Source organism: Oryctolagus cuniculus, chromosome 16 (assembly GCF_051225735.1).
Source record: "Oryctolagus cuniculus isolate XC-2025 breed Fujian yellow rabbit chromosome 16, ASM5122573v1, whole genome shotgun sequence".
Classification (NCBI taxonomy): domain Eukaryota; kingdom Metazoa; phylum Chordata; class Mammalia; order Lagomorpha; family Leporidae; genus Oryctolagus; species Oryctolagus cuniculus.
This window is the reverse complement of record NC_142882.1, coordinates 16,961,939-17,090,892: the sequence shown is the minus strand read 5'-3', so window position 1 is coordinate 17,090,892 and position 128,954 is coordinate 16,961,939. Positions and strand designations below refer to the sequence as shown.

The 128,954-nt window shown below is 41.8% G+C and overlaps 6 protein-coding genes, 1 long non-coding RNA gene and 2 pseudogenes across 8 annotated transcripts; 8 read left to right on the top strand and 1 right to left on the bottom strand.

Annotated features, from left to right (window-relative positions):
* Positions 1 to 7,451: 7,451 nt before the first annotated feature.
* On the top strand, positions 7,452 to 13,265 carry LOC138845840 (olfactory receptor 7E178-like; annotated as a pseudogene).
* Positions 13,266 to 22,160: 8,895 nt separating this feature from the next.
* On the top strand, positions 22,161 to 23,216 carry LOC149121542 (olfactory receptor 7E178-like). The gene has a single exon (XM_089315583.1). It carries the CDS (start codon positions 22,275 to 22,277, stop codon positions 23,214 to 23,216), a length of 942 nt encoding a protein of 313 aa, XP_089171709.1. The 5' UTR covers positions 22,161 to 22,274.
* Positions 23,217 to 23,888: 672 nt separating this feature from the next.
* Positions 23,889 to 81,485, bottom strand: LOC149121541 (uncharacterized). Of its 2 annotated transcripts, none has more exons than XR_016222959.1 (3): positions 81,105 to 81,485; positions 25,370 to 25,453; positions 23,889 to 24,378 (listed from the first exon to the last, which is right to left on the bottom strand). It is a non-coding gene; the product is annotated as an uncharacterized LOC149121541 (long non-coding RNA). The 2 variants fall into 2 exon arrangements; XR_016222960.1 differs by having other exon boundaries at positions 25,370 to 25,450.
* On the top strand, positions 25,509 to 30,797 carry LOC100344370 (olfactory receptor 7E178-like). Its single transcript, XM_070059299.2, has 2 exons — positions 25,509 to 25,521; positions 29,746 to 30,797. The coding sequence occupies exons 1-2, from the start codon at positions 25,509 to 25,511 to the stop codon at positions 30,795 to 30,797; spliced, it is 1,065 nt and encodes a 354-aa protein (XP_069915400.2).
* On the top strand, positions 56,952 to 57,874 carry LOC127486436 (olfactory receptor 7E178-like). Its single transcript, XM_070059225.2, is given in 2 exon segments — positions 56,952 to 57,105; positions 57,108 to 57,874. Coding segments are annotated over 2 exon segments (888 nt in total). The 5' UTR covers positions 56,952 to 56,984.
* On the top strand, positions 69,249 to 70,229 carry LOC100345584 (olfactory receptor 7E24-like). Its single transcript, XM_070059300.2, has one exon. It carries the CDS (start codon positions 69,249 to 69,251, stop codon positions 70,227 to 70,229), a length of 981 nt encoding a protein of 326 aa, XP_069915401.2.
* An 18,532-nt stretch (positions 81,486 to 100,017) lies between the features above and the next one.
* Positions 100,018 to 100,956, top strand: LOC127486435 (olfactory receptor 7C1). The gene has a single exon (XM_089316012.1). The coding sequence runs from the start codon at positions 100,018 to 100,020 to the stop codon at positions 100,954 to 100,956; it is 939 nt and encodes a 312-aa protein (XP_089172138.1).
* Positions 100,957 to 107,140: 6,184 nt separating this feature from the next.
* LOC100342596 (olfactory receptor 7E178-like) lies at positions 107,141 to 108,013 on the top strand. Its single transcript, XM_089315582.1, has one exon. The coding sequence runs from the start codon at positions 107,141 to 107,143 to the stop codon at positions 108,011 to 108,013; it is 873 nt and encodes a 290-aa protein (XP_089171708.1).
* A 15,482-nt stretch (positions 108,014 to 123,495) lies between these two features.
* Positions 123,496 to 124,502, top strand: LOC100344118 (olfactory receptor 7E178-like; annotated as a pseudogene).
* Positions 124,503 to 128,954: the final 4,452 nt, after the last annotated feature.

Genomic DNA, 128,954 nt, shown 5'->3' with positions numbered 1-128,954 from the left:
CCTCTAGCCCACTTTCACCTGACTCCCGGGGTCTGTGTTGTGACTCCACGCCTCTTGCCCCCACTGTGCTTCTCCTCCCAGAATGAATCCACAGCAACAGTGTACAACATTGGAATGTGTCTAGTGCCACTGAACTATCCACTAAGAAATGGTTACAATAGGGGCTGGCATTGTGGCAAAGCTGGTTCAGCAGTTTCTTGGGTGCCTGCATTGTGGAGTGCCTATTCAAGCCCTAGCTATTCCATTTCTCATCCAACTCCCTGCTAATACAACCTGGGAGGCAGCAGATGATAGTCCAAGTGCTTGGGCCCTTGCCATACACACAGGAGACCAGGATGGAATTCTGGGCCCCTGGGTTCAGTCTGGACCAGCTCTGGCTGTTGTAGGCATTTTGGGGAGTCAATTAGTGGATGGAAGATTTCTCTTTGTCATACTGCTGTGCAAGTAAATCAAAATAACTCACAAAACTTTTTTTAAAAAGATTCATTGTATTTATTTGAAAGACTGAGTTAGAGTGAGGAAGAGACAGAGAGAGAGGTCCACTATCTGCTGGTTCAATCCCAAGACAGCTGCAGCAGCTGGAGCTGAACCGATTTGAAGTCAAGAGCCAAGAGCTTCCTCCAGGTGTCCTACATGGATGCAGGGGCTCAAGGACCTGGAACACCCCCCATTTTTTTCCCAGGCCATAGCAGAGAGCTAGATTGGAAGAGGAGCAGCCAGGACTAGAACCAGTGTCCATATGTGATGTTGAGGCTTCAGGACAGGGCTTTAACCCACTGCACCACAGCACTGGCTCCCAAGAAACATTTTTGAAAATGGTTAAAATGCTGCATTTTGTTACATATCTGTGTACACAAACACACACATATAACCATAGAAAAGTGTTAAAAGTGTTAACCAAAAGTTCAAGAAATAAAACATCTAATTTTTATTTGTGTTTAACATTTACTCTATATGGGTGAAATGTTCATTTTTCCAGTTATTATTTATAGTCATTGTCTATATTCCTACTAGTGTCTTTTTGCTTTGTACTTGTTAAACTTCTTCTTTGATGAAGTATTAAGGCTTTTTACTGTAATGTAAATTTTAAAGATGTTATCTCAAAAACTAATTAAGAGATAGGGAGAAGGATGTATGGGATGGTTAGGGAGGGATGGAGGGAGGAATGGAATATCATTGTTATTAGAACTATCTACAAATCACACTGAATCTGTTAAAAAACTAATTGAAAATTAAAATAGAAACACTAAAAAATAAATAAAGGAAAATAACAACCTTGTTACATAAAAATTAAAAGAAATAACATTATCTATTTAAAAGTTAGAGAGACAGAGAGAGAGAGAATCCTGGATCTGCTATTTCATTCCCTAGATGCCTACAAGAGCTGGAGCTGGGCCAGGATGAAGCCAAGAGGCCAGAACTCATTCTGTGGTCCCACGTGGATTGCATGGACCAAGGCACTTGAGCCATCATCAGTTGCCTGCCAGTGTGTGCATTAACAGGAAGCAGGATGGAAATGGAGTTGGGACTCAATTCCCAGGCCCTCCAATATGGGATGCTGGTTTCCAAAGTGGTGGCTTAACCTACTAGGCCACATTGCCCATACCTATTGTAATTTTTAAACAAATAGACTCTTAGGTCTTCTGAAGAACTTGACAAGATAAGTCTGGGATTGAGTGGGAAGCCATATGTTGACAGAGCCCTAGTTGCTATTTTTGATAAACCTAAATTTGTGATGGTGGTTCTCAAAGGATTGTCGTTGGAACCATCAAATTTGAAACTTGTCCAACATAAAACTTGATGGACTCAAGTTGAGATTTCCTGAGACAGAAACTTTGGAGTGGGCCTTAAAGATCTATGTATAAAAAATGTTGAGGGGGTGTCGCTGTGGCATAGCGGGTAAAACCCTCACCTGCAGTGCTGGCATCCCATATAGGTGCTGGTTTGAGTCCTGGCTGCTCCACTTCCGATGCAGCTCTTTGCTATGGCCTGGGAAAGCAGTAAAAGTTGGCCCAAGTCCTTGGGTCCCTGCACCTGCGTGAGAAAACTGGAAGCAGCTCTGGCTCCTGGCTTTGGATAGGTGCAACTCTAGCCATTCTGGCCAATTGAGGAGTGAACCAACAGATGGAATACACCCCCCCCCGCCCCCGGCTATCCGTCTCTCTCTGTGTAACCATGACTTTCAAATAAATGAATAAATCTTTAAAAAACCACAAATATTGAGGCAGTCCTGGTTTAGGCTAGATTTTGACATCACTGCTCCAGTGAATCCTGGAACTTTTTCTACTCAACCATCATCTTATTAGGAATCTACAAGCCAAAAAATGCTGCCATATTTGTCACAAAGAAGTGATCCAAGTAAGATTAATTTTTCCCAGAGGTGAAGAACGTAGGAGAGAGAAATTATAGATGTCTTCAGTGTTAGTCTCCCAGGGATAATGAATTGGCAGTTTAGATTCCCTGTCTTTGTGGAGCCAAAATAATCAGAGAATGAACACATCACTGATCAATTTGTCTAATTAGCTTCAGAGGGGATACAGCCTCCAGGACACAACTTGGAACTCACTAACTTATAGTCTTCAAGGTCCCACACAGAAGATACTCACATCATCTCCAGAAGAAGTGATCCAGGCCCTATGGCACATGCCTGGCTCTGTCTTCCACTTTTCTGGGGGCCAGACCTTCTGTCTATCATCCACCCTCTATGAAAGAAAGAGATTCTAGACATTTGGCTTTGTGTGGGCTCATGCTGCCGAGCCTGCATAGCCTGGTAAGTGTTGAGGAAACTATGGGAGGGGAAAGGGCATTGCCTTTTGTTAAGTATAAGGTAAGGTAAAATCTGTAATGTTCATGGAGAAAGACTTGCTGAAAGTAATTTCTGGGAAGGAAGAATGATTAGACTGCTTGGTAATAGCTGCCATTGTGTAGTGAGTTTTCTCTTTGGTTTTGTTTTGTTAGTGGGCGTGGTTAGGAAGATGACGAGAGGTGCTAGAATTTGTTGGCCACTTCACTACCCTGGACCACATGGTCTAGTGTTATGATTTCCAGTCCAAGTTGCACAGATGGATGCCCCAAGGTCCTGATAGAACTGTAAATTTTTAACAGCAAAGTCTTGGACCCTTCTAGATCTATTCTCTCTCTCTTTTTTTAAACTTTTATTTAATGAATATAAATTTCCAAAGTACAGCTTATGGATTACAATGGCTTCCCCCCATAACGTCCCTCCCACCTGCATCCCTCCCCTTTCCCACTCCCTCTCCCATTCCATTCACATCAAGATTCATTTTTGATTCTCTTTATATACAGAAGATCAGTTTAGCATACATTAAGTAAAGATTTCAACAGTTTGCTCCCACACAGAAACATAAAGTGAAAAATACTGTTTGAGTACTTGTTATAGCATTAAATCTCAATGTACAGCACACTAAGGACAGAGATCCTACATGAGGAGTAAGTGCACAGTGACTCCTGTTGTTGACTTAACAATTTGACACTCTTGTTTATGGCATCAGTAATCACCCTAGGCTCTTGTCATGAGCTGCCAAGGCTATGGAAGCCCCCTGAGTTCACTGACTCTGATCATATTTAGACAAGGCTATGGTCAAAGTGGAAGTTCTCTCCTCCCTTCAGAGAAAGGTACCTCCTTTTTTGATGACCCATTCTTTCCACTGGAATCTCATTCGCGGAGATCTTTCATTTAGGTTTTTTTTTTTTTCCCCCAGAGTGTCTTGGCTTTCCATGCCTGAAATACTCTCATGGGCATTTCAGCTGGATCCACATGCCTTAAGGGCTGATTATGAGGCCAGAGTGCTATTAGGACATTTGCCATTCTATGGGTCTGCTGTGTATCTCACTTCCCATGTTGGATCGTTCTCTCCCATTTTTATTCTATCAGCTAGTATTTGCAGACACTATTCTTATTTATGTGATGCTTTTGGTTCTTAGTCCTATCACTATGATCAATTGTAAACAGAAATTGATCACCGGGACTAGAGAGATGGCATTGGTACATGCCACCTTGATGGGATTGAATGGGAATCCCCTGGTATGTTTCTAACTCTACCGTTTGAGGTAAGTCAGCTTGAGCATGTCCCAAATTGCACATATCTTCCCTCTCTTATTCCTTCTCTTATATTTAACAGTGATCACTTTTCAGTTAAGTTTCAGCACTTAAGAATAATTGTGTATTGATTACAGTATTCAACCAAAAGTATTAAGTAGAACAAAAAAAATACTAAGAGGGATAACATATTAAGTTGTTCATCAATTACCCTACCCAAGCCTTCTGAATTCTGTGACCCACACTTGCTTAGGGACATTTCCTGCTTTCCAGAACGATCTGTGCTTCCCCTTCCCTCTTAACTCTTATCCAGGGCTCTTATTAGATTCCTTCAAGAAAGCAGAGGCTGAATTCCCTAGCATCTTGGACTGTGGCATAGAAATTCTTGGGTTGGGGTGTGAGGGAGGGAAAGGGAAGGACACAGGTAAGACTAACACCACCTTCCCTCTTGACATCCCCTGCCTTAATTCTTGGGGGATGGCAGGGGTGCACTGGAACCCACAATATCCCTTTCCCATGATTTCCCTTGATTTCCTTGTGCACCTCTCTTGGTGCTTGTCTTTCTTAGGCAACATAATTCTTCAGTGGGTCCCTTCAACTCAAATGATGTGAGGACTCCCCAAATGTTATGTCTGCCCCAAACTCATCTTTCCCTCCAGGTACCAGCAATAATTGTAATTCATATCACATTAGTCCCTTGATTGTATTCATTCATTCTCTCTCTCTCTCTCTGTCCCCTCCCCCTTAATTGTACTCTCTTCACATCACCATTCTCTGTGCAATTTCTCTTTCCAGGTTCTTAGAGATGTCATTTCTGCCCATCTATCCAACATCATTCTTTATCGTTCTCATCTACCACTTTCTACTTAAGCAAGAGCAAATTGCCAGAACCCTCTGGCCTCTACTGCCTCCTTTTTCAAACATCTCCCATTCTTCTTCTCTCTTCCAGGGAGTCCTGACTCAACCCTTCTCTGAATAGCTACTTTCCCAGGTAGCCCTTCCTCCAGGAATGCTTCCATGACTCCATAGCCCCAGGCTCAATTTAGAGCCCCTCTCTGTATTCCACACTATAATCCCCCTTAGCACTTAATTTTCTATGTTACAATTACTGTTTTCTGCATCTATCTTTACACCTGGGAGGCCGGACCATGAATACAAAGGCCACACACCCTTAATCTTCATATCCCAACAGCCTCCACATAGCCTGGCCCAAGACTCCCTTCTTGCAGAATGGTTTCCAGGACTTTTTCAGTGACTGACAAGCTGCTGCATTCATTCTTTTGTAATTCCCAACATAGTTCAGCACAACTGCCCTCGGACTCTAGGCAGTAGAAGTAGAATAGGGCATACTTGTTTGGTGCGTGGACAAAGGGGCTAGTATGAACAAAGATGACTAACCTTCCAGCTTCTGATGTCTAACCTTTGATCTGAATGTAGGCAGAAAGTTTCTAATACATGGGCAACTTAAGATAAACATTGCTAACCCTAATGTCATGACTCATTTGAATCATCATTTGGCTGGTGCTATTTTTAAATATATACCAAGATTCATTGATTTGATAGGCATAGTGACAAAGGGGGGGGAGGAGACACAGGAGCGTGCACAGAAAGAGAGAGAGAGAGGGATTGTATATCCATTTGTTCACTTCCCAAATGGCTGCAATAGTCAAGGCTGGGCTACACCAAAGCCAGGAGCCAGGAATTCCATAGGGGTCTTCTACGTGGGTGGCAGAGCTTTCTCAGGTGTATTAGCCGGGAGCTGAATTGGAAGCAGGGCAGCCAGAATGGATGATGAAATGCAAGTGTTGTGCTACAGTGCTGCACTGCACAATTATATTTTCCACTGTACATTTTTCATTGTCTCAACTTTTTAATGTAGACTGAAAGAACAGTATTTGATTATCCCAGAAATAGAACCTTTTTCTGGCCAAATGATTACTTTCATGAAAACAGTTCTAAAACCTGAATGTTCACATGGACTATATAATGAAACTTTATAACTTCATGGAAATAAAGGATAAATTTATTTTTGTGTGGATCTACAAGTGCTTAAGGAAATAGAATAAATAAGAGAGGGCTCCCTGACTCTTAGAAATCTCACATGCAATTTCTGTCATTTGTAAGCCAGCCACCTTGTTAGTGATTTTTTTTTCCTATAAAATCCTGAACAGAATCAGAAAGGCAGCACCAGAAAGACATCTCAAGGTTGTAGGAGGAGAGTGATGCAGCTTGATGTTCATTTCAGAAAGATGTGTTATCAGGATTGACACTTGGAAGGAAGTCCCTGCAATAGACCTAGTAGGGAATGGAATTGCTTTATTTTGCAATGCTGTTGATGATATTAAGATGCAGATTACGTTCCAGGGAACACCAGAATCCTGGCCATGGCCCATAGGATCTCTGCATGTGTGCTCACTAAAATAAGTAAGCCAGGTGGGCATTTGATGAGTTGATTAGTTATGATGCTTTTTGGGATGCCTGCATCCTATATCACAGAGCCTGGGCAGAGTTCTGGCTCTGCTCCTAATCCTAGTTTCCTGCTAATATGCATGTTCCTTTCCTCTCCCTTCCTTTTCTTCCTTTCTTTACCTTGGGAAGTAAGTCATCATCCTACTTATCCTGCAATATTTTATCTAGATGTTGTCCTTGCTCTCACGTTTTCTTAATACCCAGATGTGGTTTTCTGGTTTCAGATGTGCCCCAAACAAGCAAGATGGCCTATAACTTTCCTTTAGATCACTGGGTCTCTTATGTGTTAGCAAAGATGTGGACTATTTTATTCCTAAGATCTAAAGTTGCTGTTTGTAGTCCTTGACTCTAAGTCAGAGATAAAGGGAATAGGTGAGAGCCTAGTGCTGTGGCATAGTGACTAAAGCCACCACCTGCAGCGCCAGATTGCATATGGGTACCGGTTCGAGTCCCGACTGCTCCACTTCCCATCTAGCTCTCTGATATGGCTTGGGAAAGCAGTGGAAGATAACCTAAGTGCTTGAGCACCTGCACCCATGTGGGAGACCAGGAAGCAGCTCCTGTCTCCTGGCTTCAGATCAGCACAGCTCTGACAGTTGTGGACATCTGGGGAGTGAACCAGTGGATGAAAGACCTCTCTCTCTGCCTCTGCCTCTCCATAACTCTGCCTCTAAAATAAAACAACACAGACACACAAAACCAAAGGAAATACATGAGTGTCCCAGAGGCTAACGGACAGAGATTACAAAATGTTGCCTATAACAAGTGACAGACTATAGAATTCCTAAGTTTTGTAACAGTAAGCTTGTTTTTCTCAATTCTTCACCTCAAGAATTGAAAATTCAGAGAGAATTGAAAGGCTGCTCATTGTCTATTTCACATGCCTTCTCTTCCTGAATTGTTTAGCTGATGTGTCAACTACATGGAAACTGGAAATTGAACAAGTATTATAGGATTTTTACTCCTGGGCTTTTCTCAAGACTCAAAGCACCAACCTCTGGTATTTGGTTTGTTCCTGCTCATGCTTGTGGTCACGGTGCTTGGAAACCTGCTCATCATCCTGGCCATCAGCTCCCATGCCCACCTCCACACGCCTATGTACTTCTTCCTCTCCAACCTGTCCTTGGCTGACATCTGTTTCATCTCTACAACCATCCCAAAGATGCTGCAGTACATCAAGACTCAAAGCTATTCCATCACCTTCGCAGGCTGCATCACTCAAATGTACTTCTTCATGGTTTTTGGGGGCATGGACACACTTCTCCTCACCTGGATGGCCTATGATCACTTTGTGGCCATCTGCCACCCCTTGCACTACCCAGTCATCATGAATCCCCGTTTCTGTGGCCTGCTGGTTCTTGTGAGAAGGAATAGGATCTGGGAATGTCAGGAACATTGCTTTCTCATCACCAGGATGAAAATGACTGCTGGGATAGACAGATGGGAAGGAATCAGGCAAAATTTCTGCTCAGAAATTTGTGAGGTTTATGTTCTTGGTTCTCAGAGGGATTCAAAGCTCTCATTCAGAGTTTTTCTTGAAATGAGTTATTCTTCTTCCCACTGCTATCTCTTTCATGTTGGTAGCACATGAGTCTGTATAAACTATCCCTGAACACCCAAACAAGATCATTAAGGTGATGGGAAGGGTGGCAGTAACCAAAGCATCTTGAAATTTTATTGAAAACTTTATGACTGCCAGTGTCTGAACTCTACATCTTGAGTCACTTGTTTCATGTCATTATACAATCTCCCAAGTTACGCTGCACAAACTTTTATTCTATAGAAGAGGAGAGGAGTCAGCACTTTTGTTGGACTCGAATCAAGAGTTGTCAGGGAAGAAGGAGGAACCAATGCTGAATCAGTTGGGCTGATTTCAGACAAGGAATGTAATCCATATTCCCCTCTGATGACTCAAGCAGTCATTTCACTTTTCTGTCCCTTCAAAGAAGAGACGCCTGTTAATTTTACTCTTTTTTTTGGGTTTCTTTGTAGATTATGGCAGGCAGCAGCCAATGACATGTGACTGAATTCAAAAGCAAAGATCACAGGCAGAGCAGGCACAGGGTCATTCAGGGAAGATATCTCTCGAGTCATTTCACTTTGCATTCAACTTCCTCTACTTCTCTTATAAATCATCCTACTTAATTTCAAAAAGAGACATTAATATGAGGTATGAGGATTTTATTTCTACTGTAGAAAATGAAAGAGAATAACAATGGATCTCAGAGGTACCTAATGTTTTAACCTCTGGAACTCTGCTTAACACATTCTGATGACTGGGAGACAGTGGAGACCTTTAATCATCAGATCCAGAGAGCATGCAGTTTTGAATACTGTCCAATCTGCTGATTATTCATGTGTGTAGAGGATGTTTTCAGGATCTTTGACATGGGGCATTGTCATCTGAGTTGATACTTCATTGAGTAATGAATGAACTTATAATGGAAGCTTCCTATGTGATCTATATGCAATAGATGAATCAAAGGGGAGCAAAATTTTAGATACTGTTCCTACTATTTTAAGGTTGATAATCATATCATTCACTAAAATATAACCTGCTTGATACTGTGCCTTCCTATTTTTGTACCAGGATTTGCTGCTCTTGTCCTTGTTTGAGAACTTCAAAACATTCATGGAGAAATGGAATGAAATATTTGAATTCATTTTGACCCAAACCTGTTTTTTAAATCCATGCACAAGTTTTTCATAATACACATTTTCCACATATTATCAAAAATTTTATATCCAAAACTATTTTTGCATTAACATGAACCCAAAATAATTTTCATTCTGACAAAACATTTTACAGTGTAAGTATATCCTCACAAATGTATATATAAGTTGTGCATTTTGGGAAGAATGGCAATCTTTCATTTTTGATTCCTCAGATCCCATTTGTTGGTTGGTCCAGAGGAGGCATAAAAAAATCTCTGCAACATATAGAGGAAAGCCTTGCCTGGCTCATAATCATTGGGTATAACTGTGTGGCTTCAATACACTTGGTGCTTTCTTGTCATTACCTTCACCCCTTTCAGGAATGTGAAATAGATATAGAAACTCAGAATACTATGCACTTTTTGTCTCTGTGAAGGACACATGCAATTTCAGTTAATAGAATCTATAGCATAACCATTGTTTATGAGTATTGAAAAATTAAGGCGGAGATGGTCTGATCTATAATAAAAGGAAAACGTAGAGAGAGAAGGGAGGAGGGAGACATTTTTGCCCAAGGTGAGACCCCTGTTAGAGTTGTCATCATTGCAGCCTCAGCTGACCTTTGAGGATGACATCTATCAACAAAGCTGCTATTTCTGTAAAGACAGAATCTGTATTTAGAAGAAGCACAACAGTGATGTGTTTTAGCTCCAACTTCCCCTTGGTGCTAACCTGTCACAGATATGGGTGTATTCTTCCTATGTCTAGTGGACAACACAATTACAAAGAGGTGGAGAGATTTATACACATTGTTGAGTGTTGTAGGTAACTGACACAGGACTAAAATGCCGATTTTTCCAATCACTTCCCAGGGCCACGTATTCTCCACTTGAACCAAGTGGAATTATTATTCCCCTCACAAGATGAAATTTCTTAGTGAGTTTTCATGGAAGAATTACTACCAGACATTAGACAAGGAAATATTTGACGGTCTATCTAAAGAGGAAAGAGTTCATAATGATTGATATTGTATTGGAACAGCAGATGCAGCTGATTATTAATAAGATTGAAATTTCATCAAATTTGAAACTCAAACAATCTCACACACACATCTTTTAGAAATATTCCTATGTGTGGTATGGAGAGAAGCACAGAAATTTTGGAAACATGGTCATACTAACATGTAGACAGATTAAATGTTGACTTCTCAAGTGAGGATTGAACAGTGTTTGAAGTGTTTGAAGGAGACCAATGTACTTCACAGAGAAAATAAAACAGAACATCAATTCACACTAGTATATTTCAGGAGCAGCAGATATAGCACACTACTCCAATGAGCCCCATAATACTTAACAGGTAAGTTTTAAAGAAAACTATTTAAGGATCCCTAAATCAGTACTGGCACAAGGAGCTTGTATTTTGCTGCAGAAAATGAAGCCTCAGGTGGGGAAGCTTGCAACAAGTGTCACAGTACCTGGTTCAGGTCTCCACCACTTCACTTCTGATCCAATTCCTGCTCATGTGTACCCTGGAGGCAGCCCAGATTCAAATAAAATGAAAAATGAAAAAGAATGTAGTAAAATACTTACAGAAGCTCCTTTCCCACAGACTTATAATGTGAACAATTATTGTTCCTCATTTATAGATAAGGAAACTGCTCAAGTGCATTTACATTCTTTTCTGGCATTCTTTGTTTTACAATTCTTTTCTTGATTCAATGACAGTATGGACTATTAATATAATAAAGTTGAGTTTCCTTTAGGCAGCCAGAATTAGAGAATTACAACCAATGAATCAAAAAGGTATAAAATGAAAATATTTGAATTATGCACAGGAAGTTTGGGACTCCAATGGCCTTGGCCTTCTCTGATACCAAATATCTCAACTTAAATAAGGGCACTTATGATCATAAAAACTATAAAGCAGTCTTACCAGGTCTCTATAGAAAAGAGTGGAAAAATGGAAACAATATTTGAGGAAGATATAGCTCTTACATAGCAGATCATACAGGGTAGATGAGAGCATGAGAGCAAAGGGGATAGATAAAAACATGAATAAAATTTTAAAAATTCAGGTATTTCTAAATAGTCCATTATTTCTAAATATTGGACAGATAAGAATACACTAATATAACATTTGTGGTCAGTGGTTTCATATGGTCATGTGCATTTAGTTAAAGCATACTTATGAACGTCTGCCATCCACTGGTGATGAGGATGGATGTACTTGATGACTTTAAAGAGACAAACAGGAGTGATTAAGATGTCCTCCTCCCACCTGGGGTACCTGGGTTGGATTCCTGGCTCTGGGCTGTGACTCAGCTTCCTGCCAGTGCAGACTGTGAGAGGAAGAGGTGACAGCACAAGCAGTCAGGCCCCTGCTACCCATGTGGGAGACCTGGATTGAGTTCCAGCTCCCAGCCTCTGCATTGGTCTGCCACACACAGTGCAGGCATCTGGGGAGTCTCCCTGTGTGTCAGCCTTTTAGAGCAAAAGAGACAATGGAGGGAAACCAGAAAACCTAAGAATTATGAAACCCTGACACACAACGATAGCTTCCAATCACGAAAAGCAAGTGCAATTTAGAGTCTAGATAATGCAGTCCTAACTTTATAGAGTATTTATAAATATTTTCAGTCAAATGAGCTTTTGTCATGGCCTGAGAAGAAAATAAGATATATTCGATTGCTCTTCATTTCCTTGAATTAGAATGATGTCCTGCATGGGGAAAATGCACTTGTTATTCTTTTCTGTTAGAGAAGACTTGGTTGCATTTGGTTGTGATCACAGACAGTGCTCAACTCAGGTGAGTGTCTAAAGCAGGTGTGCATAGATGGAGAAGAGGAACACAGAAACCAATCAGAAGGAGCTCCAGGAAGACTGAGTCTGTCACTGTGGAGGAAGATGGCAGAGGTTGTATGTCTCCAAGTGTGAAACAGAGGTGGTGGTCTTGAAAAAGATGTAAAACACACCTCAAAAGATTAAGAATTTCAAAATTGTATTGTCCCCCCAAATTTTTAAATTCAATTTATTCTAAGAACGTTAGAGTTACTCATGTGCTATACCCATAATGGGTTGAGTTGAAAATATAGGCAAGGGCCATGAGCCATTTGTTCCTATACTAATGCTATTTTCTTTTCAAAGATTCCCAGGTTATATTGAAACACACAATGTCACATGTGTCTCCTAATTCCATCTCATGGGCTTCTCAGAGATGACAGAGCTGCAGCCCCTCCTCTTTGGGCTGGTCCTGTCCATGTACCTGGTCATGGTGCTCGGGAATTTGCTCATTGTCCTTGCTGTCAGCTCAGTCTCCCACCTCCACTCCCCCACGTACTTCTTCCTCTGCAACCTGTCCTTGGCTGATGTGGGTTTCACCTCCACCATGGTTCCCAAGATGATTGTGGACATCCACACTCACAGCACAGCCATCTCCTATGTGGGCTGCCTGACGCAGATGTCTCTCTCTGTTATCTGTGGATGCATGGATGCTTTGCTTCTGACTGTGATGGCCTATGTTTGTTGCCATCTGTCACCCCCTGCATTACCAGGCCATCATGAATCCCGGCCGTTGTGGCTTCTTAGTTTTGATGTCCTTTGGGGCCAGCCTTCTGTATTCCCTGCTGCAGAACTTGATGGTCTTAAGGGATTCCTGCTTCAAGAAACTGGAAATTTCTAATTTCTTCTGTGAGCCTACTCAGCTTCTCAGCCTGACTCCCTCCGACTCCTTCACCAACGACGTATTCACATATCTTGTTGGCATCATCTATGGTTTTCTCCCTATCACAGGGATCCTCCTCTCTTACTATAACATTGTGTCCTCCATTCTGAGAATCCCCTCAGCAGGTGGGAAGTACAAAGCCTTCTCTACCTGTGGCTTTCACGTGTCAGTCGTTTGCTTATTTTATGGAACAGGCCTTGGAGTTTATCTCAATTCAACTTTCTCACTTTCTCCGGGGGAGGGTGCCTGGGCTTCAGTGGTGTACACTCTGGTCACCCCCATGCTCAACCCCTTTATCTACAGCCTGAGGAACAGGGACTTGAAGAGAGCCATACAGAAGCTCCTCAGCAACACAGCCTAATTTCTGTCCTTGCGCCATGCGTTTGGACTGCAGGTTGAAAAAGGAAGCAAAACTAAGCAACTAGAAGTACAAGTCTCACCTCTAACTACATGATGTATGAGGCTCTCGTCTCCCTAAATTTTGTGTCTGAATAATGCTTCTTTTTCACTTTTGAATGGAGAGTATTACAGATTTTTTATACATCTTAACCATTGCATGCCTGAATCCTACTTTAGCTCTGCAGAACTCTCTGCAGTTTATTATTGATGATCCAGGAATCCTGGGCAAATGAACAACCCTTTCTGCATTTTTCTAGTTTACATCTTTTCCATGATTCTTCTATACTTTTCATCACATTTTGATCCTATGTAACTTATTTGTGCTGGTTTTCAGTGTGGACCCCTGTCTTTGCTCCTGTTTCAGCAGGGTTGTTCACCGAACATCAGGCCTGGGTCCTGCCACCAGAGATTCTGATTTTTTTGACTTCTGTGAAGAATGAAGTGAGATTTATTTGGAAGGCAGACATACACACACACACGGGGTGCGGGGTGTTTAGAGAAAGCGAGGGAGATCTGTTATCCACTTGCTCACTCCCCAAATGGCTGCAATGGCCAGGGATGGGCCAGGCCTAAGCCAGGGTCAGGAGCTTCTTCTAGGTCACCTCCATGAGTGGCAGGGGCCTACGCACTTGGGGCATCCTCCTTTGCTTTCCCAGGTGCATTAGCAGGGAGCTGGAACAGAAGTGGAGCAGCCAGGATTTGAACTGGCACCCATATGGGATGCCAGGGCTGCATGCAGCAGCTTAACCCACTTTGCCACAGCTCCAGCCCTTGGCGTGAGAATTTTTAAGGTACCCTAGAGATAGTCTGAAAAGTCTGTAGTGTTTTAGGAGCTTCATTGTATGTGATAAGTGAATTCGCCTTTGCTGCTTTCAGGATTCTCTTTTTTTCTGCAACATGGATATTTTGATTCTCATTTGGCTTAGTGGTAGTCCTTTGGATTTATTTTAGTTGGAGCTAACTGAGCTTTTATAATGTGTATATGGACTTCCTTCTTGAAATGTAGGAACCTCCAAATAGGAGTCACTGTTTCTTAAAAATGGCTCTCTACCATACTCCATTTCTTTATTCTTATTGTGTAATTTCCATAAGGCATATGGAATATAGGGCATATCTCCTTATGTTATCCCATACATCCCTCTAGTTTTATTCACTTTTCTTCATTATTTTTCTTTTGCTCCTGTGACTAGATAATTTCAATTAAAAAAATCTGAATCTGAACATGAAAATATTGATTACTGGAGGTTGGGAGTCATGGAATAAGTGAAAGTGTTTGGGATGAAAAGATAGGGGACAAGGCCAGCACTGTGGCACAGCGAGTAAAGCTGCTGCCTGCAACACCAGCATCCCACATGGGTGCCAGTTTCAGCCCTGGCTGCTCCACTTCCAGTCCAGCCCCCTACTAATGCACCTGGGAAAGCAGTGGAGGTGGGCCCAAGTGCTTGGGCCCCTGTGCCCATATGGGAGATCTGAAAGAAGCTCCTGAATCCTGGCTTTGGCCTGTCCCAGCTCCAGCCATTGCAGCCATTTGGGAAGCCAACCAGTGAATGGAAGATTTCTCTCTCTCTCTCTCTCTTTCGCTCTCTCTCTTTCTACCTCTTTCTGTTAACTCTTTCAAATAAATAAATAAATAGTCTTTATAATAATTTGGAAGATGGGTGTGGTTCACTGTAACAAAGATATCAATATGTGATGTAATAAGGTACATAGGATGAGGGGTATATGGGGACTCTATGTATTACTACCTCACAATTTTTTGTATATTTAAAACTATTCTGACATAAAGTGTTAAAAAATGATGATATAACTGTTAGTAAATAAATTATTTGAAAAGTCCAAAAGTACACTGATTCTTTGTTGTACTTGAACCTGCTGTTGAATCTCTATAGAATATTCCAACTGAGTTATTGTATTCTTTATCTCCAAAATTTATTTCTTTTTTATAGTTTGCTACCTTTATTTTCATTTATTCCTTTTTTTTCTGGTTGCACAGTTGATCTCTTTGTGTCATCTTTTAGCTAGCTGACAGTCTTTGAGATGATTATTTTGAATCTGTTGTTATGACCGTGTCTAAACAAGATAAGAGTCGGAGAACTCAAGGGGCTTCCATAGCCTTGGAAACTCATAACTGGTGCATAGGGAGATTACTGATGCCATAAACAGGAGTGTCAATTGGTAAAGTCAACAACAGGAGTCACTGTGCACTTACTCCTCATGTAGGATCTCTGTCCTTAACGTGCTGTACACTGAGGCTTAATGCTATAACGAGTACTCAAACAGTATATTTCACTTTGTGTTTCTATGGGGGTGCAAACGACTGAAATCTTTACTTAATGTACACTAAACTGATCTTCTGTAAAAAAAAAAAAAAAAGAAAGAAATTATCAATTCCCAACTTGACTCTCACTGGGATTAAACATGACAATAGGTCTGATCTGATTTCATCATCATTTAAAAAAAATCATCTATTATTTTTCACTTTATGTTTCTGTGTGGGAGCAAACTGTTGAAATACTTACTTAAGGTATACTAAGCTGATCTTCTGTATATTAAGATAATCGAAAATGAATCTTGATGTGAATGGAAGGGGAGAGGGAGTGGGAAAGGGGAGGGTTGTGGGTGGGAGGGACGGTATGGGGGGGAAGCCATTGTAACACATGATTCGTACTTTGGAAATTTATATTCATTAAATAAAAGATTAAAAAAATAAAAATCAAATATCTCCAATCTTTATTTTTTAAAAAGATTTTATTTATTTGACAAGTATAGTTACAGACAGTGAGAGAGAAAGAGACTGGTCTTCCTTCTGTTGGTTCATTCCCCACATGGCTGCAACGGCTGGAGCTGCACCAATCTGAAGCCAGGAGCCAGGTGCTTATTTCCTGGTCTCCCATGTGGGTGCAGGGGCCCAAGCACTTGGGCCATCTTGTACTGCTATCCAAGGCCACAGCCGAGAGCTGGATCAGAAGAGGGGCAACCGGGACTAGAACCGGCACCCTTATGGGATGCCAGTGCCACAGGCAGAGGTTTAACCTAGTGCGCCACGATGCCTCCCCTTCTCCATATCTTTAAAGAGGGTTTAGTAACTTATTTCTGGTGAAGCATTTGTTCCTTTGGGTCATATTTCCCAGTTTCTATGCATTCCTTTTGTTCTCTGGTTAGATGTGATCACTGGGGAAAACACCTTCCCCAAGTTTTCTGGACTGGATTCATATGGGGAAAGACCTTCACGGAGATTGTTGGGGACTCTCAAACCTTTGCTGGGAGGCATCTTCTCTGGGCTGTGTGTGAGTTTATAGTTGTTGTCAAGAGCACATCATCATCTCTGCCTGGTGTCTTGCTTCTGGTACTGAAGTTGCTCTGGGAGGATAACTAGGTGTTTTCCATAGTTCTCAGTTGCTCCTAATATGGTACCCATAGGCCACTGCCTTTTCCATTAGAACTCCAAGTCAGGTAAGGTATAACGCACTTCCTCAGGTAGCCCCTGAGATGATAACTCATCTTCTCTTTCCCTTCCAAGACAGATGCTAGGAGTTGGGGGTTTTCTGCTTATCCTGAGATGGTGTTTCTGGGCCTGGCAGGGCCTTGGCTGACAAACACAAAGAATGCTGCCATTCACTCTGAGGTAGTTCCTTTTGGCTTTGTGCTCCTCTGGGCTTGATGTAAAGCCTTAACCGGCTTGTGGAGTTCTTACAGAGAATTTGGTCCATGGATGTTGTTAAGTCAGGACTCTGTGGGTGAAATGAAGACCTTGGACTGACTTCCTATTCCTTTGTCTTACTGATATCAGCATGGCCAACATTGTATTTTTTAACCACTAATGAATTGATGACACTCATAAAAAAAATCTAAAGAAAATACATTCTGGAGCAAAATGAACACTACATGATGCACAAAAATCATACACTACTGGAATCACTTGTGAATTTTGCCACAAAATGTTGTGACATTGGCAGATAAAGAGAAACCAGGATCACCTCTATGGACTAGTTGGCTGTGGATACATCATGAAGCAGTATGAGTGGAAACTCTATCAGTACAAACACAGAGACAGTTGTCCTGCAGGAGAATCTGAGAGCATGACAATTTGATGGGGGTTCAGCTGAAAGGCAGCTTGGTCATTGCATAACCTTGGTGCATACAGATGTTAGCACTTAAAGTTTTCAAGATCACATGAGTGTCAAATATCAGCCTGTGCTTTTAGACTTTCAGAATTCTGCTCCCAGGGGTGGGCATTTAGCAAAGTGATGCCTGAATCCTGTACTGAGGTGATAAATTTGTGTTCCAGCTCTGCTTCTTAATCCACTTCCTGCAAATGCACTTCATGGGAGGCAGCAGATGATGGCTCAAGTATTTGGGTTCCTTCTACTTATGTGGGAGACCCATACTAACTTGTATGCATTGGGTTAGTCCTGGCCCTGCCCTAGCTATTGGGGGCACCTGGGGAGGAGGCTACAAGATGGGTTTTATCATTATCTGATAATTTATCATTATCTTACCTTTGCCTCTCTCTGCCTTGCAGATAAATAAAACGGAATGAAAAATTTTAAAAGGACTGCTGGTCCCAGTCCAAGAAAAATCATAGATGTGTATCCATTACCAGATGCATCTGTTTTGGGAGGTCAAGGCCCAACTGTGTTCTGAAAAGTCCTAAGGAGACAGCCTCAGACCTCACTATTCACTGAGCATGGAATGGAAATGCATTCTCACTTGCCCGTCATGGGCCACAGCAAGAGAGCCCTGCCCAGTGAATTTTGTGGGATGCAGAGGCTGCAGGAGGGATTGCTGGGATCATTGTTTCCTCATATGTGGGCCAGCAGGGTAGTTTGGACAGCTGGACAGATGAGCTCCAAATTTTATAATCCAGGTGACAAGAACCAGCGGAAATACTGCTTTCCTTTTACCCTGGTTCCTTACAGAGTGACTCAGTGCATTTACACAACTATTTACCATACAACAGGAACAATAGAAGACATTGTTATACATATGCAATTTTTAAATTTCATGCAAAATGTATATTATGAACATTTCTTTTAATTGTGTTTTTCTTTTTTTCCCCCCAGATTTATTTATTTATATGAAAGGCAGAGTTACAAAGAGGCAGAGGCAGAGGCAGAGGCAGAGAGAGGTCACTCTCCAAATGGCTGCAATGGGCGGAGTTGTGGTGATCCGAAGCCAGGAGCCAGGAGCTTCCTCTGGGTCTCCCATGTGGGTGCAGGGGCCCAGGCACTTGGGCCATCTTCCACTGCTTTCCCAGGCATTAGCAGAGAGCTGGATAGGAAGTGGAGCAGCCAGGACTCGAACCAGTGCCATATGGGATGCTGGCACTGAAGGTGGCAGTTTTACCCGCTATTCCACAGTGCCCACCCCTTAATTACATTTTTTTCTAAAAACTTTTTGAAGTACCCTTTTTTTGCTGCTTCTAAAGTACTGAGGTGTGTTACCAAATAAACATGGAAGCATCAATAATTTATGTCAATGTAATTTTATAAGAGACACACTTAGACATACTCATTCAAATCAGTAAGAAGCTATAAGTTGCCAAGACACAAAATACCAACCCAAGCAAGTGCTTAGGAAATGAACATAGGAAGCTTGTCTATAGAGACTAATGAGGACCTAGAATCAGATTCTTGGCAAAGAAGAGTGAATTCTCCTCAGGTATCATCCTTAATACAATGAATTTACAGACATAACAATCACACACTGAGTTGTGGAATTCAAAATGGAAGTCTGAATTTTACATAAAGATCATGTAACTTATCAGCAGCAAGGAGCACAGGCGAGCTTTCACTCTGAAAAGTTTCCAGGTACACTTAACTTTTCCTCTTTCATTAATATCAGCAAGGCCTCAGAGACTGGGATAACATGGACCATGGCTAATGAGGAGCTCTGTGCACTGAGTCCCCAGGGTCTTCCAAGTATAAATAATGAGCCAGCACCTTTAGACCTTGACTTTGCCAGGGGAATTCTAGTAGCTCCATGCTGATTCCTACCACAGGGAGCATCAGCATCAGGAGGGCACGGCCTGACTGTCCCCTTTCCAGTCCCAAGTAAAGGACGCAAGTCTCCCATTGCACTCCCTGAAGAAGAGGAGCAGGGGTCCCATCACCCTTGGTCATGCTTCAGAGACTCAGCCCAGCCTGGTATGTACAGAGGGAGACAGTGCAAGGATCTGGGAATGTCGGGACCAGTTTCCTCATCACTAGGATGAAGTGATTGCTGTGAAAGACAGACGGGAAGCAACCAACAGGCTACGTTTCAGCTCAGGAAGTTGTGAGGTTTATGCTCTTGGTTCTCAAGGGGGTCAGACAGTGTTTTTCTTTCCTCTCACACCGATTGTTCTTCCCACCAGCATCTCCTTCATGATGGCAGCAAATGAGTCTGTACAAATTACCCCTGAACACCCAACGTGAACATGAGTTTCAGGATGAGGATATCAGTAACCAAAGCATCACAGGCCCTAAGTGCCACTGTCTGAACTCTACGTCCTTAATAGCTTGTTTCATTTCATCACATAGCCCACATTTTTATTTTATAGAGGAGGAGAGGGGCTACACACTCTCATAGAATTCACATCCAGTTGTCAGGTAGCAGCAGCAGCGGGCAATTCTGAATCAGGTGGTCTGATTTCAGACACAAGGAACGTGGCCAGTATTCCCCTGTGACGACCCAAGAAGTCATTTCCCTTTTCTGTCCTTCCAGGGAGAGACTTCCTGTTTGCTGTGCTCTTCTTTTGGGGTTTCTTTGTAGACCATAGTGGGCAGCAGCCAGGGAAGGGTGCTGAGTTCAAAGGCAAAGATCACAGATGAACAGGCACAGGGTAACTCAGGGAAGATCTTTCTCTTGAGAGTTCACTTCAGCATTCAACTTCCTCCAGTTCTCGTTATTCTTGCCACTTACTATCAATATGAGACATTAAGATGAGGGGTTAGGTCCCATTTCCCATGCAGAGTCTGTGAAGAGATTGACAACCAACTTCAAAGGTACCTGATGTTGTAACTTAGGGAACTCTGCTTAATACATTCTGATGGTTGGGAGATAATGGAGATGCATCAGATCCAATGACCATGCAGTTTTGAATCCTGACCAATCCACTGATTATTCCTGTGCATAGAGGATGTTCCCAGGATCTTTGACACGGGCATTGTACCTGAGTTGATACCTCATTAAGTAATGAATGGATTTATAGAAGCTTCTTATGTGATGTATATGCAATAGATGAATCAAAAGTGGACAAAAGAAAATTTAGATATTGTTATTCCCATTTTAAGGTTGATCTTCATTTCACTCACTAAAATATAAGCTGCTTGACCTTGCTCATTCCTATTTCTGTAGCAGGACTTGTTACTGCTATCCTTGTACTAGAACTTTAAAACATTCATGGAAAAATGGAATGAAAAATTAGAATTTATTTTGGCCCCAATTTTTTTATTTTTATTATTTTATTTTATTTTTATTTAGTAAATATAAATTTTCAAATTACAGTTTATGGATTACAATGCCCCCCCCCCATAATTTCCCTCACACTCGCACCCCTCCCATCTCCCTCTCCATTCCATTCACATCAAGATTCATTTTCAATTACTTTTATATACAGAAAATCGATTTAGTATATATTAAGCAAAGATTTCACAGTTTGCATCCACACAGAAACACAAAGTGTAAAATACTGTTTCAGTACTAGTTATTACATTACTTCACATTGGACAACACATTAAGGATGGATCCCACATGAGGAGTAAGTACACATTGACTCCTGTTGTTGACTTAACAATTTGACACTCTTGTTTACAGCGTCAGTAATCTCCCTAGGCTCTAGTCATGAGTTGCCAAGGCTATGGAAGCCTTTTGAGTTTGCTGATTCAATCTTTTTCTCACTGGCTGATAGTCAAAGTGGAAGTTCTCTCCTCCCTTCAGGAAAGGTACCTCCTTCTTTGATTGCCCCGTTCTTGCACTGGGATCTCACTCACAGAGATCTTTCATTTAGGTCTTCTTTTTTTTTTTTTTTTTCCCCAGAGTGTCTTGGCTTTCCATGCCTAAAATAAATCATGACAAGTTTTTCATAATATACATTTCCCCATATTACGACAAGACTTTTATACCCCAAAGTTCAATTCTATTAAAATTAATTGATAGTTTTAATTCCATTCCTACAAAACCTTTTAGAGTACAAATATACCCTCGTAAACATATAAGCAGTGTATTTTGGGAATAATGACATCCCCCCCCACCTTTTTTGGTTCTTCAGACCCTATTATTTGCTTGGCACAGAGGAGGCATAAAAAAAAAAAAAAAATCTCTGTTTCATATTGAGTAGAGCCTCCCTGGGCTCACAATCTCTGACTTTCAAATAAAAATTTAAAAAACAGATCATGAAAAAGCTGTAAGAAGATTGAGTTCATCACTGTCAAAAAATTATTATGGGGGCTGGCACTGCAGTGTACCGGGTAAAAGCCACTGCCTGCAGTGTTGCCATCCCATATGGGCACCAGTTCAAGTTCCGGCTGTTCCACTTCTGATACAACTCTCTGCTATGGCCTGGTAAAGCAGTAGAAGATGGTCCAAGTGCTTGGGACCCTGCACTTGCATGGGAGACCTGGAAAAAGCTCCAAGCTCCTGGCTTCGGATTCGTGTAGCTCTGGCTGTCGTAGCCATCTGGGGAACAACTGGTGGATGGAAGACCTCTCTTTTTTCTCTCTGTCTCTGCCTCTCTATAACTTTGCCTTTCAAATAAACAAATAAATCTTTAAAAAATTGTATTTCACCAAAATTTGTCTCTTTAATTCAATTATTCTAAGAATCTTAGAGTTACCCATGTGCTATACACATAACTGGTTGAACTGAAAATAATAAAATGTGCTGATTGCCTGCTTGTGTGCTTCCTTTTATCAACACTGTTTTCTTTTCCAATAGGATTCCAGGATATATAGAAACACAAAATATCACACGTGTCACAGAATTCCATCTCATGGGCTTCTCAGAAGATCTACAACTGCAGTCCTTCCTCTTTGGGCTGTTCCTGTCCATGTACCTGGTCACGGTGCTCGGGAACCTGCTCCTCATCCTGGCCGTCAGCTCAGACTCCCACCTCCACACCCCCATGTACTTCTTCCTCGTCAACCTGTCCTTGGCTGATGTGGGTTTCACCTCCACCACGGTTCCCAAGATGATTGTGGATGTCCACACTCACAGCACAGTCATCTCCTATGTGGGCTGCCTGACACAGTTGTCTCTCTCTCTCATTTTTGCATGCATGGATGATTTGCTTCTGACCGTGATGGCATATGACAGGTTTGTTGCCATCTGTCACCCCCTGCATTACCAGGCCATCATGAATCTTGGCCGCTGTAGCTTCTTAGTTTTGGTGTCCTTTGTGGCCAGCCTTTTGGATTCTCTGTTGAATAATCTGATGGTGTTAAAAGTTACCTGCTTCAAGCAAGTAGAAATTGCTAGTTTCTTCTGTGACCCTTCTGAACTTCTCAGTCTTGCCTGCTCTGACTCCTTCACCAATGTCATAGTCAGGTATCTTGTTGGCATCATATATGGTTTTTTCCCTATCTCAGGGATCCTCTTCTCTTACTATAAAATCATTTCTTCCATTCTGAGAGTCCCATCACCAGGTGGGAGGTACAGAGCCTTCTCCACCTGTGGCTCTCACCTGTCGGTTGTTTGCTTATTTTATGGAACAGCCATTGGGGTGTATTTCAGCTCAGCTTTCTCAGTTTCTCCCGGAAAGGGTGCCTTGGCCTCAGTGGTGTACACTGTGGTCACCCCCATGCTCAACCCCTTTATCTACAGCCTGAGGAACAGGGACATCAAGAGGGCCCTGTGGAGGCTCCTCAGGAAAACAGGCTCATCTCAGTCCCTACACCATGCGTCTGGACTCTTGGTGGGAACTGCAGCAAAATGAAGCTCTCGACCTATAAATCTCACTTTTCTCCATACATGATGTGTGAGGCTGGTGCTCTGCAGATTTTGTGTTGGTTATTGTTTCTTTTGGTCCTTTTAATGAGGCATATTATAGATTTTTTATACATTTTTCATACATAACCAGAGACTGGGAGGAATGAAGTGACAAAAGGCTTTTGGAGAAAACTAAGAGAAGCTGTGTGTGGATCCATAATTGTGACTAAGACATTAATGAACTATTAATACAGGAAATGATGAGCTGAGGGGTGTAGGGGAATTCTTCGTATGACTACCTCACAATTTATGTTGTATAAATTTAAACCTATTCTGAAATAAAATGTTAAAAATACACAACTGTCAATAAAACTTATTTGAAAAGTTAAAAAAAAGCCACTGATTCTTCTTGATACCTGCTGAACACTCCACTGAATATCCCAATAAAGGTATGGTGTTCTTCATCTTCTATATTTCTGCTCATTTTTCCTTTTAGAGTTTATGTCTCTGTATTTTTATTACCATTTTGCTAGTTCATCATTTTCCTGATTGCTTTTTTTTTATGTTTCATCTGTGTTATCTGTTAGCATACTGATAACCTTTAAGTGGTTATTGTGAGCTTGCTGTGGGATGATCAAATATCTTCATTCCTTTAGGAAGATGTACTACTTTATCTCTGGAGATGCAGTTTGTTAATTTGATTAGGTGAGATTTCCCTGTTTCCATGCATTCTCGTACTCTCCATGGATATTTGAGCATTGGGGAAAAAACATCTCCCAGTCCTTATGTATGAGCTTCCAACAGGGAAAGACCTTCACAACAAATGTCTAAAGATTGTGGGTGACATCCAAAATTTCCCTGGGCTTCTGTGTGAGATTTGTGCAATGAAAGGGGTTAGCCTTTGTTCTCCAGAGCTCATCGCCTGAACCTCCCCCTAGTGTCTGTTTGTGGTACTGCACTACCTCTGAGGGCAGTTAGTACTATTTAATGCCATTACCATGGGAGCTCCAAGGCAGGCAAGGTATGAACCAGTTCCTCAGGCAGCTCTGAGAAGACAGAACTTTGGATGAACACTCCACCTTCTCTTTCCCTTCCATGAGAGATTGGAACTCCCTCCTAGGAGTTGGGATTCTTCTCATTCTGCTATGCTGTTTCTGGGACAGGGAGCTCTGTAGTGGGAAAATGCAACAAATGTGTTTTTTTTCCAACTTTTATTTAATGAATATAATTTTCCAAAGTACAGCTTATGGATTACAATGGTTTCCCCCCCATAACTTCCCTCCCACCCACAACCCTCCCCTTTCCCCTTACTCTCCCCTTCTATTCACATCAAGATTCATTTTCAATTCTCTTTATATACAGAAGATCAATGTAGCATATATTAAGTAAAGCTTTCAACAGTTTGCACAGAAACACAAAGTGTAAAGCTTTCAACATTTTACACAGAAACACAAAGTGTGAAATACTGCTTGAGTACTAGTTATAGCATTAACTCACAATGTACAGCACATTAAGTATCCTACATGAGGAGTAAGTGCACAGTGACTCCTGTTGTTGACTTAACAAATTGACACTCTTGTGTATGGTGTCAATAATCACCCTAGGCTCCAGTCATGGGTTTCCAAGGCTTGGAGGCCTTCTGAGTTCACCGACTCTCATCGTATTTAGACAAGGTCATAGTCAAAGTGGAAGTTCTCTCCTTCCTTCAGAGAAAGGTACCTCCTTTGATGACCTGTTCTTTCCACTGGGATCTCACTCACAGAGATCTTTCCCTTAGGTCATTTTTTTTTGCCAGAATGTCTTGGCTTTCCATGCCTGGAATACTCTCATGGGCTTTTCAGCCAGTTCTGAATGCCTTAAGGGCTGATTCTGAGGCCAGAGTGCTGAACAAACATATTTTGATACACTTCTCCCTGGCTTTGCACTCATCTAGGCTGACACAATCTCTTAACTGTTTTTGGAGTTCCAACAAAGGCAATTTGGTCCAAAATGTTGGTAAATCCAATCCCAATGAGGGAAATGAAGACCTAGAGTTTCCTATTCCATCACCTTCTTGATGTCACTAATCTCCAAAGTATACTGCATTAAAGTCGTAATGACATAATAACACACATTAAAATACCTAAGGAAAATACATTCTGGTGTGCAAGGATCACTTACGTGGAGAACAAACATCAGAGGCCCTTGTACTGGCAGCATTTGTTGAATGGCTACATCTGTTTGTGACATCATAGGGAGATGCTGCTGGAAGAAGAGAAATCATGGTTATTTCTTTGGACTACATGACTGATGATACACCATGGAGCAGTATGGTAAACTGTGTAACTACAAGATGCAGAGATACACCCACCCAACTGACAGTTCTGCAGGAAGATGTGGCTGAGAGCAGGTCATTTTATGGGTTGTGTAACGTGCTAGGGAGAAGATAGATAGATGCACAATCTTGGGGTGCTTACACACCAACATCAGAGACCCACTGTTCAGTGTTTAAGTGCTCAAGAAATTCTGAGAAAATATCCTGTGCAATCTTAATGTTAGTGCACGGGGCAAGCATTTGGCATGGCAGTTAAGATGCCACTGGGGATGCAGGCATCTTAGTTTTGAGTGCCTGCGTTTGAGTCCTTGCTCTGCTTCCAGTTTTTACTTCTTGTTACTGTTCACCCTGGGATGCATCAGATGATGGCTGAAGTATTTCTGGCTCTGCCACCTACATGGCAGACCCAGGATGAATCCTCAGTTCCTGGCTTTGCCTGACTCAGCACTGGGTTTTGTGGGCTTCTGGGGAGTGAATCAGTCAATAGAAATTTTCCCCCTTTGTCTTTCTGTTCTTGTTTGTCATTCAAATACAAAGAATGACTTTTTTTTGACTTTTATTTAATGAATATAAATTTCCAAAGTACAGAATATGGATTACAATGGCTTCCCCCCATACCGCCCCTCCCACCCATAACCCTCCCCTTTCCCACTCCCTCTCCCCTTCCAATCACATCAAGATTCATTTTCATTTCTCTTTATATACAGAAGATCAGTTTAGCATACATTAAGTAAAGATTTCAACGGTTTGCTCGCACACAGAAACATAAAGTGTAAAATACTGTTTGAGCACTAGTTATAGCATTAAATCTCAATGTACAGCACACTAAGGACAGAGATCGTACATGAGGAGTAAGTGCACAGTGACTCCTGTTGTTGACTTAACAAATTGACACTCTTGTTTATGGCCTCAGTAATCACCCTAGGCTCTTGTCATGAGCTGCCAAGGCGATGAAAGCCCCCTGAGTTCACTGACTCTGATCATTTTTAGACAAGGCCATGGTCAAAGTGGAAGCTCTTTCCCCCCTTCAGAAAAAGGTACCTCCTTCTTTCATGACCCATTCTTTCCACTGGGATCTCACTTGTGGAGATCTTTCATTTAGGTTTTTTTTCCCCACAGAGTGTCTTGGCTTTCCATGCCTGAAATACCCTCATGGGAATTTCAGCCAGATCCGAATGCCTTAAGGGCTGATTATGAGGCCAGAGTGCTGTTAGGACTTTTGCCATTCTATGGGTCTGCTGTGTATCTCACTTCCCATGTTGGATCATTCTCTCCGTTTTTTATTTTATCAGCTAGTATTTGCAGACACTATTGTTGTTTATGTGATCCCTTTGATTCTTAGTCCTATCATTATGATCAATTGTGAACAGAAATTGATCACTGGGACTAGTGAGATGGCATTGGTACATGCCACCTCGATGGGATTCAATTCGAATCCCCTGGTATGTTTCTAACTCTACTGTTTGAGGTAAGTCAGCTTGAGCATGTCCCGAATTGCACATCTCTTCCGTCTCTTATTCCCACTCTTATATTTAACAGCGATCACTTTTCAGTTAAGTTTCAGCACTTAAGAAGAATTGTGTATTGATTACAGTATTCAACCAAAAGTATTAAGTAGAACAAACAAAAAAAATACTAAAAGGGATAACATATTAAGCTGCTCATCAACAGTCAGGGTGAGGGCTGATCAAGTCACTGTTTCTCATAGTGTTCATTTCACTTTAACAGGTTTCCTTTTTGGTGCTCAGTTAGTTGTCACCTATCAAGGAGAACAAGTGGTATTTGTCCCTTTGGGATTGGCTTATTTCACTCAACATAATGTTTTCCAAATTCCTAACAGGGATCACTTTTCAGTTAAAATTTAAACACCTAAGAATAATTGTGTGTTAATTACAGAGTTCAACCAATGGTACTAGAACAAAGAAAAAATACTAAAATGGATAAAGTATTACATTGTACATCAACCGTCAGGACAAGAGCTGATCAAGTCACTGTTTCTCACAGTGTCCATTTCACTTCAACAAGTTTCCCCTTTGGTGCTCAGATAGTTGTCGCCAATCAGGGAGAACATATGATATTTTTCCCTTTGGGACTGGCTTATTTCACTCAATATGATGTTTTCCAAATTCCTCCATCTTGTTGCAAATGACTGGGTTTCGTTGTTTTTGACTGCTGTATAGTATTCTATAGAGTACATGTCCCATAATTTCTTTATCCAGTCTACTGTTGATGGACATTTGGGTTGGTTCCAGGTCTTAGCTATTGTGAATTGAGCTGCAATAAACATTAATGTGCAGAGAGCTTGTTTGTTTGACAATATAATTTCCTTTGGGTAAATTCCAAGGAGTGGGATGGCTGGGTTTAACGGTAGGGTTATATTCAGGTTTCTGAGGAATCTCCAGACTGACTTCCATAGTGGCTTGACCAGTTTGCATTCCAACCAACAGTGGGTTAGTGTCCCTTTTTCCCCACATCCTCGCCAGCATCTGTTGTTGGTAGATTTCTGAATGTGAGCCATTCTAACCGGGGTGAGGTGAAACCTCATTGTGGTTTTGATTTGCATTTCCCTGATTGCTAGTGACCTTGAACATTTTTTCATGTGTCTGTTGGCCATTTGGATTTCCTCTTTTGAAAAATGTCTATTGAGGTCCTTGGCCCATCTCTTAAGTGGGTTGTTTGTTTTGTTTTTGTGGAGTTTCTTGATCTCTTTGTAGATTCTGGTTATCAACCCTTTATAAGTTGCATAGTTTGCAAATATATTTTCCCATTCTGTCGGTTGTCTCTTCACTTTCCTGACTGTTTCTTTTGCAGTACAGAAGCTTCTCAATTTGATGCAATCCCAAATGTTAATTTTGGCTTTGACTGCCTGTGCTTCTGGGGTGTTTTCCAAGAAGTCATTGTCGGTACCTATATCTTGCAGAGTTTTTCCAATGCTCTCTAATAATTTGATGGTGTCAGGTAGTAGATTTAAGTCTTTAATCCATGTTGAGTGGATTTTTGTGTAAGGTGAAAGATAGGGGTCTTGCTTCATGTTTCTGCACGTGGAAATCCAATTTTCCCAGCACCATTTATTGAATAGACTGTCCTTACTCCAGGGATTGGTTTTGGACCCTTGATCAAATATGAGTTGGCTGTAGATGTTTGGATTGATTTCTGGTGTTTCAATTCTGTTCCATTGGTCTGTCCATCTGTTTCTGTACCAGTACCATGCTGTTTTGATTACAACTGCCCTGTAGTATGTCCTGAAATCTTGTATTGTGATGCCTCCGGCTTTGTTTTTGTTGTACAAGATTGCTTTAGCTATTCGAGGTCTCTTGTGTCTCCATATAAATTTCAGCACCATTTTTTCCAGATCTGAGAAGAAGGTCTTCGGTATCTTGATTGGTATTGCATTGAATCTATAAATTGCTTTTGGGAGAATGGACATTTTGATGATATTGATTCTTCCAATCCATGAGCATGGAAGATTTTTCCATTTTTTGGTATCCTCTTCTATTTCTTTCTTTAAGGTTTTGTAATTTTCATCGTAGAGATCTTTAACGTCCTTGGTTAAGTTTATTGCAAGGTATTTGATTGTTTTTGTAGCTATTGTGAATGGGATTGATCTTAGAAGTTCTTCCTCAGCCATGGCATTGTCTGTGTATACAAAGGCTGTTGATTTTTGTGCATTGATTTTATACCCTGCTACTTTGCCAAACTCCTCTATGAGTTCCAATAGTCTCTTAGTAGAGTTCTTTGGGTCCCCTAAATAAAGAATCATATCGTCTGCAAAGAAGGATAGTTTGAGTTCTTCCTTCCCAATTTGTATCCCTTTAATTTCTTTTTCTTGCCTAATAGCTCTGGCTAGAACTTCCAGAACTATATTGAATAGCAGTGGTGAGAGTGGGCATCCCTGTCTGGTACCAGATCTCAGTGGAAATGCTTCCAACTTTTCCCCATTCAATAGGATGTTGGCCATGGGTTTTTCATAGATTGCTTTGATTGTATTGAGGTATGTTCCTTCCAAACCCAGTTTGCTTAGAGTTTTCATCATGAACAGGTGTTGTATTTTATCAAATGCTTTCTCGGCGTCTATTGAGATAACCATATGGTTTTTCTTCTGCAGTCTGTTAATGTGGTGTATCACATTGATTGATTAGCGAACACTGTGTGCGTACCAGTATAAACCTTAGAGTTACTCTTGAAATATCTACATGACTAGTTTAATTGAAAACATATACAGAGTGCTGGGTGCCTGTTTATCAGTTTCCTTTTACCAACAATATTTTCTTTTCCAGAAGGAATGCAGGTTATATTGAAACACAAAATCTTACACGTGTCTCAGAATTCCATCTCTTGGGATTCTCGGAGGATCCAGACCTACAGCCCCTCATTTTTGTGCTGTTCCTGTACATGTATTTGGTCACAGTGCTTGGGAATCTGCTCATCATCCTGGCTGTCAGCTCAGACTCCCACCTCCACACCCCCATGTACTTCTTCCTCTGCAACCTGTCCTTGGCTGATGTGGGTCTCACCTCCACCACGGTTCCCAAGGTGATTGTGGACATCCACACTCACAGCACAGTCATCTCCTATGTGGGCTGCCTGACACAGATGTCTTTTTCCATCATCTTTGAATGCATGGATGATTTGATTCTGACAGTGATGACCTATGACAGGTTTGTTGCCATCTGCCACCCTCTTCATTACCAGGTCATCATGAACCCCCGCACCTGTGGCTTCTTAGTTTCAGTGTCAGTTGTGGCCAGCGTTTTGGATTCCCTGCTGCACAGTTTGATGGTCTTGCAATTTACCTGCTTCAAGGATGTTGAAATTTCCAGTTTCTTCTGTGACCCTTCTCAGCTTCTCAACCTCACCTACTTTGACACAATCATTCATGACATATTTGTATGTTTTGTTGGTGTCATATATGCTTTTCTCCCTATGTCAGCACTCTTCTTCTCTTATTATAAAATTGTTTCCTCCATTCTGAGGGTCCCATCACCAGGTGGGAAGTACAAAGCCTTCTCTACTTGTGGCTCTCACGTGTCAGTCATTTGCTTATTTTATGGAACAGGCCTTGGGGTCTATCTCAGTTCAACTTTCTCACTTTCTCTGGGGCAGGATGCCTGGGCTTCAGTGGGGTACACTCTGGTCACCCCCATGCTCAATCCCTTTATCTACAGCCTGAGGAACAGGGACATCAAGAGGGCCATCTGGAGGCTCCTCAGCAACACAGTCTCAGTGCCATGCATTTGGAGCACTGGTTGGAAAAGCAGAAAAACTGAGTCCTAGAACTACACATCTCACCTCCCTCATTCCATGGCATTTGAGGCTCTTTTCTCTCCATACATGTGCCTTAAAGTGGCCTCTTTTGGTGTTTTTGGTGGAGAGCATTATAGAATTTTTCTTCATGTTAACCACAGTATGTCTGAATCCTATGATACTATAGGTTCCTGTTGCTAATGCAGACATCCTAGACTGATGAACAACTCTTTTTTTTTAAATTTATTTATTTGACAGGAAACTTATAGACAGAGAGGGAGAGAGGGAGAGAGGGAGATAGGGAGAGAGGGAGAGAGAGGTGAGAGAAAAAGGTCTTCCTTCCATTGGTTCACTCCCCAAATGGCCACTATGGCTGGCGATGCGCCTATCTGAAGCCAGGTACCAGGAGCTTCCTCCCGGTCTCCCATAAGGGTGCAGGGCCCAAGCACTTGGGCCATCTTCCACTGCTTTCCCAGGCCATAGCAGAGAGCTGGATTGGAAGAGGAGCAATCGAGACTAGTACCGGCACCCATATGGGATGCCAGTGCTGCAGGAGGAGGATTAACCAAGTGAGCCATGGCGCTGGCTTCATTTTTTTTTTTTTAAGATTTATTTACATGGAAGTCAGAGTTACACAAAGAGAGGAGAGGCAGGAAAGAGAAGGGGGGGAGAGAGAGAGAGGTGTCTTTCATCTGCTGGTTCACTCCCCAGTTGGCCACAATGGCCAGAGCTGTGTCAATCCAAAGCCTGGAGCCAGGAGCTTCTTCCAGGTCTCCCACATGGGTGCAGGGGCCCAAGCACCTGTGCCATCCTCCACTGCTTTCCAAGGCCATAGCAGAGAGCTGGATTGGAAGTGGAGCAGCTGGGACTAGAACTGGTGCCCACATGGGATGCTGGCACTCCAGGTAGCGGCTTTACCTGCTATGCCACATTGCCAGCCCCTCCTTTTGTGTTTTCAATGTTTCCATATTTTCCAAAATTCATATGTATCTTACACATATGTGTGTCACCCTTCATTATCTGTGAGAATGTGTGCAGTGCTGCTTACTTTTAGGGAACACCAGGGAGCTTTAGCAATACTCAGGCCTGGACCTCTCCACCAGAGATTCTGATTTCTTCAAGTGTATGAAGACCGAGAAGAGAATTTCTAAGGATCCTAAGTGTATGATGAAAACTGACAACAATTCTTTAGGAGCTTCATTGTAGGTGATGAGCTACTTTTCTCTCACTGTTTCAGGATTTTCTTTCTTTGTGTGACTTTGCACAGTTCGATTATAATTTGTTTTGGTGTTAAGTCTTTTGGATTTATTATAATTGGAGTTCATTGAGCTTCTTGAATGTTTGTCTGCTTCCTTCTTCAAATTTGGGAAGTTTTACATTTTAGTCATTATTTCATCATGTTGGTTCTCTGCCACATGCTCTCCATCTTCTTATTGTGGAACTCCCAGAACGTATACTTGGTCTGCCCATAGTATCCCTTAAATCTCTCTGCCTCTTTACTTCTCTTCATTCTTTTTTCCTCCATTCTTTTGATAATAGTTGGAAAAAAAAACAACTCAGTCTGAAAAAGTTTTGATTAGCTGAGTCTAGCAGTGAGTGTAAACTAAACACTTTTTGGAGTTAAAAACAGGGGAAGCTGGGTATGATTCATTAATTGGGACAAAGCAACTAATATGAGATGTTAGTGAAGGAAAAGGCATGAGGGGCATATGGGCATTACTACCTCATAATATGTTTTGTACATTTAAATCTATTCGGATATAAAAACTTTAAAGGTATAACTGTCAGTAAAAATAATTTGGATGGTAAAAAATTGCCAGAACCTTTCTTCTCCTTGATACAGTCTGCTGTTGAACATTGTATTTTTTTACTCCAATTTAGTTATTCTTTATCTCCAGTATTTGTTTCTTTTATAGTTTATGTCTCTTTATTATCATTTTGTTCATACATAGTTTTCATGATTTGTCTGTGTTATCTCTTAACATGCTGACAATATTTAAGATGGTTATTTTGAACTTGCTCCGGGATAATCAAATATCTCCATTTATTTAAAGAAGGGTAGGTGGTTTATTTCTGCAGATGAAATTTGTTCCTTCATGCCTTATTTGTTTCTATGCATTGCTTGTGTTCTCTGCTGAGACTGGAGTCTTAGAAAAATCAGGAGGGACTGGCACTGTGGTGTAATGGGTAAAGCAGCCGCCTGCAGTGCCGGCATCCCATATGGGTGCCGGTTCAAGTCCTGGCTGCTTCACTTCTGATCCAGCTCTCTGCTATGGCTTGGAAAAACAGAAGATGGTCTCTCATGTGTGTGGGAGACCTGGAAGAAGTTCCTGGCATCGGATCGGCACAGCTCCAGCCAGTGCAGCCAATCAGGGGGTGAATCAGTGGATGGAAGACCTCTCTCTCTCTTTCTCTGTGTCTCCTCTCTCTGTGTCACTCTTTCAAATAAAATAAATCTTTTAAAAAAAAAGAAGAGAAAAATGAGGCTGTCCAGTTCCTTTCAGATTGGCCTCATGAAGGGAAAGACCTTTACTGGTAGACATGTTGGACATCCTGGGGAACCCTCAAGCCTTCTCTGGGGAGGCATCATCTGTGGGCTTGTGTATGTATGTGGTTTTGCAGTTAGAGAGTTTTGCCATTGTCCTCAAGAGTGCATCATTTCCTCCTCCACTTGGTGTCTGCCTGTGGCACTGCAATTCCTCTGGGGGTTGTTCCTAGGTGCCCTTCCTTGTTCACTGTTTCCCATGTAGCACTGTCATTACCAAAAGTGCCCAAGTCAGGCCAGGTATCAACTCCTTCCTCAGGCATTTCTGAGAAGACAGAACTTTGAACACTCCACCTGCTCTTTCTCTTCCACGAGAGATGTTAGGAGTTGAGGATTTTCTCTCTGCCATACTGCCTCTGGGGCAGGGAGGGCCTGGTTGTACACATGCAGCGAGCTCTCTTACAAACTTGGACGCAGCTCTTGCTGGTTTTGTGCACACCTAGGGTGATGCAGTCTCTTAGCTGGTTTGTTAGAGACCAGACACAGGCATTTTGTCCCTGTATATTAAGTCTTGCCATCATGTGGGAAATGAAGATCTTGGCTTCCTATTCTGTATGTCACTGATATCACTGTGGCCAAATGCATATTTTTCAATCTCAATGAGCTGACAACACTCATTAAAAATCCAAAGAAAATGCATTATGGAGTGAAATGGGTACTACCTTGGTAAGCAGAAAAAAGAAATTGCTGGGAACATTTGTTGTGGGCATTTGGGCAGTGATCCAGCAATCTTTCCCTGTTTGTCTCATCTCTCTGCATTTCAAGTGAATACAAATAAATAAAAAGACTACTAGTCTCAGCACACAGAAGACTGTACCTGTGTGTTCTCCTTCCAGAATCATGTGTGTTAGAGCAGGCAGGGCTGCACGTCATCCAACAGTCCCGAGGAGAGAGCCTCAGCCCTCTATGCTCACTGGGCAGGAATGGGAAATGGACCCTCACTCTCTACTCATGCCCCACAGCAAGGGAGCCCATACTGTGAGTTCTGTAACAGAGCTTGCAAGACGGACTATTGGAAGCATGGTTTCCTTATGCACAAGACTAGCAGAGTATTTGCAATAATTAGACTGACTAGTCCCAAAAGAAAAGTGTCAGTGCAAAGATCCAAATCATAAAAGCTTGGTTCTTGGGTAGAATTCTGAACTCAGTGAAAATTCTGCTTTCCTTTTATAGTGCTGCTTTTAAGAGTAACTCATCATGTTTACATAACTATTTACTGCATCACAAGGTTAAATGCAGATATGTTTACATGTATGGGGTCCTTCAAAAAAACAAAGAAATACCTATTTTGATCTTTTCTTTCAATTCTATTTCCTACAAACTTTTAAAAATTATTCCTTGGCTTTCTTTCAGCTGTTCCTAAGTAAGTAATCATAAGGTGCTAAATAAATATGTAATAATTAATAGTCTTACAATACATCAAAATAATTCAATAAAGACACAATTTAGAAGAAGACTCATTTAAAAGATTAAAATATAGATAAGTGGGACTGACATTGTAGCACAGTGGGTTAAACTGCTGCCTGTGACACCAGCATCCCACATGTGAGACTCTGAGTTCCAGCTGCTCCATTTCTGAGCCAGCTAAGGCACCTGGAGAAGTAGCAGAAGATGGCCCAAAAACTTGGATACTTAAGAAGCTCTTGGCTCCTGGCTCTGGCTGGGTCCATACCCAACCACTGTGGCCATTTTGGGGGTGAACCAATGGATGGAAGATCAATCGCTCTTTGTCTCTTCCTCTCTTTGTCACTCTGCCTTCCTAAGTAAATAAATAAATCTATTAAAATTAAAAACAAATCTATTTAAAATGCCCATAAATCTCCAATCCATAAAATACCAACCCAAGCAAGGGCTTAGGAACTGAAAACAGGAACCCATCTTGGGAGAATAATGGTAACTTCAAAGTGCCTTATTTCCAATCATTGACAAATGCAGAACATAGTAATGCTATATTTATAGGTGTTGATTTCATGACTATGTGTTTGCAGCTAAGATACTGTTTATCAAAATGTGAAACCCACCAAAGACAAGGTGAGGAGTTACATATTGAATGATTGTATACGACAAGCAGGATTTGGCCCATAGCTTGGTGGTGAAGATGTCCATCTCCCCCACTGTGGAGTACTGAGGTTTGATTCCTGGCTCTGATTATTGACTGCAGCTTCCTGCTAATGCATACAATGGAACGTAGCAGGGATGGGCAAAATAACTGGGTTGCTGCCACACATGTGGGAAATAAATCTGCATTGAGTTCCAAGTCCTAGATCTGTCTTGGACCAGCCACAGACACTTCAGCTTTGGGGGGAATGAACCAGTGGATGAGAGTTTTCTCAGGCCCTGACTCTGCCCCTCAAAAAAGTAGATAAACAATATCTGAATGAGCACTTACATCTACACAGCACAGAATAGAAAAAACCAAGTACAAATGAACTCTTGGATGACAATGGACACAAACATTTCCTAATTGTGAACCATCCACTTCAATTTAGTGTTTAGACAAAGAACTGGCAGCTCTTATAGAATATTTATAAACATTCTGAATTAAGGGAATATGCACCATTGTTTAGAAAATTAAGGTGTTTTGCTGCTAATTTCCTTTATGTTCATATATTTGTCAGTTCCAAATGTTCTTGGTTGCCTAACATTGTTCAGTTGAGTTTCTCTGAAGCAGGTTGAGTATAAAAGGAGCTGAATAACACAGAAGCCAATCATGGACGATCCCTAAGACGACTGAGTTTGAAATCACTGAGAGAGGTGACAGACATTGAATAGTCCAAAGTGTAAATATGAGGAGGTCTTCAAAAACTTTGTGGGGGCAGGTGCTATTGTGTAGTAGGTTAAGCCTCCACCTGTAGAGCTGGCATCCTATGTGGGCGCTGGTTAGTGTCTTGACTGCTCCACTTCTGATCTATCTCTCTGCCTATGTCCTGGAAAAGCAGTGGAGGATGACCCAAGTGCTTGGGCCCCTGCTACCCTCATGGGAGATCTGGAAGAAGCTCTTGGCTCCTGGCTTCAGATCAGCTCAGCTCTGGCTGCTGCGGCCATTTGGGGAGTAAACCAGAGGATAAAAGATCTTTCTCTCTGTCTCTCCCTCTGTGTCTGTGATTGTACCTCTCAAACAAATAAAATCTGTTTTTTTTTAACTTTTATTTAATGAATATAAATTTCCAAAGTACGGCTTATGGATTGCAATGGCTTCCCCCCCATAACGTCCCTCCCACCCGCAACTCTCCCCTCTCCCACTCCCTCTCCCCTTCCATTCACATCAAGATTCATTTTTGATTCTCTTTATATACAGAAGATCAGTTTAGCATACATTAAATAAAGATTTCAAGTTTGCTCCCACACAGAAACATAAAGTGAAAAATAATAGATGATTTTTTAAATGATGATGAAATCAGATCAGACCTATTGTCATGTTTAATGCCAGTGAGAGTCAAGTTGTAATTGATAATTTCTTCTTCTTCTTTTTTTTTTTTACAGAAGATCAGTTTAGTATACATTAAGTAAAATAAAATAAAATAAAATCTGTTTTAAAATGGGGCTGGCACTGTGGTGCAGGAGGTTAATGCCCTGGCCTGAAGCACTGGCATCCCATATGGACGCTGGTTCAAGACCCAGCTGCTCCACTTCCAATCCAGCTTTCTGCTATGGCCTGGGAAAGCAGTAGAAGATGGTCCCAGTCTTTGAGCCCCTGTACCTGATGGAAGACTAGGACGAAGCCTCTGGCTCCTGGCTTCAGATCAGCACAGCTCTGGCTGTTGTGGCCAATTGGGGAGTGAACCATAGGATTGAAGACCCCTTTCTCTCTCTCTCTCTCTCTCTCTCTCTCTCTCTCTCTTTCTGCCTCTCCTCTCTGTGTAACTCTTTCAAATAAATAAATTAATTAAAAAACTTTGTGGAAGATACATATCATGAATCAAAATAGGAATTTCAAAATCACACTGCACCAAGAAAACTTTTCATTTCATTTATTCCACACACATACGAGTTATCTTTGTGTTATACCCATGACCAGCTGAAATGAAAATATATACAAGTGCTATGTGACTGTTCATCTGCGTCATTTTACCAACACTGTTTTCTTTTCCAGAAGGAGTATGGGTTACATTGGAAAACAAAATCTCACACATGTCTCAGATTTCCATCTCATGGGCTTCACAGAGGATTGAGACTTGCAGCCCCTCAGTGTCTTTTGCTGTTCCTATCTATGTACCTGATCACAGTGCTTGGGAACCTGCTCATCATCCTGGCCATCAGCTCAGACTCCCACCTGCACACCCCCATGTACTTCTTCCTTTGTAGCCTCTTCTTGGCTAATGTGGGTTTCAGCTCCTCCACAGTTCCTAAGATGACTGTGGATGTTCACACTCACAGCACAGTCAACTCCTATGTGGGCGGCCTGACACAGATGTCTTTCTTCATCATCTAATGTTGCACGGATGATTTGATTTTGACTGTCATGACCTATGACCAGTTTGTCACCATCGGTCACCCATTGCCTTACCAGGTCATCATGAACCCCCAACGCTGTGGCTTCTTAGTTTCAGTGTCGGTTGTGGCCAGCCTTTTTGATTCCATGCTGCACAGCTTGATGGTCTTGCAAGGTACCTGCTTCAAGGATGTTGAAATTTCTATTTTCTCTGTGACCCTTCTCACCTTCTCAACCTCACTTGCCTTGATACCATCGCCCATTTGTTTATTTTGCTGGCATCATGTAGGTTTTTTTCCGCTCAAGGATCCTTTACTGTTCCTATGAACGTGTTTCCTACATTCTGAGAGTCCCATCACCAGGTGGAAAGTCCAAAGTCTTCTCCACCTGTGACCCTCACCTGTTGGTTGTTTCCTGGCTTTATGGACCAGGCCTTGGGGTGTATCTGATTTCAGTTTTCTCACTTTCTCTCTGAAAGTGTGCAGTGGCCTCAGTGGTGTACAGTGTGGTCACTCCCACAGTCTGAGGAGCAGGGACATCGAGAGCACTATGCAGAGGCTCCTCAATAAAAGTCTAATTTCAGTCCCTGTGCCCTCCATTGGATGGGAGTTTGGACAAGGCAGGAAACTAGACATCTAGGGACTGGTGCTGTGGCACAGCGGATTAATGCCCTGGCCTGAAGCATTGGCACCTCATATGGGCGCCAGTTCAAGACCCGGCTGCTCCTCTTCTGATCGAGCTCTCTGCTACAGCCTGAGAAAGCAGAAGATGGTCCAAGTCCTTAGGTCCCTGCACCCGCATGGGTGACCTGGAAGAAACTCCTGGCTCCTGGCTTTGGATCAGCACAGATCTGGCCATTGCTGCCAATGGGATGTTAACCATAGGATGGAAGACCTCTCTCTCTGTCTCCCTCTCTCTCTCTCTGCCTCTCCTTTCTCTGTTTAACGCTTTCAAATAAATAAATAAATAAATCTTAAAAAAAAACCTATGCACATCTTAACCAGTTCATGCCTGAGTTTTTTTATATTATGGAGCCTTCTTCAGTATGTAATTAATAATCCAGGTATCCTGGATAAACAACTTTTTTGTATCCTTAATGCTTGCCTCTTTACCATAATTCATATGTGCTTTCCATACACAGTTTTTATCTATTTTCTTTATCTGTGCTAGTGTCTGTGGGGATGCACATTGCTGCTCATCTTTAGGGAATCACCCAGGGAGCTTTAACAAATCCAGGCCTGTGTCTCACCACCAGAGATTCTCATTTATTGAACTGGTGTTAAGACTGAGTTAAGAATTTTTAAAGCACTGTAGGTATGTGCTGAAAACTATGCTGATAAAAAAACTCTGTTGTTGGTTTTTAAGCAGCTTCATTTTATGTAATGTCGCTTTTCACTCACTGCTTTCAGATTTTCACCTTTTTTTTGACTTTGGACAGTTTCATTATAATTTTTTGTGGTAGTCTTTTGGCTTTATTATAATTGCAGTTTAATGAGCGTCTTGAATGTGTATGTCCAGTTCCTTCCTCAAATTTGGGAAGTTTTAATTTGCAGTCATTATTTCTTCAAATTGGTTCTCTGCTATACTTCTCTTCATTCTTACTCTGTATTCCTTTTACTTGAAAATTTCATGTGAAAAAAAAAACCCAATTCAATAGGAATACAGAATGTTGATTACTAGAGGCTATGAAGATGGAGAGAATAAAAGGTTTTTGGATTAAAAAATAGGGGAATCTTGGTATGGTTCATTAATTGTAATGAGGATGTTAATATGAGAGGTAATAGGGGTTACAGGGTGAGGGGTACTTGGGGCCTCTTACTACCTCACATTTTTATTTTTGTAATTTTAAAGCTTTTTTACGTTATTTATTTTATTTGAAAGTCAGAGTTACACACACAGAGAGAGAGAGGTCATCCAACCACTGGTTCACTCCTCAGATGGCCGCAATGGCCAGAGATGTGCCAATCCAAAGCCAGGAGCCAGGAGCTTCCTCCAGGTCTCCCATGTGGGTGCAGGGGCCCAAGGACCTGGGCCATCCTCCACTGTTAAAGCTATTTTGAAACACAGTGTTAAAAAAGAATGATGTAACTTAATAAATAAATTACTTGAAAAGTAAAATAGTTTACTGATTCTTTCTTCTACTTGAAACGTCTGCTGTTGACCACTCTATCTAATGTTCTAGTTTGGTTATTCTTCATCTGCACTATTTCTGTTTCTGTCTTTGTTAAGTGTCTTTTTTTTTTTTTAAAAAAGAGTTTATGTATTTATTTGAGAGGTAGAGTTAGAGGAAGAGACAGAAAGAGAGGTCTTCCTTCCACTGGTTCACTCCCCAAATGGCTGCAATGACCAGAACTGGGCCAATCTGAAGCCAAGAGCCAGTAGCTCCTTTCAGGTCTCCCACTTAGCTGCAGGGGTCACTTGAACCTTCTTCTACTGCTTTCCTAGGCCGTAGAAAAGAGATGGATCAGATGAGGAGCAGCTGGGACACCAACTGGCACCCATATTGGATGCTGGCACTGCAGGCAGAGGCTTAGTCTACTATGCCACAGTACTGGCCCTGTGTCTTTATTTTTATTTTCATTTGATTAATGTTTTCCTGTTGGCTTTAAGCTGTCTATCTGTGTCATCTTTTAGTTTTTGACTAGTTTTTTATGTTATTTATTTTTTAAAGATTTATTTTATTTATTTGAAAGACAGAGTTAGAGAGAGAGGTAGAGAAAGAGAGAGATTGGTCTTCCACCCACTGGTTCACTCCCCAGATGGCCGCAATGGCTGGAGCCATGCTGATCTGTATCCAGGGGCCAGGAACTTCTTCCTGGTCTCCCACGTGGGTGCAGGGAAGCCAGGGATTTGGGCCATCTTCTCCTGCTTTCCCAGGCCATAGCAGAGAGCTAGATTGGAAGAGGAGCATCCAGGATTAGAACTGGCACCCATATGGGATGCTAGTGCTTCAGGCTAGGGCTTTAACCCACTGCACCACAGCACTGGCCTCAGCTTTTGACCATTTTAAAGAGGATTTTTTTTTTATTTTGTTGTGAGAAGATTCAATAACTCCATATCTTTTAGGAAGGTTTTCTAATTTATTTCTGGAGAAGTAAAGGTTTCCTTTGACTGGGCTGTATTTCCCTGTTGTATGCATTACCGTGTTCTCTGCTGAGATTTGAGTATTTAAAAAATCAGGTTCTCGAATTCACGTGAGCACTCTCCAGAGACGCTACAATTCCGTAACTTTGGCAACCCAGTGGGAGACTGAAGGAGAATTTGAGCCCACTCTGAGGGCAAAACAGATTCCCTGTGTGGTCCTTGGGAAAGAGCTTCTGATCTCTGGCTCCTGTGGGTATATCATTTGCCTGCAAACTACCTCCAACTTTGTTCAGCTGTGCGGAATTACTTCTCTTTTGAATCAAAAAAAAAAAAAAAAAAAAAAGAAAGAGAGAGAGAGAGAGAGAGAGGTTTACCACGCCTAACCTGGGAGTGTCACCTTTGGCACACCAAACAGAGCTCTCAGGCCACACCCATCTCAAGCCCTAAGGCTCCATCAAAAACAGACAGTCCACTTAATCCAGAGTCATAGTATAACAAGAAAAAACACCACAGTGAAGAAACCAAATATCTCCAATATGCCAAAAAACAAATGCAAAAACCAAGGTAATAAAAACAAGGAAGTCACCATGACGCCCTCAAATGAAAAAGACACCCCAATTCAAGATTATGAAGATGATGACATAGAAGAAATGCAAGAAGCAGATCTCAAAAAATTGATTAGAACATTAAGAAGTTCTCAAAAACAAATTCTTGAACTACAGAAATCCTTAATGGACAAGATAGAAAATCTCTCTCGTGAAAATGAAATATTAAGGAGGAATCAAAATGAAATGAAACAACTAGTACAACAGGAAACTGTGATAGTGACTGAAGTGAAGAATTCAATAGATCAAATGAAAAACACAATAGAGAGCCTTACAAACAGAACGGGTGAAGCAGAAGAGAGAATATCGGACTTACAAGACAGAGCACAGGAAAGGATACAGTCAGACCAAAGAAAAGAAGAGGAAATTAGGAATCTAAAACATATTGTCGGGAATCTTCAGGATACTATTAAAAAACCCAACATTCGGGTTCTAGGAGTTCCTGAAGGCATGGAGAGGGAGAAAGGATTAGAAGGCCTTTTTAGTGAGATACTAGCAGAAAATTTCCCAGGTTTGGAGAAGGACAGAGAAATCCTAGTACAGGAAGCCCACAGAACCCCTAATAAACACGACCAAAAGAGATCCTCACCACGACACGTGGTAATTAAACTCTCCACCGTGAAACATAAAGAAAAGATCCTAAAATGTGCAAGAGAGAAATGTCAGATTACTCTCAGAGGATCTCCAATCAGACTCACAGCTGACTTCTCATCAGAAACTCTACAAGCTAGGAGGGAATGGCGAGATATAGCCCAGGTACTAAGAGAGAAAAACTGCCAGCCCAGAATATTATATCCTGCTAAGCTCTCATTTGTGAATGAAGGTGAAATAAAGACTTTTCATAGCAAACAGAAATTGAAAGAATTTGTTGCCACTCGTCCAGCCCTGCAAAAGATGCTTAAAGATGTGTTACACACAGAAACAAAGAAACACGGTCATCAATATGAAAGAAGGTAAAGGAAGGAAACCAAGGAAGGAAAGCTCTCAGCAAAAGATCACAGGGAATTCAAAGCATATATTAGAATTTATCTTTGGCAAATGGCAGGGCAAAGTTACCACTTATCATTAGTCACATTGAACGTGAATGGCCTGAACTATCCAGTTAAAAGACACTGCTTGGCTGATTGGGTTAAGGAACAAAACCCATCTATTTGCTGCTTACAAGAAACACATCTTTCCAACAAAGATCCATACAGACTGAAAGTGAAAGGCTGGAAAAAGATATACCATGCCAACAGAAATGAAAAAAGAGCGGGCGTAGCCATCTTAATATCGGACAACATAAACTTTACCACAAAAACTGTTAAGAGAGACAAAGAGGGACACTACATAATGATTAAGGGATCAATTCAACAGGAAGATATAACAATTATCAATGTATATGCACCTAACTACAGGGCACCAGTTTATCCAAAAGATTTGTTAACGGACTTAAAGGGAGACTTAGACCCCAATACAATAGTACTGGGGGACTTCAATACTCCACTCTCAGAAATAGACAGATCAATAGGACAGAAGATCAACAAGGATACAGTAGATTTAAACGACACTATAGCCCAAATGGATCTAACAGATATATACAGAACTTTCAATCCTACAGCTAAAGATTTTACATTCTTCTCAGCAGTACATGGAACCTTCTCTAGGATTGACCACATACTAGGCCATAAAGCAAGTCTCAGCAAATTCAAAAGAATTAGAATCATACCATGCAGCTTCTCAGACCATAAAGGAATGAAGTTGGAAATTAGCAACTCAGGAATCCCTAGAGCATACACAAACACATGGAGATTGAACAACATGCTCCTGAATGAACAATGGGTCATAGAAGAAATCAAAAGAGAAATCAAAAACTTTCTGGAAGTAAATGAGGATAACAGCACAACATACCAAAACTTATGGGACGCAGCAAAAGCAGTGTTAAGAGGAAAGTTTATATCAATAGGTGCCTATATCAAGAAATTGGAAAGGTACCAAATAGATGAGCTTTCAATTCACCTCAAGGATCTAGAAAACCTACAGTAAACCAGACCCAAATCTAGTAGGAGAAGAGAAATAATTAAAATCAGAGAAGAAATCAACAGGATTGAATCAAGAAAAATTACAAAAAATCAGCCAAACGAGGAGCTGGTTTTTTTTGAAAAAATAAACAAAATTGACACCCCATTGGCCCAACTAACTAAAAAAAGAAGAGAAAAGACCCAAATCAATAAAATCAGAGATGAAAAAGGAAACGTAACAACAGACACCACAGAAATAAAAAGAATCATCAGAAATTACTACAAGGACTTGTATGCCAGCAAACAGGGAAACCTATCAGAAATGGATAGGTTCCTGGACACATGCAACCTACCTAAATTGAACCAGGAAGACATTGAAAACCTAAACAGACCCATAACTGAGACAGAAATTGAAACAGTAATAAAGGCCCTCCCAACAAAGAAAAGCCCAGGACCAGATGGATTCACTGCTGAATTCTACCAGATGTTTAAAGAAGAACTAACTCCAATTCTTCTCAAACTATTCAGAACAATCGAAGAAGAGGGAATCCTCCCAAATTCTTTCTATGAAGCCAGCATCACCTTAATTCCTAAGCCGGAAAAAGATGCAGCACTGAAAGAGAATTACAGACCAATATCCCTGATGAACATAGATGCAAAAATCCTCCATAAAATTCTCGCCAATAGAATGCAACAACACATCAGAAAGATCATCCACCCAGACCAAGTGGGATTTATCCCTGCTATGCAGGGATGGTTTAATGTGCGCAAGACAATCAATGTGATACACCACATTAACAGAGTGCAGAAGAAAAACCATATGGTTCTCTCAATAGATGCCGAGAAAGCATTTGATAAAATACAACACCCGTTCATGATGAAAACTCTAAGCAAACTGGGTTTGGAAGGAACATTCCTCAATACAATCAAAGCAATCTATGAAAAACCCACAGCCAACATCCTATTGAATGGGGAAAAAGTTGGAAGCATTTCCACTGAGATCTGGTACCAGACAGGGATGTCCACTCTCACCACTGCTATTCAATATAGTTCTGGAGGTTCTAGCCAGAGCTATTAGGCAAGAAAAAGAAACTAAAGGGATACAAATTGAGAAGGAAGAAGTCAAACTATCCCTCTTTGTAGATGACATGATTCTTTATTTAGGGGACCCAAAGAACCCTACTAAGAGACTATTGGAACTCATAGAAGAGTTTGGCAAAGTAGCAGGATATAAAATCAATGCACAAAAATCAACAGCCTTTGTATACACAGACAATGCCATGGCTGAGGAAGAACTTCTAAGATCAATCCCATTCACAATAGCTACAAAAACAATCAAATACCTTGGAATAAACTTAACCAAGGACGTTAAAGAACTCTACGATGAAAATTACAAAACCTTAAAGAAAGAAATAGAAGAGGATACCAAGAAATGGAAAAATCTTCCATGCTCATGGATTAGAAGAATCAACATCATCAAAATGTCCATTCTCCCAAAAGCAATTTATAGATTCAATGCAATACCAATCAAGATACCGAAGACCTTCTTCTCAGATCTGGAAAAAATGGTGGTGAAATTTATATGGAGGCACAAGAGACCTCGAATAGCTAAAGCAATCTTGTACAACAAAAACAAAGCTGGAGGCATCACAATACCAGATTTCAGGACATAGTACAGGGCAGTTGTAATCAAAAGAGCATGGTACTGGTACAGAAACAGATGGATAGACCAATGGAACAGAATTGAAACACCAGAAATCAACCCAAACGTCTACAGCCAACTTATATTTGATCAAGGATCTAAAACCAATTCCTGGAGCAAGGACAGTCTATTCAATAAATAATGCTGGGAAAATTGGATTTCCACGTTTAGAAGCATGAAGCAAGACCCCTACCTTACACCTTACACAAAAATCCACTCAACATGGATTAAAGACCTAAATCTACGACCTGACACCATCAAGTTACTAGAGAACATTGGAGAAACCCTTCAAGATATTGGCACAGGCAAAGAATTTCTGGAAAAGACCCGGGAGGCACAGGCAGTCAAAGCCAAAATCAACTATTGGGATTGCATCAAATTGAGAAGTTTCTGTACTGCAAAAGAAACAGTCAGGAGAGTGAAGAGACAACCGACAGAATGGGAAAAAATATTTGCAAACTATGCAACAGATAAAGGGTTAATAACCAGAATCTACAAAGAGATCAAGAAACTCCACAAAAACAAAACCAACAACCCACTTAAGAGATGGGCCAAGGACCTCAATAGACATTTTTCAAAAGAGGAAATCCAAATGGCCAACAGGCACATGAAAAAATGTTCAAGGTCATTAGCAATCAGGGGAATGCAAATCAAAACCACAATGAGGTTTCACCTCACCCCGGTTAGAATGGCTCACATGCAGAAATCTACCAACAACAGATGCTGGCGAGGATGTGGGGAAAAAGGGACACTAACCCACTGTTGGTGGGAATGCAAACTGGTCAAGCCACTATGGAAGTCAGTCTGGAGATTCCTCAGAAACCTGAAGATAACCCTACCGTTCGACCCAGCCATCCCACTCCTTGGGATTTACCCAAAGGAATTTCAATTGGCAAACAAAAAAGCGGTCTGCACCCTAATGTTTATTGCAGCTCAATTCACAATAGCTAAGACCTGGAACCAACCTAAATGCCCATCAATGGTAGACTGGATAAAGAAATTATGGGATACGTACTCTTTAGAATACTATACCGCAGTAAGAAACAACGCAATCCAGTCATTTGCAACAAAATGGAGGAATCTGGAACACATCATGCTGAGTGAAATAAGCCAGTCCCAAAGGGACAAATACCATATGTTCTCCCTGATCGGTGACAACTGACTGAACACCAAAAAGGAAAGCTGTTGAAGTGAAATGGACACTATGGGAAACCGTGACTTGATCAGCATAGCCCTGACTGTTAATGAACAACTTAATACATTATCCCTCTTAGTAGTTTTTTTAATCTGTTCTACTTAATATGACTGGTTTAATTCTGTAATTAATACACAGTTATTCTTAAGTGTTGAAAATTAACTGAAATGTGATCCCTGTTAAACATAAGAGTGGGAATAAGAGAGGGAAGAGATGTACAATTTGGGACATGCTCAAGCTGACTTGCCCCAAATGGTAGAGTTAGAAACATACCAGGGGATTCCAATTCAATCCCATCAAGGTGGCATGTACCAATGCCATCTCACTATTCCAAGTGATCAATTTCAGTTCACAATTGATCATAATGAAAGGACTAAGAGTCAAAGGGAGCACATAAACAAGTCTAGTACCTGCTAACACTAACCGATGGAATAAATAAAGGGGAGAGTGATCCAACATGGGAAGTGAGATACTCAGCAGACTCATAGAATGGCAGATGTCCTAAATAGCACTCTGGCCTCAGAATCAGCCCTAAAGGCATTCGGATCTGGCTGAAAAGCCCATGAGAGTATTTCAGGAATGGAAAGCCAAGACACTCTGGCAAAAGATCTCTGCGAGTGATATCCCAGTGGAAAGAACAGGTCATCAAAGAAGGAGGTACCTTTCTCTGAAGGGAGGAGAGAACCTCCACTTTGACTATGACCTTGTCTAAACAAGATAAGAGTCAGAGAACTCAGAGGGCTTCCATAGCCTTGGAAACTCATGACTGGTGCATAGGGAGATTACTGATGCCATCGACAGGATTGTCAATTGGTAAAGTCAACAACAGGAGTCACTGTGCACTTACTCCTCATGTAGGTTCTCTGTCCTTAATGTGCTGTGCATTGAGATTTAATGCTATAACGAGTACTCAAACAATATATTTCACTTTGTGTTTCTATGGGGGTGCAAACTGTTGAAATCTTTACTTAATGCATACTAAACTGATCTTCTGTAAAAAAAAAAAAAAGAAATTATCAATTCCCAACTTGACTCTCATGACAATAGGTCTGATCTGATTTCATCATCATTTTAAAAAAATCATCTATTATTTTTCACTTTATGTTTCTGTGTGGGAGCAAACTGTTGAAATCCTTACTTAATGTATACTAAGCTGATCTTCTGCATATTAAGATAATCGAAAATGAATCTTGATTTGAATGGAAGGGGAGAGGGAGTGGGAAAGGGGATGGTTGTGGGTGGGAGGGACGGTATTGGGGGGGAAGCCATTGTAATCCATAAGTCGTACTTTGGAAATTTATATTCATTAAATAAAAGTTTAAAAAAAATCAGGTTCTCCCCTTCCCTATGGATTGGCTTTATGCACGGAGAGGCCTTTGCCACTAGATTTTTCAGAGATTCTGGGGGACCCTCAAATCTTTTTGGGGGAGGCATCTTCTCTGGGCTTGTGTTGTACTTTTCCTTTAAAGAGGTCTGCCATAATTCTCAAGGGCTTATCATCTCTTCCTTTAGCTGGTGTCTGTGGTACAGTAATTTCTCTAAGGTATGTAACTAGGGGCCTTCTATTATTCTCAGTGGCTCTTGAACTTGTACCCACCTAACATTGTAACTACCATTGGTGCCTGAAGAGCCAAAGTGACTCCATTTTAAAACAATAAAAAGCAGTCTCTGTTTCCCGTAGCAGACCCGAGTCCTTGTAAAAGCAGGCATTCCGGAGATATCAAAGCTTAATAAAGGGCAGTTCAGTAGACCAAGGACAGCTCAGTAGAGATTGCTAAATAAAGTAACTCCCTGAACCCAAGCCAAATGGAGCCCCCCTTCCACTAAGAACAACCCAGAAAAGCCCTGTCCAATCACCAAAAGCCCCCATACTGTAAGCCCCCGCTGATGTAACCCTGTGGTTTTTTCCTTTAAAAGCACTCCTAAAACAAAGGCCGGGACCTCCATCCTGCCTCTGTTGTGCTGGTAGGTTGGATGGGGTCCTGGCTGAGGCTTGTACTCCCGAATAAACCTTGCTTTTGCATTTTGGTGTGATTGACTCTCTGGGGGAATCTGCGGGGATCTAGCGATCTGGGCACTTTAGTGCCCAAGTCAGCCAGGGTATCAACCAGTTCCTCAGGCAGCCCCGAGAAGACAGAAGAACACTCTACCTTCTCTGCCCCTTCCAAGAAAGACTGTAGTATTTGGATATTTTCTTCTGCCTAGCTGTTTCAGGGACTTGGAGGATCTTTTTGGGCCAATGCAATAAATGTTCTTATCCATTTTGACACAGTTCTCCTTGGCTTTGCACTCACCTGGATGATACAATCTCTTAACATGTTTGTGGAATTCTCACAAAGGCAATTGGGTCCATATATGTTACTAAGTCCTGCGTCAATGGGGGAAGTGAGGACCTGGAGCTTCCTATTCCATCACCTTCCTGATATCACTGTGGCCCAAAGTATATTACATTGAAGACATAATGAGCTGATAACACACATGAAAAATATCTAAAGAAAATACATTCTGATGGGAAATGAGCACTTACTTGATGAGCAAACACTGGAAGCCAGTGGGAACATGTGTTTCCTTTGGACACAGAATGGCTAACACTGTCTGTGACATCATAGATTCTGTGGGAAGAAGGGAAACCATGGTTCCTCCTTTGGACTATATGATCATGGATACACCATGGAGCAGTACGATAGACACTGTGTAACTACACAATACAGAGAAACATCTGTCCATCTGGCAGTTCTTCTGTAGGAACATTTGGCTGAGAGCAGATGGTTTATGGGTTGTGTAACATGCTGGGAAGAAGAGGAATATATATACAATCTTGTCGTGCTTCTAGAACATCAAAAGTACTCTTTAGTCTCTAAAGTGCTCAAGAACAGCACGGGCAATCACAGCCAAATAGATAAATGGGATTACATCAAGCTGAGAAGCTTCTCCACTGCAGAAGAAACAACAAAGTGAAGAGGGAACTTATAGAATGGAAGAAAAGATTTGCAAACTATGAAATTGATAAAGGATTAATACCCAGAATCTACACAGAGCTCAAGAACCTCAACAACAAAGCAATCCAGTTGAGAAATGGTCAAAGAACTGGATCAGGAATTTTTCAAGAGAGGAAACTCAAATGGCCTACAGACACATGAAATAAAATGTTCAGGATCACTAACCATCAGGGAATTGCAAATCAAAACCACAGTGAGGCCTTACCTCAGCTCTGTTAGAATGGTACTGCTACAGAAATCAACAAACAGTAAGTGCTGGTGAGGATGTAGGGGAGAAGGTACCCTAATCTGTTGCTGAGAATGTAAACTAGTACAGCCATGTGACAGTCAGTATGGAGATACCTCGGAAAGTTGAAAACAGATATGCCTTATGGCCTAGCCGTCCCACTGCTGGGAATTTACCCAAATGAAATGAAATCAGCATATGAAAGTTATCTGTACCCTATGTTTATTGCAGCTCAATTCACAATAAGATATCGGATCAACCAGATGTCCATCAACTGATGACTGGACAAAGAAATTATGGTAAATATCCACTATGGAGTACTATTCAGCTTTAATAGAGAATGAAATTCTATCATTTGCAACAAAATGGATGGAACTTGAAGCAACAATACTTAGTGAAATAAGCCAGTCCCAAAAAGACAAATACATGTATTTTATGAACTGTAGTATTAGAGTACTGAAAATGTAATGTATAGGAAAGAAATTGACATTTTGAGCTTCAACAATTGTTTACAGCCCTTGTATTTACTGTTGAGGAACAGGTTTTTTTCTTATTATTTGTTGAACATATAATCTTATGAATATAAAGTAAACTGAAAGTAGATCATTGTAAAAATTAAGAAAAGTATTAGGAGAAGAAGGAAGAGGAAGGGTGGGAGTGTGGGTGGGAATGAGGGCAGGCTAGGAAGTATCACTATGTTCCTAAATCTGTATATATGAAATTTATATACCTTAATTTTTAAAAAGCAATAAAAATAAAAAAAGAACCTATGAGAAAGATATCAATCTATATTCAGTCTTTAAGATGCTGGTCCCAGGAGAAGGTGCTATGCACAGCAGTTAAGATGCCACTTGGGATGCAGGCATCCCATAACTGAGTGCCTGGATTTGAGCCCTAACTCTGCTTCATTGTCTGCTTCATGCTAATATGCACCCTGAGGTGAAGCAGACAATGGCTCAGATATTTCTGTCTCTGCCACCTACATGGGAATTCCTGGGTTTGCCTGGCTTAGCACTGGCTCTTATGACGTTGGGGGAGTGAATCAGTCAATGGAAATTCTCTCCCTCTCTGTCCTTGTCTCTTTTTACTATTAAAATGAAACAAATTTTAAATAAGAGTATTGTTTCCAGTCTAGTAAAAATTGTACCAGTGTCTCTCCCCTGAGTCACTTGTAAGAGGAAGCCAAGTCCTGGCTGTGTTCCTAGCGGTCCTGAGGAGAGAGCCTCAGCCCGCATTGCCCAATGGACATGTAAGGGAAATGGACCCTCACTCCCCAGTCATGCCCCACAACAAGGGAGCCCCGTGAGAGGCCTGCATCCTTGAGCAGAGTGTGTGGGTTACAGTCACAGCCCCAGTTCGAATTCCCACATCCTACTAATGGACACACTGCAGGGTAGCATTTGAGAGCTTAAGCAATGTGGTTCCTGCCACCCACGTGGGGAATTGGGTTGAGTTTTTAGATCCAGGCTTAAGCCAGAGCCATAACCAGCTGTTGTGAGCATTTGGGGAGTGAACAATAGATGGAAGTTCTTTGTATCTCTTTGTCTCTCTCTGCCACTTAAATATTAATAAATACTAAAAGAATAATTAGATATTAAAAAGAATGTTGGTCCCAAGCCAGTAAAATAGTATGTGTATGTTTTTCTCCAAGACTCACATGCATTAGGAGGCCCAGGCCTGGCTGTTTTCCTGACAGTCTTGAAGAGAAAGCCACAGCCCTCATTGCTCACTGGGCATTATGGGGTAGTGGACCCTCACCCCCCAGTCATGCCCCTCAGCAAGGGAGCCCAGCCCCATGAGTCCTCTGGGACACAGAGGATGCAGGAGGGAATGTTGGAAAACTTGTCTCCTTGACTTTAGGACCAGCAATGTGGTTGGGGTAACCAGATTGACCAGGATCAATATGAAAAGTCTCAGCCCCAAAGCATGAGGTGTATAATCTAGGTTTTTAGAGGGACTTCCTAAACCATAAGTGAGAATTCTGATTTTCTTTAACATTTTCTCTTTATAGGGCTAGTCATCACGTTTACGCAACCATTTGCTACACCTCAAGAATAACTGAAGATATTTTATATACATGGGGTCTCTCAAAAATTTTATGGAAAACAGATATCATGAACATTAGTTTTAATTTTTGAAACATTTTGAAGTATCTGTTCTTCCTGTTGCTCCTATATTACTTAAGTATAAAATAACAAGTAAATATGTGATTATCAATAGTTTTATAATATATCAATTTACTTCCATAAGAGACACAACTCAGAAATGAAGACGAAATCAAACTGGTAAAAGGCCCAGAGGTCCCCAGACATGAAATATCAATCCAAGCAAGGGCTTAGGAAATAAAAGTAGGAATTTGTGTTTAGAAACTAAGAAAATGGTAAAGGCATCAGATTCTTGGCACAGAAAACCCAATTATCCTACTTTTATAATTTATATAATATTTGGACAGATGAAACAATCACACATTGAGGTGTGAAAATGTAAACCAGAAACTGAATTCAATGTAAAGATCCTACAACTTGGAAGTCGGCAGCAAGGAGCACCAATGGGTGAGCTCTCTGTGAACAGGTTCTGGGTACACTTGCTTTTCTCCTTTTCCTCTTCCAATGATATCAGAAAGTCCTCAGAGATGAGGGTGACATGGACCTATGGGCTAATTAGGAGCTCTGTGCCTTGTGCACACCCCCACCCCGAGTCCTACAAGTGCAAATAATGAGCCAGTGACTTCAGAACTTGACTTGCCAGACAAACGCAGTGGCTCTCTACTCATGTCTGGTCCTCTTGAACATCTGTGTGTCAGGAGGCCCAACCTGTCTGTATTCCTCCCACCCCTGAGTACAGAACCTGAGGCTTTTCCGCATACCAGGCAAGAAGCAAGCAGTGGACCCAGCTCTTTCTGCCATGCTTCAGTGAGTGCTGAGGGACACAGTGGAAGGAGGTGGGAATATCAGCCTTGATCTCCACATCTTTGGGACAAACAGAACAATTGGAGTAGATGGATGGGAAGGAACCAGTGGGCAAAGTTCCAGCTTAGATAATTGTGAAGTTCACATTCTTGGTTCTCAAGGGTCTCAAATTATTGAGCATTTTTCTTTCCTTCCACACTGATTCTTCTCACTAGAATCTTCTTCTTGATAGGAGCAAATGAGTCTCTGAATTTCCGAGCACTCACACGTAATCATGAAGGTGAGGAGGAGGAGGATGCAGTAACCATAAAGTCTCCAACCTTACTGAGGGCTTCCTATGGGCCAGGCTCTGAATTCTATGTCCTATTCAACCTGCTTCTTCTCATCTATGTACTCCCCCACATTATGTTGCAGATGCTACTTTTGTTTTACAGAAGAGGAGAGGAGCACAATGTTTTTTGCAACTTGTACCAGGCTGTGATGTAGAAATGGGTGAAACCACAACCGAGTCAGGTTGTCTGACTGCAGACACGAGCATGCCCAGTCTCCCCCTGACAACCCATCCATTCATCTCTCTTTCCTGTCACTCCAGGCTGACAGCCCTGCTCACCGTGCTTTGTCTTTGGGGTTTCTTGGTAAATCACAGCAGGCAGCAGTGGGACAAGGTGACTGAGCTCACAGAGAGAGCAGACATGGGATCAGAGTCTCTCTCTCTCCACCCCACCCCACACTTCAGTCATCCACTTTCTCCCCAACTCTTGTAATCACCTCATTTGATCTCAAAGAGAGACAAGATTGGGGTCTTGGGTTCCATTTCTACTGCCAAAACTGGGAACGATTTTAAAGGAACTTGTATAACCTGTGGTTTGGATCTCTGGTGCTCTAACACTCCCTGATGGTTGGGAGAAAATGGGGGTCTTTGATAAATTGGATCCAGAGACTTTCAATGTCATTTTGACTCCTGCCTGCTCCACTGATGATTTCTTTGATGTAGGGCAGGTTGTCAGTACCCTGAGAATCTGCGTTGTCATCTGAGATGATGCCTCATTGATAGCACTTCACTGGGTAATTTTTGAACTGATAATAGATACATCCCAATCATCCAAAATCATTTTGGAGCATAGACATACCCTCACAAATGTATTTTCTGTGTATTTGCTGAAGAACTGTCTTTCATTTCAGATTCCTCAGACACTAATCTGTTGCTTGGCACAGAGGAGGCATAAAAAAAGAAGTTAAATAATGAATAGACCTTACTTGGCTCACAATAGCTGGCCATACTCAGTAACATGGGTCCAATAATCTCCTCAGTAGCATCTGCAGCATTACTATTGTTTATAGTTATTCAAAAATCAAGGCAGAGGTTGTTTTATATAGAATAAAAAAAAACCTAGAGAAGGGGCAAACATTTTGTGTGGGTGAGACTCATTTTTGAGTTGGATATCCTTGTAGCTTCCTGTGCCTTGGACAATGGTATACACTGACAAACTTGCTATCTCCATAATGAGAGAATTGTGTATTTTGTATTTTAAAAAATATTTATTTATTTCAGAGGTGGAGTTACCGACAGAGAGGGAGTGACAGAAAAAGGTCTACCATCTGCTGGTGCACTGTCACAATGGCTAGAGCTGGGCCAATCCAAAAATCCAGGAGCCTCCCATATGGACACAGGGACCCAAGTGCTTGGTCACCTTCTACTGCCTTTCCAGGCCAGAACAGAGAGCTGAATCAGAAGAGGATCAGCTGGGACTTGAACCAGTGCCCAAATGGGATGTTGGCACCACAGGCAGAGGCTTAGTCTACTCTGTCACAGTGCCAGCCCCAAATTCTGTGTTTTAAAATGTCACAGTGACCAAATATTTTGGTTCTAAACTTCCTTAGATGCTACGCCTGTCATAGATGTGTGTGTTCTTCTTCCTGTATCCAGTAGACAATACAAGTACACAGGGGTGCAGAGATCCACACGCATTGTGCCTGTAGTGGGTGAATGATCTGGGATGGAAACATTGATTTCCTCACCCCTTCTCAGAGCACTGTCTCCTTCACTGGAGTCAAATGGAAATATTATTCTGTCTACAAGACGAAACATCTCAGTGAGTAATCATGGGGGGATTATGACTAGATATAACCCAGGGATATATATTCAATGGTATATCTTAATAAGAGGATGTAAGTTGATTACAATTGTTTTATTGGGGCAGCAGATGTAAATGATTAATAGTAAAATTGCCTGTGCACTGAATATTGCAACTCAAACAACTCTATTCCATGCACATATCTTATAGCTATTCTCATTTGTGTGATATGGAGACAAGAATTTTTGAAAGATTGTCAGAATAAATAGACAAATGAAATGATGTTCCTCTCTCAGGTAAGGACAGGAAACAAAGTATATGAAGGAGACATGAGCACTTCACAGAGAGACTTAAACCCAAGCATCAATGTATACTTGTACATTTCATGGGCAAGAGGTATAGAATTCTACTCAGATGAGCTTCAAGCACTTTGCAGGTAAGTTTTAGAGAAAACTATTTAGGGATGCAGAAATTACTGCTGACTCAGAGGGGCAGGCATTGTGATAAAGTAGGTTAAGCTGCTTCATCCATATTACATTGCCCGGTTCCAGACTTGGCTTACTCTTCTTCCAATTCAGCCTCTTGCTAATATGCCTGGGAGGCAGCAGATGATGGTCCAAGTACTTTGGTTCCTGCTACTTGTGTGGGAGACATGGATGGGGTTCCTTATTCCTGGCTTTGGCCTGGCACAGCCCAAGCTGTTGTAGGGATTTGGGGAATGAATCAGAGGATAGAAGATCAGTCTCTCTATCATTTTTACTCCAGATCTCTCTGCCTTTCAAATAAAATAACAGAAATTTAATAACATATTTTAAAAATTTTTCTTACAACAGCTCTACAAGGGAGATAATTATTATTGCTATTTTACAGAGGTGGTAACTATTGAGTGTCTTTACATTGTTTTCTGGAATTCTGTTTCACATTTTTTCACCATTCAATGACAGTATAACCTAGCAAAATAATAAACTAACATTGCCTTTAGGCAGCTGAAGTTAGAAAAATTCATGTACCAGGAAGTGGTGACATAAAAATCCTTGAATTATGCATAGGAAGTCTGGGACTCAGAGCTGTCTTTGGAGCTTTCCTGATATCACTCAGCTCAAATGGTTTATGATCAGAAAAACAACCAAGCAGTATTGCCAGGCCATTAAGTGACACATAAGAAAAAATTTAAAAATGTTCGAAGTAAAAAGCTCTCATATATCAGGCATTTATTAAGATTCTCAGGGGACCATACAAAGAAACCTGTAGAAAATTTTAAAAAATTCAAATAGTTCTTAATAGTTCACTGTTTCTAATCATTGACAGGTCCAGAATACACTATTGTTCCAATGGTGGTCATTGATTTCACATGACTATGTGTATTAGACAATGACTTTTATGAAAATTTGAAGTCCACCAAAGCTAAGGACTGGAGTTATATATTAAATGGCACTAAGAGGCAAAAAGGAGTGAGTATAAATAGCATAGTGGTTAAGGTGCCACCTCCCACACAGTACTTAGGGTTGATGACTGGCCCTGTTTCCTGACTCTTGCTTCCTGTGAATACAGATCCTGGCAGGCAGTGGTCAGATGGTTGAGTCTCTACCCAGGGGAGACCTGGATTGAGATAGGATTAAGAACTCACAATTTCTACCTTGTTCCAGCCACAGCCATCACAGGCATCTGTGGAGTGAAGCAGTGGATGAGAGCATTCTAAGCAAATGAGCTAAACATTAGAGTGAGCACATACATCCACGAAGGAGGGAAGTCAGAAAAGCCAGGAATGGGTAGATCCCTGGAAGACAACAGACACACAACAGTATTTCCTGGTTGTGAACAATCAATGTTAGTTTGGGGTTCAGACAATACATTTGTAGCTTTATGGATGACTTATAAAAATTGTGACTGAAAGGAATTTGTTCCATTGTCTTAAAATAAAAAAGGCATATTTAACTGTTTTTAAATTTCCTTTAATTAGACTGTTTGTCATAAATACTAGATTGCATTAGACTCTGAACATAGACTTGTTAGTTCTAATGTTCTTGGCTTTCCAAAAATTGTGAGACTCTTTAAAGCTTTTACATAGAGAGAGGTAGCACAGAAACCAATCATAATATCTCTCAGAAGATTGAGTTTGTCACCATTGAGAAAGATGACAGAATTTGGTTACTGAGTGTGAATATGAAAGTGGAGTTCCAGAAGCTACAGGGAAAATTTGTATCATGCAAAAAATGCATGAATTTCACAACTGTATTACAAGAAAACCCTTTTCTTTGAATTCAACTTATTCTGTGAACACTAGTGTTACCCTCATGCTATACCCATACAAACTTGACTTGAAGACATAGAGAGTGCTGGGTGCCTGTTTATCTGTTTCCTTTTACCAATCCTACTTTCCTTTCCAAAAGGAGTCCAGGTTGTTTTGAAACACAAAATCTCACACAAGTCTCAGAATTTCATCTCATGGGCTTTTCAGAAGATCCAGCCTTGCAGCTTCTCCTCTTTGTGCTGTTCCTGTCCATGTACTTGATCACGCTGCTCGGGAACCTGCTCATCGCCCTGGCCATCAGCTCAGACTCCCGCCTCCAACCCCCATGTATTTCTTCCTCTGCAACCTGTCCTTGGCTGATGTGGGTTTCACTTCCACCACGATTTCCAAGATGATTGTGGACATCCACACTCACAGCACAGTCATCTCCTATGTGGGCTGCCTGACACAGATGTCTCTCTTTATTATCTTTGGGTGCATGGATGATTTGCTTCTGACCGTGATGGCCTATGACCGGTTTGTCGCCATTTGTCATCCATTGTATTACCAGGTCATCATGAACCCCTGCCGCTGTGGCTTCTTGGTTTCAGTGTCGGTTGTGGCCAGCCTTTTGGAATCTCTGCTGCAGAATTTGATGGTATTAAGAGCTACCTGCTTCAAAGATGTTGACATTTCTAATTTCTTCTGTGAACCTTCCCAGCTTCTCACTCTTGCTTTCTCTGACACTTTCACTCATGACACAGCCATATATTTTGTTGGCATCATATATGGTTTTCTCCCTATCTCAGGGATTCTCTACTCTTACTACAAAATCATTTCCTCCGTTCTGAGAGTCCCATCAGCTGGTGGGAAGTACAAAGCCTTCTCCACCTGTGGCTCTCATGTGACTGTTGTATGTTTATTTTATGGAACATCCCTTGGGGTGTATCTCACTTCAGCAGCCTCACTTTCTTCCAGGAAGTGTGCAGTGGCCTCAGTGATGTACACTGTGGTCATCCCCCTGCTCAACGCCTTTATCTACAGCCTGAGGAACAGGGACATCAAGAGGGCTATTTGGAGACTTCTCAGTCAGCAAGCTATTTAGAGCACAGATTGGAAGGCAGCAAAACTCAGCATCCAGACCCTAAAATCTCACCTGGCTCATCACATCACACATGAGGCTCTCATGGCTTTCATGCATCTTCTTTTGTAACTGAGATTTCCTGTTTTGCTCTTTCTTTATGGAAACATTATATCTTTACCCTTGCATACCTGACTCATATTGTACCTATGGAGCCTTCTCTAGTTCATTATGGATGATCAAGTTATCCTGGAAAAAGAAAATATACTTTGCCTTTTTGTTATTTAAAATTGATATCTGGGCCATCCCTGTGGCTCAATAGGCTAATCCTCCACCTTGCGGCGCCGGCACACTGGGTTGTAGTCCCAGTCGGGGTGCTGGATTCTGTCCCGGTTGCCCCTCTTCCAGGCCAGCTCTCTGCTGTGGCCTGGGAGTGCAGTGGAGGATGGCCCAGGTGCTTGGGTCCTGCACCCCATGAATGACCAGGAGAAGCACCTGGCTCCTGCCTTCGGACAGTGCGGTGCACCGGCTGCAGCATGCCAACTGCAGTGGCCATTGGAGGGTGAACCAAAGGCAAAAAGGAAGACCTTTATAAAAAAATAAAAAAAAGAATTGATATCTGTTCCATAATTTTAATGTACTTTCCACTCACATTTCCATTCTTATCCTTGTAACTTATTTGACCTCGTTATCCGTGATGCAGCATATCACTGCTCCTTTTTATGAAACCCTCTAAGGAACTTTAACAATTATGATGCCTGGATTTCACTACCAGAGGTTCTGATGTCTTGAAGTGATGTGTGGTCTGAGTATGGAAATTTCCAAGCACCCAGGATAAGCTGAAAAATTTGCTGACAGTTCATTAGTAACTTCATTTTATGTGATGAGTCATGTTTCCCTTGCTATTTCCATGATTTTCTCTTTGTTATTTTTACAGTTTAGTTATAAATTGTGTTGAATGTGTTATAATTGGGGTTCATGGAGCTTAAATGTGTATGTCCACTTCTTTCTTCAAATTTGGGAAGTTTCCAATTGCAGTCATTATCTCTTCAAACTGGTGCACTTGCACTCTCTCTCTCCTTTCTGTGGATCTCCCACAATACATATACTTGTCTGCTTGTGTTATCCCATAAGATCCTTCCAATAAATAAAAGCCCAGGACCAAATGGCTTCACTGCTGAATTCTATCAGATATTTAATGAGGAATTAATCCCAAATCTATTCAAGATATTCAAAGCAGTTGAAAGGGAGGGAATCTTCCCAAACATCTTCTATGAGGCCAACATCACCTTAATTCTTAAACCAGAAAAAGATACAACAAAAAATTATAGATCAATACCCTTGAGGAATGTAGATGCAAAAGTCCTCAACAAAATACTAAATGAATCCAACAACACAGCAGAAAGAACATTCACCCAGATCAAGTGGGATTTATCCCTGGTATGCAGGGTGGTTCAATATTCAAAAAGGAATAAATGTGATATATGTCACATTAACAAACTGAAGAACAAAAGCCATACGATGATCTTAATAGATGCAGAGATAGCATTTGATAAAATACAACACCCTTTCATGATGGAAACCTTAAGCAACTTGTGTATGGAAGGAACACTCCTCAACAGAATCAAGGAAATATATGACAAATACACAGCCAGCATCTTATTGAATGGGGAAAAGTTGGAAGCATTCCAACTATGATCTGGAAATAGATAAGGATGCCCATTCTTACCACTGCTATTCAATAAAGTTTCAACCAGAACCATTAGCCAAGAAAAAGAAATCACAGGGATGCCAATTGGGAAGAAGGAAGTCAAACTATCCCTGCATGCAGATGACATGTTTCTGTATATAGGGGAAGCAAAGACTCACTAAGAGACTATTGGAACTCATAAAAGAGTTTGTAAAGTGGCAGGATACTAAATTAACACACAAAAATGAATAGCCTTTCTATATGAAGACAATGTCATGGCTGAGACAGAACTTCTAAGGTCATTCCATTTACAATAGATAGGAGAAAAATTAAATCCCTTGGAATAAATTTAAACAAGGAGGTCAAAGACTTTTATGATAGAAATTACAAAACCTTCAAAGAAATGGAAGAGGAGATAAAAAAAATGTAAAAACTTCCATTTTCATGAATTGGAAGAATCAATATCATCAAAATGTCCATACTACCAAAAGCAACTTACAGATTCAATGAACTACCAATCAAAATACCAAGGACATTCTTTTCAGAACTAGAAAAAATGATGCTAACATTCATATGGAAACAAAAGAAACCCTGAATAGCTAAAGCAATTTTATAAGACAAACACAAATTGAAAGCATCATAATACCAGATTTCAAGACACACTACAGGGTAGTTATTATCAAAACTACCTGGTACTAGAAAAAAAATAGATGTGTATACCAATGGAACAGAATAGACACTGAAGACATCATCCATGCATCTACAAGCAATATTTTTGATGAAGGAACTAAAATCAATCTCTTGAGCAAGGACAGTCTCTTGAACAATGGTCCTGGGGAAACTGGATTTTCACACTCAGAATTATGAAACTAGACCCTTACACAAAAACTAGACACTTACTCAAAAATAGATCCACTCAAAATAGATCAAACACAAAAATCTATGACCTGATACCATGAAATTACTAGAGATCACTGGCGAAACTCTGTGTGACATTGGCATAGGCAAAGACTTCTTGGAAAAGACACAAGAAACACAGGGAATCACAGCAAAAATAGGCTAATTCTCCTCTGCCAAAGAAGCACTCATTGACATGAAGAGGCAATTGACAGAATGGGAGACATTCTTTGCAAACTATGCAACAGATAAAAGATTAATATCCAGAATTTTGAAGAACTCAAGAAACTCAATCACAACAAAATAAACAATCCAGCTAAGAAATGGGCAGAGGACTTAGACTGGCATTTTTCTTTTTTTTTCAAGATATTTTATTTATTCATTTGACAGGTAGAGTTACAAACAGTGAGAGGGAGAGACACAGAGAAAGGTCTTCCATCCATTGGTTCAGTACCCAAATGGCCACAATGGCCAGAGCTGTCCGATCCAAAGCCAGAAGTCAGGAGCTTCTTCCAAGTCTCCCATGTGGGTGCAGGGGCCCAAGGACTAGGGCCATCTTCTACTGCTTTCCCAGGCCATAGCAGGGAGCTGGCTTGGAAGAGGAGCAGCTGAGACTATAACCAGAACCCATTTGGGATGCTGGTGCCGCAAGCAGAGGGTTAACCTACTGTGCCATGGCGCTGGGCCCTACACTGTCATTTTTCTTTTTTTTTTTAACTTTTATTTAATGAATATAAATTTCCAAAGTACGATTTATGGATTACAATGGCTCCCCCCCCATACCGTCCCTCCCACCCACAACCCTCCGCTTTCCCACTCCCTCTCCCCTTCCATTCACATCAAGATTCATTTTCGATTATCTTAATATACAGAAGATCAGCTTAGTATACATTAAGTAAGGATTTCAACAGTTTGCTCCCACACAGAAACATAAAGTGAAAAATAATAGATGATTTTTGTCAAATGATGATGAAATCAGATCAGACCTATTGTCATGTTTAATCCCAGTGAGAGTCAAGTTGGGAGTTGATAATTTCTTTTTTTTTTTTTTTTTACAGAGGATCAGTTTAGTATGCATTAAGTAAAGATTTCAACAGTTTGCACCCCCATAGAAACACAAAGTGAAATATATTGTTTGAGTACTCGTTATAGCATTAAATCTCAATGCACAGCACATTAAGGACAGAGATCCTACATGAGGAGTAAGTGCACAGTGACTCCTGTTGTTGACTTTACCAATTGACACTCCTGTCTATGGCATCAGTAATCTCCCTATGCACCAGTCATGAGTTTCCAAGGCTATGGAAGCCCCTTGAGTTCTCCGACTCTTATCTTGTTTAGACAAGGTCATAGTCAAAGTGGAGGTTCTCTCCTCCCTTCAGAGAAAGGTACCTCCTTCTTTGAAGACCTGTTCTTTCCACTGGGATCTCACTCACAGAGATCTTTTGCCAGAGTGTCTTGGCTTTCCATGCCTAAAATACTCTCATGGGCTTTTCAGCCAGATCCGAGTGCCTTTAGGGCTGATTCTGAGGCCAGAGTGCTATTTAGGACATCTGCCATTCTATGAGTCTGCTGAGTATCTCACTTCCCATGTTGAATCACTCTCCCCTTTATTTATTCTATCGGTTAGTGTTAGCAGGTACTAGACTTGTTTATGTGCTCCCTTTGACTCTTAGTCCTTTCATTATGATCAATTGTGAACTGAAATTGATCACTTGGAATAGTGAGATGGCATTGGTACATGCCACCTTGATGGGATTGAATTGGAATCCCCTGGTATGTTTCTAACTCTACCATTTGGGGCAAGTCAGCTTGAGCATGTCCCAAATTGTACATCTCTTCCCTCTCTTATTCCCACTCTTATGTTTAACAGGGATCACATTTCAGTTAATTTTCAACACTTAAGAATAACTGTGTATTAATTACAGAATTAAACCAGGCATATTAAGTAGAACAGACAAAAAAAAAAAACTACTAAGAGGGATAATGTATTAAGTTGTTCATTAACAGTCAGGGCTATGCTGATCAAGTCACCGTTTCCCATAGTGTCATTTTTCAAAAGAGGAAATTCAAATGGCCAATAGACACTTGAAAAAATGCTCAGGATCACTAGCCATCAGGGAAATACAAATCACAACCACAATGAGGTTCTATCTCCTACCCCAGTTAGAACGGCTTTCATACAAAAATCAACAAACAACAAATGCTGGTGAGGATATGGACAAAAGGCATCCTTGTCCACTGTTGGTGGGAATATATACTGGTATAGCCACTGTGGAAGACAGTATAGAGATATCTCAGAAATCTCAATATAGACCTACCATATGATCTAGCCATTCCACTCTTGGGAATTTAAACAAACCAAAAGAAATCAGCATATGAAAGAATTATCTGTACCCTCATGGGTACAGATATTAATAGGAATAAATACACGAGGCAGACAAAACCTGCCTTTCTGAATGCTCTCCTACAGGACAATTTGGCTGAGAGCATGATGGCTTGCTAGGTTGTCTGATATGCTGGAGAGAGAGATTAGTCAGTCTGTGGTGCTCATAGACCACCACCAAAAGCACTGTACATCTCAGAGTGCTCAAGAGCACACAGGAGGACAGATCAGCCTGTGTCTTCAGCCTTATAGAATGCTGGTCCCAAGGGCAGGCATTTGGCCGAGCAGTTGGGATTCCCCTTGGGATGCCCACATCCCATACTGAAGAACCTGAGTTTGACTCTTGGCTCCTCTGTCAGTTCCCTCTTCCCATTAAAGTGCTTGTAGAGAGGCAGCAGATCTTGGCTCAAGCAATTGCATTCCTGCCTCCTGTGTGGGAGTCTTGGGTTGAGTTCTTAGCTGCTGGCTTTTGCCTGGGCAAGTTCTGTGGGTATTTGGGGAGTGACCTGGTGAATAGAAGAACTCTCTCTTTGTTGGCCTTTGTCCTTCTACATTTAAATACAAGTGAAGAGTTAATTTTTAAAAAGTCTGATACTAATGCAGTAAAAATTGTGCTTGTGTCAATTACTCCAAGAGTCATCCACATTAGGAGGCCCAGGGCTGTCTGTCTTCCCAACAGTCCTAAGGAGAGAGCCTCAGCTCTTATTGCTTACTGGGAATGATGGGGCAATGGGACCTCATTCCCCAGTCATGCCCCACAGCAAGAGAGCTCAGCCCAGTGTGCTCTATGGGATACAGATGACCTATGCGGCACTGTTGGAAGCATTTTTTCCTCCTATACCAGACCAGTAGGATGGTTGGAATAACTAGACTGACCATCCCCAAAATGAAAAGTGTCTACCTGAATTTTATAGTCTTGGTTCATTGGAGGCAATTCAAGAAATCTAACTCAGAAATCTGCTTTGCCTTCACACTACTGCTATCTACTATATGATAATACACAAACTAGAGATGCTTTTGTACATATGTAGAATCTTTCACAAGTTCATGAAAATACATATTATCAACTTATCAGTTAATTACAGTTTTCTACAAACTTTTAAAGTGTGCTTTTTAACCTACTGCTTCTGAAGTATTGGAGTATAAGGACAAAGAAATATGTAACTATCAATAGTTTTGTAATCTATGAGTATAATTCAATAAGAATCTTAATCTGGAGATGAAGACTAATTCAAATTAGTAAAAAGCACATGAGTTCCCAAGACATAAAATACAAACCCAAGCAAAGTCTTAGGAAATGAAATAGGAAGCTCTATTTAGAGACTAATGCTAACCAAGAAAGTGAAAAGAGTATCTGATTATTGGTATACAACATACAATTCTCCTGAGGTTTCATGATGAATAAAATGGATTGGGAGACATAAAAAAAATCACATACTCAGCTATGAAACTGAAAACAGAAGTCTGAGTTTTATGTCAAGATTTTGCAACTTGGATGTCAGCACCAAAGGGCACAGGTGACCTTCCTTGTGGACAGGTTCCAGGTACACTTATTTTCTCCTATTCCTCTTCCATGAATATTGGCAACTCCTTGGGGACTAGGGTAACATGGACTGGCTGGCTAATTGGGAGCTCTGTGCATTGAGCATCCAAGGTCCTAATAATGAGCTGGCACATTCATACCTTGGCCTTCCTGGTGGAAACATAGTGGCTGCACTCCCATTGTGAGCATCTGCACCAGGAGGCCCCTGCCTGAGTCTGTCTCCAGTCCTGAGTGCAGAGCCCGAGGCTCCCTCCATTGCACTCCAGGAAGGTGAGGAACAGTGGAGCCATCACCCATGATCATGCTTCAGTTGAGACTCAGCGCAGCCCAGTAAGTGCTGAGGGATAGCAGGGAAGGAGGTTGGACTCTTAGGAACATTGTTTTCTCCTCATCAGAAGAAAAGTGAGAGTTGGCGTAGACTTGTGGGAGGGAACCAATAAGCAAAGCTTCATCCCAGAGGACTGTGAAGTCTATGTTCTTGTTTCTCATAGGAGTCCCAGATATCTCATTCCGAGTTTGGCTTTCCTCCTGTATTAAGTCTTACTCCTTTGGAATCCTCTTCATGACAGCAGCAAATGCATCTCTAAACTGTCCTCTGAACACACAGAAACATGATCATAAAGGTGATGATGATGCCATTGTGAGCATTTACTAAGGGCTTCCTAAGTGCCAGGTTCTGAGCTGTTGCAAGTAGGCTGTTTCACTACATCTGCACAATCTCCCAAGTTTTGTTGCACAGAGGAGCTCAGGAAATTTTTGTGACTTGTATCTGGTTATCAGGTACAATGAACTGAGGCCACATCTTTTAAAAAAAGAATTATTTTATTTGAAAGTTAGAGAGAGGGAAAGGCAGAGAGTGAGAAAGGTCTTCCATCCACTGGTTCACTCCTGAGATGGCCATAACAGCTGGGGCTGTGTCAGGATGAAGCCAGGAACTCCATCCAGGTTTCTCTTGTGGGTGCAGGAGCCCAAGGACTTGGATCATCTTATGTTGCTTTCCCAGGTGCGTTACCAGGGAAATGGATTGGAAGTAAAGCAGCCAGGACTTGAACTGTTGCCCATATCGAATGCCAGGACTGCAGGCTGTAGCTTTAGACAATACACCACAGCACCGGACCCTGAAACCACATCTGAATCAGACACAGGACACATGGCCACTCTGGTAACCCCAGCAGCAGTTTCACTTTCTGTTCACTGTGCTCTTTCCATGGGCTTCTCTGATGATTGTGGGCAGTCATGGGTGAAGTGTAGTGGAGCTCAAAGGCTAAGATCATAGGAGCCCAAGCCCATGATAACTCAGAGGAAATGCCTCTCCTGACCCCACACCTGGCTTTCCCTTCTGCCTCCTTCCTACCACTCTTGTAATCACTCCTGTCTTCTCAATCAGAGACATAAAATGGGGTATTGGTTTCCATTTCTGACTGCAGAACTGGAAAGAGATTACCAATGGTCCTCAGAGTTTCCTGTAGTTTAGACCACTGGAGTTCTGCTTAAGTCTTTCTGAGCAGGGGGAGATAATGAAGAAGCTGAACACATCAGATTTTAGATGCTGATAATGTAGTGTTGAATCCTATCTGCTCCACGCCAAGTTGTTGGCATCTCTGAGAGTCAGCATTGTCATTTGAGTTGGGACCTCATCCACAGAGCTGACAAAGCTCTTGTCCTCCAATGAGGACTTCGTACTTTTCATTCCATATTTCCATGAACATTCTGAATTACTGCTTTTGAAATCCGCACATAGATTTTTTTCCTAATACATTATTTTCCATACATTATCAATTTTTACAGATGCTTTTTTTTGTAAAATATACACATTTTTTGTCTAAAAAGACTTTGAAACTTCATTACGGCCATGAACATGTATTTTTGAGAAGAATGATGCACTTCCTTTCATTTCTGATTCCCCTGACTCTGTGCCTGGCTTGGCAGAGTGGAGGCATCAGCAATGAAGATCTCTGTTACACATTCAGTAGACCCTTTCATGGCTCACAATAACTGGCCGTCATCAGTGTGGCTTTAACATACTCGGTGCTTTCTTGAAGATCCCTTTCAGGAAAGTCCCACAGAACTAGAGACCATGGAATAGCATGTGTTTGCATCTCTGTGAAGGACACATGGATCCTGTAATGGCACTTAATGGAATCTACAGCAAAATCTTTGTTTCTGAGTATTCAAAAATCAAGGCAGAGCTGTGTTTCACATCTAGCATAAATTCACAGAGAGAAGGGGGCAGGCAATCCTTGTTTCCGAGCTGAGGCATGTTCTAGAGTACCCTTTGCCAGCATCATTTATCAACAATTTGCTGTTTCTCTGATTACAGAGTCTGTATTTTGAAAAATCACGATGACCACATGCTTAAGCTCTCATTCCCCTAGATGATAATCTGTCACAGATATGGGTGTTATTCTTCCTATGTCCAGGGGACAATACAATCACAGGGAGGTGGAGAGATTTACACACGTGTTGGCATGTATTGTAGGTGAATGATGCTGATTTCCTGACTCCTTCCATACATCAAGCAGAAATATTATTATGCCAAGTAGAAATAACATTCCCACACAACTTGAAATTTCTTATTAGGAAAGGATTACTACTAGATATTACACAGAGAAACATTTGATGATACATCAAATATATAGTTGATGTATATATATAGATGGTATATCAAATATATAGTTAGTATATATTTGGTATATCAAAGATATATTTGATTGTTTTTATTGGGATAGCAAACAGGTGTTGGGCAAAACTACATGTGCATCCAATTTGCTATTCAACCAGAAATCCTCACTTGTGTGATATGAAGAGAGGGACAAAGATTTCAAAAGCTTGTCGTAACAATGCACGTACAAATTAGATGATGTCCCCCTCCCAGGTAAAGATGTGAAGCAGATGAAATGCTTGAAGTGAATGTACATCCCAGAGGGGCTGAAAACCCAGCTTCAGTGCACCCTAGTCTGTTTCAGGGGCAGTAGGTGTGTATACTAGACACATTCACGTACCTTTCAGGTGAGTTTTAAAGAAATCTACTTAGAGATGCACAAACTAATGCTCACATGAAGGAGCATGCATTGTGGCGCAGTTGGTTGTGTCTCAGCTTGGGAAATTCACATCCCATAGAGGAGTACCTGGGTCGAGTCCCAGTTACTCTGCTTCTGACGAAGCTTTCTACTAACATGCATGACAGACAGCAGGTGATGGCTCAGTTACTCAGGTTTCTGATATCACATAGGAGATCTGGATGGAATTCTGGGCTCCAGCCTCAGCCTGAGCTCTTGTGGGCATTTGAGGAGTGAACCAGTAGATGGAAGATACCTCTGTTTCAAATATGGAAAAAAAAGAATAAAGAAAGATAAAAAGAATTAAGAATTTCCTTGCAACAGTCTTATAGGGCAAACATCCATTTCATGGATGAAGAATCTGCAAAAGTATGCTTGCATTATTTCCTGGAATTCTGTTTTGCATTTTTTTCTCAGTTCAATCATAGCTTCTCCTGCTACCATAATGAACTACAGTTGTCTTAGGGCAGACAGAGAATTGCAACCCATGGATAAGGAAAGGTTAATACTACAATATTTTCTTTAGGCATAGGAAGATTGGAACTCCAGTTAACTTTGGACCCTCTTTGATAGCAAACACTTCAACTGCAAATAAGAGGGTTTATGATCATAAAATTGTAAAGCAGCATTACTAGGTTGCTATGAAAAAAGGAAAATTTTGAAAATATTTAAATAAGGTACACCTCTCAAACACAAGATAATTTACTGAGATCTTGAGGCAAACACAAAAATTACCTGTTTAAGCTTTTGAAAATTCAGACATTTCTTATAAAAATCCTTATTTCTGATCCCTGACAGGTGTAGAAAACACTAAAGTTACATTTGTGGTCATTGCTTTTGTATGATTATGTGCACTTAATTAAACCACATTTATCAAAATTTGACCCCCACCAATGACCAGGATAGAAGTTATGGATCACACAGCAGACAGACAGGAGTGGGCACACAACATGGTTAAGATCCTCCCTCCTACTTAGGAGTGTCTGAGTTTGATTTCAGGCTATCATTCATGACTCGGCTTCCTTCCAGACTGTGGGAGGCAGTGGTGATGACTCAAGTACTTGGGTGACTGCTACCCATGTAGGAGACCCGGATCAAGTTTCAGCTCCCAGTGTTGCGAGTGGGGGGGGAAGTTATTGGGAGGAAGCCACTGTATTCCAAAATCTGTGCTTTGGAAATTTATATTTATTAGATAAAGTTAAAAAAATTCCAACTCCCAGCTTCTGAAGTAGTCCATACAAGACACTGTAGGCATTTGGGAGTGAATCAATGGGCTGGCTGGCTGGCTGGCTGGCTCTCTCTCTTTCCCTTCTTCCCTCCCTCCTTCCCTGTCTGTCTCCCTATCAAACAAAAAGGAGATACAGAAGGGAAACCAGAAAACCTGAGAATGATGAAACCTCTGAAAAATAAAGAACACACAACAGTATTTTCCTATCATGAACAATCAACATTAAGTTAGTGTTGACATAACACAGTCCTAGCATTTAGAGTGCACTTAAGTCAATGGAATTTGTACCATTGCTAAAATAAGGTATATTTAACTGCTTCTTAATTACCCTTATTTAGAATATTATCTTTGAAGGCAAAAGGGCATTTTGCATTTGTTATTAAACGTCTAGGTTGCATTTGACTGTGTTCATGGACTTGGTAGGTCTAGTGTTCTGGATTTCCTAACATTTTTCGATTGCTCCAATGACAGTTCTTTTAATTTTATTTATTCTATGGACCTTAGAATTGCCCTTATGTTATACCCTTGACTAGCTGAATTAAAACTATAGACAAAAAAAAAAAAAAAAAAAAAACTAAGCAAGCACTGTGTGCCCATGTATCCTTTTTCCATCCAAATCTCTTTTTCCAGAAGGAGCACAGGCTCTGTTGAAACACAAAATCTGACGTGTGTCCCAGAATTCCATCTCGTGGGCTTCTCAGAGGATCCAGCCCTGCAGTACCTCCTGTCAGTGCTGTTCCTGTCCATGTACCTGGTCACGGTGCTCAGGAACCTGCTCATCATCCTGCTCATCATCTCTGACACCCACCTGCACACCCCTATGTACTTCTTCCTCTGCAACCTGTCCTTGGCTGACATGGGTTTTATCTCCACCACGGTTCCCAAGATGATTGTGGACATCCACACTCACAGCACAGTCATCTCCTATGTGGGCTGCCTGACACAGATGTCTCTCTTTCTCATCTGTGGATGCATGGATGATTTGATTCTGACTGTGATGGCCTATGACCGGTTTGTCACCATTTGTCATCCATTGCATTACCAGGTCATCATGAACCCCTGCCTCTGTGCTTTCTTGGTTACAGTGTCTTTTTTTGGCAGCCTTTTGGAATCCCTGCTGCACAACTTGATATTATTACCAGTTACCTGCTACAAGGCAGCTGAAATTTCTAATTTCTTTTGTGACCCTTCTCAGCTTCTCAATCTTACATGTGATAACACCTTCAACCATGACATAGTCATGTATCTTATTGGTATTGTATTTGGGTTTTTCCCTATCTCAGGGATCCTCTTCTCTTACTATAAAATCGTGTCCTCCATTCTGAGAGTCCCATCCCCAGACGGGAAGTACAAAGCCTTCTCCACCTGTGGCTCGCACCTGTTGGTCGTTTGCTTATTTTACGGTTCAGGTTTAGGCATATATCTCAGTGCATCCTTCTCCACCTCTTCCAGAGAGAGTGCTGTGGCCTCACTGATGTACACCTTGGTCACCCCTATGTTGAACCCCTTCATCTACTGCCTGAGGAACAGGGACATCAAGAGAGCTCTGCAGAGAACTCTCAACAGAATTAGCTAATCTCACTGCCCTTGCCATCCTTGTGCTCCTAGAACTGAAATGGACAGCACCAAGAAGTCCAGAATCAGTCCTCAGATCACAGCATGTGAAGGCATCTATCATCACCTCCATGTCTTTTGGGCTTCTTTTTCCACAACCGTTCCTCTCAACATATGGGAAGCTAACGCTGTAGGCTGGGGCTTTAACTTGCTGTGTCACTGTGCAGGTCCCAGGTTGGAGCTCTTAAAAATCACTACTCTACTTTCCACCTTTCTTTAATAAAAGGTCACTCATGGTCACTAACCTTAACTACATTGGAAGTGTGGTGCATTTCACTCATCTCTTCTCTCCCCACTCAGGCCTCAGTGTTGGAGAGAGCCCCTTTAGTTACCATCTGTTCACACGTTTTTCCTTCTTTGCCTTTGTCCTACAGTAACTATTGGACCCATTGTCCATATGACTGGTTTAATTCTGTAATTAATACACAGTTATTCTTAAGTGTTGAAAATTAACTGAAATGTGATCCCTGTTAAACATAAGAGTGGGAATAAGAGAGGGAAGAGATGTACAATTTGGGACATGCTCAGGCTGACTTGCCCCAAATGGTAGAGTTAGAAACATACCAGGGGACTCCAATTCAATCCCATCAAGGTGGCATGTGCCAATGCCATGTCACTAGTCCAAGTGATCAATTTTCAGTTCACAATTGATCATAATGAAAGGACTTAGAGTCAAAGGGAGCACATAAACAAGTCTAGTACCTCCTAATACGAACCGATAGAATAAATAAAGGGGAGAGTGATCCAACATGGGAAGCGAGATACTCAGCAGACTCATAGAATGGCAGATGTCCTAAACAGCACTCTGGCCTCAGAATCAGCCCTAAAGGCATTCGGATCTGGCTGAAAAGGCCATGAGAGTATTTCAGGCATGGAAAGCCAAGACACTCTGGCAAAAGATCTCTGTGAGTGAGATCCCAGTGGAAAGAACAGGTAATCAAAGAAGGAGGTACCTTTCTCTGAAGGGAGGAGAGAACCTCCACTTTGACTATGACCTTGTCTAAACAAGATAAGAATCGGATAACTCAAGGGGCTTCCATAGCCTTGAAAACTCATGACTGGAGCATAGGGAGATTACTGATGCCATAAACAGGAGTGTCAATTTGTTAAGTTAACAACAGGAGTCACTGTGCACTTACTCCTCATGTAGGATCTCTGTCCTTAATGTGCTGTGTATTGAGATTTAATGCTATAACGAGTACTCAAACAATATATTTCACTTTGTGTTTCTTTTTTTTTTTCCACTTTGTGTTCCTATGGGGGTGCAAACTGTTGAAATCTTTACTTAATGTATACTAAACTGATCTTCTGTTAAAAAAAAAGAAGAAATTAGCAATTCCCAACTTGACTCTCACTGGGATTAAACATGACAATAGGTCTGATCTGATTTCATCATCATTTAAAAAATCATCTTATTTTTCACTTTATGTTTCTTTGTGGGAGCAAACTGTTGAAATCTTTACTTAATGTATGCTAAACTGATCTTCTGTAGACAAAGAGAATCGAAAATGAATCTTGATGTGAATGGAAGGGGAGAGGGAGTGGGAAAGGGGAGGGTTGCGGGTGGGAGGGATGTTGTGGGAGGGAAGAAAAAAAATGCATGAGGGGGCGGCAATGTTGCGTGGTAGGTTAATTCTCTGTCAGCAGTACTGACATCCCATTGGGTGCTGGTTCGAGTCCTGGCTGCTCCACTTCTGATGCAGCTTCCTGCTAATGGCCTGGGAAATCAGCGGTGGATGGCCTAAATGCTCAGGCTCATGCACCCATGTTGGAGACCCAGAAGAAGTGCCTAGCTCCTGGCTTTGGATAACCCATCTCCACCTATTGCAGGCATTTGGGGAGTGAATCAGTGGATGGAAGATCTGTCGCTGCTTCTCTTTCTGTAACTCTGCCTTTTGAATAAAATAAATAAATATTAATTTTTTTTCATGTGCTCAAGAAATCAAGCCCATTTTCAATATCAGTCTTCTCATAAACACAAAAGAGGCAGAATTTAGGGTGTTCCCATTTCTATTAAGAACACTCATCTTTTGAGGTGGGTGTTAGTGGCATTTGGCATGCCTGTATCTGTCTGCTGGTTCACTGCCCAAAAGGCCGCAATGGCTGGGCTGCATCAGTCCAGAGCCAGGAGCCTGGAAGTCCATCCTGGTCTCCCATGTGTGTGCATGGCATTCAGGCCATCTTCCACTGCTTTCCCAGGTGCACTGGCAAGGAGCTGGATCAGAAACAGAGCAGCCTGGACTTTATTGGTGCTGAAATGAGATACCAGGTGGCAGGCAGCAGTTTAACCTGCTGCACCACAATGCTGTCCCTGCTCAAACACTGAACGAGGCAATAGCATGTGCCTCCCACTCTTCAGGTTTCCAGTCCATCCAGTGGGAATGGTTTTTGTGCTTTCCATCACTGGAGGTGCCATGAGTGTTAGCCGGCCTATCACCGGAGCCACCACAGGTGTTAGCTGGCCCATTCCCATGCCTGTCTTCTTGCTAGTCCTCAGGACAGAGCCTCAGCCCCCATGGGTCCCTGCACACAGGAGGGAGAACAGATTTGTGCTCCTTGGCCGTGCCCCTGAGCAAGGCAGCATGGCCTGCAGGGTGCTTTGGGAGATGCTGGGTGTAGAGGATTGTCAGGAACATATTTCCCCAGTATCAGTTCACATCAGATGGGTGGGAAAGCAAGACTGGCTGCCCCGACATGCCAGCTTTCAGCTCAGAGGTCTGTAATGTTTATGCTTTTCAGTCTTGCTGGGAATTTGAGAATCCAACTGGTACCAAATGCTTGCTCCCTGACATCATCTTGAGAAAGGAGCCACAGTTGGAATCTGTACTGCTGTAGGAGATAGAAACCCCTGTATATACTCATCCCTGGGGATCCACAGTCACTCCACTGTACAGGCAAGAGGACCACAGCCTCATAAACCTAGCTAGACCCAGCAGCAACTGTGACCCCAACATTTTAGCCTAAGCGGTGTCCTGCACTACACTGGTCAGGTAGTTCTGCACAGCAAAGTGGGTCCTATTCCCAAAACCTTAAGAAGGAGTGATCACCTCTGTGGAATGAGGACCATCTCCCCTACTTCCTCAACTTTGACCCCACCAGGGCAGTGCAAGCTCTGGCTTTGGTGGGTGTGAGCAGTGCTGCATGTTCATCCCATACTCCTGCCCAGTTGTACTGTGGATCTTTCTGAGCCTGCGATGGCTTTGAGTGGACTAAAACACCCTACTTTTGTCAGCGTACAGATCACTGGAAAACAAGCATCAAATTAAATTGTACCATAGACCAAATGAGTCTTATCAAAATAGAACATTACATCCAACCACAGGAGGATACATCTTCTTTCCACCAGCACATAGAGTAGTCTTTAGGATAGGCCATCTCACTAGTCCTGGTGATCAATTTCTGTTCAAAATTGATCATAATGATAGGACTAAGAGCCAAAGGGAGCACATAAACAAGACTAGTGTCTGCAAATACTAGCTGATAGAATAAAAAAGGGAGAGAGCATTCCAACATGGGAAGTGAGATACACAGCAGATCCATAGAATGGCAGATGTCCTGAAGGGCACTCTGGCCTCAGAATCAGCCCTTAAGGCATTTGGATCTGGCTGAAAATCCCATGAGAGTATTACAGGCATGGAAAGCCAAAACTGTTGGGAGCAACCCGGACTGGAGTGAGTTACTGGAATTAAGACTTATTCTATGCATCTGCTCTCCCACAATATGGTGCTGGGAGAGGAGGCAACAGCTTCTACCCAGCTGCCTCTCACCAACTTGACAAGCTGCAGGACCTGCTCCTGATTGGAGGAGAGCAGCGTACTCAGCGTGTGGGCAGCCGAGTTAGGATTGATGGAGGAGGACTATAAAGGAGGAGAGAGACGGCATGCACCAGGAACATCTAAGAGGAACATCTATCTGAAGGAACACCTGTGCAGCCCCCGAGAGAGCCGGCTGGCGGTGTGCCACTCCCCCGCGGAAGTGGGGAATGTGGCAGGGGGAACCGCCCTTCCACGGAGGTGGAAAGGACCAGTAGCCAACCCCGGAAGGACCAGCAGCCAACCCGGGAAGGACCAGCAGCCAACCCGGGGAGGGCCGAGCAGACGAAAGAACAGCGCAGGGTCCTGTGTCATTCCTCCACGAAGACGGGGAGCGACATAATGGTGCCGTGACTCGGATAGGAAACCTATGCAGGGTTTAGTGTCGTTCCTCCACGAAGAGGGGGAGCGACATAATGGTGCCGTGACTCAGATATGAAGCCTAGGCAGGGTTTAGTGTCGTTCCCCCACGAAGACGGGGAGCGGCATAATGGTGCCGTGACTCGGATAGGAAACTTAGGAGGGAAGAAACGGGAAGAAGTGGAAAATACCGGAGAGAGAGACTAGCAAAGAGCCTAGGGAAAAGCCGGACAGAAAAGGTGCCGGAAGAAGCTATCGAAAGCCTAGGCATAGACTCGGATATGGACTGTGGGAAAGAAGTTAGGATTTAAAGTGAAAGCAAGAATAAACTTAGACTCAGATACGGACTGCAGGTTGAAAGTGAAAGTGAAACCTATAAGAAACTTAGACTTGGATACGGACTGTGGGGAGAGGCCAGGAGAAATGAGGGAGGAATATTGTTGGAAGAAAACTTAGGGAAACATACCGGGTAGAGAAAAATGTTAGGGAGGATGAAGCCGCGAGTGCAGGCCGAGGCGGAGACATAAGCCATCTTGGAATTCTTCAAGTCAGCCCGGGGAGCAAGAGGCAAAGATCTGGAACCAGAAGCAGAGAAGTGGGCCGCCAGGTTGGAATTCGCCAGGTTAGTCCGGGGAACTAGGACTGAATGCCGGTGGTGGCGGAAACATTCGCGGAAGCCGCCACGTGCAGAGAGAGCATGGGGCGTGAATAGATAGGGAACACGGGGCTGGCGCGAGGCAGTGGTACGGACGCGAAGGGCGTGGAGACCGCGGAGCGCGCGAAGACAAGCTGCGCAGAGCCGGGAAGCCGCGCAGATGAGAGAGGTGCGGGCTGAAGCGGCTCAGAGCCGGGAAGCCGCCGAGAAGCAGCCTCGGGGCGGGCGCCGGGAAGCCGCAGGGATAAGAGAAACAGAAGTTTAGAAGTAAAATGAGAGAAATAGGAATGCTGGAAGATAGAAGCAAAATGGGAGAAATAGGAATGCCCAGAGATAGAGAAATAGAGAAATAGAAAGGCCTCCCCACAACATGGCAATGAGAGAGCTTGGATTCGGTCTGCCTGATTAGTGAGGCGATGAGCACCTGTGGGCGGCTAGCAGCTTATGCGCCGCAGGTCACCGAAGACAGGCACGTTATCAACACCAATAAATCACCCCACAACATGGCAATGAGAGAGCTTGGATTCGGTCTGCCTGATTAGGGCGATAAGCACCAGCAGGCAGCTCGACCAAAGTATGAGCTGCAGGTCACCGAAGATAGGCACGAATCAACACCAATAAGCCTCCCCACAATATGGCAATGAGAAGGCTTGGATTCAGTTTGCCTGATAGGGCTTGTAAGCACCTGCAGGCAGAGCAGAGCATGCGCTGCAGGGCACCGAACACAGGCACACATCAGCGCCTAAAAACCTCCTCACAACATGGCGAAGAGAGGACCCGGATTCGGTTTGCCTGATTGATAGGACTTGTAAGAACCTGTGGGCAACTCTAGCAAGCAGAGCAGAGTGTGTGCCGCGGGACACCGAAGACAGGCGCGTATCAACGCCAAAAAATAAAAAGAAAGGGGGATCTGTTGGGAGCAACCCGGACTGGACTGAGTTACTGGAATTAAGACTTATTCTATGCATCTGCTCTCCCACAATATGGTGCTGGGAGAGGAGGCAACAGCTTCTACCCAGCTGCCTCTCACCAACTTGACAAGCTGCAGGACCTGCTCCTGATTGGAGGAGAGCAGCGTACTCGGCGTGTGGGCAGCCGAGTTAGGATTGACGGAGGAGGACTATAAAGGAGGAGAGAGACAGCATGCACCAGGAACATCTAAGAGGAACATCTATCTGAAGGAACACCTGTGCAGCCCCCGAGAGAGCCGGCCGGCGGTGTGCCACTCCCCCGCGGAAGTGGGGAATGTGGCAGGGGGAACCGCCCTTCCACGGAGGTGGAAAGGACCAGCAGCCAACCCGGGAAGGACCAGCAGCCAACCCGGGGAGGGCCGAGCAGACGAAAGAACAGCGCAGGGTCCTGTGTCGTTCCTCCACGAAGACGGGGAGCGACATAATGGTGCCGTGACTCGGATAGGAAACCTATGCAGGGTTTAGTGTCGTTCCTCCACGAAGAGGGGGAGCGACATAATGGTGCCGTGACTCGGATATGAAGCCTAGGCAGGGTTTAGTGTCATTCCCCCACGAAGACGGGGAGTGGCACAAAACACTCTGGCTAAAAAAAAAAAAAATAAAAAACCCTACATGAAAGATCTCCACGAGTGAGATCCCAGTGAAAAGAAGGAGGTACCTTTCTCTGAAGGGAGGAGAGAACCTTCACTTTGATTATGACCCTGTCGGAATATGATCAGAGTTGGTGAACTCAAAAGGTTCCATAGCCTTGGTGACTCATGACAAGAGCCTAGGGTGATTACTGATGCCATAAACAAGAGTGTCAATTTGTTAAGTCAACAACAGGAGTCACTGTGCACTTACCCCTCATGTAGGATCTCTGTCCTTAAAGTGCTGTACATTGTGAGTTAATGCTATAACTAGTACTCAAACAGTATTTTACATTTTGTTATTCTATGTGGGTGCAAACTGCTGAAATCTTTACTTAATATATTCTGAACTGATCTTCTGTATATAAAGAGAATAGAAAATGAATCTTGATGTGAATGGAAAGGGGGAGGGAGAGGGAAAGGGGAGGGTTGCGGGTGGGAGGGAAGTTATGGGGGGAAGCCATTGTAATCTATAAGCTGTACTTCGCAAATTTATTTTCCTCAAATAAAAGTTAAAAAAATAAATCTTCCTAATTTTAATGACTAAAAAAAACAAAACAAAACAAAAACAAAAACAAAAAGCAAATCCCAGCAAATTAAAAAAAAAATCAAAATCATCACATTATCCTCTCTGACCACAATGGAGTAAAATTAGAAATGGTCAGCCAAAGAGAAAATAACTCTAGAAGTTATCCAAATAATGGAAATGAAAACTTGCTTCTGAATGAAAAACGGGTCCTTGAAAAATAAGGAAAATTTAAAAATTCTTTGAATCTTATGAAAATAGAAACACAATAACCTGAAACTTATGACATAGCGGAAGCAATTCTAGCAATTCTAATGAAAAGTTTATAACAGTAAGCACCTACACACACACACACACACACACACACCACAACCTAACTACAACTTAAGGACCTAGAAAGCAAGATACAACCAAGCCCAAAGCTAGGAGGAAAGAAAGAAACATCAGAGCAGAAATAAATAAAATAGGAAACTAAAATAGAAAAGATTAATGAAGTAAAAAATTTGTTTTTTTGAAAAGATAAAACATACATCTTTAGCTAGAGTAAAACCAGAAAGCAGACTTGAATAAATAAAAGCAGAGATGGAAAAGGAGACATTACAAATGACACCACAGAAGTATAAAGAGCCATTACAGACTATTATGAATGACTACACGCCAACAAATTGACAAACTTTGAAGAGGAGGACAAATTTCTACACCTGTAACTGACCAGGATTGAACAACAAAGAAAACCTGAATGGACCAATAAAAAGTAGTGAGATGGAAGTGTAACAAGAAGTCTCTGGACAAAGAAAAGCCCAGGACCAGATGGCTTCACTGCTGAATTCTAGCAAACTCTTAAGGAAGAACTAACAGCAATTAATCTCAAAGTACTCCCAAGTAATCGAAAGGAAGGGAACCCTTCCCAATGCATTCTATGAGGCTAGCATTACCTTGATTTCAAAACCAGTCAAGGACACAACAGAAAAAAACTCTAGGTCAATATCCCTGATGAACACAGATGCAAAAATTCTCAACTGTATACTAGCAATTGGCATTCAACACACACACCAACAAAAGTCCTTTAGTATGATGAAGTCTGAGTTCTATCAGGGATTCAGAAATATTCAGCCTATGCAAGTCAATAACTAATATATCACATCAACAGAAAAAAAGGCAAAATTCATATGATCAACTCAGTAGATGCAGAGAGCATTTGGCAATATTCATTATCCACTCATGACTGAAAATCTTAAATAAATTAAGTATAGAAGGAGTACACCTCAACACAGTAAAAGCCAGATGGGACAAACCCATAGCCAACGTGATACTGGAAGGAGCAAAGCTGAAACCATGTCCTCTAAGATCTGGAACCAGAAAAGGCTGTCAACCTTCACTGCTCTTATTCAGTATAGCATTGGAAGTTTTAGCCAAAGCAGTTAGGCAAGGGAAAGAAATAAAAGGTAGACAAATAGGAAAGGAAGAAATCAAATTGCCCCTGTTTGTAGATGACATGAGTTTGTACGGAAATAAACCTGAGTACATTCACCAGGAGACTAGTGGAACTGAAAAACAAGTTCAGTAAAGTTGCATGGTACAAATTCAGTATGCAAAACTCAGCAGCATTTCTATACACCATAATGAACTGCACCAGAAAGAAGTAATTACAAAAAATTGTAATGCCTTGCAATCCATTTAACCATGGGTATGAAAGATCTCTACCATGAAAATTACATAACACTACTGAAAGAGGTAAAGAAAACAAAACAAAAAAGATTGCAAGATATAATTAAAATGTCCATACTACCCGAAGAGATTTCCAGATTCAATGCAGTCTCCATGGAAATACTAACTACATTTTTCATGGAACTATTATAAATTTATAAAATTTAATCTTGAACAACAACAAAGAGGGAGGCATCAGAATACTAGATTTCAGGACATTCTACAGAGCTATTTCAACTAAAACAGCATGGTACTTACATAAAAATTGTCATGTAGAATAAAGAGACTGATTGGAGATCAAAAAAGTGAATCCATGAATCTATAGTCAACTTTGACAAAGTTGTTGAAAGCACATTGGAGCATGGACTGTCTCTTCAGTTACTGGCAAGGGAAGACTGTATATCAATATGCAGTTAATTGAATTAAGATGTTTCCTCCCTCTTATACAAAAATCTACTCAAAATGATCAAAGATCTAAATATAAGACCCAAAACTATCAAACTACTAGAAAAAAAAGGGAACAACTTCAATATAATACCACAGACAATGCTTTTTTTTAATAAGATCCCAAAAGCACAAAAAAGAAAAGCAAAAACATATCAGAATGTATCAAAGAGAGAAACTTCTGCACAGTCAAGGAAACAATCCGCAAAATGAAGAAACAACCAACATAAAGTGAGAGCATATTTAAGCTATTCTTCTGACAAAGGATTACTATCCAGAACATACAAGGAACCCAGAAAACCTAATTAGAAAACAAAAAATCCAGTTACGGAATGGGCATAGAGTATGAATAGAGATTGTGCCCTTGGACTGGCCTTCAGGGAGAAACATACACATTTAGCCCAATTCCAGGTGTGCATTTCTGGTTCCACATGCCTAAGGAGCTATTTGGAAGGCAAGTGGGACTTCTAATGGCAGACAATAAAGAAACAACACGTGGGGACTCTAATACTGAAGTTACTGGTGATAGTAAAGGGCTCACTGAAGTAGCAGTTATGTATTGTCAGGGGCACCAATCAGCCAGCAGATGAAGCAGCCAATGTTTTCCTATATAAATCTCCTATCTGTATATGACACTCATTCCAATTTTTAGCTTGTCTAACACTTGCCCCTACTGATACTAATTCAGACACTCACTGAAGAGAATCATATGGGCTTCCATCAGTGTAGAAAAGGTTGGTATTATAATCCTGACAAACATGTTTTCTGTACCTGACAATTGTGCCTTTCAAATTGCTGAGGCTACATGTGACCGTACTCATTATGGAATGGAGATGTATTTCAATGACTCTCAAACAATCTGACTGGATACAAGGAATCACCCAAAAGTGTATGTTGTGTGCAAACACCCACAACCACCCCAAAGAGATGAGAGTGGGGCTGGCAATGTTGCACAGAGGGTTAAGCTGTTGCCAGCAATGACATCATTCCGTATCTGAGTTCCAGTTCACATCCTGGCTGCTCTGCTTCTAATCCAGGTGCCTGTTAATACACCTGGGAAACAGTGGACGATGACTCAAGTTTTGGTTTCCTGCACCCACGTGGGAGATCTGGAGGCAGTTCCAGTCTGGCCCAGCACCAGCTGTTGTGGGCACTTGTGGAGTGAACCAGCGGATAGCAAACCTCTCTCTTTCTCCCCTTCTGTCTGTCACTCTGCCTTTCAAATAAATGTTTATTTAAAAAAAAAAAGCCTGAAACTCAAAATAACGAGAGTGCCCCAAGTCCCAGGCTCACAATTCTAGGGGCGACTACCTGGGGGTTAACAAACTGATTTGACTGTGATGTTGAGAGCCCAGGGGACTTAAGTACTTGGTAAAGGATGTGGATATTTTTACCAGTCAGCTGGAAGCATACTTGAATCAAATCAAAAAAAGCTACAGAATTCAGTAAAACACGACTTAACCACATCATCCCAAAATTTGGCTTCCTGAGGGCAACCACTGGCCAGCATTATCTGTAGCCATCCAGCAAGTTAAGATCGCCTTAGAGCTTTCTCCTGACAGAAACAAGGGGAGTCTGTGTGACCCAACAGCCCTGCTGAGTTTGGGTAAACATGTCCAGCCATGAAGTCGACCGATCAACTGGACAGCCAACAAGCGGGAGTAAGGACTACTGAAACCTCATGCGACTGGTGGACGGAGTGCTCCAGCTTCTGCTGGGTTTGGCTGACTTACCCATCTGCTTTCCTGTTCTCTGCTTATTTGGTCTCCATCTTCTTCATTTTCCAACCATTTTCATTTGTAGCCAAGAAAGCCCGAGCTGGACCTCCTACTGCAAGACCTTTCACCTCCATGGGATCCTGCTCCCCAGTCCTTAAAATTCATTTGCATCCTGCTTGAAGCCCTTTAGGGCTCATGGCCCCAGTGAAGTAGGAAGTATCCAGATGACAGTGATGCCCTTTCCCTCTTTTAACTCCATAAGTTATAAACTGCAGGAGAGCTCAACACACCTCTTTGCCCCCAAGGAAGCAAAACAATTAGCCTGGCATTGGCTAAATGCTTGCTGAGAATAACCAGGTGTTCTTGCAAATATAGGGGCGGGAAGGACCTGGGGGAGGCCGTTGATTGGATGCAGCCAAACTCAGTGGTTAACACATTTCATGCAGGAGAAGCATGCAAGTCTGATTCAGCTGTGGCCGGTTTGTGGCACCTGTGCAGAAGCCCGGCTTGGCAACTCACCATCTCCTTCCTGATATGAAGCTAACCCCTCTCTTTATGTTAAATCTTCAACACCAGATGAACATGAAATAATGTAACACACATGACACCTTAGCAGGCATGTGTGCCTACTCCTTTCTGAAATGCATAACTCTGCCTGGAACTTCCCTAAACTTAATGAATATGTATAACTTCCTTAGAAGTAAGCCCCAGGACCTGTAACTTCCAGCTCCTCTGGGAGCCTAGTATGTAGTTACTGGCCTCACGCCTGAAATGTGCAGATTTAAATATAATCGTTTCTATTCCGAGAGCAAATCATTGCAGGTGAGTTTGATTGGCCAAGGCAGCTGACAATAACCCATGGATTTTCTGTCTTGTTATAACACCACAAAGAAATAAGATGATGGATACTTTAATTAGCCCCATTTAATTATTCCACCATGTATATATGCATCGAAACATTACACTCTTCCCCACAAGCATATAAATATAATTGTCAATTAAAATAAAATTAATTTAAAAAGGTTCCATGAAGATTATATAAAGCCAAGTTTTAGATTAATATCCCCTTTTAGCTCTAGGACATGTGGGAAACAGATGTATAAGGAGCAAAACCTTTTTCTCTCTGTCCTTGTTATCTTTTTTCTTTTCCTCAGTGATGAACTATAACAACCTCAGGAGTTCTAGATCCCTTGAGAGCACTAGTTGCTTAAACTTTACTTGTTAGTGGAGCTGCTTCCTTGTGGTATTTGAGGAGAAAAAATAGTGTACTTTTAAATGTTTAATTGGGGTAGGGAGATCTTCCATTTTTAAAATTTAGATTATTGTTCACGTGAGAAGGAGGGAATGAGAGAGAGACAGAGAAAGTTGCCATCAACTCTGTTTACTCCCCAGATGGCTGCACCAGCCCAGCTGGAGGAGGAGCCAGCAGTCAGGATTCAATCCAGGTCTCCCATGTAGGTGGCAGAAACCTGATCAATTGAGCCATCACTGCCACCTCCCAGGGTCTGCATTTGCAGGACACTAGAGTCAGGAGCCAGAGTCAAGTGCTTGACGCAGGTACTCTGCTGTGGGAAGCTGGCTTCTGAGCTTGCGTCTCAGACTAGGCTAAATTCCCACCCCGGTCCTGTTTATTTCATTTTCAGTCTCTTCTTCTTCCTTAAATCTTAGGTATTCACAGTAAATATCTATTGAGAAACTACAATGGTTCCAGTTCTGGGAGCCATGGTTTCTCACAAAAAGGTGACCCAGTAACATTTCAAGTGTAGAAAGTGCTAAGGCAAAAAAATTGGAGTAGTATAAAGTGGGGACTGGAAGAAACAGTTGTGCACTCATGTTCATAGGAGCATTATCCACAATGACCAAAAGTGGAGCAATATGGCATCCTTGGGCATATGAAATAATACAGCCTATAGCTACAATGGAATATTATTCACCCTGGAAAAGGATGGAATTTCACACACATGCTACAGTGTGAGTGAACCATGAATATACATTATACTAAATGAAAGAAGTCAGTCCCCAAAGAACAAATATTGTATGATTGCATTTGTTTTTTTTTTTTTTTTTTTTTTTGGTAGTAAATGGTTATTCTTTATTTCATTCCACTTTCTGTTTTCCCTGTGGATGAATTAACAATATAATGTTAGGGGATTTTGAGCTCCATATAAGTAATATTAAATTTCCTCTTCTTAAAAAAAGAGGGAAGAGATAAGAGAGCTAAGGATCAGAAATACAATCACAAAAAATGGAGAAATTCAAGTAGTATAGCAGCTGTGGGTCCATTTACTCCTATCAGATTTTGATAGGTCCCGAGGCTGTGTTTTTTATTTTATTTTTTTTTATCTTTTATTTAATGAATATAAATTTCCAAAGTACGACTCATGGGTTACAATGGCTTCCCCCCCCATACCGTCCCTCCCACCAACAACCCTCCCCTTTCCCACTCCCTCTCCCCTTCCATTCACATCAAGATTCATTTTCGATTATCTTAATATACAGAAGATCAGCTTAGTATACCTTAAGTAAGTATTTCAACAGTTTGCTCCCACACAGAAACATAAAGTGAAAAATAATAGATGATTTTTTTAAAATGATGATGAAATCAGATCAGACCTATTGTCATGTTTAATCCCAGTGAGAGTCAAGTTGGGAATTGAAAATTTCTTTCTTTTTTTTTTTTTTTTTTTTTTTTTTTTTACAGAAGATCAGTTTAGTGTACATTAAGTAAAGATTTCAGTCGTTTGCACCCCCATAGAAACACAAAGTGAAATATACTGTTTGAGTACTCGTTATAGCATTAAGCCTCAGTGTACAGCACGTTAAGGACCGAGATCCTACATGAGGAGTAAGTGCACAGTGACTCCTGTTGTTGACTTTACCAATTGACACTCCTGTTTATGGCATCAGTAATCTCCCTATGCACCAGTTATGAGTTTCCAAGGCTATGGAAGCCCCTTGAGTTCTCCGACTCTTATCTTGTTTAGACACGGTCATAGTCAAAGTGGAGGTTCTCTCCTCCCTTCAGAGAAAGGCACCTCCCTCTTTGAAGACCTGTTCTTTCCACTGGGATCTCACTCACAGAGGTCTTTTTGCCAGAGTGTCTTGGCTTTCCATGCCTGAAATACTCTCATGGGCTTTTCAGCCAGATCCGAGTGCCTTTAGGGCTGATTCTGAGGCCAGAGTGCTTTTTAGGACATCCGCCATTCTATGAGTCTGCTGAGTATCTCACTTCCCATGTTGGATCACTCTCCCCTTTATTTATTCTATCGGTTGGTGTTAGCAGATACTAGACTTGTTTATGTGCTCCCTTTGACTCTTAGTCCTTTCATTATGATCAATTGTGAACTGAAATTGATCACTTGGAGTAGTGAGATGGCATTGGCACATGCCACCTTGATGGGATTGAATTGGAATCCCCTGGTATGTTTCCAACTCTACCAATTGGGGCAAGTCAGCCCGAGCATGTCCCAAATTATACATCTCTTCCCTCTCTTATTCCCACTCTTATGTTTAACAGGGATCACATTTCAGTTAATTTTCAACACTTAAGAATAACTGTGTGATAATTACAGAATTAAACCAGTCATATTAAGTAGAACAGACAAAAAAAAATACTATGAGGGATAATGTATTAAGTTGTCCATTAGCAGTCAGAGCTATGCTGATCAAGTCACCATTTCTCATAGTGTCCATTTCACTTCAGGAGGTTTCCTTTTTGGTGTTGAGTCAGTTGTCACCGATCAGGGAGAACATATGATATTTGTCCCTTTGGGACTGGCTTACTTCACTCAGCATGATGTGTTCCAGATTCCTCCATTTTGTTGCAAATGACTGGATTTCGTTGTTTCTTACTGCGGTATAGTACTCTAAAGAATACATATCCCATAATTTCTTTATCCAGTCTACCGTTGATGGGCATTTAGGTTGGTTCCAGGTCTTGGCTATTGTGAATTGTGCTGCAATAAACATTAGGGTGCAGACCGCTTTTTTGTTTATCAATTTAAACTCCTTTGGGTAAATTCCAAGGAGTGGGATGGCTGGGTCGAATGGTAGGGTTATCTTCAGGTTTCTGAGGAATCTCCAGACTGACTTCCATAGTGGCTTGACCAGTTTGCATTCCCACCAACAGTGGGTTAGTGTCCCTTTTTCCCCAAATCCTCGCCAGCATCTGTTGTTGGTAGATTTCTGTATGTGAGCCATTCTAACCGGGGTGAGGTGAAACCTCATTGTGGTTTTGATTTGCATTTCCCTGATTGCTAGTGACCTTGAACATTTTTTCATGTGCCTGTTGGCCATTTGGATTTCCTCTTTTGAAAAATGTCTATTGAAGTCCTTGGCCCATCTCTTAAGTGGGTTGTTGGTTTTGTTTTTGTGGAGTTTCTTGATCTCTTTGTAGATTCTGGTTATTAACCCTTTATCTGTTGCATAGTTTGCAAATATTTTTTCCCATTCTGTCGGTTGTCTCTTCACTCTCCTGACTGTTTCTTTTGCAGTACAGAAACTTCTCAATTTGATGCAATCCCAATAGTTGATTTTGGCTTTGACTGTCTGTGCCTCCCGGGTCTTTCCAGAAATTCTTTGCCTGTGCCAATATCTTGAAGGGTTTCTCCAATGTTCTCTAATAACTTAATGGTGTCAGGACGAAGATTTAGGTCTTTAATCCACGTTGAGTGGATTTTTGTGTAAGGTGTAAGGTAGGGGTCTTGCTTCATGCTTCTGCACGTGGAAATCCAGTTTTCCCAGCACCATTTATTGAATAGACTGTCCTTGCTCCAGGAATTAGTTTTAGATCCTTGATCAAATATAAGTTGGCTGTAGATGTTTGGGTTGATTTCTGGTGTTTCAATTCTGTTCCATTGGTCTATCCATCTGTTTCTGTACCAGTACCATGCTGTTTTGATTACAACTGCCCTGTAGTATGTCCTGAAGTCTGGTATTGTGATGCCTCCGGCTTTGTTTTTGTTGTACAAGATTGCTTTAGCTATTCGAGGTCTCTTGTGCCTCCATATGAATTTCAGCATCATTTTTTCTAGATCTGCGAAGAATGTCTTTGGTATCTTGATTGGGATTGCATTGAATCTATAAATTGCTTTTGGGAGAATGGACATTTTGATGATGTTGATTCTTCCAATCCATGAGCATGGAAGATTTTTCCATTTTTTGGTATCCTCTTCTATTTCTTTCTTTAAGGTTTTGTAATTTTCATCGTAGAGATCTTTAACGTCCTTGGTTAAGTTTATTCCAAGGTATTTGATTGTTTTTGTAGCTATTGTGAATGGGATTGACCTTAGCAGCTCTTTCTCAGTCATGGCATTGCTTGTGTATACAAAGGCTGTTGATTTTTGTGCATTGATTTTATATCCTGCCACTTTGCCAAACTCCTCTATGAGTTCCAATAGTCTCTTAGTAGAGTTCTTTGGATCCTCTAAGTACAGAATCATATCGTCTGCAAAGAGGGATAGTTTGACTTCTTCCTTCTTGATTTGTATTCCTTTGATTTCTTTTTCTTGTCTGATGGCTCTGGCTAAAACTTCCAGAACTATGTTAAATAGCAGTGGTGAGAGTGGGCATCCCTGCCTGGTGCCAGATTGCAGTGGAAATGCTTCCAACTTTTCCCCATTCAATAGGTTGCTGGCTGTGGGTTTTTTATAAATTGCTTTGATTATATTGAGGAATGTTCCTTCTATACCCAATTTGCTTAGAGTTTTCATCATGAAAGGGTGTTGAATTTTATCAAATGCTTTCTCTGCATCAATTGAGATAATCATATGGTTTTTCTTCTGCAGTCTGTTAATGTGGTGAATCACATTGATTGATTTGCGAATGTTGAACCATCCCTGCATACCAGGGATAAATCCCACTTGGTCTGGGTGGATGATTTTCCTGATGTGTTGTTGTATTCTATTGGCCAGAATTTTATTGAGGATTTTTGCGTCTATGTTCATCAGGGATATTGGTCTGTAATTTTCTTTCAGTGCTGCATCTTTCTCTGGCTTAGGGATTAAGGTGATGCTGGCTTCATAGAAAGAATTTGGGAGGATTCCCTCTTTTTCGATTGTTCTGAATAGTTTGAGAAGAAATGGGATTAGTTCTTCTTTAAATGTCTGGTAGAATTCAGCGGTGAATCCATCTGGTCCTGGGCTTTTCTTTGTTGGGAGGGCCTTTATTACTGTTTCAATTTCTGTCTCAGTTGTGGGTCTGTTTAGGTTTTCGATGTCTTCCTGGTTCAATTTAGGTAGGTTGCATGTGTCCAGGAATCTATCCATTTCTGATAGGTTTTCCTGTTTGCTGGCGTACAGGTCCTTGTAGTAATTTCTGATGATTCTTTTTATTTCTGTGGTGTCTGTTGTTACGTTTCCTTTTTCATCTCTGATTTTATTGATTTGGGTCTTTTCTCTTCTTTTTTTAGTTAGTTGGGCCAATGGGGTGTCAATTTTGTTTATTTTTTCAAAAAACCAGCTTCTCGCTTGGCTGATTTTTTGTAATGTTTTTTTGGATTCAATCCTATTAATTTCTTCTCTGGTTTTAATTATTTCTCTTCTCCTACTAGATTTGGGTTTGGTTTGCTGCAGTTTTTCTAGGTCCTTGAGGTGCGCTGAAAGCTCATTTATTTGGTACCTTTCCAATTTCTTGGTATAGGCACCTATTGCTATAAATTTGCCTCTCAATACTGCTTTTGCTGTATCCCATAAGTTTTGATATGTTGTGTTGTTGTCTTCATTTACTTCCAGAAAGTTTTTGATTTCTCTTTTGATTTCTTGAATGACCCAGTGTTCATTCAGGAGCATGTTGTTCAGTCTCCATGTGTTTGCATACTTTCTGGGGTTTCCTGAGTTGCTAATTTCCAGCTTCATCCCGCTGTGGTCTGAGAAGCTGCATGGTATGATTCTAATTCTTTTAAATTTGCTGAGACTTGCTTTATGGCCTAGTATGTGGTCAATCCTAGAGAAGGTTCCATGCGCTGCTGAGAAGAATGTGAAGTCTGTAGATGTAGGGTTGAAAGTTCTGTAGATATCTGTTAGATCCATTTGGGCTATAGTGTCATTTAAATCTGCTGTTTCCTTGTTGATCTTCTGTCCGGATGATCTGTCTATTTCTGAGAGTGGAGTATTGAAGTCCCCCAGTACTATTGTATTGGAATCTAAATCTCCCTTTAAGTCCCTTAACATATCTTTTAAATAGACCGGTGCCCTGTAATTAGGTGCATATACATTTATAATAGTTACATCTTCCTGTTGAATTGAACCCTTAATCATTATATAGTGTCCCTCTTTGTCTCTCTTAACAGTTTTTGTATTAAAGTTTATTTTGTCTGATATTAATATGGCTACACCTGCTTTTTTTTGGTTTCTGTTGGCATGGAATATCTTTTTCCAACCTTTCACTTTCAGTCTGCATGCCTCTTTGTTAGAGAGATGTGTTTCTTGTAGGCAACAAATAGTTGGGTTGTGTTCTGTGAGCCAGTCAGCTAAACGGTGTCTTTTAACTGAAGAATTCAGACCATTAATGTTCAATGTGACTATTGATACGTAGTGACTTTGCCCTGCCATTTTCCCGGAAATATTTTCTAGTATATGCTTTGAGCTTCCCATGCTCTTTTACTGGTAGGTGTTCTTCCCTTCCCTTCTTTCATATTGATGGCCGTGTTTCTGTGTTTCTGAGTGTAGCACATCTTTAAGTATCTTTTGCAGGGCCAGACGAGTGGCCACAAAGTCTTTCAATTTCTGTTTGCTATGAAAGGTCTTTATTTCACCTTCATTCACAAATGAGAGCTTGGCAGGATATAATATTCTGGGCTGGCAATTTTTCTCTCTTAGCACCTGTGCTATGTCTCGCCATTCCCTCCTAGCTTGTAGGGTTTCTGATGAGAAGTCAGCTGTGAGTCTGATTGGAGATCCTCTGAGAGTAATCTGACGTTTCTCTCTTGCACATTTTAGGATCTTTTCTTTATGTTTCACTGTGGTAAGTTTAATTACCACGTGTCGTGGTGAGGATCTCTTTTGGTCATGTTTATTGGGGGTTCTATGAGCTTCCTGTACTAGGATATCTCTGTCCTTCTCCAAACCTGGAAAGTTCTCTGCTAGTATCTCACTAAAAAGGCCTTCCAATCCTTTCTCTCTCTCCATGCCTTCAGGAACTCCTAGAACTCGAATGTTGGTTTTTTTGATAGTATCCTGTAGATTCCCAACAATATTTTTTAGGTTTCTAATTTCCTCTTCTTTTCTTTGGTTTGACTGTATGTTTTCCTGTGCTCTATCTTCTAAGTCCGATATTCTCTCTTCTGCTTCACCCATTCTGTTTTTAAGGCTTTCTAATGTGTTTGTCATTTGATCTATTGAGCTCTTCATTTCATTTTGATTTCTCTTCACTATAACACTTTCCTGTTCTACTAGTTTCTGAGTTTCATTTTGACTCTTCCTTAAAATTTCGTTTTCACGAGAGAGATTTTCAATCTTGTCCATTAAGGATTTCTGTAGTTCAAGGATTTGCTTTTGAAAACTTCTAAATGTTCTTATCATAAATTTTTTGAAATCCGTATCTTGCATTTCTTCCATCTCATCATCTTCATACTCTTGGCTTGGGGTGTTTTGCTTATTTGGAGGCATCATAGTGTCATCGTTGATCTTGCTCCCTCTATTTCTGTGTTTGTTACTTGGCATAGTTAATTCTTCTTGCGTCACTGTGCGTTTTTTTTTTCTTTTCTTTTTTTTTTTTTTATTTATACTGTGTCCGTGTTAAGTGGACTGCCTGCTGTTGGAGGAGCCTTGGAGGCTTGAGATGGGTGCGGCCTGAGAGCTCTGCCTGGTTCTTCCAGGTTAAGGGTGTGCAAAGGTGACACCCTCAGGTTATGCGTGGTAAATCTCTCTCTTTTTATTTATTTATTTATTTTATTTATTCAGGGGGTAAGTAACACCGCAGGGCAAGGCTGTGCAGAATTGATGGTATTTAGCTTCCAGTCTTTGGCTCCTCTGGACTCCCACTGGGTTGCCTAGGCTACTGAATTGTAGTGACTCAGTTCCTTGGCTCTCCCCCATTGATATGTAAATCCAGAGCACAGGCCTGCTCTTTGTCTCTTGGGAATTCTAGCCTTCCAGCCTTGTAACCTTTGCAAGGTTAGGGGGAAGAGAAACCCCGAAGCTTTTTTTTTTCCTTCTTTCAGGTAGTGAGTTTGCTGCACTTTCCGGCCCCCCTCTAGATTCTGACCCCCGTTTCCCCACCAATGTCTCGGGTTATTGAGCTCACCTCCCCTTCCAGCGCCGATGTGTGGAGCGTCCCAAGTCTCCCCGCTGTTGTCTGTGTGGCATGCACTCCCCTTGGAGCACTGGGGCTTCTGCGGCTCCGTCCCGCGACTTGGCTTCTGCGCGCGCGGTGGGCGACCTTGTTCTCCCAGTAGGTCCTCCGATTCACGATTCCCGTGCAATTTTTTCCTGGTTCTTTTTTCTGCGGCTACCGTAACTCCCCTTTTATTAAACTAAATTTTCCCGGACTATCGGTGCGCGCCCTCACTATTCCGCCATCTTGGCTCCTGTATGATTGCATTTGTATCTGGAACTTACAGTAGTCAAATTCATAGAGAAAGTAGAATGGTGGGTGCCAGAGGTTGGCAGGGGAGGTGGAAGAACTGGGAGTTAGTGTTTGGTGGGTACAGAGCTTCAGTTTGGGAAGATGAAAGACGTTTTGGAGATAGACATTGGTGGTGGTTATGCAATAATGTAAATAGACTCAATACTAAACTTATAACTATTGTATACTTATAAATTGCTGAGTATATTTAAAAAGTATTTATTTATTCTGAAAGGCAGGGAGACAAACAGAGAAAGACTGACAGAGGTCATCCATTCATTGATTCACACTCCAGATATCTACAACAGCCAAGGCTGAGCCAGGCTGAAGCCATGAACCAGGAATTTAATCTAGCAGGGACCCAAGTAATTGAGCCATTGCTGGCTGCCTCTCAGGGTACACATTATCAAGAATCTGGAATTAGAAGCAGGGTTGGGACTCAAACCCAGTTACTCTGATATGGGTTGCAGATGTCCCAATTGGCGTGTTAACCTCTGTGCCAAATGTTTGCCCCGGTGAGTAGATCTTCCGTGTTCTCACCACACACACACACACACACACACACACACACAAATGGTAATCATGTGAGGTGATGGAAGTGTCCACTTGATTGTAGTAATAATTTCACAACTTATAGGTATATTACAACATCAAAATCTATGATTTTTATTTGTTAATTATATCTCAGTAAAGCTTGAAAAATTACTAACTTGATAGATTTGATGTGAATTTTATCACCATGAAACAAGAAATTTAGAAACATACCATAGTTGAACCTTGAAAACATTATGGAACTAAAATAAAGCAGACACAAAATGTCAGACATTGTCTGATTCCACTTCAGTGAGGAACCCAGATAGAGAATTCATAGACACTACTGAAGAATAGAGGCTGTGAAGAGCCAAAGTGACTCCATTTTAAAACAATAAAAAAGCAGCCTCCGTTTCCCATAGCAGACCCAAGTCCTTGTAGAAGCAGGCATTCAGGCATTCCGGAGATATCAAAGCTTACCAGGGACAGCTAGCTCAGTAGACCAAGGCCAAAGTAACTGCCTGCACCCAAAGCTCCCATGCTGTAAGCCCCCGCTGATGCAACTCTTTTTTTCCTGCTGATGTAGCCCTTTTTTTCTTTAAAAACTCTCCCTAACAAGACCGAGGCCTCACTCCTTCCTCCGCTGTGCCAGTTGGTTGGATGGGGTCCCTGTTGTGGCTTATACTCCTGAATAAACCCTGCTTTTGCAGTTCGGTGTGATTGGGTTGCTGATAGCTTCTTGGGGATCTACTTATCTGGACACAACATCTGCCCTGGGGCTGGAGTTAGAAAATGGGCAGTTGTTTTTTGTAAGGCTTACAGATTTCTGCTTGGGATGATGAAAAGCTAAAAGAACTGGATAGAGGACAGTGTACTGTGGTGGAATGAGAAGGCCATGCCAAGATGGCCACTGGCAAGTGAGTGTCAGTTACACAGGAATGGCTTCAGACAGCACCTGGCAATGGAGGTTGCCTGGCAATGGGCTGTGAATTGTTAGGGCATAAACCACTCCTTGATCGGACTGGCTGCCTCTGCTATTTAAGCTGTTGTGCCAACTGAAATAAATGAGTCTGCGGGCTGCTCACCTCTGGCCTGCTTTCACCCGACTCCCAGGGACTATGTGGTGACTCCATGCGTCTTGCTCCCACCACGCTCCTCCTCTCAGAATGAATCCACAACTTCTGGCGCCCAACGTGACTGAGAGACAGTGTGTCAGACTTGGCGAGGTCCCCCCTTGATTTCAGCAGGTAGGCCCCTCAGTGTTTTGTGTGCTGTTTGGTTCTGTGAGGGTGAGCACAGAACCCCCTCGTATGCCCCTTTCCTTGTCCTTGTCCTTGGTCGAAGTGACCCCAGGTTAGGCACACACTGCCCAGAAGTGTAACACTGCTTTTTGGCTCCTTTTACTTTCAGTTCACCTGGTGAATTCACATAAGGGACTGATCATCCCAGAATTTGGAACTTAGTGATCTTCCCTCACTGGAGAGAGGTGACACCCTGGTGACACCATGTGGGCATATGTCCTTGACCTATCAAATCAAGGAAGTCCCCGCTAAGCACAGGCCATACTTACGATCTTATACACTACTGTCTGTTCGTCTAACGTAGGGAACCCCCTGCATAATGCCATCAGCCACTGAGGTGCTAGGAATTTGTTTTGTTATGGTAGCAGTGCTGCGGGTGTCTTTCCTTTGGCTAGAATTGACGTGGTGCGCTGCTCTTGAGCCCTCAAACGTGGGAAAGTTACCCCCCTCTCAGAAACCCACACAGATTACCAAATATAATGAATGTGTGAGTGATCAGAGCCTGCCACTCCAGGCTGTTGCCTCACAAGCAACAGTTGATGACTTAGGGAGAGAGAGCTCTGACAGTGAAAATGACAGCAGACAACACAGCAATGCCTAGTCAGCCACCCCCCAAATATCCGTGAGATGAACTTAGATAACCTTGAGGCGATAACCCATGTGAGGTCATCCCCAGGCTCTCAGGGCAGCCACATGTTTGCCATTAATCTCGAAGTGGATTCACAATTCAGGCCCTGGATTCCAACACCCGTAAAAAGGCTTCTGCTAACCAAGGGCCAAGGATATGCTTGTGTCTTTCCAGAGAATGCGGGACAGCCCATTTGGGTACTAGCCAGAAACATCAAGCCTGCAACTGACAGTCAACCAGAACCAGCTGGTCAAGACTGAGAGTCCGCCTTGTTAGCAGATGCACCTGCTCCCAATTGTCAAGCTGCTGCCCTAGCAATCTGCCCTGAGGAACTGCCCACAGTCACATCTGCTACTGTCTTTTACCCCACTAGCTCTGGTTAGCCATTTGAACAGCCAACAGCCTGCGTGTAGTCATGCCATTCCTGATTACCATTGTCCCTCATTCCTACCCCCATCTGAGCAAGCACTCCTGTGGTCTCCCATTTCGAGGGCTGGTTAGTCAATGATGGGTAAGATCCCCAGAGGAGAACCTAAGACAGGCACAGCTGCATACGAAGACCACGTAGAAACGGGGTCAGCAATGTAATGGCCAAGGATCATGCCTCCCGGTGCTCAAAAATAAATGAAAAGGGGGAAATGTAGTGGAATGAGAAGGTCGTGCCAAGGTGGCCGCTGGGAAGTGAGTGTCAGTTACTCAGGAATGGCTTTGGAAACCACATGGCAATGGAGCCTGCCTGGCAACAGACTGTGATTAGATGGCTTTGGAACCCAACTAGCAAAGGAGATTGCCTGGCAACAGGCTGTGATTGGCTAGGGCATTAACTGTCCCTTGAGTGGATTGGCTGCCTTGGCTCTATAAGCTGCTGCACCAACTGAAATCAGTGAGTCTGCAATCTGCTCACCTCTTGCCCACTTTCACCCAACTCCCGGTGTCTGTGTCGTGACTCCACACATCTTGTCCCCACCATGCTTCTCCTCTCAGAATGAATCCACAGCAACAGTATACAACATTGGAGTGTATCTTGTGCCACCGAACTATACACTAAGAAATGGTTACAATAGGGGCTGGCATTGTGGCAAAGCTGTTCAACAGTTTCTTGGGTACCTGCATCGTGGAGTGCCTATTCAAGCCCCAGCTATTCCATTTCTCATCCAGCTCCCTGCTATTGCAACCTGGGAGGCAGTGGATGATAGTCCAATTGCTTGGGCCCTTGCCATACACACAGGAAACCAGGATGGAACTTTGGGCTCCTGGGTTCAGCCTGGCCCAGCTCTGGCTGTTGCAGGCATTTTGGGGAGTCAATTAGTGGATGGAAGCTTTCTCTCTATCATACTGCCATTAAAGTAGATCAAAATAACTCAAAGAACTTTTTCAAAAAAAAAAGATTCATTTTTTTATATGAAAGTCAGAGTTAGAGTGAGGAAGTGACAGAGAGAGAGGTCCACTATCTGCTGGTTCACTCCCAAGATGGCTGCAGCAGCCAGAGCTGAGCTGATTTGAAGTCAAGAGCCAAGAGCTTCCTCCAGGTGTCCCACATGGGTGCAGGGGCCCAAGGACCTGGGACATCCCCCACTGCTTTCCCAGGCCATAGCAGAGAAATGGATTGGAAGAGGAGCAGCCAGGACTAGAACTGGTGCCCATATGGGATGCCGAAGCTTCAGACCAGGGCTTTAACCCACTGTACCACAGTGCCAGCTCCCAAGGAACATTTTTGAAAATGGTTAAATGCTGTATTTTGTTATGTATCTGTATGTACACACACACACACACACACAAATATAAAACCATTATAAAGTGTTAACAAATAGTTCAAGAAATAAAATGTGTAATTTTTTATTTGTGATTAACATTTGGTGTATATGTGTGAAATGGTCACTTTTCCATTTAATTATTTATAATCATTGTCTATATTCCCACTAAACTAGGGTCTTTAGCTTTTTACTTGTTAAACTTATTTGATGAAGTATTAAGCCTTTTTACTGTAATGTAAATTTAAAAGATGCTGTCTCAAATCATAAAAATTATATAATATATAATTATATATAATTTATATTATATAATATATAATATATAAGAATATATTATATATAATATATATTATATAGTAATATATTATAATATGATATATATTAACTCTTTCAACTTAATAAATAAATCTTTAAAAAATACAAATATTGAGGCAGTCCTGGTTTAGGCTAGATTTTGACATCACTGCTCCAGTGAATCCTGGGACTCTTTCTACTCAACTATCATCTTATTAAGAATCTAGAAGTCAAAAACGCTGCCATATTTGTCACCAAGAAATGATCTGAGGAAGATTAATTTTTCCCAGAGGTGAAGAATGTGGGAGAGAGCAATTACAGATGTCTTCAGTGTTAGTCTCCCAGGGATAATGAATTGGCAGGGTAGAGACTCCTGTTTGTGTTGTCCCTGTCCTTAGGAGCCAAAATGATCAGAGAATGAACACATCACTGATCAATTATTCTAATCAGCTTCAGAGGGGATACAGCCTCCAGGACACAACTTGGAACTCACTAATTTATAGTCATCAAGGTCCCACACTCGAGACACTCACATCATCTCTAGAAGAAGTGATCCAGGCCCTGTACCACATGCCTGGCTCTATCTCACACTCTGCTGGGGGCCAGACCTTCTGTTTTTATCATCCACCCTCTACAAGAGAAAGAGATTCTAGACATTTGATTCGGTGGGTTCATGCTGCTGAGCCTGCATAGCCTGGCAAGTGTTGAGGAAACTAGGGGAGGGGAAAGGGCATTGCCTATTGTTAAGTATAAGGTAGGGTAAACTCTGTAATGTTCATGGAGAAAGACTTGCTGAATGTAATTTCTGGGAAGGAAGAATGATTAGACTACTCAGTGATAGCGGCCACTGTGTAGTGAGTTTTCACTTTGGTTGTGTTTTGTTTGTGGGCATGGTTGAGAAGATGATGAGAGGTGCTAGTCTTTGTTGGCCATTTCACTGCCCTGGACCACATGGTCTACTGTTGTGATTTCCAGTCCAATTTGCACAGATGGATGCCCCAAGGTCCTGATAGAACTGTAGATTTTTAACAGCAAAGTCCTGGACCCTTCTAGATCTATTCTCTTATTACCTGACCCGAGAACTCCAAATCCTCCATTCTCCACCACCCCCAGACCAAGCCTTCTGAATTCTGTGACCCACACTTGCTTAGGAACATTTCCTGCTTTCCAGAAAGACCTGTCCTTGTCCTTCTCTCTTAACCCTTATCCAGGGCTCTTATTAGATTCCTTCAAGAAAGCAGAGGCTGGATTCCCTAGCACCTTGGACTGTGGTACAGAAATCCTTGGTTGGGCTGTGAGAGGAAAAGGGAAGGACACAGGCAAGCCCAATGCCATGTTCCCTCTTGACATCCCCTGCTTTAATTCTTGGGGATGGCAGGGGTGCACTGGAACCCACCATATCCCTTTCCCGTGATTTCCCTTGATTTCCTTGTGCACCTCTCTTGATGCTTGTCTTTCTTAGGCAACATAATTCTTCAGTGGTTCCCTTCAATTCAAATGATGTGAAGACTCCCCATATGTTATGTCTACCCCAAACTCATCTTTCCCTCCAGGTACCAGCAATAATTGTAATTCATATCACATTAGTCCTTTGATTGTATTCATTCATTCATTCTCTCTCCAGCCCTCCCTGTATTTTATTCCCTTCACAGCCCCATTCTCTGTGCAATTTCCCTTTCCAGGTTCTGAGATGTCATCTGTGCCCATCTCTCCAACATCATTCTTGATCGTTCTCATCTACCACTTTCTACTTAAGAGCAAAGTGCGCCAGCACCGCAGCTCACTAGGCTAATGCTCCGCCTTGCAGCGCCGGCACACCGGGTTCTAGTCCCGGTCGGGGCGCCAGATTCTGTCCCGGTTGCCCTTCTTCCAGGCCAGCTCTCTGCTGTGGCCAGGGAGTGCAGTGGAGGATGGCCCAAGTCCTTGGGCCCTGCACCCCATGGGAGACCAGGATAAGTACCTGGCTCCTGTCATCGGATCAGCGCAGTGCGCCGGCTGCAGCATGCTGCCCGCAGTGGCCATTGGAGGGTGAACCAATGGCAAAGGAAGACTTTTCTCTCTCTCTCTCTCTCTCTCACTGTCCACTCTGCCTGTCAAAAAAAAAAAAAAAAAAAAAAAAAAAAAAAAAAAGAGCAAAGTGCCTGAACACTTTGCTTCTTGCTTCTTGCATTCAGACATCTCTCATCCCTCTTCTCAATTTAGAGCTCCTCTCTGTATTCCACACAGTAATCCACCTTACCACTTAATTCTCTGTGTTACAATTACTGTTTTCTGCAACTATCTCTGCACCTTGGAGGCTGGACCATGAATACAAAGGCCACACTCTTAATCTTCATATCACAACAGCTTACACAAAGCCTGGCCCAGACTCCTTTCTTGCAGAATGGTTTCCAGGACTTGTTCAGTGACTGACAAGCTGCCTCATTCATTCTTTTTCTTAAAGATTTATTTATTTATTTGAACATCAGAGTTACACAGAGAAAGGAGAGGCAGAGAGAGAGCAAGCGAGCGAGCTCCAGGAGCCAGGAGCTTCCTCGGGTCTCCCATGTGAATGCAAGGGTCCAAGAACTTGGGTCATCTTCTACTATCATAGGCCGAAGCAGAGAGCTGGATGGGAAGCGGAGCAGCTGGTATTCAAACCGGTACCCATATGGGATGCCGGCGCTTCAGGCCAGGGTATTAACACACTGCGCCACAGCGCTAGCCCTCATTTATTCTTTGGTTATTCCTAACATAGTTTAGCACAACTGCCCTCTGACTCTAGGCAGTAAAAGTAGAATAGGGCATACTCATTTGATGCATGGACAAAGGGACTAGGATGAATGTGACTATCCTCTGAGCTTCTGATGTCTAACCCTTGGTCCAAAGGTAGGCAGAAAGTTTCTAATACATGGGCAGTTTAAGATATTCCTAACCATCATGTCATGACTCATTTGAATCATCATTTGGCTGGTGCTATTTTTAAATATATACCAAGATTCATTGATTTGAAAGGCAGAGTGTCAGAGGGAGAGGGGCATGTGCATGTGCACACACACACACAAACACACATGAGAGAGAGAGAGAGAGAGAGAGAAAGAGAGAGAAAGAGAGAGATCTTCCATCCATTAGTTCACTTCCCAAATGGCTGCAATAGTCAAGGCTGGGCCACACCAAAGCTGGGAGCCAGGAATTCCATAGGGGTCTTCCATGTGGGTGGCAGAGCTTTCCCAGGTGTATTAGCCGGGAGCTGAATTGGAAGCAGGGCAGCCAGAATGGATGATGGCAATGCAAGTGTTGTGCTACAATGCTGCACTCCACAATTATGTTTTCCACTGTACATTTTTCATTGTCTTAACTTTTTAATGTAGACTAAAAGAATAAGATTTGATTATCCCAGAAATAGAACCTTTCTCTGGCCAAATAATTACTTTCATGAAAATAGTTCTAAAACCTGAATGTTCACATGGACCATATGATAAAACTTCATAACTTCATGGAAAATGGAAATAAGGGACAAATTTATTTTTGTGAGGATCTACAAGTGCTTAAGGAAATAGAATAAATAAGAGAGGGCTCACTGACTCTTAGAAATCTCACATGCAATTTCTGTCATCTGTAAGCCAGCCACCTTGTTAGTAATTTTTCCCGACAGCATCCTGAACAGAATCAGAAAGACAGTGCCAGAAAGACATCTCAAGATTTTAGCAGAGAGTAATACATCTTGATGTTCACTTTAGAAAGATGTGTTATCAGGCTGGACACTTGGAAGGAAGTCCCTGCAATAGACCTAGCAGGGAATGGAATTGTTTTATTTTGCAATGCTGTTGATGATATGAACATGCAGAGTACATTCCAGGGAACACCAGAATCCTGGCCATGGCCCATCTGTTCAATAAAATAAGTAAGGCAGGTGGGCATTTGATGCAGTGGTTAGTTAAGATGTTTTTTTGGGGGATGCCTGCATCCTACATCACAGAGCCTGGGCTGAGTTCTGGCTCTGCTCCTAATGCTAGCTTCCTGCTAATATGCACACCTCTCTCCTCCCTCCTCCCCTTTCTTCCTTCCTTTACCTTGGAAAGTAAGTCATCATCCTACTTATCCTGCAATATTTTATCTAGATATTGTCCCTGCTCTCACATTTTCTTACTACCCAGATGTGGTTTTCTGGTTTCAGATGTGCCCCAGACAAGCAAGATGGCCAATACCTTTCCTTTAGATCACTGGGCTTCTTATGTGTTAGTGAAGATGTGGGCTATTTTATCCCTAAGATCTAAAATTGCTTTTTGTTGTCCTTGACTCTAAGTCAGATATAAAGGGAATAGGTGAGGGTCCAGTACTGTTGCATAGTGACTAAAGCCACCACCTGTAGTGCCAGATTGCATATGGGCACTGGTTCGAGTCCCGACTGCTCCACTTCCCATCTAGCTCTCTGATATGGCCTGGGAAAGCAGTGGAAGGTAGCCCAAGTGCTTGAGCCCCTGCATCCATGTGGGAGACCTGGAAGAAGCTCCTGTCTCCTCGCTTCGGATCTGCACAGCTCCAGCAGCTGTGGCCATCTAGGGAGTGGACCAGTGGATGGAAGACCTCTCTCTTGCCTCTGCCTCTTTGTAACTCTGCCTTTCAAATAAAACAACACACACACAAAACCAAAGGGAATAGATTTGTCTCCCAGAGGCTAATGGACAGAGATTGGTCAGCATTACAAAATGTTGCCTATAACAAGAGACAGACTAAAATTCCTAAGTTTTGTAACAGTAAGATTGTTTTCCTCAATACTTCACCTCAAGAATTGAAAATTCAGAGAGAATTGAAAGGCTGCTCATTGTCTATTTCACATGCCTTCTTTTCCTGAATTGTTTAGCTGATGTGTCAACAACATGGAACCAGGAAATCGAACAAGTATTTTAGGATTTTTACTCCTGGGCTTTTCTCAAGACTCAAAGCACCAGCCTCTGCTATTTGGTTTGTTCCTGCTCATGCTTGTGGTCACGGTGCTTGGAAACCTGCTCATCATCCTGGCCATCGGCTCCCATGCCCGCCTCCACACGCCCATGTACTTCTTCCTCTCCAACCTGTCCTTGGCTGACATCTGTTTCATCTCTACAACCATCCCAAAGATGCTGCAGGACATCAAGACTCAGAACTATTCCATCACCTTCGCAGGCTGCATCACTCAAATGTACTTCTTCATGGTTTTTGGGGGCATGGACACACTTCTCCTCACCTGGATGGCCTACGATCGCTTTGTGGCCATCTGCCACCCCTTGCACTACCCAGTCATCATGAATCCCCGTCTCTGTGGCCTGCTGGTTCTTGTGTCCTGGTGCATCAGTCTGTCGTGTGCCCTGATCCAGACCCTGTTGATGCTGAGGCTGTCCTTCTGCACCAGGTGGGTAGTTGCACACTTTTACTGTGAACTTGCTCAGGTCCTGGTACTTGCCTGCTCTGACACATTCATCAATTACACCCTGCTCTACGTGGTGACTGCTCTTCTTGGCTTTGTTCCCCTCTCAGGGATCCTTTTCTCCTATATGCGAATTGTCTCCTCCATTCTGAAAATTCCATCGACTGGTGGAAGATACAAAGCATTCTCCACCTGTGGGTCTCATCTAACTGTGGTTTCTCTGTTCTATGGGACAGGCCTTGGGGTGTATCTCAGTTCTGATGCCTCATCCTCTTCCTGGAAGGGCATGGTGGCCTCGGTGATGTACACTGTGGTCACTCCCATGTTGAACCCCTTCATCTACAGCCTGAGGAACACGGACATTAAGAGAGCTTTACAAAGTCTTCTCGGGTTCACACTCCATGTTCAGTGATGGGAACATCGTTCCTGGATTTGGGAGCTGCCGGAAGTCACAGCAGTGGAACAAAAATATTCTGCCTCTGAACTGTACAGAGTTTTGATGCTTACCCACTCTGTTTCTCTGTCTTCAGTCAAAACTACCCTGTGAGTACTTGGTGTGAAGCGTATGGTGATTGCTGTTACCCTCAGTCTACTCCCTTCTACCCTTCCCTTTACATTTTTACATTATTACACCTTGGTTGGAGTTTGCACTCCTGCATGTCAATACAATCATTCAAGTGAGATTCAGAAACTACTGCTTTTAAGTGAATTCACTTTACCATTAACCAGAGCTGCTGCTTACCAAATTCATTCACTCGACAATATTTACTGGAATCTATAGTGTACCAGATCTTCTAGGTACCTGGGATACAGCTGTGAAAAAATTTGGGTGATTGGATACTGGGTACCAAAATATAGTGAGAGAGAAGTAAGAAATTCTAGTGCTCTACATTACAGTGGGGTGACTATCATTCACAACAGTATTTTATGAAGGAGTAGAACACAGGAGCTTATAGGTTCCAAATACAAAGAAAGCATAAGGCAATGGAAACCTAGCTACCTTATGTGAGTGTGTTGTCTATATGAATTAAACATTATACTTGGGGCTGGTGCAGTGGTGTAGTGAGTAAAGCTGTTGCCTGTGGTGCTGGTGTCCCACGTGGGTGCAGGTTTGAATCCTGACTCTGATCCAGCTCCCTGCTAATGTGGATGTTGTATACACTCCCAGATATCACTCAGCTGTAAAAAAGAATGAAATTCTGTCTTTCACAACAAAATGGATGCAACTGGAAATCATCATACTTAGTGAAATAAGCCTATCCCCACAAGACCAATACATATGTGTTTCATGATCTGTGATAACTATTATAGTACACAAAATGTATGTATGATTATTTGCATTGCAATATGCATAAAATTATTCATGTACATTAACTGTTGGGAGGAAATGGCTTAAAGTCTAAATGAACTTAATTATCTTATAAACACACAGGAAATATTTAGGTGTTACTTTGTCATTGGTTCTATTTTACTGAAAAAATTATGAATGATTAAATGACAAAAAACCGCGAATATGGGTGAAATGGTCATTTTTCCATTCAATTGTTGTTTAAAGCTATTATCTATATTCTTACTAAACTATATTCTTTTTGCTTTTTACTTAAGCTTCATATTCAGTGAAGTAGTAAGCCAGTGTACTGTAATGTAAATTTAAAATATGTCATCTCAAAAACTAAAAACAAAGAAAGGTAAAAGGAAGGACGGTAGGAAGGAGGGAAAAAGGGAGGGAGGGAGGAGGGGAATTTCATTATGTTCTTAGACTTACATCCACAAATCATATTGAATCTGTTTAATTAAAATTAAAATGAACATAATAAAAGACCTTTGAAGTCTTCCCATGACCCACTTCCCCTCCCTCCACTTTCTCACCTTCCAATATACCCATGAGCATAGGCTCATAAGATGACATATTCCATTTAGATGACACCTCATGGTTCTGTTTATTCAACAAGAAATTCTCATCTGCTTTAGAATAGAGGCCCTCGGGAGATCTGACCACAGGAGAGCTTTAGGCTAAGCAGAAAATGCTTAGGTTTCTGAAGGACCTTCCTGAGAATTAGGAAACTTCAGGGTTACAGATTCTGGCCTCAATGAAGGGGAATTTCCACAGTGCCTCCAGGCAGCAATGGAGAACTCTGGCTACAGCCAGAGATTTCTCTCTTCTAGATTAGGCCTCTCTGCAAGGTCACCAGGTTATAAGCTTGGAGCTCTTAGCCTTGGCCAAGGCAGTGATGGCTCTGAGGGCCTCCCAGTCACTTCGGAGTCCTCATCTGGACCCAGATTCAGTTCCCAAGCTTTCTATCATCCACAAACATCATTCAACACAGTGATGCTGGGGCCAATATTGTAGCACAGCAGGTTAAATCACCAACCCCAATGCTAGCATCTCATGTGACTGCAGGTTCCTGTCCTTGCTGCCCACTTCTGGTCCAGCTCTGTGCAACTGTACCTGAGAAGGCAGTGGGTGATGACCCAAGTGCCTGGGCTCCTGCCATCGGTCTCGGTGTGGAGACCTGGATGGAATTCCAGGCTCCTGGCTTTGGCCTGGCCCAGCTCTAGCAGTTGTGGCCTTTTGGGGAGTGAACCAGGGGATGGGTGATCCCTGTCTGTGTCTCTGCCTCTCTGTAACTCTGCCTTTCAAATAAATAAATTTTTTCAGAAAAATGAAAAATAGAAAATACCTCCTAAATGCTAGTTATTGTTTAATGATTCAGATAGCACCATGCACTAATGCCATCTATGGGATCAGTGATAATGTATGATTTTATGTATTTGGTCCAAGTATACATATTAAATCTTTTTTTTTTGACAGGCAGAGTGGACAGTGAGAGAGAGAAACAGAGAGAAAAGTCTTCCTTTTTGCCATTGTTTCACCCTCCAATGGCCATGGCAGCACCACGCTGATCCGATGGCAGGAGCTAGGTACTTCTCCTGGTCTCCCATGGGGTGCAGGACCCAAGGACTTGGGCCATTCTCCACTGCACTCCCTGGCCACAGCAGAGAACTGGCCTGGAAGAGGGGCAACCAGGACAGAATCTGGCGCCCCGACTGGGACTAGAACCCGGGGTGCTGGCGCCACAAGGTGGAGGATTAGCCTAGTGAGCCAGGGCGCCGGCCACTTATTAAAATTTAAAGTACACCAGGTCCTGGTTAGGATCAATATTGGACAAGAATTTTAAAAGGTAGCCCACTTTTTTGAGTATGTATCTCGTTTCATAAAAGCACAAAATCAGAAAAATGGTGAAAATTTATGAAGATGAATGGAGCATAAAAAAACTTTCTCATTATGAACATTGCATTTAATATATTTTTAAAGATTTATTTATTTGGAAAGCAGAATTATAGAGGCAGAAGCAGAGAGAGAGAGAGAGAGAGAGAGTTAGGTCTTCCATCTGCAGGTTAACTCCCCAGTTGGCTGCAATGGCTGGAGCTGCACTGATCTGCAGCCAGGAGCCAGGACCTTCTTCCAGGTCCCGTATGGGTGCAGGGGCCCAAGCACCTGGGCCATCTTTGACTATTTCCCAAGACACAGCAGAGAGCTGGATTAGGAGTGGAGCAGCAAGGACTCGAACCAGCACCCATATGGATGCTGGCACTGCAGGCGTTGGCTTTACACGCTATGCCTCAGCACTGGCCCCTGCATTGAATAAAATCCAGATACTGCACCCCCAGCAATCAATAGAAATGATCAATATTTTATATTTGGGATTTTTTGCATAGTATTTGAATAAAACAGGGCTGAAAGTTATTTTCCTCTGATTAGGATGAAAGGTGGAGTGACGCTGTTTATATTTTGTCTTAAACATTTTACTGCAATCATGAACTTATCACACATATTCCTGTTCTTCTAACACTCTTTAGGTGAGTGTCCCTAAAGTTAACTATATACAGGAAAGAAAATGAACAATGAAACAATGCTAAGAAGGTTGATTTTTTTGCCACTAAGAAATATTGCTGAAATGTATGGATCTCAAAAATAGAAACCTCACTTGTAAATTGCTCTAATCCAAAATATAGACACAGGGCTGGCTACTGGATGCTTATTTCCTTTTCTTTTTATTGTGGAACTTGCATTATGAATATATTGCTCTGCTGACAGTCTCCTGTGAGACCCTCTTGTGCTCTCTACTTCTCTTCATTCGTTCCCTTTGGTTCCTTTGATTTTGTAATTCCAGGGGCTCAGTCCTTAAGCTGACTGATGTTTCCTCTCTCATAGAGTGCTCCTGAGCACTATACTGAACACTTCACATACCTACCGTGTTATTTATCACTATTTCTCCATTTGCTTTAAAAAAAGATCTATTTATTTGAAAGGCAGAATTACAGAGATAGGAGAGTGAGAGAGAGAAAGAGAGAGAGAAGGAGAGTGAGAGTGAGAGTGAGAGAGAGAGAGAGAGAGAGAGAGAAATCTTCCATCTGCTGGTTCACTCCCCCAAATGGCCACAATGGCCATTATTGGGCCAGGCCTAAACCAGGATCTAGGAACCTCATCCAGGTGTCCCATATGGGTGGCAGGAACCCAACTACTAGGGCCACTTTCTGTTGCTTTCCCAGGCACATTAGAAGGGACTTGAATGGGGAATGGAGCATCCAGGACTTGAACTGGCCCCTATATGGATGCCAGTGTTGCAGGTGGCAGCTTAACTTGTTATTTCACAATGCCAGCCCCTCTGTTTGCTTTTTATATCTCTTTATTGTTATTCACATTCTGCTCACCACTCCAATGAGCCCCAAAACACTTCACAGGTAAGTTTTAAAGAAAACTATTTAAGGATCCCTAAATCAGTACTGGCACAAGAAGCTTGTATTTTGCTGCAGTGAATGAAGCCTCAGGTGGGGAAGCTTGCAACAGGTGTCACAGTGCCTGGTTCAGGTCTCGACCACTCCACTTCTGATCCAATTCCTGCTCATGTGCATCCTGGAGGCAGCACGGATTCCAATAAAATGAAAAATGAATAAGAATGTAGTAAAATACTTACAGAAGCTTCTTTCCCACAGACTTATAACATGAACAATTATTGTTCCTCATTTATAGATAAGGAAACTGCTCAAGTGCATTTATATTCTTTTCTGGAATTCTTTGTTTTACACTTCTTTTCTTGATTCAATCACAGTGTGAACTACTAATGTAATAAAGTCAAGTTGCCTTGAGGCAGCCAGAATTAGAGAATTGCAACCAATGAATCAAGAAGGTATAACATGAAAATATTTGAATTATGCACAGGAAGTTTGGGACTCCAGTGGCCTTGCCCTTCCCTGATACCAAATATCTCAACTTAAATAAGGGCACTTATGATCATAAAAACTATAAAGCAGTCTTACCAGGTCTCTATAGAAAAGAGAGGAAAAATGGAAACAATATTTAAGGAAGACACAGCTCTCACATAGCAGATCATACAGGGTAGATGAGAGCATGAGAGCAAAGGGAATAGATAAAAACATGAATAAAATTTTAAAAATTCAGGTATTTCTAAATAGTCCATTATTGCTAAATATTGGACAGGTAAGAATACACTAATATAACATTTATGGTCAGTGGTTTCATATGGTCATTTGCATTTAGTTAAAGCATACTTATGAACGTCTGATATCCACTGGTGATGAGGATGGATGTACTTGGTGACTTTAAAGAGACAAACAGGAGTGATTAAGATGTCCTCCTCCCACCTGGGGTACCTGGGTTGGATTCCTGGCTCTGGGCTGTGACTCGGCTTCCTGCCAGTGCAGACTGTGAGAGGAAGAGGTGACAGCACAAGCAGTCAGGCCCCTGCTACCCATGTGGGAGACCTGGGTTGAGTTCCAGCTCCCAGCCTCTGCATTGGTCTGCCACACACAGTGCAGGCATCTGGGGAGTCTCCTTGTGTGTCAGCCTTTCAGAGCAAAAGAGACAATGGAGAGAAACCAGAAAACCTAAGAATGCTGAAACCCTGACACACAATAGTTTCCAATCATGAAGCAAGTGCAATTTAGAGTCTAGATAATGCAGTCCTAACTTTACAGAGTACTTTTAAATATTTTCAGTCAAGTGAGCTTTTATCATGGCCTGAGAAGAAAATAAGATATATTCGATTGCTCTTCATTTCCTTGAATTAGAATGATGTCCTACAGGGGGAAAATGCACTTGCTATTCGATTCTGTTAGAAGACTTGATTGCATTTGGTTGTGATCATAGACAGTGCTCAACTCAGGTGAGTGTCTAAAGCAGGTGTGCATAGATGGAGAAGAGGAACACAGAAACCAATCAGAAGGAGCTCCAGGAAGACTAAGTCTGTCACTGTGGAGGACGATGGCAGAGGTTGTATGTCTCCAAGTGTGAAACAGAGGTGGTGGTCTTGAAAAAGATGTAAAAGACACCTCAAAAGATTAAGAATTTCAAAATTGTATTGTCCCCCCAAATTTTTAAAATCAATTTATTCTAAGAACCTTAGAGTTACTCATGTGCTATACCCATAATGGGTTGAGTTGAAAATATAGGCATGGGCCATGAGCCATTTGTTCCTATACTAATGCTATTTTCTTTTCAAAGATTCCCAGGTTACATTGAAACACAAAATGTCACATGGGTCTCCTAATTCCATCTCATGGGCTTCTCAGAGATGACAGAGCTGCAGCCCCTCCTCTTTGGGCTGGTCCTGTCCATGTACCTGGTCATGGTGCTCGGGAATTTGCTCATTGTCCTTGCTGTCAGCTCAGACTCCCACCTCCACTCCCCCACGTACTTCTTCCTCTGCAACCTGTCCTTGGCTGATGTGGGTTTCACCTCCACCACAGTTCCCAAGGCGATTGTGGACATCCACACTCACAGCACAGCCATCTCCTATGTGGCCTGCCTGATGCAGATGTCTCTCTCTGTTATCTGTGGATGCATGGATGGTTTGCTTCTGACAATGCTGCCCTATGACTGGTTTGTTGCCATCTGTCACCCCCTGCATTACCAGGCCATCATGAATCCCGGCCACTGTGGCTTCTTAGTTTTGGTGTCCTTTGGGGCCAGCCTTCTGTATTCCCTGCTGCAGAACTTGATGGTCTTAAGGGATTCCTGCTTCAAGAAAGTGGAAATTTCTAATTTCTTCTGTGAGCCTACTCAGCTTCTCATCCTCACTCCCTCCGACCCCTTCACCAATGACATATTCACATATCTTGTTGGCATCATCTATGGTTTTCTCCCTATCACAGGGATCCCCCTCTCTTACTATAACATTGTGTCCTCCATTCTGAGAATCCCCTCAGCAGGTGGGAAGTACAAAGCCTTCTCTACCTGTGGCTCTCATGTGTCAGTCATTTGCTTATTTTATGGAACAGGCCTTGGAGTTTATCTCAGTTCAACTTTCTCACTTTCTCCGGGGGAGGGTGCCTGGGCTTCAGTGGTGTACACTCTGGTCACCCCCATGCTCAACCCCTTTATCTACAGCCTGAGGAACAGGGACTTGAAGAGAGCCATACAGAAGCTCCTCAGCAACACAGCCTAATTTCTGTCCTTGTGCCATGCGTTTGGACTGCAGGTTGAAAAAGGAAGCAAAACTAATCATCTAGAAGTACAAGTCTCACCTCTAACTACATGATGTATGAGGCTCTCGTCTCTCTAAATTTTGTGTCTGCATATTGTTTCTTTTGCCATTTTGGAGAGTATTACAGATTTTTTATACATCTTAACCATTGCATGCCTGAATCCTACTTTAGCTCTGCAGAACTCTCTGTGGTTTATTATTGATGATCCAGGAATCCTGGACGAATGAACAACCCTTTCTGCATTTTTCTAGTTTACATCTTTTCCATAATTCTTCTGTACTTTTCATCACATTTTGATCCTATGTAACTTATTTGTGCTAGTTTTTAGTGTGGACCCCTGTCACTGCTCCTTTTTCAGCAGGGTTGTTCACCTAATCACAGGCCTGGGTCCTGCCACCAGAGATTCTGATTTTTCCAACTTCTGTGAAGACTGAAGTGAAATTTATTTGGAAGGCAGAGTTACACACACACACAGGGGGGTGGGGAGTTAAGAGATAGAGAGGGAGATCTTTTATCCACTTGCTCACTCCCCAAATGGCTGCAATGGCCTTGGCTGGGCCAGGCCTAAGCCAGAGTCAGGAGCTTCTTCTAGGTCTCCCCCATGAGTGGCAGGGACCTACACATTTAGGTCATCCTCCTTTGCTTTCCCAGGTGCATTAGCAGGGAGCTGGAACAGAAGTGGAGCAGCCAGGATTTGAACTGGCACCCATATGGGATGCCAGGGCTGCAGGCAGCAGCTTAACCCACTTTGCCTCAGCTAAAGCCCTTGGCATGAGCATTTATAAGGTACCCTAGAGATATTCTGAAAAGTCTGTAGTGATTTAGGAGCTTCATTGTATGTGATAAGTCAATTCTCCTTTGCTGCTTTCAGGATTCTCTTTTTTTTTTCTGCAACATGGATATTTTGATTATCATTTGGCTTAGTGGTAGTCCTTTGGATTAATTTTCATTGGAGTTAACTGAGGTTTTATAATGTGTATATGGACTTCCTTCTTGAAATTTAGAAAGCTCCAAATAGGAGTCACTGTTTCTTAAAAATGGCTCTCTACTGTACCCCATTTCTGTATTCTTATTGTGTAATTTCCATAAGGCATACGGAATATAGGGCATATCTCCTTATGGTATCCCATACATCCCTCTAGTTTTATTCACTTTTCTTCATTATTTTTCTTATGCTCCTGTGACTAGATAATTTCAAATAAAAAAATCTGAATCTGAACACTGGAGGTTGGGAGTCATGGAATAAGTGAAAGTGTTCAGGATGAAAAGATAGGGGAAAAGGCCAGCACTGTGGCACAGTGAGTAAAGCTGCTGCCTGCAACACCAGCATCCCACATGGGTGCCAGTTTCAGCCCTGGCTGCTCCACTTCCAGTCCAGCCCCCTCCTAATGCACCTGGGAAAGCAGTGGAGGTGGGCCCAAGTGCTTGGGCCCCAGTGCCTGTATGGGAGATCTGAAAGAAGCTCCTGAATCCTGGCTTTGGCCTGTCCCAGCTCCAGCCATTGCAGCCATTTGGGAAGCCAACCAGTGAATGGAAGATCTCTCTCTCTCTCTTTTGCTCTCTCTCTTTCTACCTCTTTCTGTTAACTCTTTCAAATAAATAAATAAATAGTCTTTATAATAATTGGGGAAGATGGGTGTGGTTCACTGTAACAAAGATATCAATATGTGATGTAATAGGAGACATTGGATGAGGGGTATATGGGGACTCTATGTATTACTACCTCACAATTTTTTGTATATTTAAAACTATTCTGACATAGAGTGTTAAAAAATGATGATATAACTGTTAGTAAATAAATAATTTGAAAAGTCCAAAAGTTCACTGATTCTTTGTTGTACTTGAACTGCTTTGAATCTCTATAGAATATTACAACTGAGTTATTGTATTCTTTATCCCCAAAATTTATTTCTTTTTTACAGTTTGTTACCTTTATTTTCATTTATTCCTTTTTTTTTCTGGTTGCACAGTTGATATCTTTGTGTCATCTCTTAGCTAGCTAACAGTCTTTGAGATGATTATTTTGAAATTGTTGTTTAAAAATCAAATATCTCCAATTTTTATTTTTTAAAAAGATTTTATTTATTTGACAAGTAGAATTACACACAGTGAGAGAGAAAGAGACTGGTCTTCCTTCTGTTGGTTCATTCCCCACATGGCTGCAATGGCTGGAGCTGCACCGATCTGAAGCCAGGAGCCAGGTGCTTATTTCCAGGTCTCCCATGCAGGTATAGGGGCCCAAGCACTTGGGCCATCTTCTACTGCTATCCAAAGCCACAGCCAAGAGCTGGATCAGAAGAGGGGCAACTGGGACTAGAACTGGCGCCGTTATGGGATGCCAGCACCACAGGCGGAGGATTAACCTAGTGCACCATGATGCCGGCCCCTCTCTGTATCTTTAAAGAGGGTTTAGTAACTTATTTCAGGTGAAGCATTTGTTCCTTTGGGTCATATTTCCCAGTTTCTATGCATTCCTTTTGTTCTCTGGTTAGATGTGATCATTGGGGAAAACATCTTCCCCAAGTTTTCTGGACTGGATTCATATGGGGAAAGACCTTCACGGAGATTGTTGGGGACTCTCAAACCTTTGCTGGGAGGCATCCTCTCTGGGCTGTGTGTGAGTTTATAGTTGTTCTCAAGAGCACATCATCATCTCTGCCTGGTGTCTTGCTTCTGGTACTGAAGTTGCTCTGGGAGGATAACTAGGTGTTTTCCATAGTTCTCAGTGGCTCCTAATCTGGTACCCATAGGCCACTGCCATTTCCATTAGAACTCCAAGTCAGGCAAGGTATAATGCACTTCCTCAGGTAGCCCCTGAGAGGACAACACATTTTCTCTTTCCCTTCCAAGACAGATGCTAGGAGTTGGGGGGTTTCTGCTTATCCTGAGATGGTGTTTCTGGGCCTGGCAGGGCCTTGGCTGACAAACACAAAGAATGCTGCCATCCACTGTGAGGTAGTTCCTTTTGGCTTTGTGCTCCTCTGGGCTTGATGTAAAGCCTTAACTGGCTTCTGGAGCTCTTACAGAGAATTTGGTCCATGGATGTTGTTAAGTCAGGACTCTGTGGGTGAAATGAAGACCTTGGACTGACTTCCTATTCCTTTGTTTTACTGATATCAGCATGGCCAATATTGTATTTTATTAACCACTAATGAATTGATGACACTCATTAAAAAAATCTAAAGAAAATACATTCTGGAGCAAAATGAACACTACATGATGCACAAAAATCATACATTACTGGAATCACTTGTGAATTTTGCCACAAATTGGTGTGACTTTTGCAGATTCTGGTGGATAAAGAGAAACCAGGATCGCCTCTATGGACTAGTTGGCTGTGGATACATCACGAAGCAGTATGGGTGGAAACTTTATGAGTACAAACACAGAGACAGTTGTCCTGCAGGAGAATCTGAGAGCATGACGATTTGATGGGGGTTCAGCTGAAAGGCAGCTGGGTCATTTCATAATCTTGGTGCATACAGATGTTAGCACTTAAAGTGTTCAAGATCACAGGAGCGTCAGTATCAGCCTGTGCTTTTAGGCTTTCAGAATTCTGCTCCCAGGGGTGGGCATTTAGCACAGTGATACCTGAATCCTGTACTAAGATGCTAGGTTTGTGTTCCATCTCTGCTTCTTCAATCAACTTCCTGCAAATGCACTTGATGGGAGGCAGCAGATGATGGCTCAAGTATTTGGGTTCCTTCTACTTATGTGGGAGACCCATACTAACTTCTATGCCTTGGGTTAGTCCTGTCCCTGCCCTAGCTATTGGGGGCACCTGGGGAGGAGACTACAAGATGGGTTGTATCATTGTCTGATAATTTATCATTATCTTACCTTTGTCTCTCTCTGCCTTGCAGATAAATAAAACGGAATGAAACATTTTAAAAGGACTGCTGGTCCCAGTCCAAGAAAAATCATAGATGTGTATCCATTACCAGACTCATCTTTTTTGGGAGGTCAAGGCCCAGCTGTGTTCTGAACAGTCTTGAGGGGACAGCCTCAGCCCTCACTACTCACTGGGCATGGAACAGAAATGCATTCTCACTTGCCCGTCATGGTCCGCAGCAAGAAAGCCCTGCCCAGTGAATTTTGTGGGATGCAGAGGCTGCAGGAGGGATTGCTGGGATCATTGTTCCCTCATATGTGGGCCAGCAGGGTAGTTGGGACAGCTAGATGAATGAGCTCCAAATTTTTTTTTAACTTTTATTTAATGAATATACGTTTCCAAAGTATGAATAATGGATTACTATGGCTTCCCCCCCCATACCGTCCCTCCCACCCACAACCCTCCCCTTTCCCACTCCCTCTCCCCTTCCATTCACATCAAGATTCATTTTCGATTATCTTAATATACAGAAGATCAGCTTAGTATACCTTAAGTAAGGATTTCAACAGTTTGCTCCCACACAGAAACATAAAGTGAAAAATAATAGATGATTTTTTTTAATGATGATGAAATCAGATCAGACCTATTGTCATGTTTAATCCCAGTGAGAGTCAAGTTGGGAGTTGATTGTTTCTTTTCTTTTCTTTTTTTTTTTTTTTTTTTTTTTTTTTTACAGAGGATCAGTTTAGTATGCATTAAGTAAAGATTTCAACAGTTTGCACCCCCATAGAAACACAAAGTGAAATATATTATTTGAGTACTCGTTATAGCATTAAATCTCAATGCACAGCACATTAAGGACAGAGATCCTACATGAGGAGTAAGTGCACAGTGACTGCTGTTGTTGACTTTACCAATTGACACTCCTGTCTATGGCATCAGTAATCTCCCTATGCTCCAGTCATGAGTTTCCAAGGCTATGGAAGCCCCTTGAGTTCTCCGCCTCTTATCTTGTTTAGACAAGGTCATAGTCAAAGTGGAGGTTCTCTCCTCCCTTCAGAGAAAGGTACCTCCTTCTTTGAAGACCTGTTCTTTCCACTGAGATCTCACTCACAGAGATCTTTTGCCAGAGTGTCTTGGCTTTCCATGCCTGAAATACTCTCATGGGCTTTTCAGCCAGATCTGAATGCCTTTAGGGCTGATTCTGAGGCCAGAGTGCTATTTAGGGCATCTGCCATTCTATGAGTCTGCTGCGTATCTCACTTCCCATGTTGGATCACTCTCCCCTTTATTTATTCTATCGGTTAGTGTTAGCAGGTACTAGACTTGCTTATGTGCTCCCTTTGACTCTTAGTCCTTTCATTATGATCAATTGCGAACTGAAATTGATCACTTGGACTAGTGAGATGGCATTGGTACATGCCACCTTGATGGGATTAAATTGGAGTCCACTGGTATGTTTCTAACTCTACCATTTGGGGCAAGTCAGCTTGAGCATGTCCCAAATTATATATCTCTTCCCTCTCTTATTCCTACTCTTATGTTTAACAGGGATCACATTTCAGTTAAATTTCAACACTTAAGAATAACTGTGTATTAATTACAGAATTAAATCAGTCATATTAAGTAGAACAGACAAAAAAACTACTAAGAGGGATAATGTATTAAGTTGTTCATTAACAGTCAGGGCTATGCTGATCAAGTCACCGTTTCCCATAGTGTCCCTTTCACTTCAACAAGTTTCCTTTTTGGTGTTCAGTCAGTTGTCACTGATCAGGGAGAACATATGGTATTTGTCCCTTTGGGACTGGCTTATTTCACTCAGCATGATGTGTTCCAGATTCCTCCATTTTGTTGCAAATGACTGGATTTCGTTGTTTCTTACTGCAGTATAGTATTCTAAAGAGTACATATCCCATAATTTCTTTATCCAGTCTACCGTTGATGGGCATTTAGGTTGGTTCCAGGTCTTAGCTATTGTGAATTGTGCTGCAATAAACATTAGGGTGCAGACTGCTTTTTTGTTTGCCAATTTAAATTCCTTTGGGTAAATTCCAAGGAGTGGGATGGCTGGGTCGAATGGTAGGGTTATCTTCAGGTTTCTGAGGAATCTCCAGACTGATTTCCATAGTGGCTTGACCAGTTTGCATTCCCACCAACAGTGGGTTAGTGTCCCTTTTTCCCCACATCCTCGCCAGCATCTGTTGTTGGTAGATTTCTGAATGTGAGCCATTCTAACCGGGGTGAGGTGGAACCTCATTGTGGTTTTGATTTGCATTTCTCTGATTGCTAATGACCTTGAACATTTTTTCATGTGCCTGTTGGCCATTTGGATTTCCTCTTTTGAAAAATGTCTATTGAGGTCCTTGGCCCATCTCTTAATTGGGTTGTTGGTTTTGTTTTTGTGGAGTTTCTTGATCTCTTTGTAGATTCTGGTTATTAACCCTTTATCTGTTGCATAGTTTGCAAATATTTTTTCCCATTCTGACGGTTGTCTCTTCACTCTCCTGACTGTTTCTTTTGCAGTACAGAAACTTCTCAATTTGATGCAATCCCAATAGTTAATTTTGGCTTTGACTGCCTGTGCCTCCCGGGTCTTTTCCAGAAACTCTTTGCCTGTGCCAATATCTTGAAGGGTTTCTCCAATGTTCTCTAGTAACTTGATGGTGTCAGGTCGTAGATTTAGGTCTTTAATCCATGTTGAGTGGATTTTTGTGTAAGGTGTAAGGTAGGGGTCTTGCTTCATGATTCTGCATGTGGAAATCCAATTTTCCCAGCACCATTTATTGAATAGACTGTCCTTGCTCAAGGAATTAGTTTTAGATCCTTGATCAAATATAAGTTGGCTGTAGATGTTTGGGTTGATTTCTGGTATTTCAATTCTGTTCCATTGGTCTATCCTTCTGTTTCTGTACCAGTACCATGCTATTTTGATTACAACTGCCCTGTAGTATGTCCTGAAATCTGGTATTGTGATGCCTCCGGCTTTGTTTTTGTTGTACAAGATTGCTTTATCTATTCGAGGTCTCTTGTGCCTCCATATAAATTTCAGCACCAATTTTTCCAGATCTGAGAAGAAGGTCTTCGGTATCTTGATTGGTATTGCATTGAATCTATAAATTGCTTTTGGGAGAATGGACATTTTGATGATATTGATTCTTCCAATCCATGAGCATGGAAGATTTTTCCATTTCTTGGTATCCTCTTCTATTTCTTTCTTTAAGGTTTTGTAATTTTCATCGTAGAGATCTTTAACGTCCTTGGTTAAGTTTATTCCAAGGTATGTGATTGTTTTTGTAGCTATTGTGAATGGGATTGATCTTAGAAGTTCTTCCTCAGCCATGGCATTGTCTGTGTATACAAAGGCTGTTGATTTTTGTGCATTGATTTTATACCCTGCTACTTTGCCAAACTCTTCTATGAGTTCCAATAGTCTCTTGGTAGAGTTCTTTGGGTCCCCTAAATAAAGAATCATGTCATCTGCAAAGAGGGATAGTTTGAGTTCTTCCTTCCCAATTTTTATCCCTTTAATTTCTTTTTCTTGCCTAATAGCTCTGGCTAGAACCTCCAGAACTATATTGAATAGCAGTGGTGAGAGTGGACATCCCTGTCTGGTCCCAGATCTCAGTGGAAATGCTTCCAACTTTTCCCCATTCAATAGGATGTTGTCTGTGGGTTTTTCATAGATTGCTTTGATTGTATTGAGGAATGTTCCTTCCAAACCCAGTTTGCTTAGAGTTTTCATCATGAACGGGTGTTGTATTTTATCAAATGCTTTCTCGGCATCTATTGAGAGAATCATATGGTTTTTCTTCTGCAGTCTGTTAATGTGGTGTATCACATTGATTGTCTTGCGCACATTAAACCATCCCTGCATACCAGGGATAAATCCCACTTGGTCTGGGTGGATGATCTTTCTGATGTGTTGTTGCATTCTATTGGCGAGAATTTTATTGAGGATTTTTGCATCTATGTTCATCAGGGATATTGGTCTGTAATTCTCTTTCAGTGCTGCATCTTTTCCCGGCTTAGGAATTAAGGTGATGCTGGCTTCATAGAAAGAATTTGGGAGGATTCCCTCTTCTTCAATTGTTCTGAATAGTTTGAGAAGAATTGGAGTTAGTTCTTCTTTAAATGTCTGGTAGAATTCAGCAGTGAATCCATCTGGTCCTGGGCTTTTCTTTGTTGGGAGGGCCTTTATTACTGTTTCAATTTCTGTCTCAGTTATGGGTCTGTTTAGGTTTTCGATGTCTTCCTGGTTCAATTTAGGTAGGTTGCATGTGTCCAGGAATCTATCCATTTCTGATAGGTTTCCCTGTTTGCTGGCATACAGGTCCTTGTAGTAATTTCTGATGATTCTTTTTATTTCTGTGGTGTCTGTTGTTACATTTCCTTTTTCATCTCTGATTTTATTGATTTGGGTCTTTTCTCTTCTTTTTTTAGTTAGTTGGGCCAATGGGGTGTCAATTTTGTTTATTTTTTCAAAAAACCAGCTCCTCGTTTGGCTGATTTTTTGTAATGTTTTTCTTGATTCAATCCTGTTGATTTCTTCTCTGATTTTAATTATTTCTCTTCTCCTACTAGATTTGGGTCTGGTTTGCTGTAGGTTTTCTAGATCCTTGAGGTGAATAGAAAGCTCATCTATTTGGTGCCTTTCCAATTTCTTGATGTAGGCACCTATTGATATAAACTTTCCTCTTAACACTGCTTTTGCTGCGTCCCATAGGTTTTGGTATGTTGTGCTGTTATCCTCATTTACTTCCAGAAAGTTTTTGATTTCTCTTTTGATTTCTTCTATGACCCATTGTTCATTCAGGAGCATGTTGTTCAATCTCCATGTGTTTGCGTATGCTCTAGGGATTCCTGAGTTGTTCATTTCCAACTTCATTCCTTTATGGTCTGAGAAGCTGCATGGTATGATTCTAATTCTTTTGAATTTGCTGAGACTTGCTTTATGGCCTAGTATGTGGTCAGTCCTAGAGAAGGTTCCATGTACTGCTGAGAAGAATGTAAAATCTTTAGCTGTAGGATTGAAAGTTCTGTATATATCTGTTAGATCCATTTGGGCTATAGTGTCGTTTAAATCTACTGTATCCTTGTTGATCTTCTGTCCTATTGATCTGTCTGTTTCTGAGAGTGGAGTATTGAAGTCCCCCAGTACTATTGTATTGGGGTCTAAGTCTCCCTTTAAGTCTGTTAACAAATCTTTTAGATAAACCGGTGCCCTGTAGTTAGGTGCATATACATTGATAATTGTTATATCTTCCTGTTGAATTGATCCCTTAATCATTATGTAGTGTCCCTCTTTGTCTCTCTTAATGGTTTTTGTGGTAAAGTTTATGGTGTCTGATATTAAGATGGCTACGCCTGCTCTTTTTTCATTTCTGTTGGCATGGTATATCTTTTTCCAGCCTTTCACTTTCAGTCTGTATGGATCTTTGTTGGAAAGATGTGTTTCTTGTAAGCAGCAAATAGATGGGTTTTGTTTTTTAACCCAATCAGCCAAACGGTGTCTTTTAACTGGACAGTTCAGGCCATTCACGTTCAATGTGACTAATGATAAGTGGTAACTTTGCCCTGCCATTTGCCAAAGATAAGTTCTAATATATGCTTTGAATTCCCTGTGATCTTTTGCTGTGAGCTTTCCTTCCTTGGTTTCCTTCCTTTACCTTCTTTCATATTGATGACCGTGTTTCTTTGTTTCTGTGTGTAACACATCTTTAAGCATCTTTTGCAGGGCTGGACGAGTGGCAACAAATTCTTTCAATTTCTGTTTGTTATGAAAAGTCTTTATTTCACCTTCATTCACAAATGATAGCTTTGCAGGATATAATATTCTGGGCTGGCAGTTTTTCTCTCTTAGTACCTGGGCTATATCTTGCCATTCCCTCCTAGCTTGTAGAGTTTCTGATGAGAAGTCAGCTGTGAGTCTGATTGGAGATCCTCTGAGAGTAATCTGACGTTTCTCTCTTGCACATTTTAGGATCTTTTCTTTATGTTTCACTGTGGAGAGTTTAATTACAACGTGCCGTGGTGAGGGTCTCTTTTGGTCGTGTTTATTAGGGGTTCTGTGAGCTTCCTGTACTAGGATTTCTCTGTCCTTCTCCAAACCTGGGAAATTTTCTGCTAATATCTCACTAAAAAGGCCTTCTAATCCTTTCTCCCTCTCCATGCCTTCAGGAACTCCTAGAACCCGAATGTTGGGTTTTTTAATAGTATCCTGAAGATTCCCGACAATATGTTTTAGATTCCTAATTTCCTCTTCTTTTCTTTGGTCTGACTGTATCCTTTCCTGTTCTCTGTCTTCTAAGTCCGATATTCTCTCTTCTGCTTCTCCCATTCTGTTTGTAAGGCTCTCTATTGTGTTTTTCATTTGATCTATTGAATTCTTCACTTCAGTCACTATCCCAGTTTCCTGTTGTACTAGTTGTTTCGTTTCATTTTGATTCCTCCTTAATATTTCATTTTCACGAGAGAGATTTTCTATCTTGTCCATTAAGGATTTCTGTAGTTCAAGAATTTGTTTTTGAGAACTTCTTAATGTTCTTATCAATTTTTTGAGATCTGCTTCTTGCATTTCTTCTATGTCATCATCCTCATAATCTTGAATTGGGGTGTCTTTTTCATTTGAGGGCTTCATGGTGACTTCCTTGTTTTTATTACCTTGGTTTTTGCGTTTGTTATTTGTCATATTGGAGATATTTGGTTTCTTCACTGTGGTGCTTTTTCTTGTTATACTATGACTCTAGATTAAGTGGACTATCTGTTTTTGATGGAGCCTTAGGGCTTGAGATGGGTGTGGCCTGAGAGCTCTGTTTGGTGTGCCAAAGGTGACACTCCCAGGTTAGGCGTGGTAAACCTCTCTCTCTCTCTCTCTCTCTCTCTCTCTCTCTCTCTCTCTCTCTCTTTTTGATTCAACAGGGAAGTTATTCTGCACAGCTGAACAAAGTTGGAGGTAGTTAGCAGGCAAATGATATACCCATAGGAGCCAGAGATCAGAAGCTCTTTCCCAAGGACCACACAGGGAATCTGTTCGGCCCTTAGAGTGGGCTCAAATTCTCCTTCAGTCTCCCACTGGGTTGCCAAAGTTATGGAATTGTAGCGTCTCTGGAGAGTGCTCACGTGAATTCCGTGAGTTCTCTCCCCCACCGTCTCTTTTTTCACAGTCTCAGTTCAGTAGCACCATAAATTTACTAAGTCCTAATCTCCTGTTAATTCGCCCCACCCAGTGTCAGGTTTTACTGCTAGGCTGAGGGCCGGTGCAGACCTGAGGTCGCTCTGCTTATGACGTATGTCCAAGATGGCGCCTGCTCTTTGTCTTGCTCGCCCTTGAGAGGTGAGCGGAAAGAGAGAAACCCGTGTCCATACCAGTCACCTTTTTTTTTTTCCCTCTCTCTCTCTTCCAGTTAGCTTGGTGAAGTCCCCCCCGCCCCGGGGGTCGTTCCCTCTAGTCTCCTCTCTCCGCTTGCCTGCCGGTGTCTCGGGTTATTGAGGTTCGGCTCACCTCGCGTTCCAGCGCTGGTGTGTTGAGTCTGCCGCTGATGTCCCGAACTGTGGGCTCCCACGCTCTCCACGCAGGTCTGCCAGCTCCAAATTTTATAATCCAGGTGACAAGAACCAGTGGAAATTCTGCTTTCCTTTTACCCTGGTTCCTTACAGAATAACTCAGTGCATTTACACAACTATTTACCATACAACAGGAATGATAGAAGATATTTTTATACATATGCAATCTTTTAAATTTCATGGAAAATGTATATTATGAACATTTCTTTTAATTGCATTTTTTCTTTTTTCCCCCAGATTTATTTATTTATATGAAAGGCAGAGTTACAGAGAGGCAGAGGCAGAGGCAGAGAGAGGTCACTCTCCAAATGGCTGCAATGGCCGGAGTTGTGCTGATCTGAAGCCAGGAGCCAGGAGCTTCCTCTGGGTCTCCCATGTGGGTACAGGGGCCCAGGCACTTGGGCCATCTTCCACTGCTTTCCCAGGCATTAGCAGAGAGCTGGATGAGCAGCTGGGATTCGAATCAGTGCCATATGGGATGTTGGCACTGCAGGTAGCAGTTTTACCCGCTATGCCACAGTGCCAGTCCCTCAATTATATTTTTTTCTAAAAACTTTTTGAAGTATCCTTTTCTTTCTTTTTTTTTTGCCACTTCTAAACTACTGAGGTGTGTTACCAAATAAACATGGAAGCATCAATAATTTATGTCAATGTAATTTGATAAGAGACACTTTTAGACATACTCATTCAAATTAGTAAGAAGCCATAAGTTGCCAAGACACAAAATACCAACCCAAGCAAGTGCTTAGGAAATGAACATAGGAAGCTTGTCTATAGAGACTAATGAGGACCTAGAATCAGATTCTTGGCAAAGAAGAGTGAATTCTCCTTAGGTATCATCCTTAATACAATGAATTTACAGGCAGAACAATCATGCACTGAGTTGTGGAATTCAAAATAGAAGTCTGAAATTTACATAAAGATCATGTAACTTATCAGCAGCAAGGAGCACAGGTGAGCTTTCACTCTGAAAAGTTTCCAGGTACACTTAACTTTTCCTCTTCCATTAATATCAGCAAGGCCTCAGAGACTGGGATAACATGGAGCATGGCTAATGAGGAGCTCTGTGCACTGAGCCCCCAGGGTCTTCCAAGTATAAATAATGAGACAGCACCTTTAGACCTTGACTTTGCCAGTGGAATTCTAGTAGCTCCATGCTGATTCCTACCACGGGGAGCATCAGCATCAGGAGGGCACGGCCTGACTGTCCCCTCTCCAGTCCCAAGTAAAGGACGCAAGTCTCCATTGCACTCCCCACAGAAGAGGAGCAGGGGAGCCATCACCCTTGGTCATGCTTCAGAGACTCAGCGCAGCCTGGTAAGTGCTGAGGGAGATGGTGCAAGGATCTGGGAATGTTGGGACCATTGTTTCCTCATCATTAGGATGAAGTGATTGCTGTGAAAGGCAGACAGGAAGCAACCGACAGGCCACATTTCAGCTTAGGAAGCTGTGAGCTTTATGCTCTTGGTTCTCAAGGGACTCAGACAGTGTTTTTCTTTCCTCTCACACTGATTGCTCTTCCCACTGGCATCTCCTTCATGATCGCAGCAAATGAATCTGTACAAATTACCCCTGAACACCCCAACATGAACATGAGTTTCAGGATGAGGATATCAGTAACCAAAGTATCACAGGCCCTAAGTGCCACTCTCTGAGCTCTACGTCCTTAATAGCTTGTTTCATTTCATCACATAGCCCACATTTTTATTTTATAAAGGAGAGGGGCTAGGCACTCTCATGGAATTCACATCAGGTTGTCAGGTAGAAGCAGCAGTGGGCGATTCTGAATCAGGTGGTCTGATTTCAGACACAAGGAACATGGACGGTATTCCCCTTTGACGACCCAATCAGTCATTTCCCTTTTCTGTCCTTCCAGGGAGAGACCTCCTGTTTGCTGTGCTCTTCCTTTGGGGTTTCTTTGTAGACCACGGTGGGCAGCAGCCAGGGAAGGGTGCTGAGTTCAAAGGCAAAGATCACAGATGAACAGGCACAGGATAACTCAGGGAAGATCTTTCTCTTGAGAGTTCACTTCAGCTTTCAACTTCCTCCAGTTCTTGTTATTCTTGCCACTTACTATCAATATGAGACATTAAGAGGAGGGGTTAGGTCCCATTTCTCCTGCAGAAACTGTGAAAAGATTGACAACCAACTTCAAAGGTACCTAGTGTTGTAACTTAGGGAACATTCTGATTGTTGGGAGATAATGGAGATGCGTCAGATCCAGAGACCATGCAGTTTTGAATCCTGTCCAATCTTCTGAATATTCCTATACATAGAGGATTTTCCAGGATCTTTGACACGGGCATTGTCATCTGAGTTGAAACCTCATTAAGTAATGCATGGATTTATAGAAGCTTCTTATGTGATGTATATGCAATAGATAAATCAAAAGTGGACAAAAGAAATTTTAGATATTGTTATTCCCATTTTAAGGTTGATCTTCATTTCACTCACTAAAATATGAGCTGCTTGACCTTGCTCATTCCTCTTTCTGTACCAGGACTTGTTACTGCTATCCTTGTACTAGAATTTTAAAACATTCATGGAAAAATGGAATGAAAAATTTGAATTTATTTTGGCCCCAATTTTTTATATTTATTATATTTTATTTTAATTTAGTAAATATAAATTTTCAAAGTACAGTTTATGGATTACAATGGCCCCCCCATAATTTCCCTCCCACTCGCACCCCTCCCATCTCCCTCTCCCATTTCATTCACATCAAGATTCATTTTCAATTACTTTTATATACAGAAGATCGATTTAGTATATATTAAGTAAAGATTTCATCAGTTTGCACCCACACAGAAACACAAAGTGTAAAATACTGTTTCAGTACTAGTTATAGCATTACTTCACATTGGAAAACACATTAAGGACGGATCCCACATGAGGAGTAAGTACACATTGACTCCTGTTGTTGACTTAACAATTTGACACTCTTGTTTATGGCATCAGTAATCTCCCTAGGCTCTAGTCATGAGTTTCCAAGGCTATGGAAGCCTTTTGAGTTTGCCGATTCGATCTTATTCTGACTGGCTGATAGTCAAAGTGGAGGTTCTCTCCTCCCTTCAGAGAAAGGTACCTCCTTCTTTGATGGTCTTGTTCTTTGCACTGGGATCTCACTCACAGAGATCTTTCATTTAGGTCTTTTTTTTTCCCAGAGTGTCTTGGCTTTCTATGCCTAAAATAAATCATGACAAGTTTTTCATAATATACATTTCCCCATATTATGACATGACTTTTATACCCCAAAGTTCAATTCTATTAAAATTAATTGATAGTTTTAATTTCATTCCTACAAAATCTTTTAGAGTACAAATATACCCTCGTAAACATATAAGCAGTGTATTTTGAGAATAATGACACCCCCCCCCCTTTTCTGGTTCTTCAGACCCTATTATTTGCTTGGCACAGAGGAGGCATAAAAAAAAAAAAAATCTCTGTTTCATATTGAGTAGAGCCTCCCTGGGCTCACAATCTCTGACTTTCAAATAAAAATTTAAAAAACAAATCATGAAAAAGCTGTAAGAAGATTGAGTTCATCACTGTCAAAAAATTATTATGGGTGCTGGCACTGCAGTGTACCGGGTAAAAGCCACTGCCTGCAGTGTTGCCATCCCATATGGGCACCAGTTCAAGTTCCGGCTGTTCCACTTCTGATACAGCTCTCTGCTATGGCCTGGGAAAGTAGTAGAAGATGGTCCAAGTCCTTGGGACCCTGCACTTGCATGGATGACCTGGAAAAAGCTCAAGGCTCCTGGCTTCAGATTGGTGCAGCTCCAGCTGTGGTAGGCATCTGGGGAGGAACTGGTGGATGGAAGACCTCTCTTTTTTCTCTGTCTCTGGCTCTCTATAACTTTGCCTTTCAAATAAACAAATAAATCTTTAAAAAATTGTATTTCACCAAAATTTGTCTCTTTAATTCAATTATTCTAAGAATCTTAGAGTTACCCATGTGCTATTCACAAAACTGGTTGAACTGAAAATAATAAAATGTGCTGATTGCCTGCTTGTGTGCTTCCTTTTATCAACACTGTTTTCTTTTCCAATAGGATTCCAGGATATGTAGAAACACAAAATATCACACGTGTCTCAGAATTCCATCTCATGGGATTCTCAGAAGATCTACAACTGCAGTCCTTCCTCTTTGGGCTGTTCCTGTCCATGTACCTGGTCACGGTGCTCGGGAACCTGCTCCTCATCCTGGCCGTCAGCTCAGACTCCCACCTCCACACCCCCATGTATTTCTTCCTCGTCAACCTGTCCTTGGCTGATGTGGGTTTCACCTCCACCACGGTTCCCAAGATGATTGTGGACATCCACACTCACAGCACAGTCATCTCCTATGTGAGCTGCCTGACACAGTTGTCTCTCTTTCTCATTTTTGCATGCATGGATGATTTGCTTCTGACCGTGATGGCCTACGACCGGTTTGTCACCATCTGTCACCCCTTGCATTACCAGGCCATCATGAATCTTGGCCACTGTAGCTTCTTAGTTTTGGCGTCCTTTGTGGCCAGCCTTTTGGATTCTCTGTTGAATAATCTGATGGTATTAAAAGTTACCTGCTTCAAGCAAGTAGAAATTTCTAATTTCTTCTGTGACCCTTCTCAACTTCTCAGTCTTGCCTGCTCTGACTCCTTCACCAATGACATAGTCAGGTATCTTGTTGGCATCATATATGGTTTTTTCCCTATCTCAGGGATCCTCTTCTCTTACTATAAAATCATTTCTTCCATTCTGAGAGTCCCATCACCAGGTGGGAGGTACAGAGCCTTCTCCACCTGTGGCTCTCACCTGTTGGTCATTTGCTTATTCTATGGAAGCTCCATTGGGGTGTATTTCAGTTCAGCTTTCTCGGTTTCTCCCGGAAAGGGTGCCTTGGCCTCAGTGGTGTACACTGTGGTCACTCCCATGCTCAACCCCTTTATCTCAGCCTGAGGAACAGGGACATCAAGAGGGCCCTGTGGAGGCTCCTCAGGAAAACAGGCTCATCTCAGTCCCTGCTCCATGAGTCTGGACTCTTGGTGGGAGCTGCAGCAAAATGAAGCTCTCGACCTATAAATCTCACTTTTCTCCATACATGATGTGTGTGGCTGGTGCTCTGCAGATTTTGTGTCTGGTTATTTTTTCTTTTGGTCCTTTTAATGAGGCATATTATAGATTTTTTATATATTTTTCATACATAACCAGAGACTGGGAGGAATGAAGCGATAAAAGGCTTTTGGAGAAAAACTAAGAGAAGCTGTGTGTGGATCCATAATTGTGACAAAGACATTAATGAACTATTAATACAGGAAATGATGAGGTGAGGGGTGTAGGGGAATTCTTCGTATGACTACCTCACAATCTATGTTGCATAAATTTAAACCTATTCTGAAATAAAATGTTAAAAATGTACAACTGTCAATAAAACTTATTTGAAAAATTAAAAAAGCCACTGATTCTTCTTGATACCTGCTGAACACTCCACTGAATATCCCAATAAAGGTATGGTGTTCTTCATCTTCTATATTTCTGCTCATTTTTCCTTTTAGAGTTTATGTCTCTGTATTTTTATTACCATTTTGCTAGTTCATCATTTTCCTGATTGCTTCTTTTTACGTTTCATCTGTGTTATCTGTTAGCATACTGATAATCTTTAAGTGGTTATTGTGAGTTTGCTGTGGGATGATGAAATATCTTCATTCCTTTAGGAAGATGTAGTACTTTATCTCTGGAGATGCAGTTTGTTAATTTGATTAGGTGAGATTTCCCTGTTTCCATGCATTCTCGTACTCTCCATGGATATTTGAGCATTGGGGGAAAAAGCATCTCCCAGTCCTTATGTATGAGCTTCCAAAGGGAAAGACCTTCAGAACAAATGTCTAAAGATTGTGGGTCCCTTAACCAGGAAGAACCAGGCAGAGCTCTCAGGCTGCACTCATCTCAAGCCTCCAAGGCTCCTCCAACAGCAGGCAGTCCACTTAACACGGACACAGTATAAAAAAAAAAAAAAGAAAGAAAAAAAAACGCACAGTGACGCAAGAAGAATTAACTATGCCGAGTAACAAACACAGAAATAGAGGGAGCAAGATCAACGATGACACTATGATGCCTCCAAATAAGCAAAACACCCCAAGCCAAGAGTATGAAGATGATGAGATGGAAGAAATGCAAGATACAGATTTCAAAAAATTTATGATAAGAACATTTAGAAGTTTTCAAAAGCAAATCCTTGAACTACAGAAATCCTTAATGGACAAGATTGCAAATCTCTCTCGTGAAAATGAAATTTTAAGGAAGAGTCAAAATGAAACTCAGAAACTAGTAGAACAGGAAAGTGTAATAGTGAAGAGAAATCAAAATGAAATGAAGAGCTCAATAGATCAAATGACAAACACATTAGAAAGCCTTAAAAACAGAATGGGTGAAGCAGAAGAGAGAATATCGGACTTAGAAGATAGAGCACAGGAAAACATACAGTCAAACCAAAGAAAAGAAGAGGAAATTAGAAACCTAAAAAATATTGTTGGGAATCTACAGGATACTATTAAAAAAACCAACATTCGGATTCTAGGAGTTCCTGAAGGCATGGAGAGAGAGAAAGGATTGGAAGGCCTTTTTAGTGAGATACTAGCAGAGAACTTTCCAGGTTTGGAGAAGGACAGAGATATCCTAGTACAGGAAGCTCATAGAACCCCCAATAAACATGACCAAAAGAGATCCTCACCACGACACGTGGTAATTAAACTTACCACAGTGAAACATAAAGAAAAGATCCTAAAATGTGCAAGAGAGAAACGTCAGATTACTCTCAGAGGATCTCCAATCAGACTCACAGCAGACTTCTCATCAGAAACCCTACAAACTAGGAGGGAATGGCGAGACATAGCACAGGTTCTAAGAGAGAAAAATTGCCAGCCCAGAATATTATATCCTGCAAAGCTCTCATTTGTGAATGAAGGTGAAATAAAGACCTTTCATAACAAACAGAAATTGAAAGACTTTGTGGCCACTCGTCCGGCCCTGCAAAAGATACTTAAAGATGTGCTACACTCAGAAACACAGAAACACGGCCATCAATATGAAAGAAGGGAAAGGAAGAACACCTACCAGTAAAAGAGCATGGGAAGCTCAAACATATACTAGAAAATATTTCCGGGAAAATGGCAGGGCAAAGTCACTACGTATCAATAGTCACATTGAACATTAATGGTCTGAATTCTTCAGTTAAAAGACACCGTTTGGCTGACTGGCTCACAGAACACAACCCAACTATTTGTTGCCTACAAGAAACACATCTCTCTAACAAAGAGGCAAGCAGACTGAAAGTGAAAGGTTGGAAAAAGATATTCCATGCCAACAGAAACCAAAAAAAAAGCAGGTGTAGCCATATTAATATCAGACAAAATAAACTTTAATACAAAAACTGTTAAGAGAGACAAAGAGGGACACTATATAATGATTAAGGGTTCAATTCAACAGGAAGATGGAACTATTATAAATGTATATGCACCTAATTACAGGGCACCGGTCTATTTAAAAGATATGTTAAGGGACTCAAAGGGAGACTTAGATTCCAATACAATAGTACTGGGGGACTTCAATACTCCACTCTCAGAAATAGACAGATCATCCGGACAGAAGATCAACAAGGAAACAGCAGATTTAATTGACACTATTGCCCAAATGGATCTAACAGATATCTACAGAACTTTCAACCCTACATCTACAGACTTCACATTCTTCTCAGCAGCGCATGGAACCTTCTCTAGGATTGATCACATACTAGGCCATAAAGCAAGTCTCAGCAAATTTAAAAGAATTAGAATCATACCATGCAGCTTCTCAGACCACAGCGGGATGAAGCTGGAAATTAGCAACTCAGGAAACCCCAGAAAGTATGCAAACACATGGAGACTGAACAACATGCTCCTGAATGAACACTGGGTCATTCAAGAAATCAAAAGAGAAATCAAAAACTTTCTGGAAGTAAATGAAGACAACAACACAACATATCAAAACTTATGGGATACAGCAAAAGCAGTATTGAGAGGCAAATTTATAGCAATAGGTGCCTATATCAAGAAATTGGAAAGGTACCAAATAAATGAGCTTTCAGTGCATCTCAAGGACCTAGAAAAACTGCAGCAAACCAAACCCAAATCTAGTAGGAGAAGAGAAATAATTAAAACCAGAGAAGAAATTAACAGGATTGAATCCAAAAAAACATTACAAAAAATCAGCCAAGCGAGAAGCTGGTTTTTTGAAAAAATAAACAAAATTGACACCCCATTGGCCCAACTAACTAAATAAAGAAGAGAAAAGACCCAAATCAATAAAATCAGAGATGAAAAAGGAAACGTAACAACAGACACCACAGAAATAAAAAGAATCATCAGAAATTACTACAAGGACCTGTATGCCAGCAAACAGGAAAACCTATCAGAAATGGATAGATTCCTGGACACATGCAATCTACCAAAATTGAACCATGAAGAAATCGAAAACCTAAATAGACCCATAACTGAGACAGAAATTGAAACAGTAATAAAGGCCCTCCCAACAAAGAAAAGCCCAGGACCAGATGGATTCACTGCTGAATTCTACCAGACATTTAAAGAAGAACTAATCCCATTTCTTCTCAAACTATTCAGAACAATCAAAAAAGAGGGAATCCTCCCAAATTCTTTCTATGAAGCCAGCATCACCTTAATCCCTAAGCCAGAGAAAGATGCAGCACTGAAAGAAAATTACAGACCAATATCCCTGATGAACATAGATGCAAAAATCCTCAATAAAATTCTGGCCAATAGAATACAACAACACATCAGGAAAATCATCCACCCAGACCAAGTGGGATTCATCCCTGGTATGCAGGGATGGTTCAACATTCGCAAATCAATCAATGTGATTCACCACATTAACAGACTGCAGAAGAAAAACCATATGGTTATCTCAATTGATGCAGAGAAAGCATTTGATAAAATTCAACACCCTTTCATGATGAAAACTCTAAGCAAATTGGGTATAGAAGGAACATTCCTCAATATAATCAAAGCAATTTATAAAAAACCCATAGCCAGCATCCTATTGAATGGGGAAAAGTTGGAAGCATTTCCACTGAAATCTGGCACCAGGCAGGGATGCCCACTCTCACCACTGCTATTTAACATAGTTCTGGAAGTTTTAGCCAGAGCCATCAGACAAGAAAAAGACATCAAAGGAATACACATCAAGAAGGAAGAAGTCAAACTATCCCTCTTTGCAGACGATATGATTCTGTACTTAGAGGATCAAAAGAACTCTACTAAGAGACTATTGGAACTCATAGAGGAGTTTGGCAAAGTGGCAGGATATAAAATCAATGCACAAAAATCAACAGCCTTTGTATACACAAGCAATGCCATGACTGAGAAAGAACTGCTAAGATCAATCCCATTCACAATAGCTACAAAAACAATCAAATACCTTGGAATAAACTTAACCAAGGACGTTAAAGATCTCTACGATGAGAA

Bases quoted from the DNA above. Each gene is read 5' to 3' on its own strand.
- LOC149121542 (XM_089315583.1), top strand. From the start codon at position 22,275: ATGGGCTTCTCAGAAGATCTACAACTGCAGTCCTTCCTCTTTGGGCTG.
- LOC100345584 (XM_070059300.2), top strand. From the start codon at position 69,249: ATGTATCCTTTTTCCATCCAAATCTCTTTTTCCAGAAGGAGCACAGGC.
- LOC100342596 (XM_089315582.1), top strand. From the start codon at position 107,141: ATGACAGAGCTGCAGCCCCTCCTCTTTGGGCTGGTCCTGTCCATGTAC.
- LOC127486435 (XM_089316012.1), top strand. From the start codon at position 100,018: ATGGAACCAGGAAATCGAACAAGTATTTTAGGATTTTTACTCCTGGGC.